At 40.5% G+C, this 141,954-nt stretch overlaps 10 protein-coding genes across 19 annotated transcripts; 5 read left to right on the top strand and 5 right to left on the bottom strand.

Moving 5' to 3' along the window:
- Positions 1–38,342: 38,342 nt before the first annotated feature.
- pou3f3b (POU class 3 homeobox 3b) lies at positions 38,343–41,571 on the top strand. Of its 2 annotated transcripts, none has more exons than XM_077614399.1 (2): positions 38,343–40,198; positions 40,612–41,571. In XM_077614399.1, the coding sequence occupies exons 1-2, from the start codon at positions 38,975–38,977 to the stop codon at positions 40,708–40,710; spliced, it is 1,323 nt and encodes a 440-aa protein (XP_077470525.1). In that variant the 5' UTR covers positions 38,343–38,974; the 3' UTR covers positions 40,711–41,571. The 2 variants fall into 2 exon arrangements, with proteins under 2 accessions (XP_077470525.1, XP_077470515.1); XM_077614389.1 differs by having other exon boundaries at positions 38,343–40,207.
- Positions 41,572–53,500: 11,929 nt separating this feature from the next.
- On the top strand, positions 53,501–58,709 carry mrps9 (mitochondrial ribosomal protein S9). The gene is made up of 11 exons (XM_077616514.1): positions 53,501–53,644; positions 54,495–54,677; positions 55,662–55,724; positions 55,802–55,832; positions 55,908–55,987; positions 56,590–56,675; positions 56,746–56,821; positions 57,524–57,692; positions 57,760–57,868; positions 58,201–58,370; positions 58,456–58,709. The coding sequence occupies exons 1-11, from the start codon at positions 53,546–53,548 to the stop codon at positions 58,545–58,547; spliced, it is 1,158 nt and encodes a 385-aa protein (XP_077472640.1). The 5' UTR covers positions 53,501–53,545; the 3' UTR covers positions 58,548–58,709.
- A 762-nt stretch (positions 58,710–59,471) lies between these two features.
- On the top strand, positions 59,472–64,664 carry LOC144072649 (SLAIN motif-containing protein 1-like). Of its 3 annotated transcripts, none has more exons than XM_077597797.1 (7): positions 59,472–59,780; positions 60,505–60,638; positions 61,693–61,884; positions 62,013–62,162; positions 62,975–63,238; positions 63,620–63,706; positions 63,774–64,664. In XM_077597797.1, the coding sequence occupies exons 1-7, from the start codon at positions 59,542–59,544 to the stop codon at positions 64,112–64,114; spliced, it is 1,407 nt and encodes a 468-aa protein (XP_077453923.1). In that variant the 5' UTR covers positions 59,472–59,541; the 3' UTR covers positions 64,115–64,664. The 3 variants fall into 3 exon arrangements, with proteins under 3 accessions (XP_077453923.1, XP_077453940.1, XP_077453931.1); XM_077597814.1 differs by having other exon boundaries at positions 59,473–59,780; positions 63,819–64,664; XM_077597805.1 differs by having other exon boundaries at positions 59,475–59,780; positions 63,807–64,664.
- Positions 64,665–64,976: 312 nt separating this feature from the next.
- Positions 64,977–67,923, top strand: LOC144074170 (PI-PLC X domain-containing protein 1). 2 transcript variants are annotated; one of them, XM_077600424.1, is made up of 7 exons: positions 64,977–65,176; positions 65,508–65,644; positions 65,717–65,842; positions 66,144–66,299; positions 66,815–66,927; positions 67,012–67,082; positions 67,173–67,923. In XM_077600424.1, the coding sequence occupies exons 1-7, from the start codon at positions 65,086–65,088 to the stop codon at positions 67,406–67,408; spliced, it is 930 nt and encodes a 309-aa protein (XP_077456550.1). In that variant the 5' UTR covers positions 64,977–65,085; the 3' UTR covers positions 67,409–67,923. The 2 variants fall into 2 exon arrangements, with proteins under 2 accessions (XP_077456550.1, XP_077456543.1); XM_077600417.1 differs by having other exon boundaries at positions 66,141–66,299.
- A 107-nt stretch (positions 67,924–68,030) lies between these two features.
- On the bottom strand, positions 68,031–70,450 carry LOC144074182 (protein jagunal homolog 1-B-like). The gene is made up of 4 exons (XM_077600437.1): positions 70,296–70,450; positions 69,026–69,123; positions 68,758–68,830; positions 68,031–68,683 (listed from the first exon to the last, which is right to left on the bottom strand). Exons 2-4 carry the CDS (start codon positions 69,112–69,114, stop codon positions 68,294–68,296), a joined length of 552 nt encoding a protein of 183 aa, XP_077456563.1. The 5' UTR covers positions 69,115–69,123; positions 70,296–70,450; the 3' UTR covers positions 68,031–68,293.
- Positions 70,451–71,060: 610 nt separating this feature from the next.
- LOC144074158 (uncharacterized) lies at positions 71,061–79,118 on the bottom strand. Of its 3 annotated transcripts, XM_077600387.1 has the most exons (6): positions 79,014–79,057; positions 78,799–78,889; positions 78,509–78,643; positions 74,820–74,953; positions 73,498–73,744; positions 71,061–73,390 (listed from the first exon to the last, which is right to left on the bottom strand). In XM_077600387.1, exons 5-6 carry the CDS (start codon positions 73,739–73,741, stop codon positions 71,427–71,429), a joined length of 2,208 nt encoding a protein of 735 aa, XP_077456513.1. In that variant the 5' UTR covers positions 73,742–73,744; positions 74,820–74,953; positions 78,509–78,643; positions 78,799–78,889; positions 79,014–79,057; the 3' UTR covers positions 71,061–71,426. The 3 variants fall into 3 exon arrangements, with proteins under 3 accessions (XP_077456513.1, XP_077456532.1, XP_077456522.1); XM_077600406.1 differs by lacking the exon at positions 78,799–78,889 and having other exon boundaries at positions 79,014–79,118; XM_077600396.1 differs by lacking the exon at positions 79,014–79,057 and having other exon boundaries at positions 78,509–78,672; positions 78,799–78,913.
- Positions 79,119–82,540: 3,422 nt separating this feature from the next.
- Positions 82,541–86,305, bottom strand: LOC144073317 (uncharacterized). Of its 2 annotated transcripts, none has more exons than XM_077599051.1 (8): positions 86,088–86,305; positions 84,812–84,866; positions 84,182–84,288; positions 84,021–84,119; positions 83,699–83,880; positions 83,567–83,624; positions 83,425–83,487; positions 82,541–83,336 (listed from the first exon to the last, which is right to left on the bottom strand). In XM_077599051.1, the coding sequence occupies exons 1-8, from the start codon at positions 86,223–86,225 to the stop codon at positions 82,668–82,670; spliced, it is 1,371 nt and encodes a 456-aa protein (XP_077455177.1). In that variant the 5' UTR covers positions 86,226–86,305; the 3' UTR covers positions 82,541–82,667. The 2 variants fall into 2 exon arrangements, with proteins under 2 accessions (XP_077455177.1, XP_077455185.1); XM_077599059.1 differs by having other exon boundaries at positions 82,541–83,333.
- A 4,346-nt stretch (positions 86,306–90,651) lies between these two features.
- On the top strand, positions 90,652–119,704 carry filip1l (filamin A interacting protein 1-like). 3 transcript variants are annotated; one of them, XM_077604165.1, is made up of 6 exons: positions 90,652–90,921; positions 105,206–105,387; positions 105,533–105,706; positions 106,234–106,412; positions 114,276–116,979; positions 119,128–119,704. In XM_077604165.1, the coding sequence occupies exons 2-6, from the start codon at positions 105,214–105,216 to the stop codon at positions 119,332–119,334; spliced, it is 3,438 nt and encodes a 1,145-aa protein (XP_077460291.1). In that variant the 5' UTR covers positions 90,652–90,921; positions 105,206–105,213; the 3' UTR covers positions 119,335–119,704. The 3 variants fall into 3 exon arrangements, with proteins under 3 accessions (XP_077460291.1, XP_077460289.1, XP_077460292.1); XM_077604163.1 differs by having other exon boundaries at positions 105,206–105,465; XM_077604166.1 differs by lacking the exons at positions 90,652–90,921; positions 105,206–105,387; positions 105,533–105,706; positions 106,234–106,412 and adding an exon at positions 113,114–113,224.
- Positions 119,472–126,115, bottom strand: ect2l (epithelial cell transforming 2 like). Its single transcript, XM_077604167.1, has 21 exons — positions 125,950–126,115; positions 125,371–125,483; positions 125,132–125,294; positions 124,800–125,055; positions 124,551–124,734; positions 124,198–124,315; positions 123,937–124,102; positions 123,643–123,771; positions 123,485–123,577; positions 123,185–123,394; positions 123,017–123,120; positions 122,631–122,741; positions 122,450–122,536; positions 122,195–122,304; positions 121,962–122,109; positions 121,578–121,651; positions 121,331–121,487; positions 121,197–121,262; positions 121,031–121,119; positions 120,382–120,554; positions 119,472–120,302 (listed from the first exon to the last, which is right to left on the bottom strand). Exons 1-21 carry the CDS (start codon positions 126,022–126,024, stop codon positions 120,178–120,180), a joined length of 2,751 nt encoding a protein of 916 aa, XP_077460293.1. The 5' UTR covers positions 126,025–126,115; the 3' UTR covers positions 119,472–120,177.
- Positions 126,116–126,580: 465 nt separating this feature from the next.
- Positions 126,581–131,185, bottom strand: ccdc28a (coiled-coil domain containing 28A). The gene is made up of 5 exons (XM_077612783.1): positions 130,598–131,185; positions 129,607–129,788; positions 128,989–129,143; positions 127,721–127,743; positions 126,581–127,635 (listed from the first exon to the last, which is right to left on the bottom strand). The coding sequence occupies exons 1-5, from the start codon at positions 130,789–130,791 to the stop codon at positions 127,581–127,583; spliced, it is 609 nt and encodes a 202-aa protein (XP_077468909.1). The 5' UTR covers positions 130,792–131,185; the 3' UTR covers positions 126,581–127,580.
- Positions 131,186–141,954: the final 10,769 nt, after the last annotated feature.

Here is a 141,954-nt window from a genome sequence, read left to right as displayed (position 1 = left end):
TAAATTGAGAAAACGTTCTAATCAGAGATGCGGAAAAAAATGACAGGAGGATCTGTTGGTGTAGACGAAACACAAGACTTTGATAGCCCACTCCTTAATCGATACAAAATCTACGAGTAATACAGCAATGCATCGATTGGCAAACGCTGCATTGAATGTCATGAGACTAGGAATGAGTTTTTGGAGGGTTCACATCATTTTTATAACACTGTAAGCATAAGTAAAAGACGGAAGTGGCAGGATGACTACAGTCATGGAGGAACTGCTAAAATAAAGCCGTACGAAGTAGCCTACTGCCTTCATGTTACGCATGATTTATTGGGATTTTATTTTGAAACAGGCCAGCCTGACGCCATGCTAGACTTGCTAACACAGCTCTGCACACTCTTGGGGCCATTATATTCAAGACATTCATTCGCATTCCATAAACATCGCCAACACATTCAAACTTTGCACTTATTACATAATCATGTTAAATGGTTGCATTATTTACCTGTCATGTTTAAAAATGGCAATATTCAGACCAAAATATTGCACGTGTTACCCATTTCCCCTCAACTTGTCAGCATTAAACTGTATTTAGTCAGAATTCTATTTTTCTATTCTGTCACTTTTGGATTTAACCAAGAATGATCGAACGTATTCTTAAGTTTTCTTGCCCCCTTTTTTAATGCCATGCAAATCTCCTGGAGTTATTTTTATTTTTTACAGGGGCATGAAGAAAAAATTAATTGCCTTTTACCTGTATAGAAATGCTTTGTCTTGATAACAACAATCTTGTTTTTCCATGTGGTATCAATTTGTATGCCATCTACAGCGTATCAAATGTCATCGCTTCCAAACTGAACTGAATCGTAATCAAACTGTTATGGCTATTTAGATCGGTCTCATGCCAAAGATTTCCAACCCCATTGTAAAATACAGAATTGTCTGACAATTATGTTATGTTTACTGAGGAAAGCTTCTGAGATAAAGCGTACAGAACTCCAAAAGAAGGATACATTGTTTTTTCTTGCACATAATAAAAAAGGACATTATATTGTGATTCGAAATGACCTTCTTAAAAATGTCCTTCATAGAAAGCAAAAATCTAAATCTAATCTAAGTCTGTTGGGTATATTTTTGGGCATCTTGTACGTGTTTGGCAACAGTTAATTGAAAATAATAATAATATTAAGATCTCGAGGCATGAGTTTTATCCAACCTGTTGGCAATTTGCTGTGATTATGTATGAGCGTAAAATGTGTGGATTTTGTTCATGCTTTGGTGGAAAAGAAATTGTGGTTGTAAACATTGAAATGTATTGACTATCACAGCCATTCACTTCTGCAATTGGCTGGCCACCAATTCAGTGTCCCCCGCCTCTGGCCCGAAGTCAGCTGGGATAGGCTCTAGCACACCCCATAGCGACCCTAGTGAGGATAAAGTGGTTCAGAAAATGAGATGATGAGATGAGCCATTCACTTGATTAAGCTACTGCTGAGAAATTCCAAGGCTTAGGGAACCCTAAGGGTTTTTTTAATATTATTGTTTTAAATATTGATCTGAAAGATAATATTCATGTATCCCAATATTTTGTGTAGTAAGTCATGTAATATACATTTCATCAGCAGCACCGTCAGCCTCTTGGTTCAATACATATAGTAGGTGCATGAAGTCGATCGCACCTGCCCGATGCTGCTCTGTCCATGTGATCAGACGGTGACAGAAGGATAACTGTTTGCTGTCATAGTAGAAAATGGGAGTCAAATTTATCGGGCCTGTTACTCAGCGCCATGGCAATCCACAAGCTTTACGCACCAATACTCAGGGCGAAGGTATATTCTTGTTAGTGGGCTGACAGCAGAACATGAAAGTATATTTACTTTTATGGCGTGCAAAGAGGCCATTTGGGGTGAAGGGGTGGTTACGACCCCTAGAACCTCTCAACTTCATCCAAACCTCATCTTTTCTACTCCAACCCGCAACAAATTGGAAAACCGTCTCCCATTCACCCTACCGCGTCCTCTTCTCCATAGCGCGCCCTTGCATCTGGCCCCTCTGCCGACTCTCATCCATTTCATCTCTGCTTCGGCTGCCTCAGTCTATGTGTGTGTGTGTGTGTGTGTGTGTGTGTGTGTGTGTGTGTGTGTGTCAGGTTTAGGGAGGTCAAAGGGCGCCTAGTGTAGGCAGGCGCTTTGTTGTTTACCTCCATTTTAGACAGCTGCCCATTTGCTCCCGATGTTCTTACTTGTGTGATTCTATTTAAGTCTGTTGGATCAGGATGGAGAATGGTCAGTTAGGTTGAGGTCTAGGCCTTTTTTTCAACAAGAGCAAGGGAATCTGCTGCTGATTCAGCATGCCAGCATGGATTTCCACACAGATTCTCTCCATTCCTGCGAGGCCCAGGCAGACCGGCAAAATGAAGTTCCCCCTTCGCAAATCAAATTTCTCCCCTTTTGCCTGCCACATCACAGCCAGCAAGCATGTCTCCACAGAAATCACCCTCTGCAAAATAAATGACAAATTGGGTTTAGCATGTGTGTGTGACTGCTGATCCAACAAATGCTAGGCGGTAGAATTCAAGCAGAGAACCTTTCATTCAATTCTGCAATGAAAAATTATATCTTCTGAATATGAAAAAATAGTAAACATGTTAAATAAGCTAGCAGTATAATAAATACGGTTTAAGCTTATGCATATATGGTATGTTCCAGGTCAGTTTTAACACAGGTAAAAATCTTCTATTTTTTAATATAAAATTATTCCAACTTCAAATGAATCATTAATCCATAATCTTGTTTCAAATAAAGGGTAATACATTGTAGCTTTCAGGTACTTGTTTTTGCAGGTCAAGCTCAGGTTCAATAATGTCTTTTTTCTGTGTTTTGGTAGCTTTGGGAAAAAAATAATCTTATTTTTTAGTAGAATACAAAAAATATTTATTGTCATAAATATTTTTTTTAAATGCCACTCAGACAAATACAGCAGAAAAGAACACAATGGAAAAAAGTATGAATTTCATTGGGGAGCATTATATACCTTTCAAAACTGATCAACTTTGGCCCAAATCCCGTGTAAACATTAAAAGAACAAAAATTGATAGCAATCATGATAGCATAAACTCCCCCCCCCCCCCCCCCCCCCCCCCAAGTCTGTGGGTGATCCCAGCACCAGGCACCTTCTATTAGAAAAATAAACACATGTGTACCACCTCTCTGGAGAAGGTGTGAAGCTCTATTGGGTAAAACATCCCTCACTGATACCTCAGTCTCCACTGTCAAATAACCTCGAGCTCAATCGGCTCAACTGTGTGTTGAGTGATTCATTTCCATGCTAAAACAGACAAGATAATGTTCCCTTCTTTGTTGTACAGTATCGCAGGGGCCAGTGATTGAATTACTGAACATCCCTCTGTGACTAAGATATTATAATTATGCCTGAATTTAAGATTACATTATTAACTAGCTGACTTCATTACAATGTAACATCACCTATCCAGTCAGTTACATACTTATCATAAAAAGGAGGTGATTAAGGGAAAGTGGAAATGGCTGCAATTGTCCTTTAGGGGCCTTTCACACTCAAACGTTACAATGCCAATCTACAACAATTGTGTTGCGAATTGGCCTCACCTTCTCACAGCAATGGTGAAACCATGAAGGAAAAACGCAAGCTTTCGATTCCGGCCTCAAAAGTGAAGCGACAAAACTGACCGACTTTCTCGTTAAATGAATAAAAATGCTGAGGGAAGAAAGGTTTTCAACCTCTACAGAGGATTTTGTGGTTTTTCAGAAGCTCTCTCAAACAAATCATTTCATTCTTGCTTTTGTTCTGATATGATTGTATGGCATGTTGCTAGACAAAAAACTTTGTATGCCTTAAATTTTGTCAATTCCCCTTTAACACACAAAGCAAACGCTCTTAAATTCCAAGTCAAGACAAAAATAGTACTGTAATTTACAACTGGTGCAAGAATGAATAACAACTCATGTGTCTTATGAGTGGTTAGGGCATCGACCTCACAGTGAGGGACCTGGGTTCAAATCCAGCTCGGTCCACCTGTGTGGAGTTAACATGCTCTCCCCGGGCATTCGCGGGTTTTTTCCGGGTAATCCAGTTTCCTCCTGCATTCCAAAGACATGCATGGTAGGCTGATTGGACACACTAAATTGCCCCTAGGTGTGAGTGTGGGTGTGAATGGCTGTTTGTCTCCTTGTGCTCTGCGATTGGCTGCCACCAATTTATGGTGTCCCCCGCCACTGGCCCGAAATCAGCTGGGATGGGCTCCAGCACCCCCGTGACCCTAATGATGATAAAGCGGTTCAGAAAATGAGATGAGAATAGGAAGCAAGTGAGTACTTTCAGGGTCAACATGGATTTTGTTGTCTGATTGCCTAAAATGAAAATTTGGCAAATATCCAAGTTGGCAGGTGTGGGACTCCATTAAAATTTGTTTTTTTCACTAGAACTGTATCTGAAGATTGCAAAAAAAAATCAGCCTTTTATAAGTGTGTATTTTTGTAACATCTCTGTTAACATTGCCTTCATCATTTCAGGCCTACTCACCCCCATTCTGTGGGAACTAAAGCCCTCTCCACTGACTGGGACAAAAGGTGGCCCTCCCCTGCAAACCTCGCCCCTTACCCCAGCCACCACTGCCCCCAGCCCACCTCACAACAAAAGGGGCCACGACGCCTTAATTCCCAGGGAACGATATAAATGGTGGCCCCTGACTCCCGAAGACGGGCGAGGAACGAATGGACCTGAAAATCCAATAGCAGGGGGGTATGGCATAGAAGTCATAAAAGAGGCACCCCCACACGACCTCACCATTGCCCCCTCCTTTACCCAAAAGGTCCCATTGTTGGTAGGTTAGAAGGGACAGGGTTGGTGGGGTTGGGGGCGTTCCAGGGTGAGGAAGGACAAAGGACAGGTCGGAGTAAGTGACAGGGGTCAAACCACCGGCCTCCCCTCTCAACACATCCATTCGATACCATCCTGATCAAACAAGGATGCACACACACACGCATTATGACAACCCTTTAATATTCACCTACACACAGAGGATTTAGCTGAAATGCAGTGTTGTCAATGAATGATTCGAAATTTCTGAATATTTTTTGTGGAGTGCCAAAAAATGATTATTTCACTGAAGTATCTATCTTTGTGCTCATGGATAAGATGGTTACCTTTGAATGTATGCTTTTTGGTGCTGATCCAAATTCACATAGTCCCTTCAGAAGGTCATTGCTCTACCAAGGGACACCCCACTGCTTCGGGGTCTTATTGCACATCAAGTCAGTACCTCCAAAATATCTTCTATCTTTAGAAGTCTGGTTATACTGTATGTCTGCGAGGTTGGTGTAGTGGACCGGAAACGTGCTGGATAATTTGGCCCATGTTGTAACCTGTGTCCACTCTAGTGCTGGAAGTCAGTGGCTCAACTATTGTCAATCATTTCAAAACCATCTGAAGATGACAACCCCCCCGATCCACAGCCTGTGGCACTTCATAAGGATATTTGTATGGATAAAATAAATAAATAAACCTTGCCATTGCTGCCCTTCCAAGACATTATCTGTTGGTTATCAATGAAAAACAATGTTACTTCACATGCTCTAAGAGCTCTGATAGATTTGAGGTTGTGGTTCTTGAAGCAAAACTAATTAGCACAACCAACAGCATGAAGACTTTTGAGCAGTTTGTTTCCATTTACTTTGTGAGATGTTTTATTTTCCCTCCAAACCAGAGGGTTTTCCAAGGAACTCGCCCCTATTTACCCTCAAACTGTCCCCCACCCTAACTTTTTCTCACTTCTGCATAACATCGTGGCTACAGATTGTGAAAAATGCAATTAGAGAGACTAAATTAAGTAGTAATGGAGGAGCGGGTCTCCGTAGCAGCGTTGCCCTAGCAACAACAACTCACAACACCGCCTCTAGTAGTTTTGCTACTTTATCTGCAAAATGCACAATTGAGCTTTAAACCAGCCCTCTGTCTGCCGGAGCCAAGCGGGCAGGATGGAGAGCTGCAAGGGTGGGGTTTGGGGTTGGGTGGGAGTGCATTTATGGGGTGTGATTGTTGGGGGGTTGCTTCTCTCACAGCTGCACGCTCGAAGCTTTCTCTGTGTCTTGTGATATTGCCGGCCGTCAAATATTTATTCCTCAAACTGTCTAATGCGCCATGATGCGCTTCTGTGCGCGGTAAAGGGGTGGATTTCAAAGACCCCTCAAAGGATGACGCATGTTCGGCGAGCTTTGATTGTGTGCTACCCTCCAGTCGTAGAACAACGTGACAGAAAGGAGTGAGGCAGTGCTCGGTAAACAGCCTTCAGCCGCGCGGCCTTGTTGACTAAAATGATAAAAGCTCGGAGAGTTGAGGACATCAAGTGGATTTTCATCATGCGATGCAGATTCCAGGAAATGGGATTATGTTTGAAAGGAGGCATTATCTCACCTGCAAACGTTGGTGTCAACTTCATTGGGAAAGTTTACTTTATGTTTCGACTCATTCCAGTTCACACATCTTTAAAAAAAATATGACTCAATGCATCTGACAAAGCACTGGTTACGGGTCATAGTTTCTAGTAAACAAATGTAATAAATCAAATCCCAATTATCAAAAGAGAACATCCAAAGTGTGAGTATGGCATATTCCCAACTCACGGACAGCAACACATTATTTTGCAGGGAGAGATCTTTTCACAGCTTATTTGATTTCATGTAATTTAGGAAAACGTGTCATTTATTTACTGTGTTATCCAAAACACATCTGTAAATAAATGGTAACAACCTCCCAATTTTTACAGTACAAAGTACCTAGCTTTTGTGAGATATGATAACATCCCACCAAATTAAGGCACAAATTAACCTTATTGTGCTTTTGACCAGCTTTCAAAAACCACAAGGATATTTGAAATCCAATCAGGATAGCAAAATCAATCTTGTATTGCTCTTTAAAATTTATGGCAATTTCAATATCATAAAATATTTTAAAATGATCAGACAATACCCTTCCAAAAGACTTGACATGCCAGGCCTGAAACAAATTCATCAAAGTTTTCTGAATGTTAATGATGGATCTGATTTCCACATTTGGAAGGAAGTCAGAGCATGCAGAGAAAATCCAGAAATGCACAGGGAGAACATGCAAACTCACCATAATACACCAGGGATTGAACCCTTGATCTCACAATTGTGAGGTGGACGTTCTCACTACTTTCCTGACGTGCTTACCACTTTCTTACCGTGCCAGCTGTACAACATTTTAATTCAATAAAATAATAGGCACAATACAGCTAAATATCTCATTTTAATACTTTACGAAAATGTTTAAATCCAGTAGAGAAGCTCAGATTTTTGCTTGGTGGTGTTTCATGAAAATGTAGAAATATAAAACATCTTTCGTTGTTATTGCTATAACTAACAGTCGAAGATGTCATCATGACTGATATGCGACGCGAAGTGCGCCACATTGTGAAATCATGCGCAAGCCTACTGACGATCCAATGTGCAGCGCACACACTGTTCCTTTGCATTTTCACACCCCAGCTGTGTTCATTTCAAGACGACCAGGTGCCCACGAGCTTCTAATTTGGACACTCACATTCAAACACACAGGTGTTGAGCAAGCGAGCGGTTGACTGTAGCTGTGCCAAACACACATCCCCAAACGAGCGTATGGCCCACACATGTTGCTTGCTCAGAATCGTAAATGGATCTGAGTTTACTGTGTCAGTATTTCCAGGAAATTTTGCGAGAGTGGGCGTGGCCAGACTACCTTCCTGGTTGAAATGGGCCAAATTTTTGGGATTGTAAATGGCTGATTGTAAATCAAGATTAAGCACAATTTATTTTTTCTTCTGGCATACTTTAACAAATGACTTCCAAGCCAAGTTTACTTGGGCAGCCAATGCACCCATTCCACAATCACTTGCTAAGTGATACTGATTAGCCGAGAGAGACCATCACTGTATAGTGTTTGGACTCTTCCCAATTTAAGCCAGAGTGCTCCACAGTCCCACTTTGAAATGCTTATTTATTATCTGATATTGCCAAACCACCCCCCTTCTTTTACACATGAGATCCTCAATGGAAAAGGTTTAACTTTCTAGGATTTTTTTGCTGAAAATATTGGGTGGATTGCAATTTTTTTATTTTTTTATCAATAAGTCCAGACATTTTGAAGCAGAAGTGCAAGATAATTGCTTAGTTCACTATGATCTTTGTGCCCTTCCATAAGTCTCTGCAGCACCCGGAGGTCTAATTCAGGCCTACCAGAGTTCAATCATTTGGCAGTTCATGTTACCTAAAGAGGTTAATGTTTATTTATCTGGGAATATTTACTCTCTAATCCAAAATAATAGAACAGTGAAGAGCATTTGTTCAGTTTTATTGCAGAAAGAGAAAATGACGAGATGTGAACATTTCAGCTACTACCAGTTCCTAGAACAGAATATGGAAAGACTTGAAACATGGTTGAAATCACCTAAAATGGTTTGGAACAAGAGTCTGCTTATTCTGAACATCCCTAACCTATAAATCATACTGAACATCTGTGAAATTTGCAGTCTAAAGTACGCCCCCTTCAAATCTGAGACAGTTTGCTCAGATGAGTGGGCCAAAATACCTGTTGACAGTCATTGAAGTCTCATTGGGAGTTAGATAAATCATTCAATTTCAGTGAGACTCAAAATGTTGCGCAAAAAAAACAGTAGAAGTTTAGGGCCATTACTTTGGTCCATGTGAGCTTTATTTTTTACTTTTATTATTAATAGGTATGCTAGAGCATATTTCAAAAGTACTGCCTAGAATGCCCGAGTTTATATTATATTTTACGGGGTGGGGGAGTCTGTTTCAAATCTCTTGAGTGACTATCGTTGGCATTTGTTTCTTTAAAAGAAATATAGTGCATCTCCAAAAAGTGAAAATAAAGAAAATATAGCATACCCTTGCTACCCTACAGTTACAACGGCTTTCACTCTTCAGAGAGTTTCTAAAACTTTCCGAGTGTTGCTTGTGTGAATTTCAGCCCATTCATCCAGAAGAACATTTGTTAAGTCAGAGGTAAGAGGTCACTAATGTGGATGAGAGGCCAAACTCACAGTTAATAATTAAACAGAGCTAAGTGAGGTGTTGATTAATCAGTCTTCACTGTTTCGACATCAAAAGAAATGTTGACCCTTTATTGCAGATGACAATTGTGCAGTTACACATTTCAAAGATAAAGATTTAAATGAAGTTAAAAGTATCCAGGTAAGTATATCCCATAGCTACAGTGTGCTGAGTGGGTATGCTACCTGGAAAGTATGCGCATGGCGCTCCCCTCTTTGGCCAGAGGCTGCTAAATAATGGATGCGTTGGAGGGAGCACAGGCAGTTTGAAATGTAAATGTGATGGATAGAGAGTTCTGCTCTATGTGTGTGTGCATAGCGGCTCTGCGAGTGCATGCGTTTGAGGCTGTCACTCATGGGTGGGACTAGTTATGTGTCTGGAATGTGTGAGTGGACACAAGCAGAGAGTGCCGCAAATAAAAAGAGGTTTCCTGGTACTTTTTCAGGTATCATCATCTAATTAGTCAGAAAGAGACCTTTTAATTGAGTGCGCCATTGTGGACTATTTTTTTTCCAAATACACTGGTCCCTATATATGTCTGTAAAAAAGAAAAAATATATAAGGAAAATAATTTATTAAGCCATTAAAATACGCCAACGTAAATGCGCTGGGAACAACTTGGGCTCTGAAGCTCCACCAGTAATTCAATCAACTTACTGGACTGTTTTTCTCAAGTTTACAATACGCAACTCAAAAGAAATTGTCTAACGTGCAACTAAGTACCAAAGAAGTTGTCATTTAGACATTTTTGCAGAAAACTTCAGTCATACATGGAGGGAATTGTCCATGCAAGGAGCAACAATGGGATGCCAAGTGGCACTGATGCAAATAAAGAATGAGAAACTGGCATCTGTTGCCATCCCAACCCGTTACCACCGCCAGTGTTCCCCTTTAGTGCTTTTGCTTTTGTGTGCGCGTGCACGCGTGTGCAAGAGAGCAGCAGAGGGCCAGGCTGTCTGAATCCCCCTGACAGCCACTTGTCACTCTCCCCCCTGACCATCTGGGCCTCTGTCTTATCTCCTAGTGTGCGCACATACACACATCCTGAGTCGGACCACTACCCGCTGTAGGACAATTGACCACTGTGTATCTGTTCGTGGAGTTGTTTAAAAAGGACAATAAAACTGATTTTTTTTTAAACTAAAAATAACAGGTGCTCTATGGCAGGGGTGGCCATGTCCGGTCCTCGAGAGCCCCTATTCAGTCTGTTTTCCATATCTCCCTCCTCTTCCACACCTGAATCAAATGATCAACTCATCAACAAGCTGTCCAGAAGCTTCATACCGATCCTGATTATTTCATTCAGGTGTGTTGGTGGAGGGAGACATGGAAAACAGACTGGATTGGTGCTCTCGAGGACCGGAGTTGGCCAGCCCTGCTCTATGGTATGTTCACATATTCTAACAGATTGCACGTGCTAGTGGCAACAGGTGTGTAAGATTTGGAGACAGCATTTCTGAGGGAGCAATTTTATGTTTTAGGTGGCTCCAGTCTTAAGCTTTTGACGATATAACATATTTAGAGACCACTGCAAGTGTCATGTTTTGTTGGGGTTGTCCTGTCTGCGTGTTTCCCCTGCTGTCTTTTCTGGATGTCGTTCCCTTGTGTTACACAGGTGATCATTTTTGTCATCAATTCCTGTCTGTATATTTAAACCCCCTGTTTGTGTGCGTTGGCGCGGAAAAGTTTTCTGTCTTCGTTATGTTTGCCTTTCGCCGGTGTGCATCTCCCCCATTTTTGTCCTCCCTAGTTGTTTGTATTTTTGTTATTTTTTTAAACATTTATAACGTTATTTTATAGTTAAATTCTTGATTAAAATCTTAAGTTGTGCACCAGCACTTCCCTGCTTGCTTTCTGCTCCTGGGTTCCACTCCGCTCGGCAGCCGAGGCGGAATGTAACACCAAGTGTCAATTGGAAGTAACAGAATGTGTTAATATTCATTCTTTCATTCATCTCCTGTGTAGATGTGGGAGGAAAATTTAGTACTTGGAAAAACCCACGCAGGCACGGGGAGAACCTCTATCTCCACACAGGAGTTGAATTTCGGGTTTGAAACCTTTTCATCAGAATGGTGAGCAAGCAACCTGGCGACATACTGTGTTATTATTTTTTCCAAAAAAGGTAATGAATTACCAATGTGATTTGAAAGAGTTGTTTCCTAAAGTGTTTCATAAAAATCTCATTGTCTTCTCTATGTTGATCAATCAAATGACTTCATCCATTTAGTTTTTTTCAACAGTCCATTCCCTAAAATGAAATATATCCAATGTATGTGTGATTCTGTTCATAAAATTAAACAGGAAAACACATGTAGACTGCTCTGCTTGCTTAAAACAGGAAATACATTTTAAAGAACAATCAATGCTAGGTAAACAACTTTGTGACCAATACACTTTGCTGTTGCCTACCGACTGAAAGATCGTGGATGCAGAAAAATATTTTTCTGTCCCTGAAATGATCCTGTGGCTCCTTTCACAACATCTCAGGTCACATGTGACAACCCAACTGCCTGACAAGAATATCTGACCAACTGTACTGTCGCCACTCTAGTGCAAATGTGGATATGACAGATCTCCCTTGGAATGGAATGACTTGTCTTTGGCCCACTCTGGTGTTTTAACAGCACATGTGTGCAGACCGACTGACGGCCGAAGAACATAGCAGGTTTGTGACAGCCAGTGAAAGTGTATTTAATCTGTCATAGTCCATGCCATGGGAGTCGGTTTTGATGGATAAGCCTTCGGATCCCCACAATTTTAGCCTCTTCATGGGTGATACACTCGCGATCCCAAAAGCCTTAATATAGTTTTGGCTCTCTTATCCTTTTTTACTTTGTATGCTGGATGAATAGATACACATTGAAGTAAATGTACTTCCCCCTCTCTGGAAGAGAGCCTAACAAATAATGAGAGGTGCATTGAGGTCCATGATCACACACCAAAGACCCCTGTGATACATCCATGCCATTGACTGTGAGAATACCAGGGCTCCAGACTAATGGAAAAAGATGGCACATGAGTGTGTCTGTGTTTGCAATGGGAAAAGAGCAAAAATTGGCTACAAGTAAGAGAGCAGAAGGAGAGAGAGTGTATGTCACCCAGGAAAAAGAGCAAGTTTATGGGTGTGTGTGTGTGTGTCTGTGTGTGTGTGTGCTGTGTTTGTGTAAGTGAGGGACAGCTCGTCCTTCAGGCTCACCTCAGCCCCCTTGGGGTCTGATTTCTCGGCACAAGCTGCAGCGTTTTACTGGTCCCGGCTGACGGCCATGAAATGGAAAGAAATTTACTACTGTGGAGCTCATGGAATTGGCAACCAAGCAAGCACTACCGTCCCTCATTCACCCCAATTCACCTTTAGAATTATCCTGTTCTACATCTCTTGCCGTGGCTTCCAACCATTCTAGAACTTCACTCTTTCCCTGATGTATACATTTTTGTTCTCAGCCTCCCACTTTTCCTGTTCAGTTTTTTTCTGTTCTGTCGATTTTGGGGAATTTTCCCTTTTATTTCATTCATTCATCTTCCATACCGTGCACCCTCATAAAGGTTCCTGGGGCCTATCTCATATGACTTCGGGCAAAAGGCAGACTATACCCTAAAATGGTCACCAGTCAGCTGTAGGGCACTCAGAGAGACAAACAACGATTCACACTCACAATCATTCCACCACCAGTGGGAATTGAGCCCACGCTCGCTCACACCAAAGTCAGGTGAGTGAACCACCACACCATACCAACAGGTGGCCCCTATATTCCAATTAAAGTCAAATCTTTTTTTTTTACTTTATTTGTACCAAATTGCCAAATCTTAAGGCACATTGAGCAGGTCAAAAACAAGAGTCTTCATACAATACATTAAGAACTTCCCATAATCACACATGACCTCCTAGAAGAAAAAAAACTGGTTGAATAACTGTATGCCCATATCCTGCAAATGAATGATGACCAGTTCTTCTTGCCCAAAAACAGTTGGATTATATTCCAGCTCACTTTGTGACCCTAGTTAGGATAAATGGTAGAGAAAATGGATTGATAAATGTTTTACTTTGGGAAAAATGAATTACTGCAGACTTGACTATCGCATGTGATCCATTAAAAACTCCTTAATTGTTTTAGCACTAGTGAGTAATTGAAGTGTGACAACCACTGAACAGGATTTGGAACACCAGCTGTCTAGAGGGGATGCACTTAGATGTGCGCGGGCCCGTCCAAGCACACTACACAGTGGCAAAATGAAGCACCTAGACACATTGTGATTACAACAGCATTTGGATGATTCCCTCAACCACAAAACCTATAAATTACAGACTTTGAATTATTTGTCTCACAGGACACAATGACTTTTTTCTGGGATTTTACCGTATGAAGGGATGGGAGAATTGGGTACAAGTGATTGGCTGAATATCACAACAGCCGCCTCTTCATGGTTGTCATGGTGATTTTGATCAACAAGCCCTAACATTGTAGGTGACAATTTCGTTTAGATTGCTATCTTTATATATGACTCTTTAAAAATAATGGTTTGTCAGATAGTTTTGATGGTTGTACCAAAAATGCAAACTCATACCCCATACAGGGTAGATCAATTGGAAAAGAACCCTTTATAATTTGTGTTATGCTGTGGTCAATAAGTGAAGTCATCATGAATGTGCCAATGGTCAGATGCTAAGGGCAAAAAGTGTGGTGGCCTTTGGTGAGTGTACACCATGCCTATCTAAACCTCAGATGTTCTTCCCATCCCATCTTTTCTTCTGAACTTCTGCCTTGCTTTTTCTTTCATCGGTCCATCAGAGTGGAGGTAGAAGCTGGGATGGAGGAAGGAAGATGAGGTGGGTGGGGGCTGGCAGCGTCCTGTCAGGGAAGGAATGAAAAGTGTGTTTGTGTGTACAGCTGAGGGAGGCGTCGATATGATGAGGCTTCAGTGTTGTCGGGATGGATTAGCCGGATGACTTTGAGGGGTTTGTTCTCTTGTCTTTGAGCACACAGCCAACTCGCTGTACTCTCCTTCCTCAACCAATCAGACAACCCCCGCCCCTGTCCTCCGTACCATATCTTTCTCCAAATCTCTCTGTTGATCTGTTTTTGTGGGATAACACAAATCTCAGCTGCATCTGACTTTTCCCCTTCAACACCTAGTCTGAAACATCTCTATGACAAACATGTAATTGTTGGTTTTCTGTTTCCTCCTTCAAATGTTATTCATTGTTATTTCTTCCTGTTTATTTTTTCCAATACTGTTGTATCTAATTTATCAAGAGCATCACAGGTAAACAGATTGTTGGCGAAAGGTGGCAGGAGATTGACACAATACATGCAACAGTCCCATATTTGGGGTGAGGTAGTTTCTAACACAGACCCCAGTTTGAGACAATGGTTTATGTTTCAATTGCATTAATTTGTTCATCTTCTATACCGCGCATCCTTGTAAGTGTTGCGGGGGTTACCAGAACCTATCTCAGCTGACTTCGGGAAAAGGCAGACTACACCCTTGACTGGTTGCCAGTCAGCCGAGGGCACACAGATTCGCACTCACAATCATGCCGTCACCTGCGGGAATCGAAGTCAGGCGAGTGAAGTCTACGCCATCAGGCGGCTCATGGTTCAATTTCATTCTGATGAAAATACCAAAAGGTGCTGTGAATAACATACGGTTTGTCCGACATGGCAGCACGATTCTCCAAAGTAAACTCAACGTATATTCATTCAGTGTTAGTGTCCTTTCATGAATTCCAGGAAGAGAAATTGGAACTGTGATGTTTTTCTACTGAAAAAGCTCCTGTACACCCTTCTTTAGTAGCCTACAGCCAGCTGGACCTAAATGTTTATTTAGGTCAGAACTATTCACTGTATTTGTACTGTGGAGTTAGTAGAAGACTTGTAGAAACTGAAAGCTGAGTTAAAGTGAGTTAACCCTGAGCATGATTTGTGTTTTGCAAAAATGATTGCTGGCTTAATTTTGCAAAATAAACCCATTCAAGGCATTTTTTTCTTTGAAAAGTACTAACATTGGAATTATTTTTTTATTATATAAATATTATATATATTTGACCAGTTAGCACAACATTAGGTTGATATCTATACACAATAAAGCATAGTTTTCACCATATGAAATCTCAGTAGCTTGAAACAAATTGAAACCAGAAACCTGATGTGCACATGCTCTATTACAGTTTAGTAAAACAGCAAATTTTGAAATTCAGGTATGACATTAGATCTCATCTCAACTCATCTCATTTAGGGTCGCGGGGGGTGCTGGAGCCTATCCCATCTGACTCTGGGCCAGAGGCAGGCACACCCTGAATCGGTGGCGAGACAATCGCAGTTGACAATAGTAACCAATTTCAAATATTATTTCAGTAAATCACTTCTACATTAGCCATGCAGTATTTACTCATTTTTGATTTGGGGCACCTGTGGCATAAATGCATAGTCAGCGGTAGTAAATTATTCAAGCATATGGTTTGTATAGCATCAAAGTGATGTACAATTACAAATGTAAATGTAAGATGTGTCAGGAATGTCCTTATGAATGTCTTCGTCTTTGTGCTGTTTCTGGTTGAGCTGCCAGAGCCCTCCTCTGCCCGTCTCTCGGCATGTGATTGATGTCGTACAATAACATTAACACTTCTTTCACTGTTCAAAAGCGAAGGAGGGGCAGGCAGAGTAATGTACACGAGCGATTGATTACCCCGCTGCTACCCTTTGATGACTTCCCTAAAGATGGCTTCCTCCAATTGATAGCTAGTGCTCCACCTCTGAAACTTCCCTACCGTACACCTGTCCAAATTTAGACACTCCTGTAGCAATTATGAAGGAAAACACATTTGCATTTGTGAATATAATAAAAGCAAAGAAAGCGAGCATGGGCCCCTGGAGAGAGGAGCAAGGAGGCAGGGGGATAGTGGATATAAAGAGGGAGATGTAATTTCTCAAGGCTGTTTCTCCAGGGAAAGCCAACACTTTAAACCAATGAGATTTTGTTTTTTGTGTATGATAAATTGAAAGTGCTGTTCAAATGTGCCAAGTGAACACGAAATTCATTTGTTTTCCATTTGTTTTGTGCTAATTTCACTCACGCACACTCAATATTCAAACTTTTTTCATCCTTCCAATCAGAACACCCGATGAGCTAGGGCAAGGTTCCTACTTCAATTAAATTGACCTCCAAATATCCAACTATTTATCCGAAACTCCCTGACAATGTCTCTATCTCATTTGTCAACTCAGAGCAGTACAGAGTTTGTTATCAGGATTTTTTTTCACATCAAGTGGCACATATTCTACTGTCATTTTTGTAGAAGGCAGTTACCGACATAGTCAAAGATGAGTCGGAGCTCCCCAAAGTGTTCTGCACCCACGACTGCTCATGTCCTTTGTCTTTGTTCCATGAAAGATGTTCTGCTCTCTTGGAGTTTTAACTCGTGCAAACTATGTGCCTAGTTTCTTCTTTTGCAGAAAAAAAAGTGAAACAGTCTAACTATTTTGAAGCACATTTTCATTAGTTTAATTGAAAACTCTGCTTTTCAGTTGAAATGTGTTGTGCTAGTTTTGACTGACAAGCTTCGTGTGACCATAAGACACCAAATCCTGTGTGGCTCATTTTCCAATGAAATTGGTTTGTTTTAAAGAGTTACCATTGTTTTGTTGTTGTTTTCTTTTTTGTGCATTTGTACTAAGAAGAATAGACAACAACTCAACAGACTGCTTTTATATTTTGGAAGAAAATATAGACAGTATGCAACAACAAAAAAAGAAGCAGGAAAGTAAGAAATCAATGCAAAAGGAAATTTTAAAAAAAGGACAGCAAGGTACTGTAGGTCAGACGGAAAGGTGAAGGGTTTTTTTCTTTGTTTATTTTTTTTTTAAATCACAAAACAACCAAGGTAGGGGTTTGCACATCTGCCTTCTTGTTCTAGGTTGTGTGTTTGACCACTGGCTCAGGAAGCATAAAAGTAATAAAGGAGAAAGAAATGAAGACGACACAATTCAGAATGGATTAAAAATAAAGTCAGAGGTCAGAAAACAATGATTTTTTTAGCAAAAGCAATATATAAATTGGGAATTCAAATGTACGTTTTGAGATTAATTGAAAAAAAACAAATCTAACCATAAAAACATTAGAATACAGTTGAGAGCGATTTTATTTTATTTTTATTGTTGCCCTTACTAGACTATGTGATATCTCATTGTGTTCTCATTTCTGTGTGCACTGCCTTTGAGCAGGCACCCCACTGACACCACAGGGTGCAGATCGTCACGGATGAAGACTCATCCACCTAAAATTCCATTTTCAGCGAAATATTTGAAAGCAGAGGATGAAAGTCAATTTCTTAGGCCAATCGCCCCCTCTCTTCTCTCTCTCTCTCTCTCTCTCTCTCTCTCTCTCTCTCTCTCTCTCTTTCTCTCTCTCTCTTTCTCTTTCTCTCTCTCTCTTTTGACAATTTAGTAGCAGTTTGGTCCTCCCCCTATCTGACAGACCATCCACCTGATGGAGTTCTGGGCAGTCAAAGTCGACATGGCTACCATGAAGTCTGTCCTTGAAGACCTATCTAAATAAAGCAGCAGTGGGCCTCCATTGCTCATGTCATTTAAAGTATGTCTTACCAGAAAAAAGCTGACATGGTGATAATAATTAACACTGTTAAGTCTGTGCGAGAGGTGAATTGAAGTGGGCACATTTTTGATGTGTGAATGGCCACTTAGCAGCTCTCCATTTGCAGGAAGCAGCACAGCTATATTGGTGTACATTCATTGTTGCAAGGTCTAAAATACAATCAGTCAGTGGAAAGTCTGGTTCCAATTGGATCAAATCTAAACTCTAATATCAGCTGTATTAATTTGTTTTCTGAAGCATCTTTCCTCCAACACAAGTACGTACATACTCATCTTTGTCTGTACATTCATTACCACATTAGCATCTGTAGATCTGGGGTGTCCAAAATGTTTCCATTGTAGGCTGTATACTGGTAATAGAAGGATGAAGAAGCCACTATAAAATTATTCAACGTGTTGATAAACAAATGATGAGTATCAGACAATGGCTAGAAAGTGAAAATTTTGCTGTAGTACTTTTCACATTGGTTCATCTTTAAATGATCTAAGTGGGGATGGATGAATGATGTCGATAGTCAATTTTAGCTTATCTTCACAAAATCAGATGAACAGTCAGATATCTCTTAAAAACAGTATAGCAATTACCTCAACTCAGTGTTTGCTGCTCATTTCTTAACACCAGTTCGAATAATGAGATTATCTTTTTTTTAAAGTAAAAACAATGGGATGATAAAAGGTCTGAACTTTTAAAAGGCTGTGGATGTATTCTTAAAAAAGAATCTTTTCAATATTGCATTACATGTATGTTTCAAATTATAAGAATGCATCTTCCCTGTCAAGTCTGTTTCCTGTTCGCCAGCAGCAGAACTAAATTAGCTGATTTAATCAAAATTGTGGGTAGAGTGAGCTTGCACGTTTTGTTTTTGCTTTCTTTTTCCCTGATATTTGTAATGTACATTTGCATGCATCCAAACAATCCCGATTTGGCCCCTGAGGAGCTCGGCATCATTGGAGCTGGCTGTGGCTCCAGGCGAAAACAACAAGGCATTAAAAGCACACTGTCAAAGAAGAAACGCCTTCACTCTTTCGCATCTCATTCAAATCGTGCGCTTTCTTTTTTGTTGCCTTGTGTTGCCGCGTGTTTGTGTAAATCCTTCGCTGTTGGAGTGTTGCGATGGTGCCAGGAAACTCTCTGTGTCTGCTTACTAGATATCAGGCACCCAGGATCCTCAGAAGCAGGCATTAGCAGTTAATACACCTCTGCAGTGAACGTGTGCACTCAAGACAATTATGGCTCATACGTGTGTAGGTGTGTTTCTATGTGATAGAGACAAAACATTGTTTTTGTCAGTGGGTGCTTCATTCTCCAAACTATGAGTTTTACCCTTCTTGAGTATTTTAAATGTTTCAGGTTTATTCCCAGGGCCACAAAATGTCATAGTTCTCACACATAAACAACGTAAATGTCCAGAGGTAATCTGCTGTTTGTTTCAATGCAAATGTCCCACATGCCATATGATGTGTTCTGTAATGCACTTTTTAAGTCACTACCCTGAAGCTGTCGCTTTTGCATAAGTATTTGAACAATTGTAACTACTCTCCTTAATAGATGACTCAATGCCATCTTGATAAATTAATTAACGAACAGGAATCCAGAGATACAGAACCTCACAACAATTTGTGAATGCTTCGAAAGCAATTCATTCAAATTGGCTTCATATTCCTTGCTAAATGCCAAATTTGCTGATGATAACTTTTGCACGCGTATTTTGTTCACCACTCGCTTTTCAAAACAAATTGAATAGTCGCTGTCAAAATAAATATTGGTACTGCCTTCTAATTTGATAATCCTCCATCCTTCAATTTGCCATTTATATTCATTAAAATAAGGGAATCATATATTCATGTGGTTTCTCAGCCTTAATCGCCCTCCTTTTATAATCATGACAATGATGTGGCCTGCGACCAAAATGAGTTGGACACCCCTGATCGAATATTTACATTAATAGTGGCATCACATGCAAACGGCAACTATCTTCAATCCAAGTAGGAAAAAAAGTCTGCTGGTAAACCTAGCTACAGCGGTTGCACTTTTATAGGTACCTTGCAATTAATCAGTCGGACTTCCTATTACAGAAAATTCATGAATGTCTAAGTTTGTACATTTCCACGTTCCTCAAAGCAGACAGAAGTCCATCTCACAGCACAGATTGGCCCTGACAGCAGTGTTATTTTCAATTGGGGCTTTGAACTAAATTGAAGTGGGCATTACCACCTGTGCTCACGTTCTCGCTCCTCAGAGAAAAGCAAGAAAAGGAAAGGGGGTTGGGGTATCAAACTGCAGTATGGTCAGCTAGCAGAGTAAAAATCAAAGCATTCTCCTGATTCTCCTTCACTTCCCATCTAGCTCCCGTTATCTTACATCAGTTGTCAATAAATAAAGGCAGTCACAATGTTTTGCAGAAAAGCAAACTTTCTCACTTAACACCTCCATGTGCGACCCTTGCAAACCAAAAAAAAGTGAAATGGCAATCAACTGTGCTTGCCTGTTTGATCGCCTTGTTTACAAGTACAACTTTGTCACTGGCGGTGCCAAAACTGTCACAAATGAACAGTCAAAATGTCCCTCCGAATCAGAATTAGCACTTCCTTCCTTCTCCAGACTGGTGGGTGACATCAACGCAGGAGGAGGCCTAGGCAAGTTCATCAGGATATCCCCTCCCAACCCACGACCAATCCTCATAATGTGCAGAAAACAGTAGGCACCACATACACACGAGGGTGGTGAAGCAGCATCGGGTCAGGAACGAGGTCGCCACACTTACTGCACAGCCAAGCTCATTTCCAGCACTGTAGCAAAGACTCCCCCCGAGAGAAGAGCAGCCTGTGAAACGGCTCATTCACTCTCTGATCACAGCCCTCTCTACACACACAAACTCAAATGCGCACATTCCAGGCTGTTTTCATCCCCCCCGTCCTCTCTGTCAAGAAATATTTCCTCAGCATTGACAGCTCACATTGTGTTCATTTACCAGACTAGCCAGATTTCTTGGCAAAAAAAGGAAACACTTTTTTTTTAGCAGTTTTATAGCAAAGTTTTATCATGAACTCATTTGTGCTGTCTATCTGAAAATATCACAATGATGAAGGTCTGTAGCTTTTGATACTTTATCGGGAAACAAATGTGTCATACCAGATGTGCTCAATACGTCAGTCGTAATCAACTGGCAGATCTCAAAGATGATTTCCTTGTCCTTAAGAGATGAAAACCATGCAAGCACATGGAAGTCAACTGCTGGTGCTTGTTTGAATTATTTTGAATACATTTACGGCGAGCACTAATTTTAGACTCTTCTGGCTGGACCACAAACATCCGCTGCCTTGACCACAGCAATTTGTTGCAGCTTTCCCTAAGTCAGAGGTGTCACAAAGACTAGTATTGACTACGATACCAAAGGCTGAAGTTTCCTCTGCGTTTATGACCGTTTCCAGTTGCAGTTTTTACTGTAAAAATTCAACTTGAAAACTTGATGGCAAACAAGGGGAGACATCCACAATATAAAATAGTATTATAGTATTATAGCTATAATTTTTCTGCCGCCATCATCTCCGCTCCTTTTTAAAAATCGTCCAAACAGTTGTCATCCTGTTTTGTGATTTGTCATTGTGCTTTCTGATTTCTTTATTTTTGTGATTTTCCACCGTGCTTTTTGCCATTACAATGAAGCGATATAAAAACCTCTAATTTGCTTGTTTGTTTCACAAATTGTACCTTCACAATGCTCACTCAATACTGAAAATAAAGATGATTATGCAATGACTTATTGGTTAGTCCATGCACACAGTTCGATTGGATGTACATTCTCCCTGAATCCACATGATGATTTGTATGAAAAAATAATAAAAAAGGAAAGACAGAAAAAGTCTAAACCAAAAAAATGACTATAAATGCAGAAGTAAGATTTAAGAAATAGACTAAATGTGGAAAAAAATGCATAGACAAATCAAAGTAAACATCATTATTAAGAGAAATTAGGAAAGGATTCAAAAATTGAAAACATAAGTGAGCATTAGTGCAATGTAAGTGTAGTTTACTTTTTTTCCAGTTAGAGCCTACAAAACATTATGCAAATGGTTGTCATTTTCTAGACGTATTTATATGTTCTCAATTGTCATTTGCTTTTGTTGTTGCCAAGTCTTTTCCACTTTAGAGTTTTGAGTTGTCGGTACTGCTGCCACTATCATGGCTGTAAATTGCTTGCACTCCGCTAGTAAACTTGTTTCAGATACACTTCCCCAAAGCAGGCCTATGGATCAATAACAAACATCACACGCCACATCCCTTTACGCACAGTCAGGCGCGGCGCAGAGGGATGGCAGGCTGCCGGTAGGTCAATGGCTGGATCCTACTCAGTCAACGTGGCGAAGCTCGGTGTTAACAGTGTCAGAGCTCCCAGGTGACTGGCGCACTCTCCTAACGACCGGACAATCAATAGCCCACTGCCCTTGATACTAACCAACCAAAGTGACACGTTGATCCCAAACATCAACAAACTCAATAAGACCATGTCCACATTAACACCTTTAATACCCTATGCATTTTGCCATTTTAGCCACACGTACTCTAAAGATTGAAATCACAGGAAAATAAACCCTATTTGACTATCTACAAAAATACAACTAATGGAAATGCCACGTGCACATGTTTTTAATAATGACGAGGTATAATTGGTTCCAAAATGTTCATGTAAGTAAATTGTTCATGGGCAAAATATACTCGGAATAAAAACATTTTTAAATGTATTAACTTGATGCCAGACATGCGCAGCAACGCTTTTCTTTACAAATAATACATGATCACACATTTAAGATGTGAGAACCATGAGGCTTTTCAAAAGTTTGTGTTTTCAAAACATTCAAAGGAACCTTTTAATTCTGTTTTTATTTAATTAACTCGATCAACAGTTAAAAGCCTTTTACCTCTTGCCCTGATAAAATTATCTGAACCTCTGTGTTGACAATGGGATTCTGTGAGAATGTGTGTGGCATGATTTTAATTGGCAGACAGCATGTTTCTCCAAATGTATAAGTTCATTTTGCTGCTGCGGTCAGATTGTTCATCAGTGAAGAATAATGAGCCCATCCCAGAACAAATCATGCCAACCCAAGCAATGAGATTTCGAATCATAAGATGGGCAGATGAAGAAAAAAGCCAATTATAGTCCAAGCAAAACATAGTTGACAGAAATGTTGAGACCTAAGAAGGAAAACCCGTATAATAACCGTTGTTAAATTGTCCACCGGGTTCAACTGGAGAAAACAGCAACTAAACTCTTTGGGAGCATGAAATGATAATGCTACACTACTCATAGTCAAAGAATTCAAATTGATCAAATACTAAGAAGTGAAAGAAGGTTCAAGACAAATCATTCATTCATTCATCTTATGAACGGCTTATCCACACAAGGGTCATAGGGGGTGCTGGAGCCCGTCCCAGGTGACTTCTGGCACAAGGCGGAGGACACCCTTAATTGGTGGCCAGCCAATCACAGGTCACGCGGAGACGGACGACCATTCACCCTCAAACTGATACCAGTGAGCAATTTTGAGTCTTCCATAAGCCTACCCTGCATGTCTTTGGAATGTGGGAGGAAACCAAAGTACCCAGAGAAAACCCACGCAAACGCCACGCACAAAGACCAATCTGGGATCGAACCGAAGACCCCAGAACTGTGAGGCTGACGAGCTAACCATTCACCCGCCAGGTCACCAGCTTAAGACAAATCATCAGATATAATCTATCTGGACATGCATATTTTATTCCTCCTTTCCCATACTTTTGCTCACTTAAAAATAATGTATCCTGTCTTGTCCAAAATATGCATTAAATAAAAGAAATTCATTTAATTTCTCCACTCTAAATTTGTATGAATGTGAATGCAAATAGTTTTTGTCTCAATGTGCCCTGCAATTGGCTGGCAACCAGATCAGGCTTTCCCCCGTCTGTTTTCCACACTTGGCTGGGATAGGCTCCAGCACCTCCCGACCCTTGTGAGGATTAGCAGTATGGAAAATAAATAAATAAATTATCTTGCGATGTCAAAAGGCAATGTTCTTGTTTTCACAGAATTAATAAAGGCAGATGGTTGTTAAAGCCGGCGGAATTCACAGGAGAAACTGTTTTTGTTTATGGTAAGTCTCATGATGGGGAAGGTGCGCTAATGCAAAATTGAGTATTTGGAAATTCATATGTAAGCATTATTTATTTGTGTATTTGTGCACTTTGGGTGAAGCTTTAAATCTCATTATACTTGTATAATGACAATAAAAACATTCAATTCAATTCATTTCAAACTGTAAAGAGATGTTTTCCAACCATTTACAACAACAAACCACTACCACATTTGTTTGTTTTTTGCAAATCCCAGTTAGTGCTAAGAGCTGTAGTGGGAGTATTTTTCTTGCTCATTTAACCTTGCACACACTGCGAAGAAAAATGTGACATTATTTTACACGTGTTAAAATAAAAAAACAAAGTGAAGTTACTTGAGTCCAAATGTACTTCAATTATTGCTGGTAGAACATGAATATTGAAGTAAATTTGGGAGTTTTGAGGACTCAAGTAACTGCTACAAATATGTATATATGGTCAACTGCTTCATGACCTTCCAAATTGTTGAAAATTACTTTGAAATTGTCTTACCACATCAGGTGGTTGTCGAATCCATCCACCATCAGCGTCTTCTTTTGAACGTGTGCACTTCCGTAATCACGTCACTGGTACCGTCAACTTGACAGGGGTCCTATTGATCTAATCATTTGAAGTTTGCTGGCTTTCACAAAAATCTCCCGCTATTAATGCTTTTTGACAGCTTAAAAAACCCAAAATGACCTTAATCTTCCCATACTACTGTGTATGTTGAAACATACAAGTCAAAAAATCAGTTTTATTCATTTATTTGCTTCTTTATTTGTTCTTTATAGGGTGAACCGAAACAACGCGATTTTTTTAGTTTGATACCCACTATGAAGTCTGGCGATTGAGTCACCTCCATATTGGTTGTGAGCTTGGTATCCCTTTCCGAGGTGCAGCATTCATCTCAAATCTTTTTGGTTTCTCTCACTCTTATCTATTTGTCAGTTTCGCTGAACTCCATGCTTTTCATTATCCATGTGTTCCTAAATTTCGAACCAAATATTTTTCATGATAAAACAAGGGCACCAGATGCCTAATAGTGGATCGTCTCTGCACCCCTCTTCTACCAATGAGTTGTTCATTGATGAGACCGGAAAGAGAGCATGCGGATAAAGTGCTGTGCTGGTCCACATGATGATGGCAGTAACAGCAACACTGAAGCCTCAGTCTTCTGTGTCTGTCGCCGCCTCGCTCCATCCCGCCAACTGTGGCTTTGCTCCCTCAAAGAAGTATTTATTATAAGCTAGTGGTCGCTCAAGACACACACTCTTGTCTGACTCGACCCATGCTGACTGAACAAGCCATTTTGGTACCAGCTGATGAAGAATGTCAATTTGATTGTAAACAAATACTAGTGATTACCCATTTTTCATTGACGAAATGAAAAAGGAATAAATAAAAACAAGCAAAACTAAACTACCATGTGGATTTGGTAACCAAATTTACATTCACACTCCAACTTAAAAGAATGGTAGGACAGATTTACTGTACATGGGCCATGGGAACCAAACACCAAACATTAATGATTTTTTCATTAAAAAATTAAGTAAGTCAAGGTCACGTTTTAATGTCTTCAAGTTGTTTTTATGGTGAAGACAGTTTTCTCCTGGACTGGCACACAATATATCTGACTGTCATTATCATTGCAAGGGAAGGAAATCCACTGCCATCCCAAGACCAAACCTACAGGTAAACAAATGACTAGGACTACTAATAATTATTTGTTTATAGGGATGGTTGTGGTCTATCTATGTGAAATGCTGCCATGAAAGCTAGGGCAAGACACACACAGCTTTTTGCCAAGAGGATATCAATATATATATTTTAATAAATTCTGGATTGATAGCAGCGTACATACAGTATGAACAATTGACATAAACACCATACTATGTGTCATTATTTGCATGGTAGTGTAGTAAAATAAAACATAAAATAAAATTTAAAAAAATGATATAATAGTGGTACTCCAACTTTATTGAAAACATTTTATTTACATTTCGTGTGGCACACATACTCTAACCAATGTTACATTTCTTTACATTCTTTACATTACAGGCAAACATGAATTTGAACTCAGATTTGCTTTTCTCAGTATCTGAGTGTACATTGCTCGTTCTGTTAGTTGTGGAGCCAAAGGGTGAGGAGTATTTTGAGATGTGACAACATTTAAGCAAGAGTGGGTAATGGGGGGTGGGGGGGGGTTAACATTATCTCTATCCCTAAGCTACACTGACAAAAAATGTCTTTAGGTGGTGGGGATTATGGATTAATCTATAATGACTAGTGAAGGAAGAGAAAAACACTGCAAGAGCAATATTGCCTCATCATCTCTAATATTTCCTAATGATATCGTTTAGAAAAGTGCCAGAAATGGATAATGAATTTCTCCCACGCTGATCACCCGCACACTACATTAAATAACCCAAACATCAGGAGAAGTTTCTGTTTTGTATGCCTTCTATTATTTTGGTCCATTTTACCCAAAACAGCCACCCCATTCCTTTATAATCTGTTTATCCGATAGTGTCACATTAGATTTATAGAGAAGCTGTGTGGTGAGAGCGGGTGGATGGGGGACTGTGGGGCTGGAGAAACATGTCAGCATGTGCTGCCATCTTGTATAGAGGAGTTTCAGTGTGATTACCCATCTCATATTTGGTGCACACTTGTGAGTTCCTTTGATCTGAATCATCTCTATAATCATTTCTAAAAGTCTTGCTGAGAGCTTCACTTTCACTCAGTGTGCATCGTTGTCTCTGTGTGTGTGTTTCTGCTCTATTACCATAGTGCCATTTGAATGTTACCATTTGATGACCAGGTAGTGTAGATGGTTTTATTTTTGTCGCGATTCCTTATTTATTAACCTAGTTTGGAGCGATTGGGCAGTGGATTTCTTTGGTTTGTTGAGAGCAAAAACTCCATTTGTAGCAACATTTTTTTCTAACTAGGTATATTCTTCGTTGAGTGCAGTTTGGCCAAGGCGAACAGTTCCTCAAAAGAATAATCCAAATTAAATTGAAACAAAAGTTTGTTCTTTCTGTTCTATAAAAATGAATATAAAAGCAATTTAGTTGAAGCAGTATTCTTTGTCACATCAAAGTGACTCTCCTGTTTCCTCCTTTTTTTCATAACACAATTTTCTTTATATTTCGAGGGGAGACTGGATCACATTGCTATTCATTTCGAAGAGGAGAGCTGATTTGAGATACGTACAAGTTATCAGTTATGTTGGAACTAATTAAACTCGTTAATCAAGGTTCAACAATTTTTAACTATATATTTTACCTTCTTTTCATACGTGCTATACTGTCAGTGTCCAATAAAAACATTAGCTTTATTCTGTATTTTTTTGTTGCTCTCTTTGATGTACTTTAAATACAGTAAAAATGCTTTACAAACACCATGAATTTGATTATTTGTTGCCAGAATCATCCATCAAATGCATGCATTTCTTACAGTTGGTTCTTTCCAAGATGAATTAATGCACATTATTGATATAAATATCTTCCGCGCCAACAAAGGACTAAAAAATAACGTTAATAGCCATTTGATAAAGATTTGAGTATTTAATGTTAATCATTAAAATGTAGATAGCTATGTTGACATTTTGAGCTTTGTGGGTCTCTTGACATACACAGTTATCATTACACAGGGATAATTAGTACCTATTCGTATTAGAAAGGACAGTGGTGAAATGTATTGGTCAGGTTAGAGCTCATTAATTAGGCTTCAGTATGACATTAGAAAATGTGGCCATAACTCTACAAAGACTGACTTTGACTGACTTTACAATTGACAGTCTGCTATCATGACAAAGCATTTTGTATTTGTGAATTGACTTTTTGGGTACAAATTGAATCCCTTACCCACTTTTTTTGTAAAAAAGCCTTAGTTATCCTTGTCAATTGTGTAACTATTACTCAGCTCTAGCCGTGATGTTAATTATTTGTTTTTAAATGAAGATTAATTTATTAATTGGATTGATGAATCTCTGTTTTCTGGGTTAACCAAAATACTAGAGTACATAATACTCTCCCCCCCCCTCCTATTTGTGGGTGGAGAAGGCAGTATGGAGGTGACAGGGTGTAAAAGAATAACCCAACCACCACCTTTCTTCGTTTGCATATTTTTATGCTCTCTCTATAAGAAAACAGCCCGAAGCGTGAATTCTCCAACAGTCAATGTGTGGATGGAAGCAGAAGCCGTGGAGAAGGCGCATACGTTTCCACTTGGGGCAGTGGTGTAAGGGGGATGAGGAAAGGGGCACACACACTTCGGCCCTTACCTCCAGAAGTCGTTCAAGACTGGTATGTAAAATTTAGTGTGCATGAGTAAGAGGGGTGGCTCTCCTGGAAGAGAAAGAGACAAAGATAATAAAGTCACATAAAGATGCTAGTCAGATGACAACAGGAAGTCACATGGCGACAAACACTATCTATCATCATCTTCACCCAAACCTTTGATGGTGTAAGTGCGATTGAATGTTGCTCAAGAAAAGTGCAGATATTTTTATAGCTCATTTTCCTTTGCAAAAAAACCCTCAATCTATATCAATTACTGTATGATCACTTGTATGCTGGAGCAATTCTGTCTAATTTATGAAAAGCAAGAAACACCCTAGAGTAGTAGTGGCAGGCATATTGCAGGGCCCATACAAATAAACACACATTCACACTCATTTTCAGAGAAAAGATTAGTTACAGGGAAAAAGAAAAAAAAAAAAAGCACATTTTTAATGTTGGAATCTGTTTTGTAAAAATAAAAGTTAGTAAATGAATACTGTAGCTATCCTGCTTATTCATGAAATTAAAAATAGGCCAGGTGTTTCAATAATTTAATATTTAGTGTTGTCCGCCATGGAACTCAGGAGTGAAAGGGAACATGCAAGGATGGGAAGTTTGTGTATTTATTATCATTTTCAAATGGCTATAAATGTTGCTCTGTAAATATCACATTAAAGAATAATGAATTTTATGTTTTAACATAATAATTTTCTCCAGGTTTACATTTCAACATGAGTTTTTTCTGCCGTGTTCGGGAGAAATACACATTGCTTACAGCAGATTTGGGGGAGGGGCTTATTAAACTGTTAGTTTAGATAAAATCAGGTCGGATGAGAACATGCAAAATTCACACAGTCCAGAACTCATACTAGCACAACATATTCGCTTAAGAAGCAGATATGCTAACCACTCATTCATCATTTATTTTCCGAACCACCAAGGGTTGTGGGGTTGCTGGAGTCTGTCCCAGCCAATTATGGCCACTAGGCAGGGGACACCCTGAATCGGTGGGCAGCCAATCGCAGGGCTTAATCGTTCATGCTCACACTTATATCTAGGGGCAGTTTAGAGTGTTCAACCAGCTTACCCCGCATGTTTTTGTGATGTGGGAGAAAACCAGAGCACCCAGAGAAAACCCACACAAGCCCAGGGAGAACATGCAAACTCCACACAGTGAGGTCCGAACCCTTGACCTCAGAACTGTGAGAAGGACACGCTAACCACTTGTCCATATATCAACTATATCCTACCATTGAATCCATCATCGTAGTGCCATCATTCTGTATTACATGCCAGTTTAATGTATGACTGTACCATTTGATACTGATGCTAAATGGCTCCTTGTGGAGTAATTTATGAACAGAATTTTGTTGATTTCTTGAATGATTACTAAACTCACACCAATTTTAAGAGACAAATTCTTTGTATGTTTTCACAAAATTAAGATAAGTCTAATACTGACCAATATTATGATTAGAAAGTGTCAATATATCATATTTTGTCATATGACGAACAGGTTACACCGAGATAAATCAACAGCTGGATGCGAAGCAATAGTATTGTTAGAGTGACAGATAATTGCTTGCGTGACTAACTGGTATCCACACTCTCCCACGCAGCCGTCCTTTGCGTACAAGATTGGAACATGAGCAGATAACTCGCAGACCAGTGCAGTTATGTAACACAGGAGGGAAAGGATGGGGGTGCACGATGACATGCATTGTGCATTTTAGGGGGAAGATTTGCAGGCGGGTAATCCAATAGGTCCTTGACAAACAGTAGTACAAACACTGGCACACGCTCTCAGTAGTGCCGTCACCAACCTCAAGCTGCAAGAATCTTCTTCGCTAAGCCCAGAATGTTGGGGTAGAGGCTTCATTTTACATAACATTGAATTATCTATGCTTCAGACTCACAAAGAAAGCACAGCACCATAATAGGATTCATATTTTGATAAATGCAGCAACAGGAAGTCCATGTTTGTAAGCATACAAACATGTGGAAAAAATAATTCTGTGTTGCTTTTGTTGTTGCTGTTGTGCTTTGTAACAACATCTAGAAAAGTAACAAGAATGTTTACCACAAATTGCAGAGACACTGACAAACGTCAGTGATGTTATCGTTAAGGCAATGTGACAAATTCACTTAAAAATGTACAAACTATTTATATCAAAACAGGGTGGGAAAAAAAATCAAATTCTCAGCACAGATGTGACATGATCCAGGTTTGCAGCTCCCTCTCGCCAAAACAGGCCCAACGCACGTACATTTTCACCATGTTCACACACAGACATCATGAAGAAGAAAAGCCAAACACAGAGGGATATTTGAATTGACAGTCCATGCTGAGGCAATTCTTAGACATGTTTGAAAACAACAAAGTTCTATTCTCGCAGAGTTCTTGCTTTCTACAAACTGGAGCGTCTCAATTCTGCATTGCTTCTCCTGTGTCTGCCCCTCTCTCCGCCTACATCCAGGAGGCCCATCGGCGAATCATGTGCGATGGGTGTTTACTCCGAAGCTCTGCGGCCACATGTGGCCCCTACCCCATTCGCGCCCCCTCAAAGACGCTTTTGTGCCACTGCTGGCTGCAACAGGCTAGGACCAACTCATGGGGAGGGAATGGGGAAACGGGGAAGCAGATGCTCCCATTGAACTTATGTTGAAACACCAGTTTTTGCATTGATCAGTCTTCAAAAACTTAGTTTAGGGTGCTCAGCAGGCTCATTCATAAAGATATTATCAACTGGTTTGGGTTACTTACTTATTATCATGCAATACAGATGTACTATTAAGAGAAATAACTATATTTTGAGCCAATTCAGCATTTGTGCTATTCAGCATGTGGAAGCATCCTAAGAATTGAAACTTTACATCACATGTGGTTCGTACATTACCAAATTCTACAGTTAGAAAATTTTGCACTGTCAAATATTTTAAGGATGGTTGTACGTAATTGACAGGATAGCATAAAGACTTCAACTGAAAACGGTAAAGCATATCAATGTCTTGGAAAAGGGAAAGTGGGTGTATGTCAGGTTGCCATTTGAATTTAAATCAAACTGAGATTGGCTGCCCACCGATTGGGGGTGTCCTCCACCTTATGTCCATAGTTGAGAAAATTAATAAATGAATGTGTAAAATTAAATGTCATTGGTAAAAATCTACAACGACTTGAAAGGTACGCAGTCAAGTATCTATAACCATAGATATATGTATATCTCAAGAATTTAATGGTCAAGCTTCTGCAACTGGGATCAGCATTAAGTTGTCATTTTTCGCACTATGTAAGTCACACCCCTTTAAAGTGTGTGTAGTTCAGGACACAAGTTTCCTTGTGACTTCTGGTTTCTTCTAAACTGAAGTTATTAAACCAGATAAAATCCCTTTATAGCCTTATATTCTCTTTTATTGTGTTGAATTGGATATCAATTCACTGTTTATATTTTTCATTTTAAAATGTGTGATTGTTTTCACTTTGTTTCAGTGTCATCTTTTCTCAGTTTACTTAGTCCAAACTAGCTATTCAAACTTCCAGTGTGCTCAGTTAAAAAAAAGGAAATAATTACGAGTACTAATTACTGGCTACCAGTATTAACACCAATTTATTAAAATACAGCATTAAAATAGTTTTTTTTGCTGTGATAGCATAAAATTCAAGTAAAGACAAGCTTGTGATCAAAACAAGATGTTGATAAGTCATGCAATGAGAATCTTTTTTTTAAACATAAGTTACATTTTAAAGTATTTTGTCGTTTTACATAACATATTTGCTGCCATTGACAGTGATAGACATCTAACACCGTCAATAACAGCGAATGAGTTCTGTACAGGAGTTATAAAGATAGGTGGGTGGTGGGGGATGTAGTTTGAGTCATCTAGCAGAAGATGTATGTTAACACCTTTCCCAACAAATGGGCCTGACTGCACAGCAACGGAGAGAAGCGCCATAAGCGTCCGGCGTGCATAATGCCCGCATGAATCAAGGTTCCCTACGGCTGTTTGTACGTGACCACACAAGCCTGTGTATGAGCAGCTTGTGTGCTGCAGATCATTGCAAGCAAGGCCCCAATCCTTCCCCAATTTTCAAAGCTGGAGCTACCTAGCCATGTACTCTTAAAACATTCTCCTGGCAGCCTTTCCACCTTCCAGCTCAACATATTCTGCTTTTGCATCTTGCTTGCACGCCCAGGAACTCTGGTTCAAAGAGTAATCCTTGGCAATGACATGTACCCAAGATGGCACGTTTTTAAACCTGCTTGAAACCTGTGCTAAAGCCTGTCACGAATACCAATAAAAGACATGGACATTTTTCAGGCATACTGTTTTATTTGCTTTATCTATTTCAGACAGCTTATTAGGTGTTGTATTTGTTGTCTGAGCAGCAGGTTGCCAATTTTATGAACTATTAGCCATAGTCCCTTTGGCCAAATATCACAAGTGATTACTGTGTAAATTATAGAAATACACTATTACATATTTTGTGATATGATTTGGGGGTTGGTTTTCTTTTGCTGTTTTTGTGGGTTATCCAGAAAGTTTTTTGGGAGGTTTTGTTTCTGACCCAAGCGGCCGATAGTCAGAGACAACAACTTGTTTGTACACGTCCACATCAGCACTCACTTCTATCACGTTAGTGTTCTTGTTGTTTTTTCTCCACCTGAGCTCTAGCTTCCATCCAATTATGTTGTTTGTCTTCTCTCGGGCCTCAATACTTCTATCTGGGCCCTCGCCGGCATACACACCGCAGCAAGTTAGAACTATATCTATTAAGACGGTGAAATGAGAAAGAAAAAAAGACAACAACAACAAAGTGTGTGCGAGGTTTAGCCCGGGTGCCGACTGCTCTGTTATCCAATTTTATTGGGATTTGGAGTGATTTGCGCCTGGCTCCCCAAGGGAAATAAATACTTTGATTAATGTAATCCTGCTACGGGAGGTGCCACCAACGACCTGACGACATCCTCAGGGACTGCCGCTGTTTAACAAACAAAAACAAAAGCTAATACTATCGTGATACATATAGAAACAAAGAGGCTGTATAGATTTCCTGTGGGTTTAGTTTGTTTATTAAATTCACTGCTTAATAACCAAATATTACCCTTGATTAGCATAAGTAATAAAGGCCAATTGAATTGAAAATGACCACTGTATCCATCAGATGATTTGCATTCACCATAATAAGACTGATCCACTTTAATCAAAAACTTCTGTGTGGAAAAGAGTAGAATGCTTATGCAGTTCACCATCCTACCGCCACTGTCCAAAATAGGCAAAGGCTACACTGACATTACCAGTCAAAGTGATACACTGACTCAGAAAGCAGCACTTGGACTTCCTACCCATGCCCATCTGTCTCATGTCACACACCTGCATATAAATGCTTTGAATTTATTTTAAAATCATGAGAACAATTAAAAGCCATTTATGTGTTAATGGTTTGTTGTATAATTATTAAAATAGAAGTCTCAGAACTTCCTAGTAAAATTCTGTATTTTCATAATTCAGTGAAGCGCTACTGCGAGAATTCTATACAGTCAAGACACTGTTGCACATGCTGGGGTCATATTATCACATGGATATAGATTTTCACTTTCAAATCAATAGATACTGAAATGAAAACATAAACATGTTAGCCTCCATGCTGGAATGAGAGATGTGCATACCTTTTTAATATCATTTATGAATAGAATCTCAATTATGGTTGAGACAGAAGGAGAGAAAGTCATATTGGTTTCTGAAATTGAATGTTTAATGCTTGCTCTGATATCTGCTTATAGGCCATTTAATTAATGGTATAGTGGCCACATTATCGTTTAGTCGTTCAAGCGAAATTCTGCTCTAAATCAACGCTTGGCCTGACGTGTGACACACTCCGTGTGTGCCGTTTCACGTGGGACCGAGGGGCAGAAAATAAATTATGCAGCCCATAGGCATCTTAAGTGCGCCGTAATTAAAATGGCAGAAATTACATCCATTCAATCTGAATATTGTAACTACGGGTGTAGAAGATGCATTTTACTCACCTTTTGAGGTGAGAATACATTTCTCTATTGCACATTTATGGAAGAAATGAGAATAAAGAGACATTTTATGAGGGAGCAGAGCAGTTTCATATTGTGACTAAATTGATTTTTTTCCTTGTTGATGTTTTATGTCTTACTGGGTTTTATTTTATTGTATTTATTTCAATATGATTGTTGGTGGAAATTGTTCTGAATTATCGCCTCTTGCATGTGGAAGATGGGAGAGTTCAGGCTCAAAGTACCTTCTTATTTAATTAAAAATGATATGTTTACCGGGGGCACTTAGCATGCTGCCTGATTTGGATGCATGCACGATGTTGTTCCGCTATAGTGCTGCAAGAACATGGTGCATGCAATAAAGTGGCCTCTGGTGAGTGCAGACAAATTGCAACACACTAATTTCCGGGATGATTCATGAGTCCTGCCGGGGCCCTGCTTGCCACTCATTCGTAAAGTCAACACTTACATATGTTAGTCTAATTCTGATCATTAGCACATTATCATATACACATATTAAACTGAACTTTTTTCCCTACTCTAAAATTTAAGTGCTGTTTTTCCTTAAGTAATTTTAGCCCTGTTCGTTAAAAAGAAAGCGTGTAACATTACTATTTCATGTTTTTCCACACAATTATGATTCAAATTGCAATAGTGGACTATTATTAATTGATCTCAAATGAACTACTGACTCTGTCGGCGAGAGAAATGGTTATAGGAGTTAGTCAATATATATCATCCCTTTTTCATTAATATTTAATTGAGTTTGTTAAATTAATAAATAACGTGTTATATTAAATAATTTGTGATTTGCAGCGTTTAGACAATGACGTAGCATGAGTCAGTGCGACACCTGGCGGTTAATATTAATTATTTAATTTTCAATATTTCAATTCTCACCGAATGAACCGATAAATTGTCATTATTAAAAATGTGACCGTTGGAAACTCTATACTATAGTTGAGATATTTAAGGCAAAAAAAAACTCACAATGAGGCGCAACGACAGCGTTTGTATATTTTTTCCAATCTAGGCAAAACAGGTTTGAAAGCTATTCACGCAAATCATTTAACACTTGACGGCAAATAAAAGAATAATAGATAGCCCCCCACCCCTTGTCCCCATTTTTTCCACGTTTCTGTAACGCGTTACTGCTCCGTTCAAGATGCGTTACTGTAGGACACCGAGACATTTTAATTCTCGACTCCAGTGCACAAACATACAGCTTAATGCGACCACTGTTCGCCTTTTTTTTTTATTGGGCTCACCATGGCGACCAAGCGCGAGGCTCAGAAATGCGTCCCTGCATCAATGGAGCGAGAGGAAGAGGAGTTAACCCGTGAGAACGAGGGGACAAGTCCTCTCCTTCCATTCGGGCTCAAAATATCGACTGGACAGCGGAATCAAATATTTCTTTTAGATTGCCTCCCATGATTAATTTTCAACAATAAGAAAAAAACATGGCATTTAATCACGATAAGAAACAATTTGACTGACGTGCAACTCTCAACAAACTTGCCTCTGCGATCCCTACGGAGATTCCACCCGAGAATGTGTGTTTCCCACTGCTTAAAAAAATGTGATTGATGGCCCCTTCCTCCGCTCCGGATTCGACCCAAAAGTCCGCAATTTATCTATTTGCTTCTCTTTGTACAGTACAAAAGCAACCAATCTCATTTTTTGCGCTGTTGGAATGAAGAAAGCGCAATTTGAAGTGAGTGCGCATGTCGAAAAAATATTCTTTTTGATTTAAAAAAGATACTTCATATCAAAATATTCCCTAAGCGATAAGGAACCGCGATCCATGGGCTTACCTCAGATCCAGTAAAGTGCACATATTGTAGGTTGTAGACTTGTGTAAAGTGCTCATCTCCTTTCCTGCAACTGGCTGCTGCTCCCTAAGATTTTCTTTCCTCTGCCTCAACTGAGCACCAGCTCTCCTCTGCTCCCGCTATTATTTTCGCTAAAATATATGAAAATTTATGCAAATGAAAATCAGCACTAACTGTTCGTCTCTTGTTATACTTGGGGATGATTTTTCCCCTCTCCCCTGCCTTTCTTTTTTTTCTTTTTACATATTAAAAAAACGAGACTCCCAGCAGTGAACATGGGGGCCTTTTCAAAAATAAATAAATAAACAAATAAATAAACTGATCATATATCAGACAGTGGCCTTTTGACTGCTTTGTTTTTAAATATATTCTTAGCTGTAGTTTGCATGTGGTGGCACGTTCCTGCTGGTCGCCCTGGATGCACTTTGAAGGCGCCTTTTGGACCAAACATCAGTAATTTGGACAGAAATCCTCACTGTATATTAATGAATAGTGGGCCCCATGGCTGTGCCCCCTATTCATTGTAAACAAATGCACGAGGCGCCCTCCGTTTTTGAGCCCGTTCCAAATTAAATCCACTGGGATGAGAGTGGGGGGTGTCACTGGCATGGAGTACACAGGCCTTGCAGACTTATAGTTGCCCCTTAAATCCCTTTAGCGTCCCTTATTGCGTCATCTTTGATTCGGAGAGCTTTGGCAAGGGAGTGGGGTTAATGCGTGACATGTTCCGCAAATCTGACTGGTTGTGTGGTGGGCTTTACCTGGCAGGTGGGCAAAATAGGATGCATGACACCCACAGTATCGGGGGGGGTGGGGGGTGGGGGGGGGGGTGAATGAGGGTGTTAGCTTGAGAGGATGTGACTGTGGTGGAGGCTTTATAGCTAGTGTGCCCATTCTATGGCCCGGGGGGTCAATTGTGGCCCATCCTCCATTTTTTTTTGAATGAACATGACATTTGAGATGGTTTGATTTTTTTTATAGTGAATGGATGGTGACATTTTTAACCCACAATTGATACTAAACATCTGCGCACTATAGAAACATCTATACCCGTGATAAACTTGATCTATAATCAAGATAACTATGTGCAGCAAAAATAGAATATGTTTTGAGTTTTGAAATACATCTACTTACAAAATATGCACAAATGGTTTTCTCCATGTGTCAACGTCCAATTTGCACAGCTTCCTCAAGTAACTGTTAAAAATTAACAGTGAAGTTCATTTTGCTGTTGCTAAGGTTGAGTGTATTTGCTCAAAGATTTCGGCTAGTGGGATGGTGACTTCACCAGATCATAAAAAAAGATAATAAATGATCTGGCACTCTTTTGTGATGTTTTTTCTCCCATAAGTGATATACAGTATAATCAATGAACTGTTTAATGGCTTGATTGCTTTGAGTATGTTAAGTAAATTAAAATATAGAATAATTACCCAATGTTGTCCTTTGCCCTGGGAACAGCCCACTGGGAATTAAAAATGCATGTTGATTCATTCTTCTACATGATGTGGCCAAGCAGGACTTTATTAGAAATGTTGATTGTTTTGAATATTCTCTCATCCTTTAAATATAAGCATATATGTCTATAACAAGGCAATTGGGTTCATTTTTATCATATATATATATATATATATATATATATATATATATATATATATATATATATATATATATATATATATATATATATATATATATATATATATATATATATATATATATACATATACATATGATAGAAACAAAGAGAGATAAAAAGTGTTTTCTTGCTCGGGGTGCTAATAGTGACATTTATACTTAATTAAAGAGAAATACTATTTATTTTAACATGCAAAATATATTTCATTTGATAAAGGGTTTTGTTTACCTTTGAGTATAAATATCTGGTTTGAAAAAACAAATTTAAAACTAATAATGCAATATTGTTTTAATAATGTACTAATAACTGTTTCACGTTGCTCTTGTATTGTGTTTTGTTTTTGTTTTTTCTACATGGTGCTAACATATCGTGTGTGACGGCTTGAATCAAAGCCGGTTTATAGGAAATCGTAGATCAATTTTATCCAAAACCATACGAGGTCACACTTTACGAGCTTCGGCTTTATTTACTACTCTAGTTTTGTTTGGGCTGCAATTAAGAAGAAGCCAATCGGAACCGCCGGAAGGAGATTTCTCCATCCCTCAGCCAGGCTGATCGTGCTTGCCAATCACTCCGCGGGCAGCCAATCAGCGGAGAGGAACGGGGTAAACATCCGCGAGTCCTCGTGCTCAGGGGGCTTGGGGGGCGACGGGGGGAGGCGGGACTTGACGGCCAGTCGGGGAGAGAGAGGAGGAGAGGGAGAACAAGCGAATGAGAGAGGAGGCTGGTGAGCAGCGCCTTCCACTGTTCCTACGGATTGTACTTCAACTGGAGTTTGCGGTTTGGCAGCTTTAAATATATCAAAACGGAACAAAGAGAAAGAAGAATCCTCGGTGCTCTAAAAGAAGAGATAGAAAAGAAAGAAGAAAGCAAGGGAGAAATCTGACTTGAATTACAAAAAAAAGGACTCCGCTTATGTTTTCCACATCCAAAGGGAACTTAAACTGGGACTCTGGACAATTTGCGCCTCTTTTTATATATATTATTTTATTTTATTTTTTTAATATTTGTGGCCGCCTAGTTTGCTTGGGACGACACCTTTTCCATTCCTAATTGAATTTTAATGTGCACATTTTCGGCCGACAAACTTTGTTCACGGACTGACTGTCCGTGGTCTGAGGGGACTTTGGAGAAACAGGAGTTTGTATTCTGCTGCCCGAATGCTGTAAATGCACGCGGATTTTATTCAGTTTCCCGAAAGCATCTTTTGGCGTCTTGGCGCGCATATGGTGTGTGTGGCAAGGCGTACTTTTTTGAAGTTTGAATAATTCATGAGATAAAGAATTTGCCTACGCGAAAGAAGTGTAAAGAAAGGGCGGGGGCATCCAGCAACATAACCTTCATAAGGCTTGACGGAATGGCCACCGCGGCGTCCAATCCTTATCTGGGCACCAACAGCATCCTGTCGTCCGGCTCCATCGTGCACTCTGACTCGGGAGGCGGTGGCATGCAGCCGGGCAGTGCTGCTGTTACCTCGGGCTCCGGGGGCTACAGAGGAGACCCCTCCATCAAAATGGTGCAAAGTGACTTTATGCAAGGCGCGATGGCAGCCAGCAACGGTGGGCATATGCTGAGCCATGCCCACCAGTGGGTGACCTCCCTGCCGCACGCCGCCGCGGCAGCCGCCGCCGCCGCGGTGGCCGCCGCCGAAGCCGGCTCCCCCTGGTCGTCGAGCCCGGTTGGCATGACGGCCAGTCCGCAGCAGCAGCAGCAGCAAGACGTGAAAAACCCCGCTCGCGACGACCTGCACACGGGCACCGCGCTGCACCACCGGCCGCAAGTGCCGCCCCACTTAGCGGCCCACCAGACTCACGCCGGGGCTTGGGGCAGCAGCACCGCGGCGCACATCAACTCCATCTCGGGCGGGCAGCAGCAGCAGCAGCAGCCGCTCCTCTATTCTCAGCCGGGGGGCTTCACCGTGAACGGCATGCTCACTGCCGGCACACAGAGCCTGGTGCACCCGGGCTTAGTGAGATGCGACACCCCGGATCTAGAGCACGCCAGCCACCACCACCACCATCACCAGCACCATCCGCACCACCAGCACCACGGGGGCGTCAACGGCCACGACCCGCACTCGGACGACGACACGCCGACCTCGGACGACCTGGAGCAGTTCGCCAAGCAGTTTAAGCAGCGGAGGATCAAGCTGGGTTTCACCCAGGCGGACGTGGGCCTGGCGCTGGGCACCCTCTACGGCAACGTCTTCTCGCAGACCACCATCTGCAGGTTCGAGGCTCTGCAGCTAAGCTTCAAGAACATGTGCAAGCTCAAGCCACTGCTGAACAAGTGGCTGGAGGAAGCCGACTCGTCCACCGGCAGCCCCACCAGTATCGACAAGATCGCCGCGCAGGGGAGGAAGAGGAAGAAGCGCACGTCTATCGAGGTGAGCGTCAAGGGGGCTCTGGAGAGCCACTTCCTCAAGTGCCCTAAGCCCTCGGCCCAGGAAATCACCAGCCTGGCGGACAACCTGCAACTGGAGAAGGAGGTGGTCAGAGTGTGGTTTTGCAATAGGAGACAGAAGGAAAAGCGGATGACGCCCCCGGGAGTGGCGCAGACACCGGAGGATGTGTACTCTCAGGTCGGCAATGTGAGTGCAGAAACACCGCCCCCCTCCATGGACTGCAAACGAATGTTCAGTGAAACATAGGGCAGCACATCCCAATATTTTTTTTAAAAATCCCATTAGACTGATTAAACAAACAAAAAAAAACACACACACACGCACAGACTATCGCCAGGATAGCAGAATTTTGATACTGTGATTGTGAGGGAATGTGAATGAGACTGCAAACAAATGTATTATCTATTTTTCAGCAGAAAGAGAGAGAGAAAGAGAGAGAGAGAACGAGCGAGCGAGAGAGAGAAAAAACAAAAAAAACAAAGAGAACCTTGAACCGCATTTCTTCCCAACCCCCTTTCAGAACAAACGCATCTTCTTCAGGGCCCTGAAATGTCTTAACCTAAAAGGTTCCTTCTGCTTGTTTCTTTCAGGGGCATTTTTTAGTAGATTACTTAAAAGATGCAAGTGAGGCGAGCGACCAGAGGGTGACAACCACAAGTTCATTCCACCAGGTAATTTTGGCGCATTGAGAACACACCAAGAGACCTTTTCTACACCCCACATCACCATCACCAAGTGTTGTTTTGATGGCCCCCGCCCACCCTCCAAAACAACGACCACTGTCCTGTGTGTGTGCGTAATCGAGACAAAGGGCCAAGCTTTTTGTATCAATTTAACCAGGGGACTGTCCCTCACTAAAAACCAGATCCATGAAGCTTCCTTGTTGTGTTTGTCATCCACATGTGAAGGATCAGGGATTTTATTTTTTCCTCCCACGAACTGCTACCCAAAAAACAGTTTGATCTCAAAGATCATTTTCTTTTTTCACCTGGCATTTATTTTTCGACGCTGTCGTGGTGGTGGATTCTTCTCCCCTGTTTTTGTTCCAACACATAAAGACGTTTGACAAAGACTTCAGCTGCACTTATTGGACGAGGGAAAAATCAAAAAAAAAATGTTTTACCAAGTGGGACTGACGGGGTCTTTTGGACATATTATTAATGCTGCCCTTTCTAAGCAGTATTCTTTGGTAGGTTTTAATAAACAACCCTGTAAAGCCGGCAATATAGATCACTAGATCAGATACTGGTCTGAATTATTTACTTTATATTTTTCATCAGAATGATTTGTTTTAATATTTTATTCGGAATACCTATGAATTATTCCAAACGGTAATTTATTCCCCCCATCCCCCATGGACTTGTATGAGAAGCGTTCTTGTTATATTTTCTCTTTCTTATTTGTTTTTAATTATTATTATTCCGGAGGAGCACAAATCATCACAAGCTGCCGTTGTTGGTATATTTTGATGTGATCATTTGATTGTAATTTAATTTCAGTAGTGGTTCCGTACGAGCTGATTGAGACACAATAAATTTGTTAGAATGAAATGCAGCCATCTTGTGTGTTAAATGTACACTAATATTACTTATTTATTTATTTATTCCAGTTGTTTTTTTTGGGGGGGTGCCCTTTTGTTGAGTGCAGAGCAGTATTTTGCAATATCAAATAATATGTAATGACATTTTATTCTTTACAGTATAAAAAAATGTTAAGTCCATCTATGAAACACAAATGCTTTCACGTTGACGTTAATGCAGCAGAAGATAGGCAGTCGTTTTGTTTCCATGTCAAGCCTCTTCAGGCCCAAACATTCCAACTTTTATCTTTCACGTCTGTCCCATTTAGCGCTTGGAGCTGGATGGAATAGGAATATTGGAAGCGAAATAATAATGTTATTATAATGGAAGGCCTCTTAACACCCGTTTTTATAACAGGAATTATAGCGTTAACAGTAATATGACCACCCCTAACTGTATTTAAACAAAGTGAATATTATAGTGGAATTGCATTTTAGGTCACTATTGCGTTTCAAGATAGTTTCGGGACCAAAACTGGAAAGCTTTTAATTTATTTATTTCCATGTATCTTTGAAATGTGTTTTCTTCATGTGAGACACGTGTCTTGATTACATATAAACAAAACAAAAAAAACATCATCATCGACAACAACAAAAAACTTCTTTCTTGCCACTTGCCAGAACTCACAGAACGTGTCTTTTACGGTTTGAATTTCGCGGATGAATTCCCGCACTAGTTGCTTAGCAACCGAATTCAATGATCACGTAGCAGCGCACTTCTTTGTGTCCTTTACTGGAGATGACACGGGCGTCATAGGAGTCACATAAAACTTTATTTTGCTTTCCAATGGTTGTCCATAATAAGGAAAACAAGTGGATTTACTGCTCAAAATTAAGATCAAGGTTTGTGCTTTTGGAGAAAAGTCACGAAAGTGTTGCTTGCATGAATTGTAACATGTGAACATTTTCCACGCACCAGCATCCCTTGCTTGTGCACAAATACTCCAATCTGGTGAGAGATTCAAGCGAGCCCAACACAAAACCAGCTCCAAATCTCATAATGGGTTTTGATCCGCCTATTCTGCAACGGCTTTGGCTTTTTTCATGGTTCTTGTTGGCAGCGGTGTGTGCGTTTTGCGTGGGTGCGTGCACGCGAGGCCCTGGGAGCTCAATAATCGAAGCAGCTCGTGTCACGGCACTCTGCTCCTATAACGACTTTGTCCACGATCGGGGGGAGGGGGGATTCCTCTTTTAAACTTTTAAACATGTAATTGCTGCTAATAATTCAATCAGTCTCCGACATAAAGTCACTGCTGTCTTAAAAATAATTACCCCCATTATTATTGTATCTCTGCTCTTTAGCAATAACATCTATTAAAGGTCGTGTTACACTAAACACGATGCGAATATTGAATAGGGCCAATTAATTATTAGGTCTTGATAAGGTTGATTTCACCACGCTGATAGTATTGAATACATGTTGAATTATACACTATCGCCATCAGCACATGCATGTTTTCACCGCTCCACTTAGAAATCCAACTGTATTTGCAGCCTAATAAAAAATAATAATCCATGCTGTAGATTTCTTGTATATTGTGCTATTTATTTATCATCATAATTGCACGGTGATCCATAAACGTTCACCTCTGCTAAATTGTTTCACATAATTCCAAGCAGTAACCCCAGCAATATAAATGGCCAGTAAATTATTGTTGCCTGTAATGTTTGAATTGTCAACGAATTAAAACCTAATTTGCCATAAACATGTTTAAATAAATCCCATCTGACACCTAGCCTATTGCACCTAATTTCCATACATAATCTAAACATTAAACAATTAGTAGCATTGTCTATTTAATAACGTTTATGATATTCTGCTGTGTGGTACACGTCAAAGGAGAGCGAGAAGGAAGCAGCATCGTTGTAGAAATGACGTGATTGTAGGGGGTTCCTCTCCATAAATTGTGAAGGTCACGGTGTTGAAGTAGAGGAGGGGTACTTATTCTCATTTGCCTCTCTTTCACTTTTCTTCTATTCTTTTTTTCTTGGATAACGACTACACCTATCCGGCTCGCAAAAATAAAATTATTTCATTAAAAAAATAATGAAAAAAGGATCATAATAATACCATTTTAAGTAACTTTTGGTTATCTATGTTAACCCCTCTCTCTCCCTCTTCTCTCTCTCTTTCTCACTATTTCTCTCTCTCTTTCTTTCTCTCACTCTCCTTCTTAAGAATGTCCTTAAACAATGAAAAGGAAATGTTTCTAAAAAGTTGATAAAGCATTTTAAAAATGCATATATGAATGCCTCCTTTGTTAAAGCACGTGAAGCAGGCTTCATTCTTTTTAAATGACTATTTGTGGATGTTAATCTTTTTTTTCAAATGTATTTATAGATATATGACACGTTTTATTTAAATTAATACACATTCCTAATTATAAAACCATTATTATTTCAAAATACACAAATATCCTTAATTTTATTATGCATGATCCACACAAAAAATTGGAAATAATTTGGCGAAATCCCGGAAAATGTGACCCTGCAGCGCCGCTCAGTGGCCACTTATTCTGGCTCTTATTTTTACGCACGCAGGCCACATTATTACCATTTCAAATAAACATTTGATCTTCAGGTTTCCAGTTATTAAATTATCCTGATATTAACATTTGTTATAATTACAGTCGTTTTCTTTACAGTCTATCTGAGGGGTAAAATACGTACCTAATGATCATCAGAACAGATTTACGACCCAGTTAATTTATTGCCAAGGAAATCAGGAAGGTCATTTATGATCATCTTTAATATTTTAATAGCTTAATACGACGACTGTTCACCTTTTTTTAATTGGTGTCACTAATCAACACGTGACTTGTCTGCTCCACACATGTTGGAAAGCTAAAAAGTACTTCTTTTGGGGGTTTATAAAAGTAGTATTACTAGTAGCGATTAACTTTTCTAGTATGTACAGTTTTATGCATGCATCAATGCTCTATTTCTTTAATTATTATTATTTTACCATTAACCTTTCAACCCTTAATCTAACTTAAAATAGCCCTGCATGTAGACCTACTCTTGTATAGGAGTTACTCCTGTACAACCACATAATGTAGAGAGCATATAATAAAAAGGTTTGTGAAACGTTATCAAAAAAGTATGTACATTACAATTAGAGTGCCCAAACAGCCAGATAGCTTTGAAGAGTGTATTCACTTGATGCATCAAAATTACATTATCACATATACTATTAGCAGTTGTCAGATTACAAAAAAACGCTCACCCAAAATGTATTTTAAAAAATATTAAATTAGGGGAAGAACAAAAAATTAGAGAAGTGGGCAAATATTGGTTTTTTTCTCAGCATGCCAGATATATTAATCATGATAGCCTTCCTATATAAACTACAACAACAATAAAACCCACAACAGGTATGGATTTGACACCCCTGCTAAATAGAGAAAAAGTTGTGATTGCGTTCTGGGATCCCATTATAAAGTATAGTGCATGTATAAATATTGTAGCTAGTGTGTGTGTGGGTTCCAGCAGGAAGCATCACAGATGATGACATATTCCAGGGGACAAAATTCATTTCTTCCCCTTTACTTTAAGGACAGATTGGGCCTCTAAAAGTGACATGTACTGTATGCTACAGCTGGCTCGCTATGGACTGCCGGCCCCAACAGCAGTTACCTTGGTGACAACAGAGGGTGGGTGAGTCATTGGGGACCGAGCAGGGAGCCTGATACATCACCAGCTCTGATGGCTTTGTCAATACCGCTTAGATCAGAAGCCAGGCCAACCTGCTGTGAAATTCACCCCACATCCCCACCCCATCCTCCCATGCACACTCCCAAGTCTACCAGCGACAGATGACATCACATGACTAATCTTTTCGCATGTGTGAACCACTTTTTTCACCCAACCGTTGTCCATTCGCTTATCTTTACTAAGGTCACGGGTGAAGTGGAGCCTCTACCATCTGACTTTCAGTGTGAGAGGGAGAATACCTACACTGTTTGCCAAACAACCTGGATCTAACCATGCAAAAGTAAAAGAATTAAATTGCAACGGTAAAATTGCATCATAAAAACCAAAAACACAATCAGAATTATTGTACAAACTACATCACAGCACACACACAAAAAAAACCCTAAACAAATAACAAGGAAGAACATCGGAGCAATTAAATTAGAGAGTCGTTTTTTATTTGTTCCTGAAAAACAATATAAACAGGGGCTATAAAGGATATTGGAAATAAATGAACGTCACAAACCTGATCTTTGGCTGGAATTTTCCCAACTGGAAAGGTTTTGTTGTGGGCATTCAAGCATAAAAGCTCATAAATGACATTAAGAACACGTTTGCGCATACATTTAGATACACACAAAACATTTCTGACAGGCTGAGGCGTGGGTGCATGGATTAAAGCGGTGCTATGGAGAAGAGCGAGGTGGCAGAAAAAGACGAAGAGAGAGCATTCGGGCAGTCTCCTTCAGTATCTCATTAACCAAAGCAAAAGGCAGATTGGAAAAAGGGCAGGAGTCACATTTGTTGGTGTAACTATTTCTAGCTGGTGGATTTAATAGATTACTAATGATGGGCCGCAGGTTCTTGCAGGTTAGACATTAGAGACCTGCGCCACAAAGTGTGTGATAATCCCTACAGTTTCCACCAATATGCGAGCATGCGGCTGCTCGGTCTCGGCTGACGCTGTGATGCGGAAAGGGTTTCCAGGTAATCTTGGCCTGGTGAGGAGCACGAAGCACAGAAGTGTGAGGATGAAGCTCAAGATTCCTCCAATCTGACCAATCCGCTTAGCGAGACGCAGCTCTACTCAAGCGTCAATGTTTCCTGCTTAAGAGGAAGGAGGTAAAGAGACGTGCATTTTTACCATCACACTGCAGAAACATCTGCTAAATGTGCAAAAGTGTACAAAAGCAAACACAGAGGTTGCTTGCACTCAAACACTGGCGCTATCAGAGTGGCTTCCGCCGCCGCCACCACCATTTAAAATCTTTCCTCCCTGAAATAAAAGTAATTAATTGGCGCTATACACCAAGGACGTAATTATCTTTTTCAAGTAACTGGCAGATATTTAATTACCAGTAATTGTTCCCCGAGCCTCAGTCAAAAGTGTTGCACACCAGACAGTTCTGATATACTCCACAGTGATTCGCCACCCGTTATTTGTGTACAACAGTTTTATGACTTGAACAACACGCATCTTCAGAGGCAGTAACCCAAAGTAGATCTTTGTTACTCATCTGTACTTTGTGTGCCACCTCAGGGGGAAAATTTCTACCTATGCTTCCCGAGGTGTTAATGCCTGCCAGATTGGAGTGAAAGTAATTTGAGATCATTCTGCAACAAAGGCCTCTGATACTGATTAACTAACTAACCAGCTGTTCTCTTGCCAAGTGGTGTGGTCCCTTTTAAAAGTAGTGACGGGAAATAAATGTAGCCTCGGGGCGTGCTGGGCCAGGGGTTGCAAAGGCACCCTTAAGCATGGGAACAAGGTTTAATAAGTAAACAGCAGAGGCAGAAACCAGTGCATCTGATCAGGTCTTATTCGGCCGACCGAGCCCCTTGTATGTGCTATTAGCTGATTAGCCTAACCGATTGGACCTTGTAATTGCAGCACCTTGACCCCCTCCAGGCAAATATTTAATTTTAGTGGGTTAACCTTTCTACATCGTCAAATTGCACGGCCAGATGTTAAGGAGCACAGTGGTCGTCCTTCTGATCAGTGCGGGGAAAAAGCTTGCAGATTTTCTTGTTAATATTGTCTGTGTTGATTTCTCACAGCGGTTTCCTTTCCAGAGAAGTCCTTGTCTCTTGTCCCATCCCCTCTTGTCAAGTCACCAGCGTTGCATACCATTTGAAATTGGTGTGGTCATTAGCTGTGCTCACAAAATCAATTGCAAGATCAACTGTGCATATTAACCCCGTAAACAGTTTCTCGGTCCAATACGCGCTATAATTTGTCTGCTCTTTATGTGCAACTCCAGCCGATTGTCTGTTTTTCTAAATTGAAGGAGATAAAAGCCGTATGAAGTTGACCGTTTGTCTGATTTGCCTTAGCCTATTGTGAAAAATCAGCAATCGTAACAAAGGTAAAAACATTCAGTTGGAAATATTAATTTTGTAAACCTTTGATGGTTTTGCTTTGTTAACGATTCATCGCATTGGAAATAATGAAGAAATAATCAATTTTAAGAGCAAGATGTTCCCATGATTGATGACTCTCCTAATTGCACAGTTGTTGCGAACTTTATTAATGGTCATCAAAACATATCAATAAACTAAAATAACAACAACAACTGTGCTGCGTTATGACATTTACATCATTAACACTATGCATGTCAGTTAAAATTTGTATATTGCAGTGTGTATCACTTACATGTTCAAACCACTGGACCATTTAGTCTCCTTTAAATCTATGATGTATTTTTTTAGTATGTAGGATTAAGACATTAGACAACTATGGGCAGCACCCACCTGCGATTCAATTTTTAAAAAATCAATTTAGAAAAAGAGTCACACAAATAAGTTACTAAAAGTCTTCATGTTCAAAAGGTATTTTATTTTATTTCGTTTGAGTGTTCATGTCGAAGGTACATTGCCATTAAGTATTTTTCATGTTTTCTTTTATAAGTATGTAAACTTAGGGAATGTACAAATGTTTAGGTCCTTAGGGACCTTACTTTTTAACAGACTGAGGCCATTATTGGGAAAAGGAGGGATGAGGAGGGAATTGAGATGCCGGATGTTTTTCTTGGGTCATTCCCAGACTTTTCTAGAAGTCTCAGGTTTCTCCCTGTCTACGCTCCAAACTAAATCCTCTTCCTCTCCAATGAGACAGGCCCCAGTTCACCCAGTCTGAAATGGTTTCCTTCCTCTCCAGGCGTTCAAATGAACAAAACACTGCGAGGAAGGAAAGTAGTCATGTCATCTTTTCAACTCAGAGACAGACTGAAGTAACCTTTCAGCTGTTGGAGGGGAACTCAATACTGTGTGTGAGAGGGCAGAGGGTGAGGCGGGCAACAAAGTGGTTCCAGGTGAGAGATGGATGTGAACGTTGGGAACATTTGGATCAACCTCTCGGAACTGAGGTGGAAGGTCATATTGGTAGTGTATGTTTTTGCTATACTGGATGCGTTTGCAATTCTGTAATTGCTTGGCTAGCAGGACACGAGTTCCTCAAGTGAATAAATGATACACCCTCAAAGTTACTCACCTTCTGCATATAGATAAACATGGTCAATAACTTAGTACTTAAAATTTCAACCACAATGTTAAACACGGCAACATTAATAAATTCTGCAGTGGTACAAGTAGCCTATTTAAGTGGTTCCATTTTCCTATTTTTTCAATTGAGTCAAATATTGAAGTGTGGTGTTAAACGCTTCCATCACCACAATGAATATTTAGCTCTCTACCAGTGGTGTGCCGTCAGGGCCCTCAAGGCCTTCTCTGCTGGCCTAAGAAATATCTGAATCACAGACTGATGTTAATTATATTTTGTCCATGAATACTTACTAAATAATTCCAAATTGTCTGTTAGCTTCCTTTCATTGCTTTTCCCCCTGGTTGCACTGCTTCCAGTTGTGTGTTTTCATATTGAAGCATTTAACCAATCACATTTCAGTCATTATTTGTTGCCAGGGTCAGAAATCTGCCTCAAGGCCTTCACAATCAGTTCTGCAAGCTCTGCTGCATTAAACAAGCGTCGATAAGACTGTTGCTTTAACCAATCAGATTTTGAGTTGGCAACACCACAATGCCTTCTCGCAGGCGTAGGGATACGTCATTGCCTTCTCGCAGGCGTAGGGATACGTCATCGCTTTCACCAACTATGATTGGCTAGTGATAGAGTGGGCTAGCCAGAGCTAACAAACTGTATCTGGAGCGAGCTGCACAAGCAAATATATTGTTGTGTTGATTTAAAGCCATTTTCAAGACGGACTATGCCAGAAATACGACAGGACAGGCTCGACTTTCAGCATGAGCTTCGATGGCGATAGAAAAGAAGGAAGAAAGAAAGGAGGATGGATATTGTGTACAGTTAAAAATGATTTTTGGTGAGTAAAATATGGCTATATTCCTAAATAATATTTCAATTGTATGAAATTCCCGGGGAAAGTCGTCCTCCAGCCCCGGTTCTGATAGCTGAAAAGCTCCAATGTATGTATTTAAGCTCCAGTGTTTGTATTTAATCAATAAATGCTAATAGGAAGTGGATTTTACCCCATTTTAGTGCAATTTTTGCCGGTTCCTCCATAGATGTCCATCGCTGTCTTTTCCCGGGAAAATCACCCCTCTGGCCCGGTTGTAATGTCTGAAAAGCTCCAGTATTTGTATTTAATCATTAAATGCTGCTAGGAAATGGATTCCACCCCATTTTTGTGCATTGATTTATTGATTATTTTTATGTGTCACAGCTGTAGCTGCAGTAGAGATTTTATAGCCATAAAAAAGTTTTTGCTGAAGGCGTCCCTAGGAAATGCACGGACCGCCACTGAGCTCTACAAACACTACTAAAGATTTAATGAAACTCAAACTCAAATGTTATTTGCAACTAACCATTATCTATATAGTTGTACTGTACAAGAAAAGTCATTTTACAATTTTTTTAAAAACAGCGCCCCAGCGAAAATTGGTCAAAAAGTATAGGAATGGGATGCAAAATCTAACACTATTGCAAAGGGCTTAAGCTTCTGTGCAGTTGTCCAGCATGGTTGACAGCAAAGCTTTTCTCCTTCCATCTTTTGCTGTGTCCACTGAAAGCAAGGTGCAGCCCAGGACACAGCTTGTCCTCTTACCCTCCATTTCTCCCCAGCAGATACGCCGTCAGGGCATTAAAACAACTCCTAAAAATATTGCTGCTGAAGTTGCAGCCCCAAGTGAGAAATAGGGAGGATTTGCAGGTGACAGGACAGTTTCTTTTAACGTCCCAACATTTTTTGCTTCATGAATTTACCGGTTCTACTTTTTGTCCTTATTTTGGGACCATATTCTATATACTGAAGACAATGCCACCACTAATGACCTAAACAAACAAGAGAAGCTCAAACAAAAGCCTATAATCAGCATTACACTAAATGTATTCAAATCTTTTCTTATGTCTTTGGGTCACAGACCTGATCCAAGAATTGTAAGCAAAAGATTTTAACTTCATAGAAATAACTACCCGATTATTAATTTACATCTGATCCAGGAAATTAACTCACATAAGATGCATTATTTTATTAGTGTTCATCACAATGTAAAAACTGCTTCATATTGTCAAATGTTTTCCCTCAGTAAAAGAATAAAAGCCCCAGCCTAACAATTTGCCAAATGAAAAAGAACAGTGTCTCTTTATGTTTGCTCTCTGTTTACCCCAAACTGTCCAAAGCAATTATCCGCAGACACATTGGACCTAAAAAGCCCCCTGAGCGGGAACAGGAGGTCCGGTCTGCCCTGGAAGCACTTGCCCCCATGGAGACACTCTGAGGAGAAGGCGGTCTAATACCTGTAGACATCTATGGCCACTGCCCAATCTGTTGCATGCGTAGTTCATTTCACGCACTGCCAGAAGCGCTTTGTAATTATCGTGAAATTGATGAGGGCTGATTCCAACAGGTCATCGTTGGCAGTTCAGCTGCCTCCACGCATCTCAGTGAAATGTCTTAATCTGTTACTGATGGCAAATTAATTTCCACTCAGAGACAGTTTTCATCAGTAATCTGCACGTCTGTGCGTGTGTGTGTGTGCATCTACAGTAGTTGTGCGTGCATATGCGTGTGTTTCCGAGATAATGATATTTCAGTTTCAGTGTGTATAAATGAATACACTTTGTTCACACATGCACCTGCTTCAATTGGATCCGTGCCATCAAGTCTTTTAGGCAGCTCTTAACTTTGCTCAGTATTTTTGTCGAGCGCTAAAACGTATGCATGGCAAAGTGTGTCAAAGATGTCTGCTAAGTGATTTGTGGTATAAATGACCACTTGTAATTGAATACAGAATGGCTGTCTGGCAGTGTGGTGAATCCCATGTGCTGCAGCGCCCAGGGTAAATAAATGAGCGTGAGCAAAGTGGCCATTTGAGTCTCCATGTTTGTGGAGGAAGCATAATGGATTCTTTAGAGCCGTGAACGGTTTATAGTCATGTTTCAGCATGATGGGCTTATCCCTGCGCAAGGCGCTAAGGATATTAGGGAATCAGCGTAAAGCAGCATGGAAATGATGACGGGAGCAAAGCTTCAGCTTGCCAATATTAAACCCTCCATCCTCGGGAAAGTGGGGGAAGGAGCATTTGGCTCAACTCCACAATGCGATATCCTCCATTGTGATAAGTTCCATTGCTGTTTTAGGCACACAATTAAAAGAAAGCCACACAATTTAAGAGAGAAGGCGGTAAATGTTATCTATTGTGGAGTTTTCTCTATCCAAATAGACATCAGTAGGAAGTCTTGGATGGGGGGCTTCTGCGAAAGAGGCACCAAGTGAAGTCACCAGCTTATATGCACTTCAAATGTTTTGATTTTCCACAGCAGTAGTACAAAGCCTTTCACCAACTGCCTTCTCAAATGTTTACTCGTCATTAGTGAAGTGAGAAAAAAAATCAACAAGAGGTGAGATTTGAAGATCTCCCATTCCCCCCACAAGAGCGTGTCTGTCAGACAAGGACCCATGATTAATATCCCGCCCTGCTCCACCGCTGTGAATTAGAGAACACAGGTCGAAACTATTTTTCTTGGTGGGCAGGCGGACGCTTGTGGCAAAAGAAAGGGGCAAACACTGTTTATCATCCAACTGACGACAGACCTCCTTGAGGCAATTTAACCACACTGCCAAATCGACTGGCACAGGCCTTGAGTCAGTGCCCCTTCACTTTGATTAATCTTCCCATGTTCTTGTTCCAACTCTATCCAAGTACGTAATCTAAGTGAAGACACACGACATTGATCTGTAGACGTGGTGCACTGCACCATACACAAAAAAACAGCAGCTGTACACACAAGTATACTCTTTAATTCATTTTAATTTCATTCATTTTCTGAACCGCTTATCCTCACAAGGATTGCAGGGGGTGCTGGAGGCTATCCCAACTAACTATGGGCACGAGGCAGGGGGCACCCTGAACCGGTGGCCAGCCAATCGCAGGGCCCAAGGAGATGGACAGCAATTCACGCTGACACTCTTACCTAGGGGCAAGTGTTCAACCAGCCTACCATGCATGTTTTTTTGGGATGTAGAAGGAAACCGGAGTACCCGGAGAAAATCCACGCAAAGGAAGAACATGCAAACCCCACACAGTGAGGACCCACCTGGGATCGAACCCTCGACCCTGAGAACTGCAAGACCAACGCGGTAGCCACTCGTCCGCCGGGCCGCCCATACTCTTTGATATTTTAATTATTTTATTATTTGTATCGAAGCAACACAAAAATGGAACACTCAGATGCATGCATGGGACCAGATTTCTGGTAGTTAGTTTGTGAAGAATTTTAGCCAGAAAGTTAGTCATGTTTATCCTTTGTATGAAGGACTGAGATGATAAATAAATTTGATTTGAGTAAAAATGTAACACAATTATTACAACTGTATCATAAGTGCAATTTGATATCTATCACTATAAACGCTCAAAGGTTCGAGGATTTTTTTTAAATGCTTTGATGTGGTTTGAAGTTATTGAAGTGGTCTCTGTGAATCATTATTCAATTGTTAAAAATGTTATCCATTCATTTATACCATTTACGCATTTTTTTACTTAATTTGTCATCTCGGAGAGTTTTGTATTGTGGTCTGGATACCATCATGTGTCTGTTATTTTCTAATTTACTTTTATTAGTGCAAATGTATTTGGTTGTAATGACATTTGGAGAGAGGGAGGGAAAGAAACTCTACTGTCTTAAGATGGCCGCTACACCACTCACACTGCCGACTACAATTTTGTGACAGCTATTGGGACAACTTCCGCCCGACCCGTGACGTAATTTTCAACCATCCGTCATGGCGGCGTCGTGTTCGCGAACCACCCGCTACCTTTTCACCAAATGTGGGACATCCTGCTCCACTATTACAAATGCCTCTTCGCGTGCAAGTCGGCAGGTAAACCCTCTTTACGTACCTTGTATGCATTCTTATCCAAATGACTAATTTTAGCAGTTTAATTGAAAACGAAAATAGAACAGTGATGCCCTTGAAAAAGCATCTTAACATCTGAACAGCTTTCAGATAGGCTGTGTTTGAAAAACCTATCGGATCTATTACAATTTAATTGTGTTTGTTTTCATCAGGATAACCAGTACCGAGAATATAGTGAGTTACCATGTTAAAAAGGAGTGAACAACTAGTATCCTCAGCAGAACACGAACCCTATGGGAAAGCGTGTTATCTTCTATGTCAACCATATGGTCCTCTATATACATACAAAAAAGAGGAGGAAAAAAACAATACAGTCATTCATCTCTCCCTGTATACCTGAATTTTAAATATGACTTTTTCAATTTCTTCTTTGTATCAGCTATCCTTTTAACGGAAATGTACACAAACGTTTTTAATGCTTGATTTTTTTTCTATCAAGCCTGCTGATTAATTAGATTACTCAATTGTCAACACATTTTTTCTTTTAATTTCCAATGTTTTTATATTTAATGTTAAGCATATAAACATGCAAAATCTCAAACTTCACAGGCATATATCCATACATTATGGAAAGGTAGTTCGTGAAAATGAGATGTATGCACATTGCACATCAAATGTGTGTGTATTAAAGGCTGAAAAGAGTGACTAATTATTTTGAGACACTATATATGCTGAATTTAGAGTTGTTTAATTTCGTGGGCTTGTTTGTTCATGTTGCCCATTTTTCTTAATGTAACTAGCTGAGGTATTTTGTGTTGTTGCCCACCACCAATTTAATTTATATATGTTACTGATTTTTGCTCTCCTCCTCCAGGTGTCTAGAAGACCATTATGTACCAGTTCTATCATGTACAGGAAGAATTTGGCTGCTGCTGGCCCCGAAAAGTTCACAATGGAGTTCATCGAGAAGCAAGTGGAGGAATTCAATGTTGGCAAGCGGCACCTGGCCAACATGATGGGAGAGGACCCTGAGAATTTCACTCAGGAGGACATAGATGTAAGAATTGAAGGTTTAGGATGCATTTTGATTCGATCTATTATAATTACAAGATTCCTTCTTTAAAATGTATTTTAATTTTACATACTGAACTTTATTAATAGAATTCTTCGCCATCAGTACATCACAACCCACTTCAAAAAACAGCATGGTGATGCTGATCATCAATTGAAGTCATGGTTTTATTACTAAAATGTACTATAATATATACTATTGAATATATTCAGACAAATGCAGAATTTCCACATTAACGCAACACTTAAATGTAAAAAAATAAATAAAATATAGTTAGGCGATGGCTCTATGCCACAGTTTCATAGTAGAAATGATCAGTGTCCTAACTCATCAGGTGTGACAGTGAAAGAATGAAAAACAGCAGGCAGGCACTCATTTTGGCGGCTTTCCGTGACTGCAGTTACTGCGTTCTCTCTGGTACTAAACCATAATGCCTCATGATGTCCTTCAATTGCTCAGATTGCACTCTCTGGGGAATCACTGCCAAATTACAAGCGCAACACAGGTGTGCCTTCATGGCTTTTTATCATTTTCCACTCTTCACCCTTCTACCTCTCACCTCTCTTGACCTCTCTTTGCTTGTCGAGCACCCGGTGACCAGTTATTTCGCTGCCACTGTTGACACGCTGAAATGTCAACGCTCTCCTTGCACACCACCTGTTTGCCAATGCGTGTAGCCGAAGGAATGGAAAGGACTAGATTTTTGCTACGCCATCTGTTGGGCGGTTAGTGACCACGAGTCCACACATGCTGCACTTGGGGTGAATTGTCGGACATGTGGGCCAATCTCTGCTGGCTGTCAGCACTGCCACATTGAGTGCTCACCTTTCCTTGAACCTGTGGCCGGTGCTCGTCGCATTTACCGCCATCTGTTGAGATGACCTCTACGGTGTCGTCATCGTGACTGCTGTTACTTGCTTGTTTTTTCTTCTAAACTTTACTTTTTTTCCCCCCCTTTCCATGCCGCAGAAAAGCATCGCTTATCTTTTCCCCTCCGGCTTGTTTGAGAAGAAGGCACGACCCATTATGAAGGTAAAGACAGTGAATTAATACAAAAGTTGTGTTTTTAAAAATAATTTGTCCGCATTACATTGTCTTGTCTTCATCAGCATCCAGAGGAAATATTCCCCAGGCAGCGAGGTACACAAGCTTGACTTTATTGTGTTTTTCTTAGAAGCTCTCTGGAACTAACATTGTCCTTCTTTTTCTGAACAGCTGTTCAATGGGGGGCAGACAAACGGCCATTCCATTTCCTGTTTTACACGGGAAAACAGGCTTACTATACTCTAATGCATGTGAGTTTTTCAAAAGTTACATTTTCACAGAGTGTTACCAGAAATCCTAATCCAGGTTGTGTTACCAACCAATAACGGATTAGTTACCGAGATAAAGAATTCTCAATATTTATATCTTGAGCATGGGTCTCCAAGCCGGTGCTTAAGGGCGGCTGTGGGTCCCGGTTTTTCTTCCAGCACAGTTTAACCAATGATGTTCGATTGAAATTCCACACCCACTGCGGTACTTTGGGTAATTGATTGGAGACCCTTGATCTTGAAGAACAATGAAGTGACTGAGCTCTGCTGTATACAGTAAATTCTCGTTTGTTGTAGTCACAACCTTTCTCTTTTCTTAATTCCCATTATGATACTGATGTTAGTAATAAAGTTGGCCAATCAGCTGAAAACTGTCTATCCATAAATTCCTATACAAAAGCAACCAAACACATTTGTACAATTGGTCAAATGTGGGACAGCCTAGGTTAGATATTTTTCTACAATGCAATAAATGCATGGCAAACTGAAGTTAACTTATGGTTTGGTGGCAGAACCGGAGGCTTTTGTTCATAAGAATGAAAACTCCCTACCAAGAATCTGTTTATATTCCGTCTTGTCTTTAGGACACACAGAGTAAAATCCTTAACATTGAGAGGCTGCAGGCTCGTCTGTGGGCCAAAGGAATCTTTTCGCAGGACGTCAAAAAAATGTAAGCGTCCAAATTGAATTTGAAAAGGCATGTTGTCATGAATGTAATTGTAATCTTTACCTCTCCTCAGATCCATTGACACAAGCAGATGGCTCCTGAAGGAAGAGCTGGAAGAGTTGTTGGTGGAGACTATATCTGTTGAGGATGTGAGCCATTATCACAGGAATACTGCTATTTTAGTTCATTAACTGATGTTCGACAGGAGTATAAAAATGGAAATTGTATGTGGGATCCAACATAAAATAATGTGGTGACTAATGAAGTATGGAGACATTGGTATTTCCTTCTGACTTATGTGTCCCAACTCCAAGGAGCAGCTAGCTCACAATGTTAAATGCAGTACTCAGACAGGTCACTCGTGAACAAGAATACTCTCGGTAACAGTGCAATAACAAATTACCCATCAACCTTTTCTCTTGGGATGTAAATACTGTTAAAAGTTCATGTTCGGTGCCAATTATTTATTCTACTACTCTTCTAGCTGTTTCAGTAATTGCTAGTTATGCTATTTACTTCGTGTGATAATTTTAATGATTCTAATGACAGAGTGTGTGTCCCTGACTTTTGAATTAATGACCACTGTTTATGGAAGGGAATTGAAGTCATTTGCTTACAATATTATAGCGCAAATTGTCCTCACTATCACGTGAGTGTCACAATAAAGAACCAACATGTCATTTTGTTCGGGTCATCCTATTGATGACTTCACATATAAAGTTCTCCGTAGTACAAACCGCACGCTTGAAATAATTGGAAATAAAAACATGTGACTTATGATGTACATTTGCTGCATCAGAGCACAACACACCAAAGCTCATTTTTGATGCCCCTCTATTTTATCATTTCAGCACACGCAATTTATCCAGCTAATGGAACGATTGCTGTCTCTGCCTTACTGTAACATGGAGGAGCAGTTTGTCTTAAGTTACCGCCAGAAACTTGAGGCTCAGTCAAGGAATCAGACAATACCAACAATGGAGAAGGATGAAAATGGTGTGGCCTTCACCACCTCAGAAGGTAAATATAAATGAACTTTTTATTCTTTCTACATTGTCCAATGTTTACAATTTGTATTCATTTTCAGGACGAAGAAAGTCATCAAATGCCTCTGTTGTACTGAGAGATTGCGGCTCTGGACATATCACTATTAATGGACAGAACTATCTCCAATACTTCAATGTGCTCCAAGACAGGTGGGCAAGGGCCATTTTTTACATTTAATTTCTCTCTCCTCGCCAAACCCTTTATCTCCTTGTTGTGAATTAATTATATAGTTGAGGGAGTTTGCGTCAGTGTGTGTCAGCATCCTCACAGGCTCACATTTTTCTAGTCCTGCTGAGTCAGGAGATTCTCTCAAGATGTGGCGAGGAGAATCACTCAACCTTGTCGCTAGGGTTGCGGAATTCCCAAGACTTTTCAAAGTTGGAAACTGTCCATGTGTACAAATGAAATTTTACCGCACTTTGGATCCCCTGCTTGTATTCTTTTTCCGTACGTCTAACCTCACTTGTTGTCCTGTGCACAGGGAGCAGCTCATGTTTCCGCTCCAGTTCATGGGCATGCTGGGACGTTTTGATATCGAGAGTAGCGTTAATGGGGGCGGGCGGTCCGGCCAGGCAGGAGCGCTGCGACTCGCCATCTCCCGTGCCTTGTCCAGCTTTGTTTCTGAGAGAGACGTGGAGATCATGAGGCAAGGTGAGAAAGCAGATTTTTTTTGCCATTGACTAATTCTATTTAATTTGGTGTCTACTAGTGAAGGATTTTATTTTATTTTTATTAGCTGGTCTATTGACTGCTGACCCCAGAGTGAGGGAAAGGAAGAAGCCGGGTCAGGAAGGCGCCAGGAGGAAATTCACGTGGAAGAAACGTTGAGGATAATACGAAGTTGCTATACAACCGGAACTGAGATTTTCTCATGCCAAAAGAAAGTGAAATGTTTGGTACTCTGTAACGAGAGGCTTGTTTTTGAAAATGACGGATTAAGTTCAATTTTGTTCATTATTATGGGAATAAATCTCACCTGTTGTTCCTGTTCACAGTTCCAAAAGTTATTTCACACCAGACCAAAATGTACACAATTGTGATTGGTTGTGTTTAATTTATTGATGACTCTTTATACTTATTACAAATATTTACTTTGTTGCACTCATCACGTGGACGCTACATATTGCATATTTTTTTGGCATATATACCAAATTTAGTTGAAAACGATAGTATTTGAAATAGAATCATTTTCTCCCACTATCTCATCTCACTTTCTGAACCGCTTTATCCTCACTAGGGTCGCGGGGGGTGCTGGAGCCCATCCCAGCTGACTCTGAGCCAGAGGTGGGGGAAACCCTGAATTGGTGCCTAGCCAATCGCAGGGCACAAGGAACAAACAACCATTCCCGCTCACACTCATACCTAGGGGCAATTTAGAGTGACCAATCAGCCTACCATGCATGTCTTTGGAATGTGGGAGGAAACCGGAGTACCTGGAGAAAACCCACCACAATATTATGGTTCTGTATTTCTTTTAGCTGAGCACAACATGCTTAATGTGGTATTTTAAAAACGCCAAATTTGTCATGTTTTTTAATCCTGTGCTACATTTGCAACAATGAATTTAAAACACTAGGTGGCGACAAAGTATCACAATTGACGTTTAATAAATGACAAACAAATCGCTGCCTTGGATTAAGAAATGCAACCAATAAGATTGATAGCCATCAATTTAAAACACTTGGAACCAATTAATACTAATTACAGACCTGAGGCACGTGGGCGTGACAAGCGGCATGGGCAAATATCCAATTAAGGCAAGACGCCACAACAAGTGGGGACCACGCTTCTCTGCACAGCACACTTTTCATCCGGAGAGCAAATGATGGCTGCGGTTGCGGACCCCGAGAAAAACCAACTGTACGGCGAGCAGCACTTAAGTAAGCTGCAGCAGCTCGTTCAAATTTTTGAACGCTACGACAAGCGGCTGCCTACTTGGAACCATCGTAATTGTCGGCCGGTCGCGGAGTTCCAAAAGCACGGCCGACACCAACCATTAATCCTGGAACAGGTGGACCTCTTGGACTTGGACACTATTGGATTCTCTGATAATGAAACTTGGTGAGTGTCTAATTAATGCTGCTGCATTTTATAAACAACCCTGTAGCATAACATTCTTTCCATTATTTAGGAAATAAATCTAGGACCTTTTGCCATAAGCAAAGCTGTTGTTTTAAGTATATTTATTTATTTATTTATGTATTTATTTTGAAACCGACTGTGTCCTTATTCCAGCAAGACCTAACTTGGTTCATTTTGAAAGGAAATAAATCATTTATTTCATTAAATAACATGTATACATTGTAAATCTAAATGCCTGTTAGACTGCATTTATTTTCCATTTGCTATTTAATTGGAGTTTACATTTAGGAAGCCAAACATAACAATGTTCCTAAATAAAGTTTAAGTGGGAGCATGTTTACAAACTACACTGTATAAATACAATAATAATTATTCTTGTGTTAAGTAAAAAAAAAATCAAAAAGAGAAACTCCACTTGATAAATTATCACATTATTCATATTATGGATAGTGTTATTTGGCTCATTAAAAATTGGTAAGCACTACACAAGGGTTGGTCTGAAAGGGTGTCTAAAATGGGCCAAACTACATTGATACTGAAATATTTTGACTTTGTGAATCACACTTATGTTTTTGTGTGTGTTTTGGACAGGTTGTTATGGGCTTTTTGTGTGTGTTTTGGATAGGTTATGTGTGTCCTCATAAGCCAAGAAGTTGACCAAGGAGTGTGAATCACACGTTTGTGATTGTTGTGTTTTGGACAGGTTATACGTGTCCCCAAAAGCCAAGAAGTTGACCACAGAGAACACAATAACGCTAGTGCAGTGGTGCCGGCATTTTCTGGATGCTCCTGAATGGAAACTAGCAAGACGCTCCATTTGCCTCAAACTTGAGTCAGGTGTGTGAAACTTTAAATGGCTGTTTTAAGACTCAATGGTAACAAATCTGAAAAATCTATTGACTATAGTATTTTAGTTTAACTAAACAAAAACAAATGTTACATACAAATAGCATATTACCAGACTTGAGTTTTTTATTACCTAAATGTCGCTCAAAGTAAGGACAAGTTGTACTGCAATGATGGAATAAATCCTGGAGTTGCAGGTCTCTGCTTTTGGAACGAAATGTTTATTCATTTTTGAATAGGATAACTTTTCATTTATTTTGCATTTCCAGTTAAACATCACTAACCTAAAATTTGGAAATCTTGCTTGCAACCTTTCTAATTCTACCCTCGGCCATTTTGGTGTGGCACAATGGCGTTCTGTTTATTCAAGATGCCGGTGACGGGCTGTGCGAGCTAACACTGCAGTGGCACTCTCAAAGACGTGTTTGTCAAGAATATTTTCTAGTGGCTCATTGTTTTTGACAAAGTGCCATCAAAACATAATTACATTATATTATACTATGCACAGTTTGAAAATAAACTGTTTCTAGGGGAATTAACAGTTGAAGCAAGAATAAATTGCATGTCTAACAACCAGTCAAAACTCAGTACTTTGATCAATGGTGCATTTGTAGAATAAGAATTTTAACTAACTAATTGGTTACGTTAAAGAGGTGCTATGTTAGTAGAAATTATCACCTGCAGACAAGAAAGTAGAATCAACACTAAGTACAGGATGAGGTCTGAATCAATGCACAAGTCCAAAACTACAAGTGTTGCCCCAAGCCATCTAATATTTATATGCCTGCTTAACCATTTGTCAAAATCAGCCTGAGAATAAGTTTGAACACTGAAGCGGTCCATTGTCACAGAAGTGCTATGAAATCACCACTGCTTTTTCCTCTCTCCTGCCATACTGCACACTGTAATCGGGACATCCAGTGAGAATCTGGATGTTCTTCTTTTAGACTAAGAATGGTTTGGCTCTTTCTGCTGATACATCCTCTTTCAGATGTTTTGAAATGTTGTCATCACTCTGAGTACTGTGCTTCCTTGACATCCTTAGCTTCCTGGAGGCAGAGACTACTGTCCAGCCCTCAAGCAACCTCAACCTCACCAACTGTTCCCACTGTGTCCCCCAATGGCACTGGGCATTCCGACACACATCGCTCCAACTTCCAATTGACTGATACGGATAGTCCAAACTCTCAGAGCCCCATTGGGAGGCCACGAACCCGCACCTTCATTCCCCACTGTGGTAAGACCACTTTTTTCCACATTCAGGGGACAGAGAGCATCACTGATCAAATTAATGTGTCAGACTGCTTGGGTATCATGGCTGAGAATAGTTTCACTTGTGATTGAAGCGTTTGGTTGCGTCTTCAGGTAGCCGTTTGCGGTATTCTAGCCCTCGGCCTCGGATGAACTCTGATGTCCTCGCTCCCGTGGTGGATGAAGAGGATGCCTTGATCCCTCATGGCTACAAACTTCTGGATATTACTGACGTTCAGGTGGTGGCGAGACTGCAAGAAGAGAGTAGGTTCAAACCCAAAGTTAAAAATCTGATGTATTTTTTTGTGGTTTATCTAATTGCCATTTATGTCCCCACTAACCGTAGACCTCAGAGCTCATCGCTACTTTAGCTTCATTAACCCCATCAGGTGATTGATTGAGTGTAAATGTGCGTTTCAGAGGTGGGGGTCTCGAACTAAGTGACTTGACACGTCAGACTTCAGTCGACAATTATTGGACTTGACTCAATTTGGCTTTACCTTTTAGAATTGGTGTAAAGTATTTACAAGTCTTGTGTCAAAATTTCAGGATATTTATTTGAATTTTGAGACTTGAGGAATTCGACTATTGTCACCATCTTTTCTAATGATGAATTATTGGCAAAAATATTCAAAAGTTCATTATAAGGACTTTGACACATCCATAACTGTTAAAATATATATGTATACATATATTTTTTTTTAACATCTGCATAGTGGAAACTGACGGCGCATCAAAATAGCAGCATTCCTGCAGGGGTCAGCTACTAATCCCCCCCCCACCCCAAAAAAGGTTAAAATCCTGGCTGCTGCAGCAATGACGCGCTAAAAATGAGGTGCATGTGAAAATGCCTCCGTTTTCATATGCTTTTCCCGTCGTCACCGCCAACAGCAGAAGATTTAAACATATTTTTCTGCTTATTTCTTTTATTTTAAAAAGAAAAGGACTGTCTTATGGCACGGTGAGAGTAAAAACTTTTAGACTGATAATGCACATTTGTGACATAGTACTCCCGACCTCTGGTGCGTGTGCATGTCTGTGGTCGCCATGCCATTCCCCATGTGTCGCTTACCCAGAACTCAAGGAGGCTTACGCCAGTACTTTGTACGCCCCGGCCAACCGACGAAGCCAGAGCGTCACCCTTCCGCTCAGCGTTCCCCGCGGCCAGGAGGAGGAAGAAAAGGGGGATGGCGAAGACTCCGCCCCAGTGCAGCCGAAATGCTGCCTCTGCCCACTGCCCCACACCCACACCTCCAGCGCCCAAGACTGGCAAAACTGCAACTTGCTGTCCATGCCCCCCTACGCAAGTCCAACGCATCAGCCTTTCAAACCAAGAGCAGGTAAGCAAATAAGGGTGCGCTGCTGAGTGACCCCGATCTCGTGACCGTCTCGTGTAATAACGTAAGACTCTTGAAGTGTGTTTAAAGCTCCGTCTTCAGGGCGTTTCCGATTCCAGTTTGATGGGATTAGATTCATCCGAACGGTAGTGGTGGGAACAGTTCGAGGAGTTCTATGTAGAAACTTAAGACATCCTTTCCCAATGGGTTGTTAGGCTTTGACCTTCAGGAGATAAAACATTGCTGCTCAGGAATAAGAATTGGCTTTACTGGCCACTCATGGACTCCACCATAAATGTTGGATAACTTTTAACCTTATCCATTTTTTTTTGTACTTTCACATCAAATGTGTTGCCGGAGATGTTCTCTTTGTGTGTCTCACAGATGAAATCAACCTTGCCCAATTTAACAGTGTTCCCAGTGCTTCTTTACGTGATTCTCCAGGCTGCTCCACTCCCCTACAGTCCCCCAGTGAGTTATCAGTTTATCTGAGATATTATCTATTGTGCATAGAAATTTATATGCTCACTATAAACAGTTTACCTAATATCCCCTCACCTGATGAATTCAGTGTCTACCCCAGTTGCCAGCCCCAATATGCGGCAGACAAAAGTCCAGAGTACTGGAAGTGTATCGTCATCACCGCAACAATCGAGGGCTACTGTCTCTGTGAGCCCGACCACCGTAGTACATGGCTCGCAGTTGCAGGTAGGGAGCAGCAGGATTCCCATGCTGAGTAAATGCTCTTCCCTCGCTCTGTCAAGTCCAAGGCCACGTTGTTCCACCTACTTTAATGATAGCACAAGCCCCATTTCCGGCTGCAAGATGGCAAAACCGGGGCTTAGCTGTAGAAGTATGCTACGGTGTTTTTCCACGTAATGTTGGCAGCCTGTACCTTTTTTTTTTTTTTTCAAATGTTTCATCAATTACTTATTCTAATGTATACTCTATGGTCATTAACTATTTATCTCATTTGGCTCTTTTTTGTGGTATTTATTAAGTGGAAAATTGAGTACTATATCTAACTTAATTGTAAATGGTAATGTAAGTGACACTTGTTTTCATGTATATATGTCTTACTGTGGTTTGTGTAAAGAAAGGGCACAAAAAGTAAAGCTTCATTTTTGTTCACGTTAAATATTAGTCCAAACTTTGTGGTTTGGTTATCACTGAAAATATCACTCACTGCACAATGTGAATGTTGCACTCTTTTTCTCACCTTTTATTGAAGCTTTGATGGTGGAATGAATAATTTTAAAGACTTATTACAAACAAATCTTGTTTAAGGTGACTAGCAAAGTAAATATCAAGCATCTCGATGAGTATATTAACCTGCAGTGTATAATACATACCTTGAATGTGTTGTTTCAGTCAATATTAAAAGGCATTTTATGACCGCAATATATAACAATAAAAACTTTTTACAAACTGTTTTGGATTTTTCTTCCTGGGTAACTTGTGTAATTATGGCTCAAATGGGAATAATTGATGATTATTTCGTTGTGAATTCATCATATTGTTTAAGACTCAAATGTTTGCTGACGTCAGGAGGTTCAGAGGAAAGGGAAGGTTTTTATTTTAATTGTTATACAAATAGCCTTACTATTTTACTATATACATGGTATGCTTTTTGTACGTACGTATATGAAATCTTGTAAAACCAATTTTCAGACCAGATTAATTGTTGGCCACCAGAGGGCAGTATCAAGTTAAAACGCATTCCCACACGCCTCACGCCAGACAGAAAAAGAACAAAACGGGTTTCACGTGACGTGACCGCAGTTTTAAATTACATAAGAAAAACAATGTAGTCAACAGAAACGATCTAGTAATAACATGCCCAACATAAAATGGGTGACAACTTCACTAGAAACGCGAATTGGATGTCATGCTTACCCGAAGAACTGCATGATGTTGCGCTGTGGAATTTGGCCATTCCAGGTAAACAAACACTATCCACACTTGGAAACTAGATTAAAAATCATGTTGAAAATGTTTCTTATATTTAACCACCGGTTATAATGTCATAATGTTTATTTAAAATCTGTATATATATATATATATATATATATATATATATATATATATATATATATATATATATATATATATATATTATAGATAAATCTATCTATATATAGATATCTCTCGCGCTCTCGCTCTCTATATATACATATATGCTTCTTACTTAATAATTTACTTCAATGAGCAGGATGTCCTTTCTCCTATCAATCTGGTTTATACTTAAAGCACTCATAATTGTATTTTACAGGGAGCCATGACAGCATGTCTTTCTGCCTGGACATGTCATCACCTGTCGTTGAGTCCGAGTCGTGTTTTCTCAAGGTGATGGACAGACTTGCTCCCTGTTGGACGCGGCCCTACGTGTTCCGTTGGGCCACGACGCAGGTACAAGAAAACTTTGCATGTACAATGTTATACATTTTGTCGTCATGCATCTCCTTCCTCCTGTGTCCACAGCAAACTGTCCTCACTAGTCAGTGTGAACTTGGTGTTCGCTTCTTCGACCTGCGGATTGCCAAGAAGCCTAAAGAGTGCAGCAAGTTATTCTTTGCCCATGGTATATACACATGGGTTACTGTAAAGGTAGTGTACATTCACAGTACCTTCTTGACCAAGAAACCCACTGAGCCATGAATATGATCAGAATCTTAGAGGTTCCAATGTAATGGTGAGCCAGGAGCATTCCAGCCCAATTGTGTTCCTCTTATCAAAAAGTGTAACTTGGTAGACTATTCAGAATCCCTGTAGTATTGCTGTAACAGGGTAGAGCAAGGTATCATTTTCAGCAGATTGCTGGAGTTTAACGCTTTTATTGGGAACTAGTGCAAATTCACAGGAATGACCTTCCATGACTCACATATAGTAATGATGTATGTGTCAGCAGGAGGCACTGGATGAACTGGCTGTCTGGTTGGATGCACATCCTCAAGAGATTGTTATTATCTGCTGCTCACATTTCAGTTGCCTGACCATCAGTGACCACACACAACTTGTAGACTACATAATTTCACTTTTTGGACCAAAGCTCTGTTCATCACAGGTAACCTAACTTAATTGTTACAATTAACTGCCCTGAATAAATGTGTGTAAGTCCATCTTGCTTTGATTATTTTTTCTATTTTTAAATCATGCATATGATGATTAAAATATATACTGAATGTCCGGGGTGGCCCAGTGACACGAGTGGTTAGCGCGTCGGCCTCACAGCTCGGGTCCTGGGTTCAAATCCAGGTCACGTCCACCTGTGTGGAGTTTGCATGTTCTCCCCGGGCCTGTGTGGGTTTTCTCCAGGTAGTCCGGTTTCCTCCCACATTCCAAAAACATGCATGGTAGGCTGATTGGACACTCTAAATTGCCCCTAGGTATGGGTATGAGTGTGCATGGTTGTCCTTTGCCTCCTTATGCCCAGAGGTCGATTGTCCACCAATTCAGGGTGTCCCCCGCCTTTGGCCTGGAGTCAGCTGGGATAGGCTCAAGCACCCCCCCCCCACCCCCTAATGAGGATAAAGCGGTTCAGAAAATGAGATGAGACTGAATGTCTGAAACTTTTTGCAGGATTGTGCTACTTTACGATCCTGTTGGTCCAGACGCCAACAGATAATTGTTTCTTATGACAACCAAGAGATGGTCAACAATTATCCTGAACTGTGGACTGACATACCTTACTGGTATGGAACTGTACACTTACTGTTGTTACACAAAAATGGAGCAAAGCACCTCTGTGCACTGAAGTGTTAAATCCCTTTCTACAGGTATGCTGACAGCACTGATCCAAAGAAAGTGATTGCCTACTTGGAGGCTCAGAAGCATGAAGGAAGACCATGTAATTATATTTACACACGCAAACAAATAAACAACATGAAACAATATTAGACTTTCAACTTGACGTGATTTTTTCTTTTATGTTCTCTAGCTGGTTTTTTCGTCAGTGGCCTAAACCTGACTGAAACTGTTCAATTTGTCCTCCTTCATCCCTTTGAAAACATGAGGAAGATCACCACAAAGGCCCTAACTGTGCTGCTTGGCTGGGTGAGAGAACAACAACCAGGACCTGAAGTTGACGGCGTCAACATCATCTGCTGCGACTTTGTGGGTGTCTCCAACTTCTGTGATTGTGTGATTAGGCTCAATTACAAAGGGAAGTGTTGACAAGGACCAAAAAGACTGCCAGACAGTATAATGCTATGTAATCATAAATAAGGCACATACAGTGTATGTGTGTTATAATTAGCTGTATTTTACCTGCTAAAAGTTACTCAAAATGTAAAAAGTAAATACATTATGTATTGTTCTTCTAAAATATTTGGAAGTCAAAACTCCTAAGCCACATATACATTTTTATAACTATGATCATTAATTTTTTTTTTTTAAATGGACGTGTTGGGAGGGCTAACGTAACTCTCGTTTGACTCTGGAGATGAGACGTTTGTTCATCAACAAGTTGGCTGTTTCATTTATTTTTGTTATAACATCATTATGCTGGCGGTCAGGTGGACGCGTGGTTAGAGCATCGGCCTCACAGTTCTGAGATCGAGGGTTCAATCCCAGGTTCAGACCTTCCTGTGTAGAGTTTGCGTGTTCTCTCAACCTTGTGTGGATTTACTCTGGGTACTGTGGTTTCCTCATATCCCAAAAACAAGATTAAAGTAAAATTCTACAGCTCAGACTTGAACGACCTAATTTGAGTGGCACCATCCACAAGTCAACATTGCTTAAAGTAACCATCAAACTTCTGCAAAACCTGTGCTGCTAACAAGTTTGAAAGAAACCATAAGGTTTTTGGCAGTTTATTTTAGTGAATGATGAAATTCCAGAAGGTTTCACGTATGGTTTAAAGGTAGTAGAGTTCAGGCATCAAATGTTAGAGAAAAAAAACATTGCAAATTAAAATATAAATCTTGTGGAGTCTTGCCTCACAGATTGGGCTCCATCAGTCCACAACCATTCACTCAATCTTTCTCTTATTGTAGTTCTTTTTTTAGACAGCCAACCTTTTGTAATCTCACAGACCATCTCCACTTGAATTGTATGGACTTATTTTTTCTTCTTCTCCTGTGTGCTGGTGAACCACTGGTCCAACAGCTTCTTGCTGTAGTAGATTTGCCAGCCGTGCACCTGCACGGAAATGACGATCACCAGATACATGACCATCACTGCTGGGAAACCAAAGATGAAACGGTAGGCTTTTCCAAATCGATACAACTGCTGAGCAAAAGGGAACATTTCCATGCTGCCGTAGATAAGCGGTGCCACAGAAAAAAGCCCGGCGCTGATCATGGAGATAACCAGGTAGCTAATGTTGTTGCGTGGCAGAGCCATGAAGCTAAATGTGGTAGGAATAACACTGAGGAGGTACGGATACTCCCACTGGTACGGCGAGGCGATCGTTTTGTGAGACACCAGACTCAGCTGGCTCGCTGTCACCTGACACACAGAGATGCGTACTTTAATAGAAAAGCAAAGGTGAACCCCCCCAAAAAAAGGCAATCAGGTTCTACCTGAGCTACCATTAGCAACCAGACCAGCAAGTGGACGATGTTAAGCTTACGGATTTCTGACTTCAGGGCAACACTGTCCACACCAAGACGATGTGTGGTAGAGGCACAAAGACAAACATCATTATTATTATTATTAAGCTGCACCAAAATTTCACAGGCAGTTTTTAGATAGTATCTTATTTTCTAACTACAAGGTGGCCAAAGGAATGAATACACATTGAAATGAATGTTGATAATAAGCTGGAGACAGCTTTTATGAATGCCATACCTCATCTGGTAGTGTGAGGCCACCCGCTCTCTGTGTTCAAAGTCACTGCCATCTGTTCCCTTCGCACGCGGTCCTGCTCGTGAAGCCATAGCTCAGTTCTGAATGATGAGACAGTTCCAGACAGTGTTAGTACAAGAACTTGTCATTGGTCAATAGTTGTTAAACATTGTGCTCAACAAATACTTATTTACAAGCATTCAACACACACTAAGACTTTTTATTACAGCAACGTATTCACAGTAAATATTATTTATAATGAAAAAAGCTGATAATACATTTTATTTAGTCACAAATCATGGCCAAGTATCGTACCTAATAGGCTTGCATAATATATAATTTGAGCACCGCCATCCTGATATGCAATATGCACATCAGTCCTATTGTAGGATGTGTGATTGTTTTTTTTCTCTATATATACAGTGGAGAGTGATTAGCACGTCCGCCTCACAGGTCTGAGATCGAGGGTTCAATCCCCGATGGGTTCCGACCTCCGTGTGCGGAGTTTGAATGTACTTCTCACATTCCAAAAAAAGATGCATGGTAGGTTGGTTGAACACTTAATTGTCTCTAGATATGGATGTGAGTGTGAATTGTTGTTCTTATCACTGTGCACTCCAATTGGCTGGCAAAAACCTACAGCTCAGTTGGCTGCAACAGGCTCCAGCACCAACGTGTCCCTTGTGAGGATAAGCAATGCAGAAAATGAATGAATCAATATCACAATATATCGCAACACCCCCCAAAAGTCGCAATGTCAGTTTTTGTCAAATATGACGTTCAGCCCTAGTAACTACGTATATTTAGAGGTCAAGACTTTCTTCTTACAAAGCACGTGTACAGCACTTCTCTTCCGGTACATTCTAGTGTCGCCAATAATGTACTATACAGTGCTCGTGGCAAGCATAGTAGTAAGAAGAAGTAACTTCAAATGAACGAAATTCATATGATGCCGGTTACTTAGGAGCAGCTGGCTAAACAATCGTCACCAACAAAGCTAACGGAGTGAGACACGTTGGCCAGATTTATGTGGATTTTTTGTCCCTTATGTGTCAGAGTATTTGTGGCACACGCGAGTTCAAATGCCTAACTTACTCACCCTTTTCTTTCTTTCCATATAATTCTTGAACTATAATGCGGAACATTGTTTTATTTTTGTATTGTCTGTTTTGCATTGTTTTTAATTGTTAAAACTCGGCAAAGGATGCCATTGTGCAGTTCTAAAATTACATAAACATATATTTTGATATGAGGGATACGCAATTGTACTTACATGTTTTCAGCTGCAATTCGTATTTCTCGACAAATGCACAGGGATAAATGAATACGACACTGTCGTAAATGTGCGGAAGCGAAAGCCGGGTACGTACTGTGATGCATAGATAACATATATTTAGTGCTAGATGTGTTATTATAAACGCTGTGAGACGGTAGGGACGGCGTCGTCACTTGTTAGAGCCTCGGTGCCTTGTACTAAAGTGTTTAATTTAATCAACTTGCTTATTCACACATTTCTGAGGAGTAAAATGTCTGCTTACTTAAAAATGATTCAACATTCATCCAAAAACATTGTCATGTTAATTTGATTTGTTATAGTCTCTAAACCGTGCGTAAATTTAGCGAGTCGAGTATATTTGAATGGAGAAAATCACTCACCTCACTCACGATAGAAGTCCTCCGAGTCAAGATGGCCGCCAGTCATTAACGATATCTATCAACCTCACCTTATTTTTAAGTACGTACGTATAGGCCAAAAATAGTGCTGGAGCGATGATCAAAATATTGCGATTCCCACATAAGATCGATAATCATGCTGCGTTATCATACCTTTGTGTTGTATTTCAATCAGAAAAAAAACAGACTAAGGATGTTAGCAATGATTATGTGAACATACAGCATGTATATATAGTCTACAATTTATGTATATTAAACACAAGTAATTTGAGGTATTTTATTATTATTTTATATTATTATTATTATTATTATTATTAACTAACATAGCATACATTTTAGTATAATAAATTAAACGGAAAATAAGTGAGTTATTCTTTCTTTATGTTTAACACGGTACTAAACAACAAACAATAATATATTTAAAAAAAATGGAAAATCTGCACTAAAGGTTCTATATTGACTCCTTGTTTGTCGTGAGCACATAAAACATTAACAATTATGAAGTGATTCACATTTCAATCATAAAAGTGTTGAGACAGTGATGTACTGTATTTGCTGCCCCAGAACAATCAGATAAAGCAAATAATGTATTTGTAACATAAGAACCCCCTAGGAAACTTTGTATACAAGTAAATACAGACATAATGATTTTAGTGCAACACAGTTTCTCTATACGTAATTTTCACATTTCCCTTAACAGTCTTTGCAGTTGTAAATGCTAACTTTTCACTTAGATCGTGTATAATAAGTATCCCGAAAAAATGGCATGGACATACTGACTTGCATAAAGGCCTGCTGCCTGGTCAGATGGCAACTGTACGTGAACAGTGTCAGCCTGTTGTAAAGAGAGCACAGCACTACCTGATGCCTGATCCAGCAACCCCTTGCTGCACTCATCGTAAGTGTACAGCATGGGCTCGTTGTTCTTCATCAACGCCACCCACACATTGCCACCCTTGCAGTTCACATGGTACGAAAAATAGTAAACCCCCGGTACGCTGCATGTAAAAACACCATTTTGAGGACTGTAGTCCTGATTGCTGTTGTGAAGTACCTTGTCAAAAATCACAGGGGAACCTGTGAGAGGGAATGGGTTGGTGAGCGTTGCTGTGAAAGAAGGCATTTCCAAGGAATTTCCACCAATGTAACCACCGTAACTGGGCTTTTTATTTACTAGTTTCTGACCACCGTATGGACCCAATACCGGAAGAGTTTGTCCAAGGTCTGGGTATGTTGCAGGCGGTCCTGGAGGACCAGGGGCTCCAGGTTTTCCTGGTGGACCGGGAAGTCCGTGAGGACCACTCTGTCCAGGGTTACCTTTAGGACCAATCTGACCAGCGGATCCAGGTATTCCATTACCAGGATACCCAGGTACCCCTGGATGACCTGTTTCTCCTTTTTGACCAAGCATTCCAGGCGGTCCAATTGGTCCACCTGGTCCTGAAAGTCCTGGAATCCCCTGTGGTCCTTGATGGCCTTTATCACCAGGCTGGCCTACCTCACCTCTTGGACCAGGTAACCCTGCAGTGCCAGGACTGCCAAACAAACCCCTGTCCCCTGGTTCCCCTTTGGGACCTGTTGGTCCTTGAAACCCTCTCAGTCCAGGTTGCCCCATCTCACCTATGAAGCCTTGCTGTCCCAGAATGCCTGGTAACCCTATGTCCCCTTTTAACCCAGGAATTCCTTTCAAACCACTTTCACCATCTTCACCTTTTTGCCCTGGGAAGCCATTGGTACCTGAAGGCCCCGTTGGCCCTGGGGGACCAGGTCTACCACTTGAACCTGTAGGACCAATGACGCCAAGCAGACCTTCAAGGCCCTTTTCCCCTTTTTGACCTGGTAATCCTGGAAAGCCATTGTGTCCCTTGTGACCCTTGGGTCCTGGAAAACCTTGTTTGCCATAGCCAGGCAAGCCTGGAATTCCTGGTACTCCTGGAGGGCCTGTTTCACCTTTACCTCCAGGAAGCCCTGGTTGACCTAAAAAACCATCCATCCCTGGGTTTCCAATTCCCGACGACCCTGGTGGACCTGGATGTCCTCTATCGCCAGGTGGTCCTGCTGGGCCTTGTTCACCTTTAGGCCCTGGTTTTCCTGACAAACCTGGCTGGCCAGGAAGACCATTCACACCAGGTTTGCCTATTCCAGGCATGCCAGCATTTCCAGGGGCTCCAGGTATTCCAATAGGTCCTTTTATTCCAGGTAAACCAGGTAAACCAATTCCTTTTTCACCTCTGTATCCAGGCTGACCTGGAAGCCCAGGAGTACCTCTTGTGCCAGGCTCTCCTTTATGACCTATTTGTCCAGGAAGGCCTTGACCCCCTAGCTTTGAAATCCCAGGGAGACCAGGTGGACCCGGAAGTCCCTGAGGACCAGGAAGTCCAGTTGCTCCATCACGACCACTAAGTCCTGCCTCACCTTGTGGCCCAGGCAATCCAGGTCCTCCCGGTTTTCCAGGCAATCCCGGTATTCCTGGTTTACCTATTCCTGGGTACCCTTGAGGACCAACAGGGCCTGCTTTTCCTGGCAGTCCTGGCAATCCCTGTCCAGTCAGCCCTGGTGGTCCTTGAGGTCCCGATGGGCCAGAAACCCCTTGAGGTCCCGGTGGGCCAGAAGCCCCTTGAGGTCCAATGCGAAAACCTTCTGCACCAGGACCAGGGCGATGTGGGCCTTTGGCTCCTCTGGCAAAAGTTTGTCCTGAGGAAAAAAAATAGTTTTTGATGATGAAAGGCGAGGGTTCGACATGTAAAAACTGTTCTTATTCCATTATATTGTTTGATTTACAAAGGAAGAGAATTTGAGACCTTTATTTTGTGTCAAAAGGTGTTCCTTGCCCAACTCAAATGGAAGCTGTGGGAGCTCCATACCATGCTGTCCCAGTAACGGCATTTCATTCCCCAAGAATGGCTGTTGTGGATGCCCTTCATTATATTGTGGAAGGACCGGGTGTATCTGAGACTTTGTTTTGCTTCTGGAGAATGTGCCACAGTTTACCAGATTCATCACAGCGATGAATAGATGGATGTAACGGAGAGTTATAGGAGTCATAGTCTATAGTAGAAAAAGAAAAATGAAAACTGCATTCGGAAAGCATTCACAATCACTTGACATTATCATTCATGCTTATTAGGTTGAGGGTTGTGAGGTGCTATGGCCCATCCTAGCTGACATCAGATAATAGGCAGCCTATAACCTGAAGTAGTTGTGGGTAAATCGTGGGACATATCTGTGATGTAGTCTAATTTAATTTGCTGTGGGTACACTGTGCTGTTAACTCACCTTGCACCTCTTACTATAAAGACTTATTGAGTGACATAAAAAATCAATTTCACTATTCATAATATCAAAGTTAATGGGGGGGGTGGGGGTGCAGGAGCCAATCCCACCTGTCTCCAGGCCAGAGGCAGGGGACACCCTGAATCGGTGGCCAGCCGATCGCAGGGCACAAGGAGACGGACAACCACGGACACTCACACCTATACCTAGGGGCATTTTAGAGTGTTCAATCAGCCTACCATGCATGTTTTTGGGATGTGAGAGGAAACCAGAGTGCCAGGGGGAAACCCACGCAGGCCCAGGGAGAACATGCAGACCCGACACAGATGGACATGACCTGGATTTGAACCCAGGACCCCAGAGTTGTGAGGCCATCGCGCTAACCACTCGCATCACCGGGCCGCCTCAATTATTTTTAGCCTTTAAAATTTTAAGAGCTCCATTGCTGCTGTTGTTCGCCATCCAAGATAAGGAGCTGGATATGTGCTTCAAATAGGAAATACTAGGTGTGTCAAGCTTTTGGCATTGTATAAAAAATACTAACGCCTGCAAGAGCTTTCAATGCATTATAAATAATTCAATAAAGACTACAAATATTGATGTATAGTTGTGATTTTAAGGTTATTATTTGTAGGACTACACCAACAACAACAAAAAACCCTGACCGAGTGAACTAGTGACAAAACCAAATGTGGAGAAAATGATGTGCTATGAGTCATTTCTGCCTGAATGGTACCTCCTCCGCTTAATTTGAAAGTCATGGTAGGTCAACAATGATTTAAACAAATGTAGCTCATTGCAAAAGTCTGCCTGGTCTATTTTCACAAGCTAAAAAACCACTTGAACTTACTTTCAAAATTTCTGGACCCTGCCAAACAATCCTCTTTGCCCACTGTCTCCTGTTACATTACGTAGTTTCTCTGGTTCGTTTCCAATGTATGGGTGGGAACTTGGCCATGTATGAGCTCCGGTTAGGTCTCAGCTCTGTCAAAACAATTATTGGTAGATTCATGTTCAATATGACATTTTTCATTTCAATGTAGTATTATTTTTCTCACACTCAAAATAGCCCCTACATATTAGTGTGAATGGTTCTCTGTCTCCTTGGCTGGTGCCTTTAGTTGGCTGGGATAGGCTACTGCACCCCCTGCAAACCTTGTGAGGATAAGCGGTTCGTAAAATGAATGAATGAATAATATTGCTCTGAAAATTCTGTCATGCCGATAAATGGGTAGATTTCAGCTCACACATTTTGTAAAGAGAAATATAGGAAGATGTATTCATTTTCTGAACCGCTTTATCCTCACAAGGGTCATGGGGATGCTGGAGCCTATCCCAGATGACTTCGGGCACCAGGCAGGGAACACCCTGAATCAGGGGCCAGCCAAGGAGACGGAAGTGCACCAAATTCAAGGGCTGTACTGATAAATTTGACTGAGCTTTGAAAAAACATTTGGAGTTGAAACGCAATGGTCTTAAACATGAAAGAAAGCATCCATCTAAATTGTCAAAAAGAGAACAGCATGTCTACATAACCAACAGAATCCATTCATTTTTATGGCCAATATATGCCCGAGTCCAGATCCTTATTTGACAAGACAAATCTAAAAAAAAGAACCCAACATGATGTAATGTTCCTGAGCAGTTCCAGATGGCCTACTTTTAAGTGCACAGTATTTGGTACACTGTCTTCTTAGAGCTCAGAATACATTTGACATGCAACACTCAGCTGATGGTAATAATAAGTGAGGCCAAGGCATATGGGACACGTGTGTGTGCCACTACACCATCAGGTGGCCATTTTAGCATGGTATCTAGTGAATGGAGTTCACTTGTATGGCACTTATCTACCGTTACGATACTCAAAGTACTTTGGTAGGAATAATTTTGCAAATCTGACAGTTTAAGGGGCTTGTATCTTATTTCTGTTACTTTAACCACTGGAGCATAACTACACATACAGTACATGCCCATAACTGTGCTCCAATATACATACAGATGGTCTCTTACTCATTAGCAGTATTTCCTTTAAATGCCAGGAAGCACAGGTCACTTTACGTCTCACCACAGTTTTCATTTTAGACAAATGTCAACAAGTGAATTTATTGGGCTAGAACCTTTTGCACCTGTAATGTATTGCCAGAACTTCATGGTTGCTTTGTCTCATATTTGGACTGGTCGCCAAATGCGCGCCCCTGTGTTTTGTGGATTTGATGGGCCAAAAATAACATACATTCAGTGAAATTATGGGAAATTCCGACATTTACAGCTGCAGTAGTTTAATTCTAAACGGTGATTTTAATACACAAAGCAATCATTGTTCACAGCTAATTAACTTCCCAAACTGCAAAGGAGAGCATGCATTAAATACTTATAATGCAATACAAAAAAAAGATTCTGATTATTGCTTTTGAAGTTTATATTTTAACAGGTATTTTATTGAAATCTTTGTACATTGTATATGACATTAAGAATATCCACACACACACACACACTATAGTATGTATATATATATATATATATATATATATATATATATATATATATATTTATATATATATATATATATATATATATATATATATATATATATATATAATTTTTGAAATGTTTTTTAATTTTGAAAAAACATGGAGACAGTCACTCCCCAGTATATGTACCCACAGTTTGGTCCACTTTTTATCATAAGAAAGTATAAAATATGTATAGAATCCATTTTTGAAAAGGAAATGACCTTGTTTAGGGCTCACTATATGTTCTTTCATTTGATGGAAAGTGCTGTTGTCTCTTTTTCAAAAAATTAAAAAAACATTTTAAAAATTATATATAATTTTTAAAATGTTTTTTAATTTTTTGGTTGTTTGTTACTTATTTTTGTACTCATCCTCCTTGCTTTAAAAATGTAATTCATCTACCTCCCTGTGGATTACGGAATAACTCTTTAACTTGAAAATAAAACGATTATTTCACTTCTAATTAATCAATTTATGCAAAGTCTCAAAGTAAGTAAGGAACACCTGACCAGAATAAACCAGAAAGGCCTTTTCTGCTGGCCTATACCCTACCAAAACCATTGATCTACATTCAAGAAACTGAAAAATTATTGAGGCGGTCCTGTGACCGAGTGGGTAGCGCAACGGCTTCCCAAGAGGGTCCTCACTGTGTAGAGTTTGCATATTCTCCCTGGGCTTGTGTGGGTTTTCTCCAGGTACTCTGGTTTCCTCCCACATCCCAAAAACATGCATGTTAGCCTGGTGGGACACTCTAAATTGCACCCAGGTATGAGTGTGAGTATAAATGGTTGTCCATCTCCTTGTGCCCTGCGATTGGGGGGCCACCAAATCAGGGTGTCCCCCACCTGGTGCCCATAATTAGCTGGGATGGGTTTCAGCACCCCCATGTGAGGATGAGTTGTTCGGAAAATGAACGAATGAGTGAATAATTGGTCCATAGGATTCAATTACTATTTTCTTAATTTCTTAGCATTTCTTTTCTCTGTGCTAGAGCTACTTCTGGTCCCCAAAATTCTATGATGGATTTCTGTGTTCTATCAGATTTCATATATCAGCAGTGCTAAGGCGAACTTTTGTACTTTGAACTATATTAGCAATGCATACTTTATTCAATAGTTTTGTTTTCTGTCTTCTAATCAGCATAACCGGTTACCGCCAACTTCAATGAGGTAAATGGGCCCATTGCAATTTGCACATCATGTTTTTATTCAACAGTTTCCCTGAAAATTATGATCACATTTTTAGTTTGTCTATTCTATTGTCAGCTGAATACAAAACTGAGAGGATTACGTGCAAATGTTCTAACCCAACTTGCACAAGGGGAGCATTTGTATATAGCAACAGAGGTGTGCAAACAGATGGTGCTGGGATCAATGGGATCAAGAAGCCCATTCCCTCCATCCAACACTTCCTGTCCAGGGAGAGGGAGCAAGGGAATAAGTGCAGGGCATGATGAAAAACATGAACAGGGAAGCAAACAACCTGCTAAAGTAAGTGCCTCGTCCCTGTTTTGCACCTCACAATGAAGATGTGGCGTTATTCTCATAACGATAGAATTCAACCTCTTGGAATACGAGAATTTGGTAAGTATTTTGTTTGTTGTCCTCCCAAGCTCTTTGGATGCCAAGCAGTATGAGAAGAAAAAAATCAAAGGGATTTGACAGATATTGCTCGAGTTTGAACACTGAGCTGGCAGGTGCTACGGGAAAATGGAAGATAGACAGACAGGGAGACATGCATGCTGAGTCGCAGACACACCAACAACACATGGCTGAGTTTGGCAGTTAATACTAAACTCAGATTCTCAGAGAATTCTTGTGCACAAGGAAGCCATCAAACACATCTGCAGTATTTATAAGCCACTCTTTTTTTGTAGGAACTTCTGACGGACATGAGAGAGATTTCAGTTATCCTCCATGTATTGCTGACAAGGATACAAAGCAGGAAATGGGATGCCACAGGCAGACATGTTAATAACACTCACAATAACAAAAACTTGAAAGCATAATGGTGATGCACCTCTTACCTTCACAGGTTGCAGTGATACTTCAGGGTGGATGTCGTACAGAACTTTGATACTGGTGAGGCTTTTATGTGCAAGAGGGAGGAGCCCCAGAAGCAGAGGAGGGAACCCAAATACAAAGAGAACCTCAAGATATGTCTGAGAGAAAAAACACAGACGTTGGCCGACTGTGGAAAATAAGTGACAGTGGGAAAATGTTCTTAAATTGTTCTCATTTTTAAGGAAATTGCAATCCCCATGTTTACACTTACATAATTTAAATACAATACTAGATGTAAATACACAAATAATACCTGATCTTGTAGCTGAATAATCTCAATAAAATGTGGTTACTGCTCCACTGCAAACCGGCAAGTGATCTCAATAATGAAAAGTTGAGCACCACTTTGAAGCCAACATCAAAACAAATAAAATCCATGCATTTGTGATTAGTGGGAGATGTAAAATCACTGCTCATTTCAAACCCTGCAAGATCAAACCATGGGTTTGCATTAATGTGCAATATTACCTACGGTTTGAACTTCTGCTTAACTTCTTGTCGATTTCAAGGCATCAGCTCCCACTCGGAACAGCTGGTTCAAATTTGAGGACCAGTAATTGTTTTTTGAGTTGCTTTTTTGATATATACTTATATTGCTTCAGAAAATATGCAGTTTGCTGTTATTCAGACATTTTCACTGAAAAATTAGGAATACTATTGAACGTAACTTAAATATTTTATTGCATCCATCACTTTCATCTGGGTGTGGCAACACAGTGAGAAAACATGGAGACAGTCACTCCCCAGTATATGTACCCACAGTTTGGTCCACTTTTTATCATAAGAAAGTATAAAATATGTATAAAATCCATTTTTGAAAAGGAAATGACCTTGTTTAGGGCTCACTATATGTTCTTTCATTTGATGGAAAAGGTGCTGTTGTCTCTTTTTCAATTCACACCAACCTCCACTAGAGGGTCTATACTGCATATAGTATGTATGACTCCTGAAGTTGAGACCATCTAAGGGCAAAAAAGGGGAAAATTGGGACCGATTACCGGAGATCACTTTCTGAGTCCTCCCAAAATCCTCATACCCTTGAGCAAAACAATGAACCCTCATTCTGAGATACCACCTAGATTATAAACTGAGTTTGCCCTTATGGGAAAAATTATAGGATTCACTTTTTTGGGCATTACATTAGGGAAAAGGGGAAATTATGACGTCACGGACATTTTAGATAGTTAACTCTGAAAGAAAACATGTGGAGGAATTCAGCTACAAGGTCAGTGAATCATCAGATAGAATTTCACAGTCATTACATCGCCTCTCTTCTCTTTTGTCTGCAACTTTCTCTTCACATTTAGCGCCAAAATACCCAATCAAAACAGGAAGCACATTCAAGACAGGCCCATGGAAAGGAACCTGAACTGGACTAAAACCACAGAAAATCTTTCCAATTTCTACATTGCACAGAACTTCCCCAAAGTGTAAAGCATCAAAGTGAAGTACTGTGTCTCGCTCAGCGTCCCACTTTGTCTTCTTTTAATAAGGAGGGGAGCATCAAGTGGGGAACCATTTAATAGATTAACAGAGGAGGATTAGTGTTTTTGGATGAGATCCACATGAGGGAGCATCAGTCAAAAGCTTTTCATGCCAAGGCAAACAACAAGATAGTTCCCCAGACCACACAAGGGAAATAAGTAGGGATGATTGACGTTGCACAGGTTCTAATTAAAAGTCTTCATTTGTGATATGATCCTTTGAGCCATTTACCTTGGACGTTGTGGCCATCTGGCTCAGGTATGCGGTTGTTAGAGAGAGTCTGAAAAGTCTACACACACCTGTACAAAAGGAAACCAAGACCCATGATTGAACATCTTGCCCACCATACAACCACAATGCAAAGTACTGCAATAACATTGAAAAGCAACCAAATTGTTAATCATTGTTTTCCTCAGTCCATCACCAAATCTCCTAAAAACATGAAAAGATGCATGATAGTTCGCGGGCATGGATTCCACTAGAGATCTTCCGGCCCATTTTGTGAGAATGACACGTGAAAAAAAAACAAGGCAGCAACCTAATGACAACATACTGTTGTATATTGTGCCAGTAATTGAGATGATGAGGATGTAAGAATTGACACTCAAAAAGACTGGCAATGAAAAGACGGAATTACTACATAATGGAAGGCGGCAGGAAATTGAGGGTCAGAGGCTGCCTAGACACAATGTGTCCTGCTTTGATAAACCTAGGGTTCTCTCTTCCTTTGCCAGAAAAGCCAGTTTTTACTGGCATTTGGCGTGTCGACGGACACACACACAGGCAGTTCTCATGCAGGCGGTGTTGACAGAGCAGAGAGCTGATCAACTCATTAAGATACAATTGCTTGAGTTTACAGAGGCTAAATGATGACCTACTAACACAATGGATGCTCCTTCTTTTTCAAAGGCAGGTTAAAGGATACTGCTTTCGTCTGCATTTTTGTGCCCGACGGCAAATTCCAACTTTGCAGCATTTCTGACATGAATGATTTAACAAACCTATTTCATTTCTTTTTCGTACTGGTTATCCTCACAAGGGTTGTGGGGGGTGCCAGAGCTGACAATAAGCACCAGACAGGGGACACCCTGGTGGCCAGCCAAAACGCAGAGCACAAGGAGAAGGACAACCGTTCATGCTCACACTCACATTTTGGGGCAATTTAGAATGTTCAACCAGCCTTCCCTGCATTTTTTTGGAACGTGAGAAGCAACCAGAGTACCCAGGGGAAAACCCATAAAAGCCCTTGGAGAACATGCAAACTCCCCACAGGAAGGTCCAAACCTGGGATCGCACCCTCGACCTCAGAAATTTGGGGCCAACGCGCTAACCGCTCAGTCAGAACAGGAAGCATATTTTCATTAACCGCAAAAATGCAAAAAAGACAAAACACATTTCTAAAAAGTGGTTGAATTGCCCTCCATCCTAATGTTTCCAGGGGAATTAGAATGTGTGCGAGAATCGGAGGTGGTAGCTTTGTTTTGACAACATTACATTAGGACCTGAATCCAACCAAAATGCTTAAGACAGCTTGCAGTGTATACACAACCTCCAACTCCTTGGGCCGGGATCCCGGCAGTCTACACAGACTGCCTGGGGAACAGGCTTAACTTACAACATTGATTTTCCCAGACTCGGCAAGAGATTCCAGTTTTGGCAAACAGGAATACTTCAAGATGAAAAAAGAAATAAGTGAAGTTGAGCAGAAACCTTTTCCCAGATAAACCTACCATTTTGAGCAGGTCAAAGTAAAGGAATTGCTGATTGACCATTCATTACTCTTCATAACAGGACATAAATCCAACCAAAGTCCTGGGGCGAGCGAGTTGCTGAGTGTAATTACTCTCATTTCAGAATTTGTGGACATGTGGCTTGGAGAAAGAAGAAAAATGCAGCAGAATCTCAAGGTTTGATAGAGAGATAGACTAGTTATGGAAGGGAAAGGCCTACCGCACTGAAAGCAACTGGACGATCACCAAAACGTCACAGTCGGTGCCCATTAACTATTAATTCATGCACATCTACTCGCGGTACATGGTCGATTGGTTGCCGGCCTTTTGGTCGCCCGGAAGGTTATTGATAATTACCATTTAAATCATTGCTCAAATTCCTTAAATACAAACTGCGAATTACTATTTAGTCTCACTTAGTGTCCTATTAATTATTAGGCTAAAGAAAAGCTCCAAATTTCCCGGACTTTTGTTTTTTGTTGGAGAACTTGTTAAGACCCTGACTGACATACCTTCCTAAGGGGACAACTCATGTACATACAAACTCTTATACACTCACACGTCGGCTCAATGAAACTGCTCAGGGCCATTGTTGGCTTTTATTGATGCGTAGACCGTGTTGTTTTATCTTGTTTTGTCGGCGGTCTTTTGGTCGCCCATTGTCGCGATCCGGGCGACCAAAAGACCGGCGACCAATCGACCGCACACGCTACTCGCTGCCATGGAAAAACTGCGAGTCGTAGTGTTCTTCGAGGGAATTTGCATTACAACACTCACACATGAATTCTCTGATTTTATTGTAACCCTTTCATGCAGAAATGATCATGGTTTTTATTAATTTAAAAAACAACAGCAACAACAACAACAAAAAGACTAAAAACATCATAAGGTGACCTCGTGTGCACCATTATCTTCTACCAGCAATCCTCTTGGAGCGTCGAGGAACCATAATTGGTTCCTCCACCTCCTTTTGTTGCTGCTGCACCCTCCTTCCCTTTGCGTCGTCGGCCTTTTTGACACGATCCGCCTGAGACGCAGTGGCTGTTGTGCGTCCGACCGACTTTGGTTTCCCTCGGGTGTCGTACAGAGGTTTTGAACATGCCAAGGTCTGCTGCTCTGGGGTTGCTTTGGAAGCTTTCTCCAATGTTGCAATTGAGGGGGACATGGGAAGATTTGTCTTTGCAAAGGGGTCAGTGCTTGATGGTTTTCGGCCTCTGGGCAGATTCGATTTTGGGTGATCGTCATTGCTTGTTTGTTTTCGGCCCCTGGGCTGATCTGTTTTCGGGCGGCTGTCACTCTTTGTTGGTTTTTGGCCCCTGGGCAGATCCGTTTTCGGGCGGCTGCCACTGCTTGTTGGTTTTCGTCCCTTGGGCAGATCCGTTTCAGGGTGGCCATCACTGCTTGAAGGTTTTCGTCCTTTGGGCAGATCCGTTTCAGGGTGGCCATCACTGCTTGAAGGTTTTCGGCCCTTGGGGAGATCCGTTTCAGGGTGGCCATCATTGCTTGATGGTTTTCGGCCCTTGGGCAAGGCAGTCTTTGATCGGGTGTCAAGCTTACCAATCTTTTTCTTTACCTTCTATGTACATTTCAAGGGTTCAATAGAGGTTTATGCATTAAACTCTAAATCAAATTAAATGTTTGACATCTAGTAGATCGGATCTTACCTGCTGTTGAGCCAGTTTAGATTGAAGCTCAGACAATTCTCTCATTAGTCCTTCAATCGCAATCTACGAACAAACAGAGGATTAACACATAGTAATAGCTTCATTTTCCATTGGGTTATTTTAATTTCATTTTTCACCTCACCTGCTCATCACTAAGTTGGCTCTCTAGCTGCACTTTCTCCACACTGTTCTCCTTTCTCCTGAGACATTCAGGTTTATAACCTTAAACACCCAAACCACACCCCACCCAACTCGAGATGTGGTGCAAACATACCAAGCCTTCTCTTTCTCCATGCAACAGATTGCCTTCTTCTTTTGGCTCAGTGCTTTCTCCACATCTTCCTTGGTCACCATGGTCAGCAATGACCTGGCATCCAGCTCCAATGCTTGGACTGATGGTGAGACAATTTCAAGTACTTGCTTGAGAAGCTCCACAAGCTCAGAGCTAGATGGGAACTGGTATTGCATAACACAAAAGTCACTTTATAATAACTTGCAAGATTTAGAACCTGAGATTTAAAAACAAATCTTCACCTGAGAGAAAGTGAATTGTGGTGTAAACACCTGTGTAAGATCAACAGGTGCCCCAAGCTCACCTTCTCAAGATCCGTTTGAACATTCTCCCTCAACACCAGAGTGACATCCAAGGCCTTCTGCTCTCGTTGTATTGTGTTCTTCACAACTTCCAACTCTCCCTGAAGAGCATTTGGATTTTTCTCTGTTCATTGTAAACATGGCTATCTTAATGAAGACTTACCTGTAGCTGTTTTGTTTGTTTGTCCAATAGCATCTTCTTCATGAAATCCAAGTCACCTGCTGTTAACCGGTATCCCTTCATGCCAGTCAACAAGGAGTCTGTGTGACCTGTGATATGTAGTCAGAGGGCCCTCTTTTTATTAAATGTGCTTCATTGACTGATTTATGGCATGCAATTTAAGTGCTAATAATTGTAATCACTGCAGATGAAATAGCAGAAATGGAAACTAATGGAAATGTGTTACCAATTCATAACCCAGTCTTTTTTTTTGCTGGGGATTACACAAAGAAAAACAAATAACACTCATATTAGTTACATTGGGAAGATTTGATTTCAAATGGTTATTTTTTGCATTTTCCAATTGGATTTGTACTGACAATTATGCTACCGTCACAATAATGAACAGTTAATGTGGGCTAAAATATTTTAAGCAGGTGTTTGTTTTAGGAATATAATGAGTTGTCATTATTGTATTTTTAGATCAGAGTGGAGGACAAAAATATATTCAATTCTGAAGTCACTTATATTGTGTACATCTTGTTGACATTTATCTTTGACATTGTAAAAGGAGACCCTTTTAATAATTAATATACGCCTTGCCTTAAAGGTTGAGAAGTACAAAACACAAACCTGAGCTTGGTCCTGAAATGCTGAGCCTTGGGTTAGGGTGACATCCTTCTCCCCCCTATAAATCACATAGTCAGAAATGATTAATTGAATTGCAAACAAAGAAAAATGGGTGCTGCAACACACTATAGGCTGAAGCAGGGCTACCAACTACTCCAGAATTTCAAGAGTTTCCCCGGAAATGAAACGCAAACTCCAGGACACCGGAAATCCCCCAAAATGTTCACTTTTTTTTTTTAAGCAACCATTTTGGAAAATTACCAACTTATTTAAATTCTAATTTTAATTCTTGATTAAATCCCTCGAAATTCACACCATCACTATGGCTTCTGCCATCTTGATTCATGTACTGTAAACTGGAAGAATTCGGTAACACGAGTGCATTGTGAATCATTCGAGTTACAAGTTCTGATGAATGATTCGTCTTGTGCGACAATCAATTCGGAATCGATTGCATAGGTAACCTCTATTGCTTTTACATTTTTGTTTTTGTCTTTTTCATAAGGGAAGTATTATTAAGGCTGACTAAACCACCAGTCTTTTGTTTTGAAACAAACTATCATTTACGGGGTTGTTCTGAAGGCGTATACAGCACTAGTAAGTCTTATCAATATACCTGCTCCAACTGGTTAATTGCAAAATGGATGGCAATTTGGATGAAAATTCTAATAAGAAACCCAGACACTCGCAGAATTTTATTGGTTCTTATTCTACGAAATATCCAATGTTGACGCCGTCTCCAAAAGGACCGACATTTGCACATTGCACAATGTGGAAGTGCGACATGTTGGAATTACTGACTGTAAAACGCACATAGAAGGACCAAAACACAAAGATAAACTTATTTTCATTATGCTGTACTTTTTCAATATATTGCAAAAACACAATATTTCAATTAATGGAAAACATTATAACAACAGTTTGATTTAAATTGTCCTATGCTTATTTTTTTTACATTTTATATCGATTTTGAATCGCATTTACTCCGGAAATAGTCCGGAAATCGGACAAGGGGGACGACTGAAATGGGGTCGACGGAGGATTGCGTGAGAGCTGTGACCAAGCGCACGCATGCCCTCTGTCGGATAACTGGTACCCTACAACAAGTCCGCAAATAATGAATCAGTCCCTATTAAAAAAAATAAAAAAAATAAAAAAAAACCTACTTCAAGGATTGATAAAAACAAAGTTAGTGTCTAGTACTATTACCAATAGTAATAAAAACAGCAACTTGACAGGCCTTCAGCCTGTGAAAACTGAGACAACATGGTCACTGAACCTCATTGAGATGATGGAATGGGACACTGCTTCTTTCTTGATCCTCCTTTTTAAACCCCAAGCCTTTCTTCACTTCAGCCAGAGGCGGGGTCCTCGGTAGTTGTTGGCCGGTCGGGATGAAGTGTGTACCCCTAAGCATCTTTAAATTATTTTCAAAGCAGGCACAAGTTTCATTCAAGCTATAAGAGTTGTCTTTTAGGTCCGCCTCAGATTTCCTGCTTTCTTCTTCTTTTTAATGTTCTTTTCTTTATCGATTTGTAAACAACCTATTGGCGCATTACCGCCATCAATTGGTTTGGAGTGTAGATCTTGATTTCTTTTTCTTTTTACACAAACTTTTTTTTGTTCTGTTCTGATGCTGTGCAGCTTATGCGTGAACAATCAGCGCTCATTGTTTGCACCCGGGGGCGCACTATTGCAAACTGGCCACTGGGGGGCAACAGAGTTGTGCAGTTTAGATGATAGTGGGAATTTCTGCAAGGTGAACACATGGCTCTCGAGCTGCATGCGGCTCCCGGCCAAAATGAATGCGGCTCTTTGCTTCTTATCATATTGTGTATATACTGTGGCTCTTTGCCTCGTTTCATGTTTCTCTTATTTTTATCCTTTTTTAAAACACACCCAAATTCATTAGGGCCTATTAAAAACATAATAAATTACATCTCAAAAATAATTTGGCAGATTGGATTTTTTTTATGTTGCTTCTGATATTAAGGTTTGGTTCTTTGACTCTCACAGTTTAAAATTTATGCTCTGTGTCTAACTTGTTCGCCACCTCTGGACAGTTGGGTGGAAAATGTAACTGGAATGATATTCTGATGAGTTGGGCTCCCTCATTGAAAGAAGCTCTGAAGCGCATGTAAATTGCCCTGAATTGATTGCACAATGAAACGGACATCCATTCATGCTCACAAACATACCTGTCAACCTCTGCCGATAACTGCCCTTATAAATGATTATGATTCCCCTTACACGAGTCGTACAGTGTTTGTAAGGTTTTTTGGGGGTTTGTAAGGGGAATCATAATCATTTATAAGGGCAGTTATCGGCAGAGGTTGACAGGTATGCAATCATACGGCCACCGATTGGGAAACGAACCAATTCAAAATTCAGGTGGGAGAACCACTGCACCATTGGTTGGGTGGTTGTAAACTTCAGCGACTTCATTTTATTTTTACATTGTGACAACAGTTGAGTTATATTTCTGGGCCGTGGCAAATGTCAGGTGTGACAGAAGGCGTGGGAATGGCCTGAAATGATTGAGAAAGAGGCTCAATACGATGGAAGTTGAGAACTCGGGGATTGTGAGGCTTTTTTATGTATACATAACATATATATATATATATATATATATATATATATATATATATATATATATATATACATATATATATATGTGAGGATAAAGCGGTTCAGAAAAATGAATGAATTAATTAATTTAAAAAAAACAGCAAGTGTGTTCTTAACAGTCTTACTGTAAATTTCCTTAAAGGAAAATCCATAGCACCCACTTCACAGAACTACCTACTTGCAATGAAGCAGCCTTAATGTGCAGCCTTGAGTGAAGCAATCAGTGAAGTGAAAAAATGCTTCCAGATAAATTTAGCAAAACGTTTTCATACTCGACAGATTTAAACATTTTGATCGGTTGGTGGCACAATGTGTGAGTGGCTAGCATGTATGCCTCACAGTTCTGTGAACAAGGGCTCAATTCCTGGCTCTGGGCTTCCTGTGTGGAGTTTAATTGTGTTGCCTGTGACTGAGTGGGTTTTCTTTGGGTCGTATGGTTTCCTCCCACTTCGCAAATAAATACAAGGTAGTCTGATTAAGCAAATGATTTAGGGTGTTTTGAGCGTCCTGCCCATATTTAGCGGCTTAGGAGACAAACGAATGAATTTTTATTTTGTCCAGATTTTGTGTGGGTCTTCAAAGGTTACTTTTTTAATGCTCGTTGACAAGGTTCTACCATAGAATTACTGTTTAAAAATCAGTGATTGTACAAGTGTAATTATTATAATTACTTACTGTAAGACTTTCACAGTTTTTGTTCTTGTCTTGGAGCTCATGCTTGAATATTGTATTTACATACTGTCAGACAAAATGCAGATATTCATTTATGAAGTCTGGCAAAGGCGGAACGGAAACAGGACTATCTTTAACCTGTCTGTGTTATACTGCCAGCCAGACCCGCATGTTTTTTGGCACTCAAGGAACTTGAAAGGCGAGTACTGAGTCATAAATACTTCTGTTTTTAAACTCCTTGTGCTGATGATGCTCCTGGAGAGAGGCTGCAAAATCTGATTGAGTAAAAAATAAAACTAGGAAAAAGAAATCTATTGTTGATGGTGGATAGTTTATATCAATTTGTATTGTCTTGTTATAAAATGAAATTTCTCTATACAATGAAACTAAAGTACTCTATAGTGTCACTCGTTACTGTCCTGAGATTTTCCCATTTCAAAAGTTGATTGTCAGCCCGTAAAAGATGTTATTATTTTAATTCAGTATTTATGTCTTCCACAGTCAGAATATAAAATATTGTCTCTCAATAATAGTAATACGAATTTTAAAAGAAACTAAAAGATTCAAGTGGGCGGCCCGGCGGATGAGTGGTTTGCACATTGGCCTCATAGCTCTGGGGTCCTGGGTTTAAATCCAGGTTGGTCCACCTGTGTGGAGTTTGCATGTTCTCCCCTGCGTGGGTTTCCTCCGGGTACTCTGGTTTCCTCCCACATTCCAAAAAAACATGCATGGTAGGCTGATTGGACATTCTAAATAGCCTCTAGGTATGGTTGTGAGTGTGCAAGGTTGTCCGTCTCCTTGTGTCCTGCGATCGGCTAGCCACCGATTCAGGGTGTCCCCCTCCTGTGGCTGGGATAGGCTCCAGCACCCCCTGCAACCCTAATGAGGATAAAGCACTTCAGAAAATGAGATGAGATGAGACAGATGAATACTTAAAAAAAGCGAGTTAAAATATTTTTAAAACTAATTCTATTTAGTAGATGTTAATTTAATAACATTTTTAAGGAAGCATGGCTCCTTGAGTCACTTATGGTGTAGTGTTGCATTTGCCTGACTTTAAATCCTACTGAGTTGTCTGTCTCTGTGTGCCTTACGACTGACTGTTTAACAGTTTAAATTGTAGTCAGCCTTTTACCCAAAGTCAGTTGGTATAAGCTCCAGCACCCTGGAACACTGGCAAGGATAAGCAGTGTTGAAAATGGATGGATAAAGCTAATATACTAGCTAGCCTTACATATTGTAATGATTGTATTAGCATCTGGCACAAAAGGGTCTGTTACTATTGTGCTCATATACAGAGCTGCATGCACTTTTTACAACAGCTCCTACTAGTAAAGCAGTGGCGGGCCGTGCATTTCACACTTGGGCCTTCAGTAGTGCTGTGTGTGAATCAATCCAACCCTCAATAAGTATGTTATGGCTATAAAACCTTTAATGCAGCTACAGCTGCGACACATATAAAAAAGAATCAATAATAACCTAAAAAATTGAAATATTTTTTAGGAAAATAGTCATATTTTACTCACCAAAAATTATTTTTATTTATACACAAAAAGCATCCTCATTTCTTTTCTCAAGACGATTTCAATTACTGTGTGGTACAGATTACACATGGGTTTCAGGTCCATCAAGAAGTTCTTTTCTATCGCCATTAAAGTTAATGCTGACAGTCGAGTCTGTCCTGTTGTATTTCCGGCATAAGTTGTGATTCTGTTTCGGGCTGAAAATGTCCGTTCGACAGAAGCAGTGGACACGGTGGTCACTGTCAAACCCACTAATGTGTACAGCCGCCCCATGCTCTCACTCAGATTTTTCTGCTGAAAGAAGTCAAGGAGATCAGTGGGAGATTTTCCTGTAAAATCATCCGTGGCATGCATTACATTCAGTTCTGTTCTTAGCCGACCGATGCAGATCGAAAAGTGTACCGTGGCAGTGCGTTAAGACATGAATTTGCCAGATGCCTTTGTTATATCGGTCCAAACAATTGTACACAAGATATCATTTTTTACCTCTATATGTATTTAGATTTTTAATTTATCATTTTGGTGCAAGGAGATCTAATTAATCAGAATGTGGAGACAGAAGGAGTGACTGAATTGTGTATAAAACAATTACGGTGTAGAAGCAGAAAACGGAGAATTTGAAAATTATTCATGTAGCAACACGGTTTGTCAACACATTTTCTTTCTTAATGTATTGTGCAGTCCTCAAAATGCAAATTAATGTATTATGCAGTACATTCCAAAAATTACTAATTAAAACTAGATGCATAAGTAAAAATAATAATAAAAAAATGTTTTAGAACTTATTTAAATTCTCCCCCAAAAGAGCAACATTCTCCTCCAAGCCTATCTCATCAAGTATCAGGTCCTCCAGCTGAGGCAGTGGGCTTCAGTCAAGATCCATCGTCATAGCCAGTGTAGACAGACACGTACCCATAGTGGGTGTGTGTTTGTCTACGTGTGTGTAGGAGGGGGTGGGGAAGTGTGGTTGAAGGTGTCAGAAGGCAGCCCGGTTTAAATTTAACTGGCTGCTATCTGCATGGCAGGTCCTCCTCTCCCTCTTACTCCCACACACGGCCAGGCAGCATCACCCTCCCTCAGACTCAGCCTAAAATTGTTGTAACACAGTAACATCTTCAACCAGCCTGAATACCTGGACTGTAGCAGAAAACCGACTTTTACACTGAGCAGCCAGTGTGAATCCAACACTGAGGATAACCAAGTCATCGCTGCTGACAGGCTGAAGACACGACTAGCAACTCTGCAGCATCACAGCGGCACAGTGTGCGGTCGGTCGCTTAGCTACGTGAGGTAAGGCGTGTGAGTGTGTGCAATAGGAATGCTAGGATTACTGTGCAGAATCCTTGAGTAGCTGGATTGCCACATATTACAGATGAAGAACAAAAGACAGAATTTTGGAAAGTCTTTTTTCTTCAATGTGCTAGGATTTTACTGGGTCCAAACTTACATCTGCACAGGAATTAAATCAGTACCTTTTGACCAGCAATACTGATGGTAGTCATTCAGCAAGCCAAAGTTAGAATGAGTCATGCAAAACTGTCATAGTGGGCTGCACCCAAATAAATTTCACAAAGGTGTTTCTTTTTTTATTTTCCCAGCACCACCATCACTGGCTTGAGGGATAAGAGATGAGGGTGACAAATTAGTTTGCAGTTGAAAGGATAACAGCCAGTCAATAGTTCTTGCAACAACAACAAAAAAACAAATTCTTCAGGTATACAAGATTGGCATCTAGTCCTAACTAATAATTATATTAAAATGATCATTAGAAAATAATTGATTTTGAGTTTGATTTATTTAATAAAGGGACAGTACATATTAATGAACATATATGTATGCATATTCATGTTAATATGTTATATATGTAAATATGTACGATTATAGCCAAAGACTAATTTCCATCTTTAGTCCCTTATACAGGTACACAACCTAGCCTCCAAACACAACCCCCCCCCCCCCCCCCCCCCCAAACAAATGACATATAATGGGTTATTCTCTGTCTTTTTGTCAGAAGGTACACAATATATTACAATTTGGTCTGTTGAAAATGAGTTTGAGGCCTTGGAGCTTTGGGGGATTTGGCATTAAAATGAAAATAATGACCATCTCACAGTTCTTAGATCAAGGATGCCCGCGTGGGGTTTCTCTGGGTACTCAGGTAGGACTAGGTATGACTTTGGGTGTGAATGGTTGTTTGACTCATTGTGTCCTGCAATCGGTTGGTAACCAATTCAGGGTGCACCCCGCCTGCTGCCTCCAGTTAGCTGGGATAGGCTCTAGCACTCCTGCAAGAGTTTTATATAAAGGCTGGAAGATCATATATGTGAAGAAGGCAGATTTTTTATTGTTCTTGTGAAACATTATTCCTTTGATTATATTGCTTTCAATTCACTCCCTTTAATCCTGGTAATCCCAACCAAAACTAATCAAAAATAATAAAATACTATTGGGTGCTCATCAACCAAGTGTCTGAGCAAAACATTAGGGCTAGTAATACACGGTGTTGACTAGTGAGAACCTCACACAAACACAAAGATTGAGAAATCATGTTGTCTACAAGCACAAAGATTGAAGTCTTTTATGAGATTAAAAAAAAGTATTCTAATCCCTAGTGGAGAAAAGAGCACCTTGCTGCTCAGTGACACTTTGGGGATAGTAGGGCACAGATTGTCAAAGTACGTTGAGCTCCTCGACTTTGAGGATGGATTACGAGGGTTGGTTAAGAGGTTTTTTGTTGGATTTATCACTGGCTCATATGGTCAGAATGTTGCACTTCAGAATGCTGCTGATGCTTCCAAAATGACATGGAAACAAAAGCATGGAGGTATATATCAGTATGAATTCCAAATGTTTTCAAATCACTCCTTACAGTTTGGGTATTAATTAAATAAACCAGCTAAATCAGTATTTCTACTGTAATTTTTACATTTCTTTTTTTACACATGCATCTGTGCATCAGGTAATTAGGCCCAGAGAGGGTGAAAGCATTTGCCACATCTAGTAATAGCCTACCACTTAATTAGTATGATTTAACCTACCAAGGGATATGGCTTATTATATTTTACAACTTTACTGTATCGGTGAATGAATAAAAATTAATTTGGATTCGCCAAGATGAACAATGGTTCTGTCATTCTATCCTGCAGTACAGTGTGGGCACTGCTAACTTTATTGGACATATTTGGACTGTTCGGACTGCGGGTCAAGCTTGGCGCACGGCTAATGTTGGACAACACTGGAGTTTCTGCTCGAGTATAAATAGTGTTCTTTTCCCAGAGCTCTGAGTGGCAGCTATTCTGTGAGTGAAACCAGATCCAGGGAGCCCTAAGAACACATTGCGTGCCATGCGCCCCATGTTGCACACTTTGATTTGCACTGGTCAACCTTGCCACCACCTCATTGCCTTTGTACACTAGACCACAAATAATTCAAGAAGCAGCACAAATCCAAATAATCTCATTTTCTGAACCGCGTTATCCTCATTAAGGTTGCGTGGGTAGCTGGAGGCTATCCCATCTGATTCCAGGCCAGAGGCAGGGGACACCCTGAATTGGTGGCCAGCCGATCGCAGGACACAAGGAGACGGACAACCATGCACACGCACACCCACACCCATACCTAGGGGCAATTTAGAGTGTCCAATCAGCCTACTATGCATGTTTTTGGAATGTGGGAGGAAACCGGAGTACCCGGCTGAAACCCACGCAGGCCCGGGGAGAACAAACTCCGAACAGGTGGACGTGACCTGGATTTGAACCCGGGACTCCAGAGCACTCGCGCCACCGGGCCGCAAAGTCCAAATAATAATAATAATAAAAAATAATCTTGTCTTGGTGGACAGAGAAACCTGTTCTCTTTTGATCAAACAATTTAATTTCATACAGTAATGTTAATATCTTTGTTTTGTTTTTTGGTGGCGCTACTGTGATTCATTTTTGATGAGATTTTGAGTCTCGGTGTGTGTCCCCTTTTTATGATGAAAGGGACCGAATGAAGCTAGCAGACAATTAACTAGATGATTGAAAAAGTGTGAAGTTAATCTACCAAGTAATATGGATATATTATTATTACTTTTGCACCTATTCAGCTCCAACATTAAGAAAACTAATAATTACTGTTGAAATTCCATAACAAGTGTTGATGCATCCATCAGAATTTTAATTACTAAGTTTCGTCATTATAAATAAGAGCAGTTGGGTCTGCAAGTTATTTTCCGGCATTAATTAAACAATTTATAATTACAAGGACATTATCTGAGGAATTCTACATCCACAATGTTTAGACAAAAGTATATAGATATGTTGTTTTAAAATCTGCATTCACTTGGTTCTATGCCCTTATATGCACTCAATATTTCTCCAGTAATATTTATTCACTCTGTACAGTGCTACTGCAGTTATTGCTTCCTGCAGGTTTACAATTCAAGAAAACACAAGGATGTTGAGATTATTATAATAAAATAAATTGCAATCCTTTTTTAAAAATTTATTTTTCCATATGCCACCATGGCAAATGACCTACCACTTACTCTTTTGCCTTCATTCTGTTTAAGTATGTGTGCTTGGTGTTTGTTCGGTTATCATCAGTTTGAACTTAGATTCCACCCCAGGCTGGTTGATGTGGGGACTTTCCATGACGCGGCGCAAATTGTAAAGGTGGCACACATATCACTTCGCTCTGCTGAGTAGCCTTGCTGATGGTGTATTTATATAAAATCCTTGCAGAGATCCACATACACTATCTGGTCGCTATTTCTGCAGTCTATTACGCAGTCTATTCCGAGCAGGGATGCAACTTCGCCTGTGAAATTCCTAACATGATTAGATCAAGTCACAATTTCTTTTTTTTGGGGGGGGGGGGGGCTGTTTGTGTAAATATTCACCTAGTAGGACCATGCCATGAACACTCCTCTTTTTAAGCTGGCCTTGTTGCCTTGTACTGTGTTCTATGTCCCTATGGAGACGCCCCTGTTAGAGACCAAAGCTTTGTGTGTCTGTTACCGCTTCCATAGCAAAGTGAACTGTGAGTTAATTTGGAACATTATTACATTATTTGGTACCTCTCCTTTTTTCTTTCATTTTTAACTTATTCAATTCATTATACTTATTATAATCTTACAAGCAGAAAACAACTCTTATCTGTTATATTTTTTGATGTACACCACACACAAGAGGACGCATACAGTGAATGACAGGGATCTGCTGATACTGATTTTTCAAACTTCCGATCTGCTTTGTGTATTGTGTTCTTCTGATTCTGATTTGACACCGATCCAGCAAATATATTTTAAGACCAGAAAAATAATACAAAAAAATGTGATCATTTAATGACAAATCATATTTTTTTTCATTAAAGTTAGGTCTGCTGGTGCCTCCTCAAGAAGTGCTATGTTTACAAATATTATATTATAATACTGTTATCAATCATTTCTGAAGAGAATTAGTTCCACTTAGTGGACATGTTTTCCTAGTGGTTCAATATAGAGCAGCTGAAAAGCTCTATGGTACTGATACACGTGATACGGATCCAATCTTGTTGCCAAATCCGATACCAATACTATTTATTGCATCCGTACATCACTAGCGAATGATGGAAGCCAGAATGTTACATTTTGGGGATGATTGTAGGCCTGTATATCGTGAAAATAGATCCATCGTTTCAACTACGCAGCAATTAAAAAAACATCTCGACAATTACAACCCAAACTAAAGGAATATTCATCCTTTCGTCAGAGCCTTTCGCAGCTAACTATAAGCAGGGGGTGGAGTACACCCTGAATTGGTTTCCACCTAACCCAGCACACATTTGGGAAAACAAGCATTCATACTAACAATCACATATACGGAAAATTTACGGTGTTCAATCGGCCTACAATGAGGAAGCCAGAGTAACCGGAGTGAACCCTCACAGGCATGGGGAGAGAGCATCCAAACTCCACACCACAAGCCTGGGATTGAATCCTTGATCTGTGAACTTTGAGGCCGATGTGCTAACCAACCTCCACCATAACGGCCACAAAAACATAAAAATACAGTATATAAAAGAAGTCTTTTCTTATTTGGCTTTTCTCATTAGCGGTCACCATTTTGCATATGGGCTTGGTTTGATTGATTCATTCATTCATTTTCCGAACCGCTTACCCACCCCCCAAAAAAGTCGTGGGGGGTGCTGGAACTCATCCAAGCTAACTATGGGCACCAGGCGGGGGACACTCTGAATCGCTGGCCAATCGCAGAGTACTATGAGACAAACAACCATTCACACTCACATTCATATCTAGGTGCAATTTAGCATGCTCAATCAGCCTACCTTGCATGTTTTTGGGATGTGGGAGGAAATTGGAGTACCTGGAGAAAACCCACGCAAGCCCAGGCAGAACATACCCTCAACCCCAGAACTGTGAGGCTGAAGTGCTAACCACCATCCCTCCCTTGGTTTGAGTATCGTAAGGAACTTTCCTCTTTTCTTATTTATGCAAAACTCAAGATCCATTTTATGGATCCATCACTAATTTTATTATATGCTGCTGTTGTATAATGACAATAAAGGCTTTTGATTTGATATATAAAGGGTCAAGATTACAGGACCATAGTTTGGTCTTCTTGCAGTTAGGCAAGGGGCAATGCGGCTTTGATTTAGTTTACAGTGCTGGTTAAGCTCAAATCTTTCAGATCACTGTTTTGAATTGGTATTGATCAACAGCGTATAGTTTTGTAGCTAACCAGCCAGACAGTTTCCTCAAGAGCCATCTTCATCCCAAACCAAGTAATCGTGTTTACTTTCATTAATTGATTCTTGGAGAGTAATCTTCCCCGTAAAGTGTCGCTAAGCCGTGGGGAAAACTGTTCACAGTTCAGACTTTTCAAGAGCATGGCATGTGGCTCTAGGATGGCGTGACCTTGTAATCCTTATCATGCCCACTATTGTGTCACACAGAGGCAATTTCAGCAGACGAGGTGACAGCTTGGTGGCCGTGTTGTAAACCCATGTCTTTCCTAATCTGATGTCAGACCTCAATTGGGGGTTAAAGTCTGTGCACGTTAATCTCCACAATACAGTCCTTATGGCCCCTGTACCTGCATGTCGGCTGACTTTTGGCAACAGCGAATACTTGGCAAGTAGTGTAGTTATTGATGGGTGAGGTGACTCTCTTTTGCAAATCGACACTGTATGAATCTTTTTGACCAAATATGCAGAAAATAATTCAACACTAACCCGAAATATTTTTGAGGCAGGCATGCGTCATTCAATTGGGCACAGCCTCTTCAGGGTTAAATTTAAAATGGTGCTTGGTTAAGGTGCTTACACTCATCATCAGTTCATCATCTTACATTATTGGTTTCACAGGCTTCCTGGCTTTCTGAGGGAAAACTATTTTGAGGTCAGCAGCTAAAATGAGTTTGACAACAACAAATAAAAAAAAAATGCATTCTACTCATCTTAGTGTTGATGTGGAAACAAAGAGCTTCAATTTTCACAATAAAAAAACAAACAAGTTTTTTATTGATTCATTCATTTTTGTTACCGCGTATGCTCACAAAGGTCATGGGGAGTGCTGGAGCCTTTCCCAGGGGACAAGGAGACAGATCACAATTCACCATCAGACTCACTCCTAGGGACAATTCAGAGTGTTAAACCAGCCTATGCTGCATGTTTTTGGGAGGTGGGAGAAAACTCATGCAAGCCCAGGGGAACATGCAAACTCCACACAGGAAGGTCCGGACCTGAGATCGAACCCTTCGATCTCAGAACTCTGAGGCAGACGCGCTAACCACTCCTTCACTTGGCCGCCATATACAATTTTTATTTTAAGATCATTTTTTAAAGCAACCTCTTTAAGAATCTGCAGAAAATTCACAGGACACTCCACAATATTCGTACAGTATGAATACAAATAAGAAATAAAAGTAGCACATGTTAAAAAACCTTATTTGAAAAGAATGACTGTTCAATGCTGGAAAGATGGATCATGTCTCACCTTTTGAATTCATTTGTTGTTTTGTTCATTTTCTGAACCGCTTGTCCTCACAAGGGCCGCAGAGAATGGTGGAGTCAATCCCAGCCAACTACGGGAACCCTGAATCGTAGGGCAGGGCACAAGGAGACGGACAACCATTCTACACTTAGCTTATAAGAGTATTACTTTCCCTCTAATTGAAGCGAATGTGGGGATGGATATAATGATGAGAACTCAATTGAGGTACAAAAAAAATTCACTCCCTGTTTACTAATTCAGTGTCAAACCAGCCTAGCCTGCATTTTTTTGGGATAGTACCCAGAGAAAACCCACACTGGCCTAGAGAGAACATGCAAATCGAGAGAACATGATTCTCAATGAACCCATTTACTTTGATTTGCTTTGTACTTTGTGCTTTTGCTTAGTTGTTCTGTCTAATCACCCTCTTGCTACTGCCACAATGAAATTTCCCGAATACGGGATGAATAAAGTTATCCAATCCAATCCAATCCAATCCAAACTCCACATAGTAAGAACGGACCTGGGATCGAACCCTCGACCCCTAAACTGGGAGACCGATGGGTAACCACTCGTCCCGCCGGGCCAAAAACTCATTCTTCTTCTGTACCGCATATTCTCGTAAGGATTGTGGGGTTTGCATGAGCCTCTCCCAGCTGTCTTTGGGCGGAAGGCAGACTACAACCTAGACTGGTCGCCAGCCAGCCGTAGGTCTCACAGAGAGACACAGACAACCAGCTCACAATCACACCGCCCCTGAGTGGGAAACGAACCTAGACTGCTTGCACTAAAGTCAGTCACCATTGACTGTTCCTCTTAATTCAGCTTCAAAATATAATAACATACAGTATCCAAATAAATCCAGTAAATGAGTGGTGCCTGAATTGTACATCACCACAGCTGAGTAAATGGAATTGCTGACACAAGGTGTTTCCTAGCTCGATATGAGAGAAGCAAGATCTTAACATTACCAGGCAAACTGAACCCAGTCACCCCTCACTGAAATTACTACGACCCAGCAGCACTTGTGGCTTGTCTTTCTCGTAATCACCTGTTCCAAAACAGACCTGGTTACAGTGCGACAGTATGTGTCCTGCAGCTTGCGCCAAGAGAGGAAAGATGATATGGCATAATAAATGCAATTGTGTTGGAACATGCGCAAAGGCCCAAACGGGATTTTCAGTTCTAAACTTAGTGAGTATAGTCCCATGGCACGAGAATGCGGTTCACTTGTTGCGCGTCATGTTCCGTTCATTGACGTTTTACCTCACGCAAAATGACTGCACAGTTAAAATTAAGTTTTTATGGTGGAACTTCTGAGGCTTGGGTTTTCAGCAACACTAACATTGGTACCAGAAATGCTGAAAAGGGACAACTGTTGACGGTAACAGAATATCAAGCTTTTATATTTAATGTACTTGAATCAGGAGAGGGACATGGCCAATGTTATGTTTGTGTGTTTGTTTTAAATCACTTAAACACTGACACAATTGCTGCCCTGCGGCTGAGTGGTTAGTGTGTTGGCCTCACATTTCTGGGGTCCTGGTTTCAAGTCCAAGTCGGTCCACCTGTGTGGAGTTTGCATGTTATACCTGTGGTGGTTTCCTCCAGGTACCCCGGTTTTCTCCCACATTTCAAAGACATGCATGCTAGGGTAGGCTGGTCACAAACTCTAAATTGGTCGTAGGTATGGTTGTCTGTCTCCTCGAGCCCTGTGATCGGCTGGCCACCAATTCAGCCTTGTGCCTGAAATTCAGCTGGGATGAGCTCCAGCACTCACTGCGACCCTTGTGAGGATAAAGCTGTTCAGAAAATGAATGAATTCATTTTAATTTAATGAATATACTATTATTACTGTTATTACTGTTATTACCACGTGTATTGTATTCTATCGTACAACTGTGTTGATAGTCAGAAGCCATTAGATCGGCCATGAATAGCATGTGCATCGAAAGCACGGCACCCTTAAAGAGTATGGGAAGAAGCCTGCTTATTGGTGAGCGGGAAAATGAGTCAGCGGTGTTACCACTGGTATTTAGTAAACTGAGAACACATCTCTTGTGGGATTACACATGCAATCGAGTAAATAAGAGGTGAGGAAAAGTTGAATATATGACCCACCCCAAATGAGTGCTTAAGCAGCTCCATGTCCAAGCACAAAGTTTATTTATACAAGCCTTAATTACAACTGCCTCTAAAGCTCAGAGTTCACAAGGCGTTCTCTTATCTAAATCCAAAATAGGTTGTGTTTAAATAGTTTTACACTAAATGAGACCCAAATGTATTAAATTTTCGTACCACTAGAGAGTGCTGTAAGTCAAGTCAATTTTTTTAAATCTTTATTACAAATCTTTATCATAATCACAAAAAAATATCAGACTGGTTTAAGAATAAGTAGTTTAAGATAAATGCATTAAAGGCCATATAACGCACAGTGGGGGACCAGGGTTCAAATCCAGCTCGGTCCACCTGTGTGCAGTTTGCATGTGGTTTTTCTCCGGGTACTCCAGTTTCCTCCCACATTCCAAAGACATGCATGGTAGACTGATTGGACACTCTAAATTGCCACTAGGTGTTAGTGTGAGGGTGAATGGTTGTTTGTCTCCTTGTGCCCTGCTGGCCACCAATGCAGGTGTCCCCACCTCTGGCTGAAGTCAGCTGGGATAGGCTCCAGCACCCCTCGCGGCCTTAGTGAGGATAAAGCGGTTCAGAAAATGAGATGAGATGAAAACTTGCAATATAGAAGGGTGTTCAAATACTTATTGAAATCACTGCACATAGTATTTTTTTTACATGCATGGACTTGCATACTTTTCATCGAAATGGATTCTCCCATCCAGACAGATGAAATGCTCACCACGTGTAAGATGAGAAATAAGGTGGGAAAACAGCCAAGGCAAGATTCACTGACAGCTGCGGCTGGCTTCAAATCATGGAAAGAGACAATATTACTGAAGTCAGCTGCACCATTATCACTCAATCATATCAACAGTCACGGCTCACTTATAGAATATTTTTTTTAGAAAGCAGCACATCGCAGATTCTTTGATCAGAGACACATCTATTTGCATAGACAGTATGTTTCCACTCATGTCTATCCATCTTTTGCAACCCACCAAATCCCCCCAAAATCCTGAGCATTATCCCCTACACACAGTGATTCTGAAGTTCCATATATGGCGTTAAAGTACACAAGTGTATCAAAATGAGATTTTTAGTATTTCACTTGCTAGTTGGCAAGGCTCCCATACTGGCAGGAAGCATCTCGGTAGGTTTTATGTCATCTCATGGAACCCTAAACCCAGCTTGCCACCTGTTGCTACGACAACCATCTGTCCTGTTTGTAAACACCCCACTCCTTTTTTGGCTCAATGATTAAAACCTCGGAAGGAAATCATGCTATTATGAGGTTGATGTTCTTACTGAGCTGATAGCTGAAGTTAAAAAAAAAAGTTTAGTTCCTGTGGGCATTTTTCAAGCATGACAATAATTAGCAAAACCCTGCATCCAAGGTACAGAAATCGAGATGCATTAGGAAATTACCAACATATACTATTTGTGTATTTCAAACAAGAAGACCACACATTTACCTGTGGTCTGAGTGGTTATTTCAGAGCCCACGTTGTTTATTGTAGACAGACAAATACGGATTTTAATCCTTCATAGCAAAAGGTCACTCACTCCATCTGTTGGTCTCATTGCTTGCATTTGAACTATAGGTTTGCTTGCCCTCAATCGCGTCAGAGTGTGATGTCAGGCTCCAAGAATGTACTTAGTAATGTGTGTGTGTGTGCGTGCACGTGTTTGCAAGAGGTTTATTTTCTTTGCGGAACACCTGCTTCCTCACCTTTCAACCCAGTGACTTTAATGAGCAAATAAAAGTGAAGGGTTCCTTTTTTTAACATTCTGAAACACAAAGTAGTTGTCAAGTGTTGATTGTAAAGAGTTAAATCTTTGGGGCTCACCACATCCGATTTTTCGACCTGCTAGCCCATCATGGAAACTATAGTGGTCACTGGAAAGAAAATTCCCAAACTGCAAACTGTTTCCAGTGACCATTGGAAACAGATACTGTTATGAAAGCCAAAAAAAGGGTGAAACTAGGCTAAGCTTCCTGTGCCACATTTTTTCTGCCTATTCATCATTTCAGACAGCAAATTATCACTAGCATCATAGGTACAACTTTTATCATATGCACAACAGCAGAAAGAATCATGTTTAAACAATGGAAAAAAGCACACAGAATTGAACTTTTCTGATTTGAAATAGTAGAGGAAAACCTAAATACAACCCAGAAGTTGTAGCTTCACATAGTGCCAGCATTTTTTCAATGCTGGCACTATTTTAGGCAATCAAATGCAAATATGTATCCCTGATTTCCTGCTCCTCCTCTCATTAGTATTCCCATTATCAAGTGCACCTGGGCTTGAGTCATTTCATCTGTATGTTTGTGGGTATAATTGTCGTCACAAAAAAAGCTATTCTCGTCAGCATTTTTTATAATCTTCATTCTGAGAAGGCTAAAAAAAAATGACCGCAATACTTTGAATAACTTTTACATACTTGTAAAACATTTCATCTATTAAAACTACCTTGCTTTTGTATTTGCATGGTTATAGAGGCATAGATAATTAGGAATCTGTAAATCCCCCATACCCCTAAACACGTAGCCGGACGTTTGGTCGCCGGACGTTTGGTCGCCCGGAAGGTTATTGATAATTACCATTTAAAATTGTTGCTCAAATTCCCTAAATACAAACTGTGAATCATTAATTTGTCATACTTAATGCCCTATTAATTATTAGGCTAAAGAAAAGCTCCAAATTTCTCGTACTTTTATGTGACCAATATTGTGTTTTGTTGGATAACTTGTTAAGACCCTGACTGACGTCCCTTCCTAAGGGGACAACTCATGTAAATACACACTCTTATACACTCACACGTCCGCTCAGTGAAACAGCTCAGGGCTTTGATTGATGCGTAGACCGTGTTGTTTTGTACTCGGACGTTTGGTCGCCGGACGTTTGGGTCCGGGCGACCAAACGTCCGGGCAACCAAACGTCCGGCGACCAAACGTCCGGCGACCAAACGTCCGGTCACGCCTAAACACACAGACACACACACTAAAAGAAATCAAACAACAAATTCAATGGGCTAGAGACAGTCACATTTTAGAAGACTATTTGCCCCTGGCATAGAAATCCCCAAACGTGCATTTTTACAGCAAAAGAGGGAACCATTCATTTTATGTATCATGAATCGACTTCCTTGTCCCCTGTGTGACCTTTTTAACTTTTAACTATGTGATGTATTTCTGATCCCACTCGCAGTTTTGGCAGTTACGTGATACTTGCACATGCCGAGCTGCTGTACATGTCTGTGACCTTCGGCTCTGTTGCGCTAACCCGTGCGTTTGGCTGGCAGCTACGTGTTCTGACTGAGTAGATGTGGAGTCTGTAGCGGACTGCGGGGAATTACCTCAGCTCACAATCATGTGACATCTCACCTCCGCTTTGTACAATGTAATCAGCCAGCCGCCATTGCTCTCACTCAAAGACCATATGAGTGCCTCACATAAAGGTTGTGTCACTGACAAGGCACTAATATGCTACTATGTAATTGTCTGGCAAGTTCACGCTGTTATGAGATTTGATTTAGTACAAAGATGAGTAGAATAGAAATATTTTCCGTTCATTTAAGATAAGTATCTCTTTCTCAGGCAATTCACATGATACATTACCTACTATTACTTTTCTAATCCCTCGGAGTCTGAACTCTGAGTAAATTGGCAATAAAAAATGATGTAATGCTTCTGGCATCCATGAGATGTTTGGTTCATGATATAAAAATAAATGTTATAAATTGCGTGGTTAGAGTTCATTTGCTTGTTCTAGCCATTTATCAGAGTTAAGTTCATCATAATCAGCGAATGCCTGAGCGTGTCTGTCATACAGTGTACATCAGAGCTTGCCAGACGGTGATTCTTTGAAGACTAAAATCATCTTTTGCTGCAGTTACTCATTTTCCCATACACACTCAGGCGGCCAAAGAACATCGACATAGTCATGAGCTGAAAAAAAGGGTACCGTATTTTCACGACTATAAGGCGCAATAAAAAGTATTCAATTTTCTCCAAAATAGACAGGGCGCCTTATAATGCGGAGCGCCGTGTGTAAGCTTTAAAGCCTGACTGAGAACACTTCTTGCCGACACGCTTCTTATATAGAGAGAAGGTGGACGCTAAAGGCACGCCCCTACAAGGTACCCGTATATAGTGTGGGCATGTGTTTATTGCAAAATAATTTCGGTTTGGTTTCTAAGGCCCCCCCGATGCAGCGGTGAAAAACCAAGTCACGAAAATGAACTCTGAGCTTGCCGTCATTCCCGGAGGCTTAACTAAAGTGCTGGGCTAGTTACGCTAGCTACTATTTGCGAATGGATTGTGGCCGCCTGGACGAACGTGTCTGCTTGCACGGTTGTTAAAGGCACTAACAACAGATGCTTGAAAACCACTGAACATTGCCATCAATACAGCTTTACTAAGGGTGGCAGGCAGCGCCGGGCTAGTTACGCTAGCTACGCTGGACATTGGCATCAACAGAGCTTTACGAAGGGTGGCAGGCCGCGCCGGGCTAGTTACGCTAGCTACGCTGGACATCGGCATCAACACAGCTTTACGATGGGTGGCAGGCAGCGCCGGGCTAGTTACGCTAGCTACTATTTGCGAATGGATTGTGGCCGCCTGGACGAACGTATAAAACTCAGCATTTTTGGACAACTGTTCAATTCGGACACAGAAAATTAGGACTTTGATGGATTTGTGGGTGATGATGACGTGAGTACATTGTAAAATGGCTAAATAAAGTACAACCGAACTCAGTTTTGCTTCCGATGCCTTTTTAAAAACGTGTTTTTAGCGTGTCCGTATGTTTAAGCTGGTGTATGTTTTGCCATGCCTGCCTGCGTCTTTAAAAGCGGTGCGTCCTGTGTGTCTGTCAAATACAGAAATAGCACTCGTTACTGACACTGCGCCTTTAAATGCGATGCACCATATAGTTGTGAAACTACGGTACATTCATTGGCTTAAAAGATGGCTGGCAGCAGCTTTCAGGATGGTGGTTTAAATATATTCTGAATGAAGTTTCCAAGTTGTTAGATATTTGTTCATTTATGTCCTGAATTGATGACAGTGTTTTGCTGCGAGGCTAAGAATAGTTTGGAAGGCTGTGACAGCTAGACAGCAAATCCAAAACCAATACGCAGAAGAATATGGCAGCCAAGAGGAGACAAACTATTCACAGTCTAGATTATTTTTTTGCTTTCTTCCGAGCCCTATGATTTAATCATATCCCAGCTCTTTAGATAGAGGAAAATGTCCTTTTTGTCTGTAGAGCATCCTTAAATAAATGTTGTTAGAACCTAACCTACCTAAAATACACAAATTTCTTGATTTTGCTCGCATTTCATGGTGGTTAAGTTTCATTGTTTTGCCAAAGCCACCAACTCTAGGTATATCAAATGTTTCAGTGTATTCACCTTTTTTTAGATATTCTAAAGCATGTACAACTCAATCTAACATCTCAATGGTGTGCTTTTAAGGAAGCAACATGCGCTCCCGAAGCAGCAGCCTGGAGGACGTCACTAAGGTCAAGTTGGCCAAAGAAGAGCCCTCTGGGCGGCCGGAACGGCGAAGTCGCCATCGGGAGCCCCCTGATGACACAGGCACCATCCAGCGAAACCACAAGACCAACAAGAGTTGCAACAATGGTACTGCAAAGGGGGTGCGTAGAGAGAAGACCAGAGACCTTTCACGTGAAGACCTGGTCTTTTTGCTGAGCTTGCTAGAGGGAGAGCTGCAGGTCAGGTGAAAAGAAAGGAAAGACACATATTCTCAGTCAAAACACATCTTCGTTCTGATCTCTGCAGGCTAGAGATGAGGTCATCACTGTGTTGAAGGCTGAAAAAATTGATCTGGCCCTCCTGGAAGCCAAATATGGCTTTGTCACGCCACCCAAAGTGCTGCAGGCTCTGCAGCGGGATTCCATACAGGGCAAGACTGATGGCTTACAGGAAGACATCTATGAACAGCCCATGGTGGAGGTAACAACAGTCCAGTAGAAAATTCCTGAAATATAGATACATATAGATAAATCAAAAGTGATATAAGAAACATATTTTGTTTGTAGTATATGAAACCATTAAAACCTGCCATTTAAGAAATAATGATGGAATTTCATTTGTTTAAATGATGTCCTTTAGATGACGTTTTTCTATTTTTATTCTTAAAATCTGCTGTTGAGATTCCTCAGCTGTCCGCTGCAACATTTAAGCTGCGATACTGTGAATGTCATACTAAATTCATCATGGTTACCAAAATGACGGTGTTTACTTACTGTCTGCCAATACGCACTTCAAAATTTCAGGGGGGTTTTGGTCACCTGTATATATGTATATCAGATCGATTTATGAAATATGATACCGTTGGAATGAAAGTTGCCAGAAGTATAACGATGTTAAGTACACATCTTTAAAAATGTTACTTAAGGTCTAGCAATAAAATATTTGTTCTGATCCATCTTCAAAACTCGTCAGCCTAACTATGTCTCCGTCACGCTATTGTCTTTTAGCTTGACAAGCTGGTGGAAAAGCAGAGGGAGACGTATCGCCGCATGCTGGAGCAACTGCTGATGGTGGAGCAGGCTCACAAGCAGGCCCTGCATAAAATGGCGGACGAAAAGCGCAACCATGGCGACTTTATGAAGAAGAGTGACGAGTTCACCAACCTGCTGGAGCAAGAGCGAGAGAGGTCAGTGCACAAGAATGCAGCACTGATGCCATCATCACAGTTTTCCCTAACCTCAAGGGAGGAAAAGCTAAATGTTATTTGAGGGCCACTGGCAATAACACGATGGGTCGAACCTGGCCCGCTCGCTTTGAGTTTAAGACGTTTTTGACAACGTTGGCAGAAACTTCCTGTTGATGGATTGTCTGTCATGTGTGATGAGCTCATCGCATGCCGGCTGATGCAGGAGCAGCAGGGGTGTGGGAGCCAGAGCAAAAACACCGTGCTAATCAGTAACAGATGTTTCTTAAAACATGACCTCAACTTAGAGATAAATGTTACATAGACAGAGACTTTCTTGCCTTTGTTCTTTTGGAGGGAACTCAAGGTGGGGAGCCAATTTAATTGCCATCTGCATTTAAAAAAAAATCACATTTGGCTTTAAGTTTGTATACTCCTAGTCATAGGGCACCGCCAAACTGCAAACTAAACGTTAAAACTGTGGTCGATTGAATTCAATGTTTGGGAATTTTGTCGTTCAGAAGTAACTAATCACAGATAAAAGCCTTAATGTCTCTAAGTTAAAGATGAGTTGTTTTCTTGAAAGAATGAATGCATTTATTGTCATTACAGAATTGTACAATGAGATTGAGGTGCTCTCGACATCCCATCTCATTTCATCTCATCTCATTTTCTGAACCGCTTTACCCTCATCAGGGTCACGGGGGGTGCTGGAGCCAATCCCAGCTGTCTCCGGGCCAGAGGCGGGGGATACTCTGAATCGGTGGCCATCCGATCGCAGGGCGCAAGGAGACGGACAACCTTGCACACTCATACCCATACCTAGAGTAAATTTAGAATGTCCAATCAGCCTACCATGCATGTTTTTGCAACGTGGGAGGAAACCGGAGTGCCCGGAGGAAACCTACGCAGGCCCAGGGAGAACATGCAAACTCAACACAGATGGTCCGACCTGGACTTGAACCCAGGACTCCAAAGCTGTGAGGCCAACGCCTAACCACCTGCCCCACCGGGCCGCCCTGTGCTCTCTACAGTGCAGATAAAATGAATAATAAGGTGCAAGGAGTAAAAAAACATTTTTTTTCAAATTATTCCCCAAAAGAGATGGAAAACTTGGTAGGCCACTAAGTGGCCCTGGTTTTCGCTTTAGCTACGCCCTTGCCAATGGGAACTGTGGACTGCGTCAAATAATTTTCAACACATTGGAATGTCAGAGACAGTTTATAAAGGCACTAAAGATTTTTTAAAATCAAATTGTGTACATAATTCCATAAAGTGTCTCATTTTAAAGGAATAGGACCTAATATTTAAGAACGCAACCCGGCAACACATGAATCCAGGTTCACACGACTGTGGTTCCTTTTGACCAATGCATCTAAACTTAAATACCAGGCTCGTGGCTTGTTTGCTTGTCATGTTCACTAATGCAGTGGATTAAATGAAGACGACCCAAGTGTAAAATTATAATGCCAGTGAAAATGAGTGATTACTGCCTTAAAACAAAAGAATAACAACCTGCTCTCTTGAAACTTTAATCTTTTTATTCGGGCTTCAATTGCTGCTATATACTGAAGTTGGATGAGGGCTCGAGCAATGAACGGACCATATATTACTACATATCCTGAAACTCGAGCCTATTCAAGCTGGTTTAGGTTGAGTGCCCTGTCGATGGTCCATCAGGCAATTGATGAATAGACAAACATTGTCAAGCACACTCACACTAAAAGGTCATTTTAGACACTCGGTGAACGTAAGGTTACGTTTTTGGAATGTGGTAGGAATTTAGAATACTTGTAGAAAATCACTCCAAGCACATGAATGCATTGAAAACATTCTATATGGCCTTAATTGAGATTCAAACCTACCAAACTTGTCCAGAATTTTGGACAACTTTAGTTTAAAAAAAGAAGAAGAAGAAAAAATGAAATCCAACACATAACTGGAAAAGATACTTCAGTAAAAGTCGGGCTGATCCCATTCAGGCCATGCTTTCAGACGGTTACCTGTAAATATTTAATTTGGCATTGAATTGCTGTGTAGTTTACTTGATGTTAAAGTGAATCCAAACAATCTCTAAAATAATGAAATGTTCTGCAGCTCCCTCTGGAACAATCTTTGCAATAAAAATACTTCTAATCTCAGAATAAAACAAAATATACATTGAGGGGAAGTATAACATGACACCTACAAACATGACACAGTCTACCTCTTATTTAGTACACAGGGCTTCCCATTTATCTTTTATTCCATCTGGCTGGCTTAACTGTGGTGGTGGAGATGACATCAATGGGTCTAGAACATTCTTGGGCGATGTTCTCATCATCACTAAGGCACTTATCCAGACTTGCCCTCCCCATTCAACCGTAACACAAATTTTATATTTAAAATGTGGTATGTTTCCTCAAAAACCATCAATGTTTCTGTTTGACCGAGCTTGCCACAGAGGAAAATTATTAACTCAGCAGCAGTTACTGTACAAGTAAACCCAACCAAAGAGGGAAAGTAGCTAATCAATTCACTGTCATTACTGTGACTAAACATTATCTCTATACAACTTGAAATTTGCTTCTTGTACACAGTGAAAAAAAGTGAATGTCCAGAAAGGTGTTTCATCTCACCGCCATATTGGATGTGCTTGGTCAATGTCACAGACATTGTAAAAGTAAAAATCAAGGCATGCTACAATGTTTAAAAAAATACATCCAGTTATATGTTAGTGCCTCAATACCATTGCTGAAACAACAGCTATTGGCCATAGGATTTGTTTCAACAATGGTCACATTGAAAATTTTCCATACATTTTTGCAAAAAACTAAAAGGAAAAACAAACTTAGTACCATTACAAGTGTGCTTATATTAAAAGTTCTTGGTATCAGGTTTGCTCCTGCATTTTGTCCGTAACGGTACTTAAACATATTTGAGGATGTTTTTGCAGTACTTTTTGCATCCCTGAAACCCATCGAATTTATTATGTGTTTAGACTGTGTACTAGCACATCAACAAATTCACAGTATTTGCTATTGTGTCCAAATAACAACATGTTTGAAGAAGTTGTCTGGCAGCAATTGCGTTTCATGCTTTAGCAGCAACTTTCAGCACTTACGGAACATTAAAATACCATCATAAATCATTAACAGCGTCTTTTCCTGAAGAAACGCACACCTGTATTTAACGCCTGGTGTATGCTATGCATTCCTGGTCTGCACCAGATTTCTGGGAGATGATGAGGGGAAATGAAGTTTTTGGGAAGTGGAAATGCTCTGTAAAAGACATTACCTTGTATGGGAAGAAAATTTTCCGAGTTGATGGTTACCGGTTACTGGCAGTCATGCTTTGTGAGAATGCCCTCATGCCGAGTCCAAGAATACCACGATTTTGACATGTGACTAAAAAAAACTAAACACACACATCGGGCTACTTCTCCAAATATGTCAGGAGCTTGTCTTTTGTTAAACTTGACTCTTGTCTTGCTGAAAAGGATGACCGATATGAGTGAGGATGTACAAAGAATGGAATGGAAAATAATACTATGACAAGAGGCATGACATTTCTTATTAATACCATCATGCAGGTCGTGGTCGTAGATTCATTCTTCATGTGAGTAAAGCGTAACATAAGCATAAAAGCATAAAATAGCTGCATTAGCCATGCCATGCAATTTATGTGACATTCTAGGGATCAACCTTCCTTAAAAAGCACAAAGAGCAAATTACTTAGAGCTTATGTGCTTTTAACACAAGCTTGACGGACATAATGGAATCTCTCAGGAGGTTGCATACTAACTTTTTGTGATGAGATCATGGTTTGGGATAAAAGGACCTTTAGAAAGTTCTACCTCAGATAGCTTTTCTTTATTCAAGATAAAGTTTGTAACAAAATATTTTGGTTACTACCTGCGCAAGGAAATGCACAACAAGAATTGGGGCGATTTATCATTTGTTTCCCCCAAACTTCAATATCTTATTCACACTGCTGTTAGTCAAAACAGCTGATTTTTTTTTTATTACAGAAGGCAGTTTATGCAATTGATTTATCAGACTTCAATCACAGGAACTTATTAACGTCAAAGAAACACTTTAGCATTAGCTTTGCAAAAAGGAAGAACTTTTTTTATTATAAATGGCTATAAAAGTTGTTCTTTATCATTATAAAGTACATTCCCTGGTAGGTTATTTGGTGTTTAAGCATATTCCATTTCGTTTTTTTTTTTCATTTATAACCTATAATCCTATTCAGAATGCTGTCATTTTTCTTATAGGAGTATAATTTTCCCTCTAATTGAAGCCAATGTGGGAATGGAGATAATGATGAGAATGCAATTGAGGTACAAAAAAAAATTACATTCCCTGTTTACAAATTCAGGAAATGCCAAGATACCCAAGAGAACAGAACTGAAGGAATTAGGTTTGACTTTTTATTTTGGTGGTTGACGGCTTAAAATAGGCTGCTGACAGGCTTTACTTCACCTGTTTTTCCCAAGGTTTAATGTTGCCGTCACATCAATTTGGGTTGTTTTGGAGGTGTGTTTGACAAGAACAAACATTGGTCTTTGTGATTTTTGCTTCAAATATGGAAACACACAGTAGCTGGGTTCGGAGGCCTTTGGGGTCGTGGTACGTTCCAACTTAATAGGCTTCAGGAGATATATCTGATTTCCGGGGCCTCTGTGCAGTGTAAAGGAGCGGAAGTATCAATGTCAGCAGCGTGGAGACAAGCCATGAGGCCCACATAAAGAACCAAGTGTACCATAACATGGTCTTTGTGTTACAATCCCTGATCTGGCGTTTGCAAGAACTCACACGCACACTGTGTTGGATCCGCCCTTTCAATGTCCCAGGAGAGTTGTTGTAAAGTTTAATCAGGAGCCCGGCATGTGCGGTTTGGATTAAGAGCAAAGGCTAGAGGCTAAATGCTGCGCCTCCATGTCGCTCTCTAATTTAATGTAAGTATAGCATGAGCTCATACTAGAAGAACACTCTTTTTCCAAACAAAGATGTCATCAGCTCACGTTTGAAGAAGCCATGTCTGACAGGCTACTTAATGCTTAAGATGGACTAACACAGAATCAGAATTAACTACTCTTCCCTCAATAAATGGACCTCATTTTGAGCCTAGTTAAACCCAAATTAAGTTAAATGTTCAGAGCAAATTCATGTCATAAAATAAAATGAAGGCTTACTGAGTAAGGTGGAATGGGGAAAAAAAGCTAGTGGACTGGCAGTAGATACTAGGCAATTGTTTGCTTGATCAGATGTGTACATATATACATTTTGTTGATTGTAGCTCTTAGCTCATTCACAACCACTGACAGTTATAAATATCAAAAGCATCTCAACCGGGAAGCCAGCTATTGCGTAATCATGTTTCACTGCCATTGACGTAAATGATGTAAAATCCACAACTGAGGTTGGCATAACACATATAACATTTTTTATCCTATTTAAATCCTCGATTTAACAAATAAGAAGAATTTTGTGAACATGGTTCTCAGACAAAAAACTTTTGTACACCTGATGTAGGGTCAAAACAACCATGTAAATTTTGACCGAATTCTGATCTAGAATAAATTCTTAAACACCCTGGTGGGGAAAAAAGAACTGACAAAGATTGTGATTGTATTTGATTAATCAATGACTGTATTGTTGGCTTTTAAGATTTGATATCATACCACAATTTCAATTTCCCCAAATGATTAGTATATACTTATTTTTGTGATTGCAAAACAAGTCATCACTCATTAAAGTTAAAATTGATGTCAGCCATCGGGAACACAGAGAGACAAACGACCATTCACACTCACAATCATCCAAATAACCACCAGGAATCGAGCCCACGCTTGCCCACACCATAGTCAGGCGAGTGAACCACTACCCCATCAAGCACTTATTAACTGTATTACAATTGATTTATATACACCAGTCCATTACATATGAGTTACATGTTCTAAATTTTGAGGCAATACAGTTATCCTTATAAACCACAATAAAGGTATTGTATAGCAGATCACAATTCAGTGTGCTCATTTTATGGGATCTTTTTTTAAAACTAATTTGTAATGGAACTTTAACCCATGTCTATTATTGGACCACACTGGCGTGGCAGCGGGACGCTCTTATTGGCATGTTCTATACCAGGGGTGGGCAAACCGGTCCTCAAGGACCGCTGTGGGTGCAGGATTTTGTTGAAACCGATCCAGCAAAGGCACTTTAACCAATGAGATTTCTACAGAAAACAAGAAGCACCTGACCGCAATTCACTGAATGCACTTGCAGGACACCAGATTGGTGAAAAGGTGGCCTCTTTATGGGCTGGAATGAAAACCCGCACCCACTGTGGCCCTTTGTGGAATAGTTTGCCCACCCCTGTTCTAGACGCAGCGGGTTCCACATTTTCGCTTACAGATTAGCGAGAGCCATACACACCCATCAAAAGAGCCATAAATGGCTCGCAAGCCATAGGTTCCCTTCTTCTGGCCTACAGCTAGTTCATTTGTTAAAGGAGAGGAAAAATATACTTGTAAAATAACAAGTAGGTAATGATATAACTACTTTTCAGAGAAAGGTAAATGTTCCATGACATCCTTATGCTATTTCTCACACACACGCAAGTAAAGGCAAGCAAGAACACCCTCTTCTTGTGAGTCTTTGCAATGCAAAGCGCCATATAAGGCCTTGTTGGTGATGTCATGGTCCACACCGCAGGGAGCGGGAGCATTATTGTTTGGTCTGGCTGTAGGAATGGTACTCAGAGAGCGAGGCGCACAATGTGCGGCAAAATAACTCATGGCAGTGACACCGGGAGAAGCTTTGCTGCAGGTAGGCTTGCTTAACTTTATCCAAACTCCAGAAACTTTGGCAGTTCTTTGCTGACTTGGAGACACACAAATAACACAATATTTGGTGAAGTTAAGAGCTGTATATTTTGTGGAAAAAATGATTTTTGAGGCTGTACTTATATCGATTTTGAATCAGTTTCTCTTATTGTTAAAATAATAAGCATTTAAAAACTTGGTTATTTAAAAAAAATCAATGGAACATATTTATGTACGAAAAATGTTTCTCGATATTTATAAATGCTAGAGATCAATTAAATTGTTTTGAGAAATTGCATACCTCGAAGTTTTAAAATAATTCAATACAGCATTTTGTCAAAATACCCTGAAGTAACAAAACAAATGAGAATGAAATTGAAGAGAGCAAACGTGTGGTATTTATACTTAAGATTTAAGATGATTTTACATTTGAAAATGCATGCACTAATCAAATGGTAATCCATGGATGTGTCATCCAACCAATGTAAAATAATGGACAAAAAAGTAGAACCATAAAAAATAAAAAAAACTTCCTAGGCTGATCCTACACAAAATAGAAAAGTTGTTTGGCAGCTATTTTCCTTAGTACATACAACTAAGCCTCATTTCATTTGTACTCTACAAAAAATGGTATGTTTGAATGAAAGTATCATTTTAATTCATATTTTGTTGTGATATATGTGGTATACCTTTTAAATACTAGCTTTAAACATTTTTTAAATGTATCCATGCATTTCTCAATACAAACATATTCAAGGTTTTCAAGTAACAGACAAAAATATTATACACATCAATGGAATCAGAGGTGTAAATTATTGAACACCCAAAAAAATCCTGCTGAAATTTACGAGTCTGGCTACCTGTTTGTCTTGTGTTACCTTTATTTCCAATATGTGTAGTATATAGAGTATATAGTGTCGCATCGCCATCCTCCGCATATTTGCCACAGTTCATAGCTCATTGTTCCAAAATGTATTTGATGGGAACATGAATTTGAGAAAACAATATGATGCATAGTCTACTTGAAGGTATTAATATAATTTCCTCTTTTTCAGGTTGAAGCTGTTAATAGATCAGGAAAAAGACTACCACGAACGCAAGGACCAAGAAAACAACAAAAAGGTTGCAAGCCTGAAAGAGGAGCTGACAAAGGTCAAGTCTTTTGCGTTGATGGTAGTAGATGAACAGCAGCGTCTCAACGAGCAGCTGAATCAACAGACTGCCAAGGTCCAACAGCTAAGCACTTGCAATAGACAAGTTCAGGAGGAGCTTAGCTTGGCTAACACAAACCTGCAGGAAGAGACGCAGAAGGTTTGCCGCTTGGAGGCGGAGCTGCTTGACTGCATCAGTCGACACCATCAGGAGCAGGAGACCATGATGGCTAAGCTGACAAGTGAGGATGCACAGAATCGGCAGTTACGTCAGAAGCTGTCCACGCTGAGCAGGCAGCTTGATGAACTGGAGGACACCAACAAGACACTTCGCCGAGCAGAGGAGGAGCTCCAGGAGTTGAGAGACAAAATTAGCCGTGGTGAATGTGGAAACTCCAGCTTGATGTCAGAGCTGGAAGAGTTACGGAAAAGAGTGCTGGAAATGGAGGGAAAGGATGAGGAGCTTATTCGCATGGAGGACCACTGCAAAGACCTCAACAAAAAATTGGAAAAGGAAGCCAGGCAGAGTGACAGTTTAAAAGCTGAAGTTGATGAACTGAATCACCGTCTTATGGACTTAGAAAAACTTGAGGGTGCATTCAGTGAGAGTAAACAGGAATGCGCTTCACTAAAAAGTAACCTTGAGAGGGAAAAGACTGTGTCAAAGGCCCTCTCTGGGGAACTGGAAGCCTTAAAAGCTCAAGTTAAAGACCTTGAGGATGCTGAAAAGCAACTCGAGAAGACGGAGTTGGCACTGAAAGAGGACCTGACCAAGCTAAAGACACTGACAGTCATGTTGGTTGACGAGAGGAAGACCATGACCGAGAAGCTGAAGCAGATGGAAAACAAGGTACAAAACAGCACAGGTAAACTTCAGGTAGAACAGGATAAAGTCACAACAATCACAGAAAAACTCATTGAAGAGAGCAAGAAAGCTTTGAGGTCAAAGGCTGACCTGGAGGAGAAGATCTGTGATGCCAAGAGGGAACGGGATGAACTGAAGGCCAAACTAAGGGATGAGGAGGAGAAGAACATGGATTTGGAGTCAAAAATCAATATGATGAAAAAAAGGTTGCAATCACTAGAGACGATAGAAAGAGACTACCTAAAGAGCAAAGCCAAAGAGGAGCACGTTAAAACACCCATAGCCAACCGCTTCCAACAAGAGGACAACAAGGTCAAAGACTTGACCCAAGAGGTCGAGCGCCTCCGACGCAAACTCAAAGATGTGAGGGTTGTAGATGGTGGCCTATTGAAAAAAGAGGAGCAGGAAAAAGCCAAGGCTCTGATGAAGGAGCTGGAAATGTCCAAAAAGGAACTTTCCACATATGAGCTTGCAGAGAAGAATGAGACTAACCAAGAAGCAGTTTTGTTCAAACGTCTGAAAGAAGAGGAAACGAGGTCATGCCATTTGGCACAGGAGGTTATGGCTCTCAAAGAGAAGATCCATGAATACATGGGACAAGAGGAGTCCCTATGCCGGATGAGGACGGACCAAAACACTTTGAGAAGGAAGCTAACCCAACAGGAGGTCAGAAACAAAGAACTGACTCGAGAGATGGAGACCCTCACTCGTGAGCTTGAGCGATATCGAAGATTCAGCAAAAGTTTGCGTCCTGGCATGAACGGAAGGCGCTTTTCAGATTTGCACCTCGCCACCAAAGAGGTCCAGACAGAACCACATGACCTCTTGGCGGCGCTGTCATCAGAGGATGTCCTTCAGAACGGGAAGTTGTCCGAAAAGGACCAATGTGGCGACACTGAGATTTACAACAAATGTGGTCCCTCCCTTGTGAATACAATCAATAACCTCAATAACAACATGAGAAGAGTCCCGTGTGCTTCATCCAACGAGGGCCCTCCCCAGCTCAGGGGCAAGTTACAACAACGGTCAAGTGGTACCCACCTACAGGCTGGAGATGTGGTATTGACGCACAGTCCTGGCCAGCCTCTGCAGATCAAAGTGACACCTGAACACGGACACAACACAGCAACGCTTGAGATTGCCAGCCCCACCACAGAGAACACGCCGTCCTTCACCAGCACTGCCATCATACCCACAAGCGGAGGTCCACCTAAACAGAGAATTACCATCATCCAGAACACAGCCATTTCCCCCACTGCAAAATGTAGAGGTTCCCCAATACCAGACAGGCCTTGCTCGCCAGACAGGGGGGTCTCTCCTCTCAACATGGCAGCATATTCCAGAGCTCTGACCCCCGACTCTTGCAGCTCTCTGACCCCCGACAGAGCGATGTCTCCTATCCAAATTGTTTCTGTCACAACAGGTACCCCTGACCAGACTGTCTCAGCTGAGTCGGTTGAGGTCACCGGAGGGCACGCTGTCTTCCGTGTGAGCCCCGAGCGACAGAATGGCTGGAAGGTGCAGCAATCCAACAGCTCTGGGCCAAACATCATCACCACAGAGGATAACAAAATCCACATTCACTTAGGGAGCCCCTTCATTCAGAGTGCCAGTTCGCCAGCTCTGAAAGAGCAGAGAATCGTTAACGGCAGCATGGCAACTCCCAAAAGCAAGGGTAAAGTCATGAGTAGCATCATGATTAAGCCCACCGCCATTCAAACCCAACGGCAATCACAAATTACAGTAAGTAATGTTTATGACTGACCCTTTAGAAACCATTGCCCACCCCATCCATCCCACCACCCTAGAGACCCAATACAAAGCCTTACCTTGATCCCTTTATTGCACACGTGCCCCCTTGACCCAGAGTCAATTTGCTTAGACAGTGACTTTGACTGTAATCACCTCTCTTTGCTTATAACTTTTTGATTTGCATAAATTGGACTAAAAACTAAAGTGCACGTATACTGTGTTGCAATTTACACTGATGTACTCAATATGCTCTAGCAAATACCTGGGTTGGTTTCTGAGAATTAAAGGTGTCTAGTTTGTCATTCATTCTCACCCGCCTCATTTCTTCACTGAATGCAGCATGTTTGGATGGTATGGAATAAAAAAAGAGTTTCTGTGTTGTTTTTGCAGCATGGTGTGCAGGTAATATTTTTTCATTGTTGGGTGGCAAATTGACTTGCATTTCTCTATAACTCAAATTATAATACAAATTTGGAGCTCATATTTCAATGGGTCTAAATTCAAACAAATTATACTCAACTATAAAAATCCATTGACAAACGCAACACAAAAACTTAGTGAGGCCCAGTCTTATGCCCAATAGAAATTGGCCTAGCTTTAATCATTTTGTGTTCCTACACCCTTACAGTGGATGGAAAATTACTACATTTGATGCAAGTCAAGACCTTATTTAGTTAATGATATTCTGAAATGACCGTCAGTCATCTATTGAGTGTGAAACTGAAACAACTCAATAATATTTGATGGAGTTGTATGTAAAATAAGAACCCATTCTCTTCTACTTTGAAATGCTTGTAAAAAAGTACTTTCAGTTATGATCGTTCCATCACTCTCATACCAGTTGACCATTGTTTCATCCATATCACGTAATTCTAGAACTTTGTTTTGTTGTTTTCCTTTTAATAATTTCTTTGGCAAATTTATAATCAGTTTTTGTCTTTCTTTCATGTGTGTGTGAATGTAAAGACTGGCGTGCCTCATTTACTGGACTAACGAAAACATCCTGCAATCAACTGTTCAAGTTGTCTTGCTAAGAGCGAACTGATATTCATGGGCTCCATACATCAGGCAGTTATTAGATGCAAAGGATTTCCATCATCATAAATAATGAAACATGATAATATATTGAATGTTATATGTTCAAATCCATTACAGAGGTACAAAGGCTATAATTCAAGCAAATCCACAGGGGCAGTGTGTGAAAAGTCCCTTACTCTCCAAATACATGAACGGATAGCAAAAGGGGCCCAATCCAGTGTCAATGAATAACATCCACAAAGATGAGGAAGCAGTCTGATTAGTAGCGGGAAGTGTTAGGTTCGAGGAATGCTAAGTGTTACGAAGCTACACACAAACACATATGTCTGGATTTTGTAAGACACATCAATTTAAGAAGATAGAAATTGCTAGGAGCTTCTGGTCATCAAGCTGACAGCAGTAAATTGATGCATTAGCTCCTAAGCAGAAGAAATAATACAATTTTGTATTTAAAGCATAGCAGGGAATGTGGAATTGATGCCAAGTGTGTCAGACAGTTGCGGCAATATTATTGTGTAAGATGTAAATAATTAAGAAACAAATGTCACAGTAAGTATCACAGCTGAAGAAAGTGAAAACTGACATCACAGTGGTACCTCTACTTAAGAAATTAATTCCTGATTATTATATTATATATTATATAGCTTTTTCCAAGCATAGCAAATCACATGCAAGTGGGCACGCAGATGTCACCATGTATATGACTGCTCTCCTGCACGAGCACCAAAACAAACTTTTTGTTTGTTTGCTATGGAGACATCCGGAGCGAGCCAAGTGCAGCAATGATGTGCCAAAGAAGAAAATAGAATCCCGCAGATCAAATATTGACATATTTTCTGCCATGTTACGGGCATTGAATCTTACACTTAATGCCACAATGTTAAAGCCATTAAACTGTAATAGAAGCTGTGTAAATGAAAACTACGATGCATAATTACAGTTGTAACAAAGGGTTTTGTATAATTCACCACATGTATTTGGCTCCACCTATAGGTTTCTTATTAGCATTTGAACAAAATTAACATCAAAGTTTTTTTTAACTGAATTTGTTACAACATATACCAGTCCCATGGCATTTTGTCTCTTTGTGTGCTCCTACAGATACCTCAAGAATCATTTCGACGCCCAGGGCCCACACGTATCCCCAAACCAAAGGGCTTCACATCTGTTAAAGGGACAAGCAGCAATGGGACGTTGCAGGTCAAAAGCCAGTTACTACACACTACTCTCAGCAGTGGCAAAGATCACACCGGACATGCACAGAGAACCATTAACAACAACCCAAACCTCGCCAACCGTAGACTTTAGTGTAATGGATGGATGAATAACAAATGAAATTTGACATGTTTAACAATCTCGTGACTAGAAGAAACGTATACAGTAGCTGCTTTATTTAAGTTTTTATCATGTCAGCATCACTGTAACACAAGACAAGAGTTATAAAAATAAGCTACTCGCTATAAAGCTGTATGCTGAGGAATGTATTTTTATTTATTATATTTTTTAGCAGTTACAAAAATACATTTAAAGGAGAACAAATACTTTTTTAAAGAACAAAACAAATGACATTAAATGTACTGAATTTGTAAATCAACTGATGGTAAAATGTATCTGTGGCACACTTGTAAAGTTTAAACACATTTATTCCTCCCCACAATAAAATGTTTTTGTAATGAAACATAGGCATCAAATCCTTCACCAAGATAAAACACGTCCTTATTTTATGTTATGGCACCATTGTTAATATAGCAGCAGTAACAGCAACTATGAGTATTTTTTCAGGCTAAAAGCAGCCAGTCAGGTCCCCACTTAAGTAGTTATTTTTATTCTTGTGGACATTAACTTTGAAGCTCTACTCCAGTATTGGAGAAGTAGTATCTGTTGATCATCACACAGTACATCTTTTGATTTTATTTTTTTGTATTGGGGCTGACTCATTAATTGCAGACTTAATGTAGGCAACATTAGGGTTACAGGTTAGCCAGTCGAGTGCATGCACATTCAGCCTTTAACCTGTTTATTCTTACTTATATATTTGGATCAAAAAAGACTATTGATGCTGTCATCATGTTATGTAGAAAGTTTAGATAAAACTGTAAGATATCAAAATATTTGTTAGAACACAAAATAGCCTTCAAGGTGAATTGAAATCTATGTCAGAGTAGTTTGTATGGCACTGCTCAACACGCACAGAAAGTGCTCCATGTCCTCTTCTCGCTCAGTGCCACAAATCCATGGATGAGTGGGACCTTCCAGAATGAAGGCGTACTTGACATCTAAGGAAATATCAAGACATTTAGCAAAAGAATGCAGCAGTACTAAGAGCATGAAAAATGTATCTGTGAAATAGCTCACAGCGTGAGTGCGTAATCTTTCTCAGAGTAAGATTGGCAAGCGCCACAGAGGCAAGGAATGTGTGTGTGCTCCTGTGCACCACTGTGAAAGGTGTGTGTTGATTTTGCTTCTGCGTCATCACTAAAATATCAGTCAACAGGAAGAGGGTGACATCTGCCACATGCTCGTAGATCCTAATAAAAGAGGATCCAGACATTAAGGAAAAAATACGACAAACATCTACTTTGTACTTTCAGTAACAGCAGAAAGTAAAGCAAATAGTCACAAATTAAATAATTTTATTGCAGTTGGGTGGGTTTTTTAGCAATTATTGTACCGTCTGACATTTGTATAATATTTTATGGAAGTAAATCGCACGGGCCGTGCAGTTTTTTTTTTTAAATTTACTAATTGTAATATATTTTAATTCATAGTGCCTTTAAAACACCTCAGGACAGAAATACAAATTATAATGGACAAAATCACAGAATAAAAAGCACACTTAAAGTAATGAGAGACAAAGATATCATGAGACAAAACAAAAATTAAAGCTAAGCAGAATGACATACTTTGAACAGATGTGTTTGTCCTATGTTGAATTCTTTAAAAGTGCATTACCATGATTTGTGGAGCAACACAAACTATTTGGAAGTTAATGTTACATCCTTACCTGAGAGACTCTGATGCGTGATCATTGGAGCAGTTCAGTAAAGCAGCATCCTGACTGGTTATCAGCTGACGGTTTCCTTCTCGGAGCCTCTGGATGCAGGTACAAAAAATATATATATATTGCTTAAGTGTACTAATGTTGGCAGTAGACAAAGGTGTAGAGTTACCGGACAGCCTTGGATCATCTCCTGGGTTTCCTCCAAAAGTTGGTCCCTTTCACAGTTACGCTTCAGCTAAAATGGGAAAATGAATTTATTTCATTATTTTTCATTACAACAGACGTCATAATTTGTCATTCTACCTTTTGGATGAACCGTGTGTATTGCTGCAGTGTGCTAAGGGCAGAAGAGAGGTGTGTGTAATCAGGGTGACTGGCGTGTGTGTGCAAAGTCAACACTTGGAGCAGTGTTGTGTACTCTTGGATTCTCCACACTGGACACAGCAACAGCTCTTGTAAACTATGAGAGCGTACACACAAACATGAATGCAAACCAATGTACACACAAGATAATGTGTGTTAAAATAAATCAACAGGGCACAAAGTTTACCTTAGCATGTGTGTTGCCAGGGTTCTGTCAGTTCTCTTCAGGAACGCTCGAAATAATGGCTTAGTATCCCTGCACTGAGAAGTTAACAACAATAAATACACAACAAAGAAAGAGTATGATTTCTTGGACAGGTTGAGTGGAGTAAGTAAGCTAAGATTATGTGACTGACATAAGGTTATTTATTTTACACTGTTTATTTATTTTAGTTGCAATTTGTTGTATAGAACTTCATGATACCACACTGAGCTGTTAGTACTAATATTCCAGATTCCCCATTTAGCTACGCAAGAAAGTCAACATACATTACTGTCTGCATGGTAAAGTTGAATGTAGAATGTGATAAAAGTCTATTTAATGGACTGTGCAAGCGCAAAAAGTGGTTACCTTGTCGATGGTACTTAGCGCAGTTGTGTAGTTATTGAGGTAGTTTGTGTACACCCTGAGGTGCGTGCACAGTTTTAAGCACACATCGCCAACACATTGCTCTGGACCCCACTGCTGGAGTCTGGCATCTAAATCTGCCTTAAACCCCCTGTCACAAACAAATGTGGGAAAAGTCCACAGACACAAAAACAAAACAAGAAAGCTGAGTTGTGTGGTTAATACATTGTGTGTACCTGTTCAGGTCCAGTATTTGTGAAACGGGGCTCAGCACAATATTAATGTCAGCGTAGCTGAGAATGGCTCTGTTAGAGTTTAGGGCTGCTGTGAGAGGTTCTTGATATGCCTTTAAAAGGTCAGAGGAAATTATCAATGCCACCGAATAGTAGAAGTTGTCAAACACGGTTTAGTAATTTTATGGTCACAATACATAAACGATGGACTCAAAGTGATCTTCTTATCCTGCAATTGTCAGGTTCAGAAGGACAGACCTTCACAAGGCCGCTCAGTCTGCTGATATACAGAAACTCGCTGAGTTGCAGCTCTCTGACGATGACGCCTCTCCAGTCCAACTGCGTCTGAAAAAATAAAAATAAAACACATGCGAGAAAAAATGAAAACATTTTGGTGTTCTCCAGCAATGGGAGATAATATTTTTAGAACAAAGCACACCTGAGTGTTCCCAGACGGCAGGGAGATGTTGGAGGCTTGGTTTTCCTTTGCAGACTTCCTCTCATCACTCCATTTCATCAGGAAGTTAGCAATAAACTCAATTGGTTTCGTCTGAGGATATCAAGTTATCCGTTTTACGACTTCACAATGACATTACATTCAAAGTCGATATCAACTAGTTGCTTATCATTCTGCACTTTGAGAGGGAGACAGAACCACCTGTTCCTCATTCATTTTTCTTTTTCTAAATGAACAGCTTCGGTTAATGTGAACGTGATACACTGTGGATTTTGAGATATATTATATCACAAAGCCTTCTAACCTTATCCAGTGATGTCATAAGAGCTAGTCCAAACCAACATGGCTTTTTTTCAAATTCAATGTACCTTTTCCTGCTTGCTGAGAACAGTTAGTCCCTCAGTGAGCGCCAAGCTCAGGTCTTCAGCCAAACACAGATCCTCAAGACATATTCTCTCCCACAAAGCATGGCCTGTAAAATCGGCAGTGTTTAAAACATGCAGAGTAGTCACCTCTACAGAAAGTTTGACACCCACCCAGAGCTCTGCCCCGGGCTTGAAGGCCAAGCTGCTGAAGCCGGTGGTCTAGACACCTTTTCATCTCTCCCAAAGCTTCCTCCATCCACTCAGCCTGTCTGCACCAGCCATGCAGGACTGGCTCAATTATGTAACGAAGTGCCTGGCCACCCGGTTGTGGGTCGGAGAACCCAAAGGGACCGATACTTCCATCAGACCATTCACTAAGGACTTGAGACAGTCAACAAAAAGCTTGGTTAGGTTGATTTTGAATGAAGTACTGTGCTGAATATGTGATCAGAATGAGGCAACAAGACGCACTATTTTGAAAACTTCCAGTGGCGAGACCCATCGGTGCCCAAACTTTTAGACCTGTAAGAGTGGCCAGTTTCTGAAGAAGGGCCACTCCAAAAGCTGAAAAGATGAGTGGGTGAGAAACAAAGTTTATACTTGATGATAATAAGATGTAGATCACTCACGAGATGCTGCACATGGAGAAAAAATATCAATCCCACCGCCTTGCTCAGTCGGGCATACCAAGTAAGATAGTTTTTCCCAGAAATCTCTGTGTTCTGGAGATGGTAGGGTTCTATCTGATAAACAGCAGTCTGCAGGAAAATATTGTACGGGTGAAACAAAGATGGAACACAAGATAAAGATCAAAAGACATCACGAGATAGTATGTGTTATTGTATGTGGTTTGAAACAAGACCTGTTTTTTTTATTTTATTTTATTATTATTTTTTTTATGTAAAGAAAGTGTGAATTCTCACTGTGAAACAGCTGGATTTCTTCTGTTCCTCCTAGTGCTAACAGGCCAAGCCTTTGAAATGTGCGGCCAGAAACAACCCCCTCCACCTGGGCTAACAGTGCTGAGTGCGTGCTTTGATAGTCGTAGAGAACCACAATTACATCTGCCTTAGCGCCGCTTATCAACAACTGGCACATAGACAGAAAGCAATGGAGAATGTTAAATTGTGCAATCTCTCCATCTCCAGAAGTTCACGCATTCTTTTTTAAAATTGACGAATTACCTCATAGGCAGGAATTCGATTGGAGACCAAAAGCAAACAGGCTGCAGGATGGCTGTATGTACTGATTGATTGCATTGTTGTATTTCTCGAAACGTAAAGGGAGAGTTGCCCACTAACTCTGTTCAAAAAAAGTTCAAACAGTAATTTAGGTTAATAAAATTTCCAACATTGTGGAATAACACTGAAACAAAGAGGGGGGTTCACTAAGATAAATGAGATATACATTGCTCTGAAATCATGAGCACTGTCCAACAGATGTGTAAAAACAAGAACAACAACAACTTTTTTTTCTCCATTGAGAAACTGTCCTAAGCTCTGATTCATGAATGTTATTATGTAGATTCAATTCGGACCTGCTACTGCTGCGCCCCATGTTTGCCTCCAGGTTTAGGCTGTTGCTAGTGCTTTGACTAAAATCAGGAGCTCCAGAGGTCCTGAAAATTGTGCTATTGTTTGCTTGGCTCTGAATACTTCCACCTCCAGGTGCCCCCAACCTTGTCCTGCTGCCCCAGGCTTTCCTCGTTGTCAGTGCTATTCCTGCAGATAGAAATAGCATGTGATTCATTGATAACAATAAATATTTGTTTGTACTGTGTACTTACTCTTCTCCTCTTGAATCCTTGCTCTGATCATTTGCCTTGTTAAGCTCTCTTTTAGTCTCTCCTCCTCTTCTTCTTTCTCTTCATCATATAGTTGATTGATTGCCCAGTGGGATTGTGCCACCTCACGATGTATCGCTGAACCCAGCGTTTTGAGGCAGGAGATGAAGTGCTTCTTCCAAGCTCCAAATTCTTTTTCTGTAGGTGTGTAAGGAAGAAACCAACCTTGGCGTATACAGCGCCCAGCCCAGAGACAGTCCTGAGATTTATTTGAAGCCATGAGGATTAAACGTACAGGTCAAAAACATTTGTTGGCATGGTCAAGGCTGTCTCACCTGTTCAGACAAAACCCTCCAGTGCCAACTGACTTGGGCAGCAGAGAAAAGGTCCAGAGGGCACAAGAAGGACATGATATAAAGTGACAGGAAGCGGGGCAACACCACTGTGAAATCCAAATGTGTCATCGGAAGCTTTTCAGTCAGCAGATTTCCACAGTATCTGCTTGGGTGATTGACATATAGTATTTAGGTATTTTTCTCTGAGGTGTACATTTACATTGGGGCAGCAGGATCACCTTAGCTGAGGCTTGGTGCATCGTATGAGCACATTGTGTAGCATGTGTTTTCTCTGTCGGTCAGTCCACAGATCAAACCAGCAAAGGACTAAATTTATCCTCTCTTCAAACAACTATAGTGAAACAAACCATATTATTACAACTGGACACAAACACATCTAATTAATGTAAACAACAGGTATACAATGAACATTACTATGTGTTTTGCTGGCAAAATACTGCCCTTGCTGGCTGGAATAGACTCCAGCATCCCCATTTTTTTAAAGGATGAGCAACTAAAAAAATTAATGACTATATTATTCATTCATTTTCCGAACCACAGATCCTTACAAGGGTGTGTTAAAATTGGAAGATAACTCATACAAGTTTTTTTCTGCAAAAGAATAAACTCAGTAAAATGTGGTATGTGAGGAAGATCGTATAAAATCATAGGTAAAAAAGTGTTTTATTTTTTTTATTTTTTAAACATTAATGGTCTGTTTGTTCCTTAAAGATTTGCCACCTAAATTGTGGTCAGTTGTAGAAAAAATAATAATGGGCAACAGCTTGGATTGTTGAGAGATGATCTAAATTCGATACCTGCATGTTCTGGGGCTGGTTGTTCAAAGGAGTCCAACAGCTGAACCGAGCCTTTGAGTTTAGTTTCTTCTCCATGGATGAGTCCTTTAAGAAGCAGTGTTGACCTCCGAATTATCATTCGATCACAATTCTGGTCGGTATCTGCAAACAATGCATCTCCCGGTTCCTTGCCATGGAGACGAATCAACACATTCCGTCGGATACTGCGCCCCCTGCAGGAAGCATCCTCAAATCACTGGTACAAAAAGTCCTTCAACCATCCATCTCCATTCATTGGTCTTTTCATATGATGGATTTCGTGTTGTCGAGCGTCCTAGTGTTACCAATCTTTTATAGTGTAGTTTTTTAATGTCTCATGAATATCTAATTTCAATAAATGCAGTGTTTGTCAACCTTCATTGAAGCAAGCCAGTCACAATAACCCGCTTATGGAAGATTGCTTAGCTATAGAAACGGTCTGGATTTTGTTTTAGAACTGGTTTTGCTGGGACAGAAGCTAAACCATGCTAGTGTCACTTTTTCATCAACAGGGTGGCGGGGGTGCTGGAGCCAAGGGCATACAACGGGCAGGACACAATGGTGCACCAGGAAGTTGTTGCAAGCCAGTCACATTGCACAAGTAGAGACAACCTTGTGATTTACATTGATTTTTATTAAAAACAATAGACATGTTTTTAACATTTCAAGCTTTAAACATAACTCATCTCCGTCATTTGCTGGCACTGACAATCAAAGCAGCATGTGATTAATGATTACATTTAGCAGGTGAAGATCATTGATTTAAACCAAAACAAACAAACAAAATCTAATAATTACAAGATTCGACTACCCCATAAGAATTTAAGGCCTCTGTTAAATCAACATTTGGGTTACTGGAATGCTGGCAGTCAAACAAGGACAACATGTATGTAGCATGAATCATTTATCAGTAACCTGAAAGGGGTTAAAACATTCATTATGACACATGACAACCACACTTGGATAAATCTCTTTGATTATACTCATTGGTGTGATAAACTAAAGTGCAATAGAGTGTCAAGTTAATTCAAATCACTTTGGTTAGACTGGTTTCTTTTACAGGACAGGGACATAAATAAATCGTTCTGATAAATTGGGCTGTGTTCAGACTGGATGCCAAAATTGGATTTTCTGTAGCCAATCCTGATTGAAATTGAATGCCTCTTTTGTAGTCTGAACAGACACAAAGGACCAAAAGATGATTTTTGTTAGACCAATTTAAACCACAGAAATCCATGGTAGCTTCATATCTGAAAAGGACAAGACACTGAACAGGTCAGATGGTTTTAGACTGTCTGTGATGCCACTCTTGCTGTATGAAGCCTGTATTGCCACACCCACCTGATTGGTAAATAATTTCACCCAGTCTGAACAGTCCAATTGGAACATTTGCTAAAAATTGTGCGGACAGTCAAGACTAAAATTCATATATGAGGAGTGATCCAATTGGAATCAGGCATGTCAGCAGAACGCAGGCTTAAACAGAATGGTGGATGTTAGTGCCTGAACTACTGGAATATCAATATTTTATTAAGATTAGATTGGCATTACCCATATTACCACGTGCATCAAACTTTGTTTTTGCATCCCACAGACAACAACCCAAGAGAAAGTCACACGCTGCCAGACTTCGGAACCTCTTGGCTGTCGGTCAAATTCAGTTTCTGGCTGGAAAGGCAAGGTTAAGGAAAAGTGAAGATGATTTTCTTTAACTTAATCATTGTAGATTTCTTGCAGGCACCAGCAAGGATACATAGATGAACTGAGCTCCTCCAGCTGAAATTAAAAATTGTAATAAGGTTTTTATTTTTACAACTGTGATCATAACCTATTCCCAACTAGCTGATGTTTTATAAGAATATTAAGGCAGAAAGACAAAACATTGTATCATTTATTGTAGCAGTTCCATATTTAACTCTCATAAATGTCAAGTACTGCGAGTTAAACTGATTATAGTAGTAATAGCCACACCTATTTCTTTTAGAACTGATTACAATAAACGCCAAATGTTTCACTATTTTATCATGCAATAGTTTTACTGAGGAAAGTGACCTTAAAATTACGATGCACTAAGGGTGTAATGCAGGGGTAGGGAACCTATGGCTCGGGAGCCACATGTGGCTCTTTTGATGGATGCATCTGGCTCTTCGCTAACCTGTGAGCTAAAATATGGAACACGCTGGTGACAGAACTGAGATACTACGTCCAGTGCTGCTTTAGTCTTCTTTTTTTGCATTAGACTCTGCTAGAATGCATACTCTCATTGATTAGCAACTGCATAAGAATGTTGTCAAAAGTATTCTTTTTTTCCACTTTAAAAGTGGTGAAATTACTAAAATAAAAGACACCCATTTACATGTATTTTGACTTTTAAATTCGGAGTATGGCTCTCAAGGAATAACATTAGAAAATATGAATTGTTTATGGCTCTCTTCGTCAAAAAGGTTCCCGACCCCTGGTGTAATGGAACACACGAGTCACGTTTGGGGGTATAGCTCACTCAATACATTATATACTTTTTTTAAATCACAACATTTGAAAGGTAACGTTTGTTGTTTTGTATATTTTTTCTCAGCACATCACTTATATGAACTTTTATTTCCAAACCAAATCATCAAATTCCCAGTGGAAAAATATACTTTACAGAAGTGAGGCGTCAGTTGTCCGGTCTAAAAGCGCGAGCGCCCTCATGTGCCTAGTACGCACATGTGCATGGATAAACTTATTTTCTAACATCAAATTGAAACAATTCTATCTACGTTTTTCTGTGATCTACCGGTGCCAAAAAAACTCAGATTTTGAAACCATTCGAGTATTATTATTGGAGAAATTGTTTTTTTTTTCAAATTGCTTTTAAGACTAAATGATTGATCACAGCTGCATGATTCCACACACAGCACTTAACTGTCAATAATAAATTTGATGAGGAAAAAATAAAGCATAACCAAAACTGTACAATACATCGTGTGAACCATTACACTTCTGCTATATACAAAGTGGTCCAAGAACCGTTTGTCTTACATTTAGAAGCAACCTATCCATGTTGGTATCTCGGGCTGTTTTCTTCTGATCCTCTTGCATCTCTTCTTCCTCCACGTAAAGGTCAAAGTGTAAGCTGGCCAGCTTCTCCTGCATCTCTCGCACATGCTCCATTTGGCCAATGGAACACTCATTACCTGAGAAATATTAGTCCATTAGGAAGGTTTGGTTTTAAACGTACTTTTCTGGTGTAAAGGATGGATGCAGAATTGTATACATACAGTAGTTGCAAGTGCCCTTGGCCCTACAGTGGAGTCCTGATTCCAATATTGGGATATACAATTTCAAATTTGTAGATCAGAGGTTCCCTTCATGCTGCCACAATCCAAACCCTGAAGCCTTTTCAAGCGTCCTGACATTCGGGCTGAGAGTTTTTAACGTACGTCCAGTGCATAGAAACTTATTTGGAGTTAAATTCATGACAAAATACCAGCCCTTAGGACTGTGTCATTTGCTATTAGCTCTTCTTTGTTATCATTGTAATAAATTCCTGGTCTGGATTTTCTTTGAGCAAACGTCTTTCACATGAAAGCCGTTCATATTAAAAAAATTACTCTTGCTTTAAGTCATGCAGTGTAGTAACCCCTGAGGACAACTCACCAAATGCCTGCAGTTTCCCTGAGTGGAAGTCATTCAGTAGACTTAGAAGTCCGTTTTCCATCTCCTTGACATCAGATACATCCGTCAAGAATGAGTGCTGGATGATGGGTGCAGCCTGATTTTGATTTGGGCTGGGGCGAACACCGGAGCCCACCTGGTGCTTCAATTTTTCACGAACTCCCCTGCAAGAAAATAGAATATGATGACTTTGATATTGAAAAAACAAAAGACTGTGTACACTAACATTCCAGTAGAGTGTAGTGGTAGAGAGAGAGCCTTGTGTTATATTGTACAGCGGTTACATCGTAATGTTTGTCGATTTTTTAAAATATTTTCGAGTTTATGTGCTCATGCATTTAAGCTTGCATAAAAAATTCCATCTCATTACCATCAATTCTCTAACAGAGCTCATAGATTTACATCATTCAAACATAAAGCTATTTGGACCATTTCCAATCATCCCCGTCTAAATGCCCCTGATACTTTTTAGATTAAATAGAAACGTGGAAGAAAAAAAACGTGACAATTAGTAAATGCTAGTGCGTTTTCGGTGTGTCCATTCAGACTATAATAGGATTAGGTGGCCTTAGCAGCTAGGGGTGGCAAACAAGTTAAAACACAAAGGGCAAAAATATTAAACTGTGAGAGTCAAAGAGCAGCACCACACAGTGACATGCCAAAACAGACAGACACGTACATACAAACACACAATTAGAACAATATTATTCTCCATAACACTTTCTTCCCCTTACAAAACAAAGTGTTCATTTTCAAGGTAAGTGACCACCCTCAACACACACATCAAATGCAATTTAGCCAGAGTTAACACATCAACTACCCCAGTTTGATGTGGCAAAGACCCACATTCATTTTGACTCAGAGCCGCATGCGCCTCGAGAGCCACCCCTGCTCTATCTACATAAAATCACCTTGAAACCTCTGAAATTAAGCATGAAATCGTTAATTCTGCCCAAAAAAATCTTGCTGCTACCTTCTACTTTTGCTCTTCTGGCTGGAATGGCCCCCCGTGCCGTGACTGTGGCCAACATGTTTCACCCCGGTGGAGGAACTGCTTTTCCGGCCACAACCGCCGGAGGGAGTCGGCGCCGTCATCGTCACTGCAGCCGCCGCCGGGGCTTCTGCCGGGGTCCTGGGGTTCTTTCTCTTTAGCTTTCGTTCCTCCATGGGGACAGGTCACAAGGCTGGCCGTTTAGTAGAGTCGAGGGCAGAACACATCACGTCAAACTCGGCCCCTTCATGTGCTTATTAATATCCACAGCGGAATATACATATACATGTAATATGTCACCCTTAGTACACCAGGATTACAAGCCACTCATGTTACTTAAATTATGGCCAGTACGCAGATGACACGCGGAAATAAAGAATTATCGGTTAAAGTCAGGAAGCCAGACGTAAGTAGAAGAAAATCGGTCAAATAAAAAAGAATCGCTAGAACAAGCCCTAGGAAATGGGAAACTGTATTTTTCGTGTCAGACGAATAGCTATCAAAACATCGCCAAACACTGCCTTTTTATCTTTAGTGTTAAATTATAGTTAGCTCATAATGTTTCATCTACGTTACTGCCAACTACTGGTATGGAGTTTGGAAGATAAAAATGTAGAAATTATTAAGTAGTTACAGACAGTAACCACAAGATGTCAGCAAATGAGCATTCAATAATATCGCCATCTCGGAAGAATTCTAATACTGTCACATTTCAGATTTTGCTGGTCTTTTATTTAGAATGACTTGTCTAGGCTATTAAAATCTGCTGTATTTGCTTGACATGGCAATATGAGGTGTTCTGTTCATTTGAAAGGCACCATCAGGTTTGAAAATCAGGAAGAAAAGAAAACAACACAATATTTGCATACCTGTCAACCTCTGCCGATAACTGCCCTTATAAATGATTATGATTTCCCCTTACAAACCCCCCAAAAAACCTTACAAACACCGTACGAGTCGTACGGTGTTTGCAAGGTTTTTTTGGGGTTTGTAAGGGGAAATCATAATCATTTATAAGGGCAGTTATCGGCAGAGGTTGACAGGTATGTATTTGGGTAAAAAAGTTGCCAGGGAGAAGTGTTAGAACATTTTCTCGGTCCACTTGATGTCCCTCAACGATCCCTGTTGCCGCCTTTGTGAGTTTGTGTGTTTGTGTTGCATGACAGAGATTGAGTGAGGTGAACCATGGCTAAAATTCCACAGATGAACACTTTTAGACTCAGTCCTCACATCCATTAGAGATGCGCGTAACATAATTGCAGTGTAGGATGCTGTTTGGAGAGCCAGCTCATTCCTTTCTGATGCTATTTGAATTATGCATTCAATTTAGATGAATGACAACTCATTTAATTGCACACCTTCTCGTCCTGCTAATTCTAATTATCTGTTGTTCAAAATACTTGTTTTACCACCTAAAGTACAAATTGGCATCACATTTCTTTGGGTAAAGAAAACAAAAGGACATTTCAGTTGATTTTTTTTTATGTTTTGGAGGTGAAAACGACTCACGTTATTTTATTCAGACGCATCAAACTATTAAATTATGATTTCACGAGGAGACGAGATGCGAGGGAAACATCAGCACCTGAGGAACTATAAAGGTATGTGTAGAAATCTATTGTGGTTGAGCATTAAATTTTGGTGGATGATCACAGAACATGTAAAATGGCTTGAATATGGTAATTGTATCGTTGCTCGTTAAGATGGCTATAAGGTAAATTAACAGTGCCTGAGAAAAATCAGAGAGGAACCAAAAAAAAATCTAACTTCAACTTAATTTAACTATAGGCAAAGTAATTGTGACCATGTTAAGTCAAATCAGGATAGGTAATCATTGATTGTATTAATATATTTTAATTTAACTTAGATTACACTTAAATTCTCGCTCAAGTATGCAAAGCAGGAGAAAAAATTAAGCCCCACCAAAGTAACATCGTTTAACATAAAACAACTAGTACCAAAGTACACAACACCTTATCTGCTTCTCATGGTGCGGATAAAAAATGAAAAATAATAAGCATTGACATAATTACACTTTATTAATAATATTTTTTATGTGCACTATGAAAAAATATAATTCTAAGAATTGTCTAGCTGCTAATGCGCCAATTCCCCAACATGTCATTTTTTTCTTTTTTCCACATTTACAGTCCCTGGTTTCCCTATCACTCTGTACAGGGTCCAGCTGACATTTTGGCTGTGCACTGCCTTGAGGGTGCCTCACACATGCAGACGTTCTCGGCATGCCACCACAGAGTAACTGAGGGTTCCTGATGGACTCTGCTGGACAAGGAATAAAAAAAGAAAGGCATCATCAAATGCACCAGTCAGAAGCAGATTGAAAAGATTTTGCATCCGTATAAAACAAAAAGCGTATTCATATGTATAACATTTCATATACCCACTCACTTCAAAGGGTCACTTTTATGGCCCAGAAACGTCAAGTGGAATAAAAGCAAGCAGATTTAAATCCAGGCTCCTTCCAACAAATCTTTTTTGGACTGTAATGTTTATTTATTTATTATTTTATATATATGTATTATTTATTTATTTACTTATTTATTACCTATTTACTTATGTCTTAGATGTATTTTGCTGTGTCTGTATTCTCACACTCTTCTACTGCGACAGGAAATTTCCCAAATATGGGATGAATAAAGTTATCTAATCTAATTTAATCAATAAATCACAATAGCCAAATAATACCCAATGAAAAGGAATATATCTATACATCACCCGACAAGGGAATAAGGGAACAACCAACAAAACAGTCACCTGTTAATGTAACATATTCAAAGTTTTAGGGATAACGAAAAACACAACACAAGCTGTTGACAGACAGAGTGAAAAAAATAAAAGCTGGATATAAGTCGCTCTTGAGTATAAGTCGCGGCCCCAGCCAAACCACGAAAAACTGCAATTTATAGTCCAGAAAATACCTACATAGTAAAACAATATGGAGTATACGTCTGACTGTGACACAAGCAAACCTAAAGAACATTGCACCCTGAGTGCATCCTTGATTTTAAAGTCCTATCACTTTTTTTCGTTAAATCTTGGAATGTTCTTTCATTTTTGGAGTTTCAACCGTAGAATCTTCAGAGCAATATAGGATGAGGGATGAAAAATATTAGATCTATAATATGTGGCGTGTCCTTATATTTGGATGCAAACTTTTGTCACACTCAAAACCATTCGTCACTTTCCCCTTCCCTTTCAATCCATTATTAAACCATCCGTTTTATTGTTGCACCTTGCTTGAGTTTAAGAGTAATAATTCTGAGTGGAATAACGAGAGTGCTACTCTGTTCATCTGAAGTATATTTAATGGTAGTGTGACTCTGTTTATGTGTGTGTGTGCACATAAATGATTGTGTATGTATGTTCGAATAGATCCTGTTCAAATGGTGGAGTCCCTCCAGGGGCAAATTGTTATGGATGCTGAGGCGCTCAAATCACTGTTATTTTGTTCCTTTAAAACAAACTAATTACAGCAATTGGTGTGTTTGTGTCTGTGCACTCATGTTCCGTGCATCAATTAGTTTCCTTCCTCTTGATTGTCTGTTGCCGCCAATTTCTTTAGCGTGCAGCTGTTGCACATTACTTTAGTTTCAAGCAGAGAAACAATGACATCAATGCTTTTGGCCCAGTGAAAACAAGCTTTGTGATCACAACAATAATCTTTTCTTAAGTGCCTCAATTAATTGCAATTAAGTAAGAAATTAGATTTAATTGGCAATCCTCCACACTGAGTAATTCCACGTTAATGATCTACGGTGCATGTTGTACTGTGCTGTGCATTCTTGATGTGTTAAATTCATGTGATGCATGTGCGTGTTTGGATGTCGGGGGGCTACAAGGTTGTTTTTCTAGATCTGGGGTGTCCAAACTATGGCCCACCCGCCAACTGCGACCCCCTTCCAAGTTTTTATTGGCTCACAGCAAGTGATGGAAATATCATTAAATATGGCCCACACAAGAAGTTGAAATTCAGCCTACATTACACTTCCCAGTTTTGACACTAGATGGAGCTTGTTACTTAAAGAGAGCTTCTCCATTAGCTGGGATGTCAAAATGTGACAAAATGTTGAAATAAATGTAGAAAAGTGTGTAAATTTTTTTTTTTCGGGAGTGTAAATACAAGTATATGTATAATTTGGAATAATCTTATATATGTGGATGATGTTGCCTGTGGCCCTTAACTCATTCACCTCCAATGACAGTTTTAGATACCAAATCCATCTCAACTAGGTAATCTAGTATTGAGTTATGTCTAGCAGCCATTGACGGTGACAAATGTCCACTCCAGTTTGCCTGTGGGTTCAATCCCAGGTCGGTCTTCATTGTATGGCATTTGTATGTTCTCCCCGAGCTTGCGGGGCACATGAAACCCAGAGCACAGGAAAATCCAGAAGCTCTTCTTTTAACCTTAGAAATGGGAAGCTGTTTTGTGTTATATATTTCCATGTGAAAGAATCTAGTAAATGTTAAATCAACATAATTTCGTGCCAGTTCTACTTGATTTAATCATGTTCATCCTGCAGACATGAAATTGCCACTAATGTGAGCGAGTAATAGTTTGCACTTGTTTGGATTTGAACAATTTGAATCTTAGCCTCAACCATCTCATAACACAGAATAATGTGTCTAGATTATATTTGGATTTTTTGAACAGTTAGGTTTTTTGGTTCTTTTAGCTGGCAGGGGGGAATCGGCCCGACCACCCGTATGTGTGTACCAGTTTACAATGAACAGACAACTCTCTGCCAAGCAGGTGTGTGTGTAAGTGAGTGTCGCACAAACCTTTGTGCCAGCTCCTTCACGCCCTTGTGTGCCAGGTACGGCTCATCTTTGTGTGCGCATGAAAGCACGGCACATCTGAAGAAGGAAGAAAAATACACATTCTCTCGGGGAGAAGCGGAGGGACGGCAGGAGAAGGAGAGAGGTGGCCTTAGCTTTCCTCTCATCGTCCAGTCCAACACTTCTCCTCCTTTCGTTTGGTTCCATGCACTAGGCTTTCAGTTGTTTCCGTTTAGTGGCATTCCATGTGTAGCCACTCCTCTGCCGTTCCCCTTTCTTTGCACTCCATCCTTTTTCTCCCCCAGCCCTCTTTTTTCCATCCATTTCCTCTTCCTTCTCGTCCCAGATTCCAAATGGAAAAAAATGGATGGCTTGCTGCTCAGGTCACTGCTCAGGGAGGCTGACGAGCTAAAGAAGAACATCACAGACAAATGGGCTCCATTTTCAACCGAGACTTGTTTGTTACCTGCACATCTCCACATCCCAAAGCTTATCAGCGCACCCAGCCCAGGAAGCATTACTGAAACTGGTCCGACATCACACACACGCAAACACCAAGCGTCCCGAGATAAGCCTCTCTGCTCTCATCTACGTAGGTTGCTCAGTACCGCAGGCCGAACCGAGTCAAGTACAACTCAACTACACTGGCATTTTAACAGCCGCAAAACAAACCTTCCACTATCATCCCAATTGGAAGCTACTTCCGATTACATTGTTATGCCAATGGGCACTTAGCAGGTGAAACATTATATACAAATCCAATGACACTGCTGCAGTTAAAACCATTGTGGTCTTGACTATTAGGGAGGCCTAATGTTTTTTTCTCATCTCATCTCATTTTCTGTACCGCCTTATCCTCACTAGGGTCGCGGGGGGTGCTGGAGCCTATCCCAGCTGACTTCGGGCCAGAGACGGGGGACACCCTGAATTGGTGGCCAGACGATCGCAGGGCACAAGGAGACAAACAACCATTCACGCTCACACTCATACCTAGGGGCAATTTAGAGTGTCCAATCAGTCTACCATGCATGTCTTTGGAATGTGGGAGGAAACCGGAGAAACGGAGAAAACCCACGCAGGAGAACATGCAAACTCCACACAGGTGGATAGGTCCTGGATTTGAACCCAGGTCTCCCACTGTGAGGCTGGCACACTAACCACTCAGTCGCCGTGCCGCCGCCAAATGCTTTTTTAAAAATGTATTTTTCTTAAATGACCATTTTCATTAATTAGATGGAAACATTTTTTTATGAGTTAAAAAGGCTGTAATTTCAAACCCTCCCTTATTTTTTTCTTCTAGGACTAATTTTAACTAGTATGTAAATTTATTTTCTGTGATTGAAAAAAAAACATACCAACTCTGCCTTCTCAGAGTTTCTAATTTCAGGGCATTGAGCGGCTACACAAAGCATCGTATGTGTATGCCCAACTATAGAGTCTTTTTTTCTTAAGTGACTGTCATCCTGTGTGTTTTACAGTGTTTACACCAATCATTTCAAAATATGTTTGTCCCTATTGGTCCAATGTGACTTTTCAATATACCACCATGCCAAAGAAATTTCTAAGCGCTTAGATGAAGAAGATGGAGAAAATACAATAAAAAAAAACTCCCTCAGAAAAATACACTCATGAAAATTTCACCTTTTGGGAAAAAATAACTACTACTCTTCTCCTGCTTGTTGTTCTCCATAAACAATTGATAATGTTCAACAAAGGCAAAAGTGAGGTTTAATGCTCTTAATCCATGCAAATTTCAGAATGATTAGTATTATAGTACTGCGATCGGCTGGTCACCGATTCAGGGTGTCCCTCGCCTCGTGACTGAAAGTCGGGTGGGATGGGCTCGACCACCCACCGCGACCTTTGTGAGTATAAAGCGGTTCAGAAAATGAGATGAGATTAGTATTATAGTCAGTATTATTTCCAAGATTCCTCCGTTAAACTGTAGCTATTATGGTGCATTTTATGTTTACGTATATATTTGCTAGTTTTGAACCGATAAATGGCATATACATCATTTCCAATGAGAAATACTTATTTTGTTTTCTTTTAAACGTTTTAATCCCAGCTAAATATGGGCAGCAATCACAGACACAATCAACCCTTCGGACAATTTGAAGTGTTTAATCAGGCTACTGTGCATGATTTTGGGATGTAGGAGCAAAGAGGAGTACCAGGATAAAACACACATAGGCCGATGACATAATCTCAACTTGTTTCAGGTTAAAAACATCACTTGCTGCTGCACATTGTTACTTCCTTTCTCCTCCCTGCCACTCATCTTCAATTCTGCCTTCATCTGCACGCACTGATTGATTGTTACTCAGTAGGTGTGAGTGACCTTTTACCTGAGGTGCTCGTTCTTCAAGACTTCAAGAGCTGAAAGCGATTGATGTGAGATCTTTGAAGGTTTATGTGTGTGTGTTTCTTCTGAGCTCCTGCAGTTAAGGAACCAAAGGTCCTAAGGGTATTAGAGCAGGAGATCAGGATATCAGCTGACACACAAACACACTCACACGCACACACACACACTGTGGTATCTCAGCGACCTCTTGGTGAGTTCAGTGGCAAGGCGTGGTGGGAGTGGTTGTTTGAACCTGAAGATTTTAAAGATCACACACACAGACACACACACAAATTGCTTAAATGCACACACAACTGCATTATTTACATCATATTACACACCCTAAAAAACTAAAAAAAAAAAGGTTTCGACAGAAGGACTGCACAGACATTTCAAACAAAATTTGAATTTCTCCAGAGAGAAGGACAAATGTGGAAAAATTCGGATGAAGGAGGAAAACAAAGCCATTCATGTGAGTGGGTCTTGTAAGGTCGGATTGGTGGAGGCAGGGGAAAGGTTATAAGAAAGGTCAGCATTATTTATTTAATCCCAGTTCAATTTCACACATGCACATGGCCACACACGTTGTGTACTTTATGAGAGAAGCGAATTGGAATATACATGATCTATCTATTATGCAGAGGTTTATTGTGAATTTTTAAGGGTATTTGCTGACCCAATTTCCCAGCGAGTTTACTAACAAACCTCCAAACTTGATGCTTTCCTGGAACGGGTAAAGAGGCCCCGGTGGAAGAAAGAGAATAGCAGATTGATGGGGCGAATGCAAAAGAAGCCTCATGAAAAATGGACGAAAGGACTTTGGAAAAGCGGATGTAATTAATGGTAACGATGAAACAAAACTGACTGTCATTTGCCTGTCTTGTTAGGGGGGTGGAAGACAGTGGTGGGATGATGATGTGGAGATGAAAGTAGCACGCACACCTGCCTTTTGTGGCTGTGGATGCCCTGAGGCAAAATGTCACAATGGTGTCTCAGTGACAGTGCCAACCTCATTGAGCAAGCATCCCCCCCAAACCCAGAGTCCACCTCCCTTTCTCATCCTCTGTTCACTGCGTCGCTTGCGGCCTTGCTAGTCCTTTGTGGGCCGTGACCTTGGTGGTTACACCGAAAACGGCCATATGGGGGAGACCGAGCGAGAACCTGAGATTCAAGTAATCCTTCATTTGTCTTCATTTTCTTTGCCTCCTTCCTGCCACTCTTTCACGTGCACCATATGCAGTCTTGCTCTCCCCGCCCCTTTGGCTCATGCCAAGGCCAGTGCCCCCGCCACCTCACCTAGGGCAAGGGCTACATATGTTAAGAAGGTGAGTAGGACAGAGAGTCGGCAGATGGCTGAGCCCTAAGGCTTCCACGGCTGCTGCTGCTGGTGGTGCATGTGTAATGGAGGTGAGCATCGTTAGGTAGCAGAAGATTCCATTCATGTGTGTATATCCCTAAATGTGAATGGAATAGATGGGGGCACCAGTGAAAGAGGACTTGCCACGAGAAACTACGTATAGCTAAGTCTATTAAAACATTGGACATTTTTTCAAGAACTTAATAATTTTATCTTCCCGACATGGGGGGTGGTAAGTGAGCAGTTGATAACTACAAAATAACCTAACCCTAAAATTGAGAACAACCTATTACAGGCTCAAGTCAGAACCTGAAGGCACAGTAAGTCTGTGATTATTTAATACCCCTGATATAAAAAATGGGCTCTAAGAAATTAGAGAGACTGGGTCATACTATATAGCTACCAAGTTTCAAGTCGATCATTTCACGAATATCAAGGAGTAGGACTTTTTATAGTTAGTGTCCACAAGAACAACAACATGAGTGGTGACTTGGATGGACTTGAGCCTGTAAAAACAAAACAGGGATGCTTCCTTCTCCAAGTAAAAACAAAAGCAATTGTGTTCAGATCCAAAATAAATGCTATACAGTTTAAGGTAGAACCATTAACAACTTAAACAAATTAGAGCTACCATCATGAAGCAGATGGAAGCGTTGAACACTGTCGGGACACTGTTGTAATGCCGAATGATATCAAGCAATGCTGCCAAATTCCTTGATCCATTTCATCAGCTTTATTTGTTAAATAGTGGACACATTTATGTAACTGTCTATTTTTTGCTCCGAACACCTTTTTTGCCGTGCAAAATAGTGATGATAATAAAAGAGATGTCTGTGGTGGTGTGTGCGTGCGCGACCCAAGGATAGTTTATCTGGGTAGCAGAAAAGTGTGGCAGAGGTGTGACATTTGTCCTTCATTTCACCCGCAATCCTTCTCTTCAGCTACAGACAAAGGCGTTGTGAAGATGCTCGGAGGTATGACACAGCTGCTGCGCTCTGAAGCACACAAGCACCTTGCAGATATGGGCCGGCTGCCATGCTTTAGTCTGGCTAATAGGCTGCTGAGGGCGCAGATTGCTAGGGAGCCACACACACGCATACAGAAATAAGTTCATCTCACCATCATCTCAGGCATCTTCATTCCATGCTTAAGGGTGACCTTGCATTATTATTTTTTACCAAACTTTTCATAAGCCTTGATCTCATATATATAAAGGATCAGGCAAAATGATCTGACACGTTTGTAGGTATAATAAAATGCAAATAAGGCAAAGAGACAAAAAAAAGTGTTTTTATTTTTGAAAAGTACATATAATGCCATTCTGTTTCATTATGTTTTAAAAAATTAAATCAGTCAGATTTTATTAAACCTACAAATTTGTCAGATCATTTTGCCTGACCTTGTATATATTAGTATTATATCAAATTGATAATATTTGAAGATTTTGGTTGACAGCAACGGTATTTAGTCGACGACACATCCCACAGACTCCCAGAAGGTCATTGCCCTGAGGATACCCATTTGAAGTAAAGATCTCTGGCACCAAGCGGCTGGAGGCCTACCTTTAGTTCCGGCATCTCGTCTACATGCTGATACTACTGCATGCCTGGTTTTCTCTCCTGAAGTCATTGTTGTACACATAGACTTAAAAACAGACTAATCCTTAGCACTGCAATTTGAATAAATGAAACTCCAAACTCTAATGGTGAACTAGCATCTAACACAAGGTTTTCCTTTGGAGCTGTGAACTAATACGGACTAGGACCATGACCCCAAGAGCCCTCTTCTAGGACATTCAGTTTCATGCTCTTTTGTGTGTTTGCCGTAACGGATACTAATGGTCCCGGGCAGGCCTCTATGGTGCAGTGGGTGAGATTTGCCTCACTGACTCGACCCTCAAGCTGGGCGACATGGACCCCAAGAGTGGTTGCCCCGGTAGGGATCCGTGGCGCCATCAGCATGCATTACACTCAAGATAAACAAACACTGTCAGGAGCCATGTCTTGTATAGTTTGGCCAATGTTCATGAACAGCACCTTTTCCCAAATGCATGCCATGGTAAATCTCAGTTCATAATGTCATTATTTAATTGGGGTCTGACATTTACCTCCCAAAAACAACATGTGTCCTTCCCTTTTCTCCTTCTGTCTCCAAGTAGGCGAATGTCAAAAAGAGGGGGGTACTCAGGTACACAGAACTCCCAGGGGTGTGCTGGCCTTTGGTTTCACAGCCGGGGGACAGAAAAAATGGAGGCAGGTGAGAGAATGAACAGGGGGAGACAGAGTGGAAAGAATAATGAATTAAAAAAGCAAAAACAAGGGGGAAGAAACTTAAAAATGGAAGTTGGAATACAGCGACCGATTTCAGCATCACGCTTATTTAATAAAAGACTTGTCACAAATATTACTTGAGGAGGGTCTCCAAAGAAATGCGTCTTATGATTAAATACTCCTTATTTCATAATTCACTCGCCTTCTACAGAGGCAGGCCCACAGCAAAATTGTAGGAGAGAGTGACACTTTTTAAGTGTTGCACACCAGCAGCAGAGAGCGAATCCTGCCTCCATGATGGCGGTCTTGGCCTCCTGGCGTGGCAAGCAGACACTGCTCGCCCTGGGCAAGTGGTTCGCTGTGGGAAGGAGACTTGGCTTTAAGTGGCTCTAAGTGGCTCTTGCTGTTTGTCTCTTTAGCTGTTTATTTCCTCCTGCACTTGCTGCCGGCGGGAGGGGCCTCTTAGACCCTGGCAAAGCCAGGCAGGCAGGCAGGGTGAACACAGCATAGCCCGCAGTGCAATGTTCACACTTACCGTACTTGCGTGTGCACGGCAGTCGTTTCACCA

The sequence above is a fragment of the Stigmatopora argus genome, chromosome 1 (assembly GCF_051989625.1).
Source record: "Stigmatopora argus isolate UIUO_Sarg chromosome 1, RoL_Sarg_1.0, whole genome shotgun sequence".
Taxonomy (NCBI): domain Eukaryota; kingdom Metazoa; phylum Chordata; class Actinopteri; order Syngnathiformes; family Syngnathidae; genus Stigmatopora; species Stigmatopora argus.
Note: the sequence above shows the minus strand (reverse complement) of the source record. Positions and strands in the feature narration are given on the sequence as shown.

What these genes read in the sequence shown, in the direction of transcription:
- ccdc28a (XM_077612783.1), bottom strand. Translation starts at nt 130,791, where the DNA reads ATGGAGGAACGAAAGCTAAAGAGAAAGAACCCCAGGACCCCGGCAGAA. An exon ending in TGGATAGGTTGCTTCTAAAT is followed by an intron (nt 127,744 to 128,988) that starts GTAAGACAAACG and finishes TTTTAATTTCAG; the next exon opens with CTGGAGGAGCTCAGTTCATC. An exon ending in GAGGAGCTCAGTTCATCTAT is followed by an intron (nt 127,636 to 127,720) that starts GTATCCTTGCTG and finishes TTGCCTTTCCAG; the next exon opens with CCAGAAACTGAATTTGACCG.
- LOC144072649 (XM_077597797.1), top strand. Translation starts at nt 59,542, where the DNA reads ATGATGGCTGCGGTTGCGGACCCCGAGAAAAACCAACTGTACGGCGAG. An exon ending in TTCTCTGATAATGAAACTTG is followed by an intron (nt 59,781 to 60,504) that starts GTGAGTGTCTAA and finishes TGTTTTGGACAG; the next exon opens with GTTATACGTGTCCCCAAAAG. An exon ending in TTGCCTCAAACTTGAGTCAG is followed by an intron (nt 60,639 to 61,692) that starts GTGTGTGAAACT and finishes TGACATCCTTAG; the next exon opens with CTTCCTGGAGGCAGAGACTA.
- LOC144074158 (XM_077600406.1), bottom strand. Translation starts at nt 73,741, where the DNA reads ATGACTCCTATAACTCTCCGTTACATCCATCTATTCATCGCTGTGATG. An exon ending in CCTTTTGACACAAAATAAAG is followed by an intron (nt 73,391 to 73,497) that starts GTCTCAAATTCT and finishes TTTTTTCCTCAG; the next exon opens with GACAAACTTTTGCCAGAGGA.
- filip1l (XM_077604163.1), top strand. Translation starts at nt 105,214, where the DNA reads ATGCGCTCCCGAAGCAGCAGCCTGGAGGACGTCACTAAGGTCAAGTTG. An exon ending in ATGAACAGCCCATGGTGGAG is followed by an intron (nt 105,707 to 106,233) that starts GTAACAACAGTC and finishes ATTGTCTTTTAG; the next exon opens with CTTGACAAGCTGGTGGAAAA. An exon ending in CTGGAGCAAGAGCGAGAGAG is followed by an intron (nt 106,413 to 114,275) that starts GTCAGTGCACAA and finishes CCTCTTTTTCAG; the next exon opens with GTTGAAGCTGTTAATAGATC.
- LOC144074170 (XM_077600417.1), top strand. Translation starts at nt 65,086, where the DNA reads ATGGGTGACAACTTCACTAGAAACGCGAATTGGATGTCATGCTTACCC. An exon ending in ACACATGGGTTACTGTAAAG is followed by an intron (nt 65,843 to 66,140) that starts GTAGTGTACATT and finishes TGTATGTGTCAG; the next exon opens with CAGGAGGCACTGGATGAACT. An exon ending in CAAAGCTCTGTTCATCACAG is followed by an intron (nt 66,300 to 66,814) that starts GTAACCTAACTT and finishes AACTTTTTGCAG; the next exon opens with GATTGTGCTACTTTACGATC.
- LOC144074182 (XM_077600437.1), bottom strand. Translation starts at nt 69,114, where the DNA reads ATGGCTTCACGAGCAGGACCGCGTGCGAAGGGAACAGATGGCAGTGAC. An exon ending in GCCTCACACTACCAGATGAG is followed by an intron (nt 68,831 to 69,025) that starts GTATGGCATTCA and finishes TGGTGTGGACAG; the next exon opens with TGTTGCCCTGAAGTCAGAAA. An exon ending in GGTTGCTAATGGTAGCTCAG is followed by an intron (nt 68,684 to 68,757) that starts GTAGAACCTGAT and finishes TCTGTGTGTCAG; the next exon opens with GTGACAGCGAGCCAGCTGAG.
- LOC144073317 (XM_077599051.1), bottom strand. Translation starts at nt 86,225, where the DNA reads ATGCTTAGGGGTACACACTTCATCCCGACCGGCCAACAACTACCGAGG. An exon ending in CATTCCATCATCTCAATGAG is followed by an intron (nt 84,867 to 86,087) that starts GTTCAGTGACCA and finishes TGTGATTTATAG; the next exon opens with GGGGGAGAAGGATGTCACCC. An exon ending in CTAAACTGGCTCAACAGCAG is followed by an intron (nt 83,337 to 83,424) that starts GTAAGATCCGAT and finishes AAATGTACATAG; the next exon opens with AAGGTAAAGAAAAAGATTGG.
- pou3f3b (XM_077614389.1), top strand. Translation starts at nt 38,975, where the DNA reads ATGGCCACCGCGGCGTCCAATCCTTATCTGGGCACCAACAGCATCCTG. An exon ending in TGTACTCTCAGGTCGGCAAT is followed by an intron (nt 40,208 to 40,611) that starts GTGAGTGCAGAA and finishes TGTTTCTTTCAG; the next exon opens with GGGCATTTTTTAGTAGATTA.
- mrps9 (XM_077616514.1), top strand. Translation starts at nt 53,546, where the DNA reads ATGGCGGCGTCGTGTTCGCGAACCACCCGCTACCTTTTCACCAAATGT. An exon ending in CTTCGCGTGCAAGTCGGCAG is followed by an intron (nt 53,645 to 54,494) that starts GTAAACCCTCTT and finishes CTCCTCCTCCAG; the next exon opens with GTGTCTAGAAGACCATTATG. An exon ending in CGTGGAGATCATGAGGCAAG is followed by an intron (nt 58,371 to 58,455) that starts GTGAGAAAGCAG and finishes TATTTTTATTAG; the next exon opens with CTGGTCTATTGACTGCTGAC.
- ect2l (XM_077604167.1), bottom strand. Translation starts at nt 126,024, where the DNA reads ATGGAGAAGAAACTAAACTCAAAGGCTCGGTTCAGCTGTTGGACTCCT. An exon ending in CAAATACTGGACCTGAACAG is followed by an intron (nt 122,110 to 122,194) that starts GTACACACAATG and finishes TGTTTGTGACAG; the next exon opens with GGGGTTTAAGGCAGATTTAG. An exon ending in AGATGATCCAAGGCTGTCCG is followed by an intron (nt 121,120 to 121,196) that starts GTAACTCTACAC and finishes ACCTGCATCCAG; the next exon opens with AGGCTCCGAGAAGGAAACCG.